Source organism: Dromiciops gliroides, chromosome 2 (assembly GCF_019393635.1).
Source record: "Dromiciops gliroides isolate mDroGli1 chromosome 2, mDroGli1.pri, whole genome shotgun sequence".
In the NCBI taxonomy this organism is placed as follows: Eukaryota; Metazoa; Chordata; class Mammalia; order Microbiotheria; family Microbiotheriidae; genus Dromiciops; species Dromiciops gliroides.
In genome coordinates, this window is record NC_057862.1 from 655,102,753 (window position 1) to 655,245,863 (window position 143,111).

Genomic DNA, 143,111 nt, shown 5'->3' on the forward strand with positions numbered 1-143,111 from the left:
TAAGAGACTGGGGCAGAATCAGCAGAAGTTTAAAAAAAACAAACGAGGGGGCACAGAGTAGTAATCAAATCTCACAGTACGAGCAAAAATAGATCCCATTAAAAGAGATAAACAGGGGCAGCTAGGTGGCGCCATGGATAGAGCACTGGCCCTGGATTCAGGAGGACTTGAGTTCAAATCCGGCTCAGACACTTGACACTTACTAGCTGTGGGCCCTGGGCACGTCACTTAACCCCAATTGCCTCACCGAGAGAGAGAGAGAGAGAGAGAGAAGAGAGAGAGAGAGAGAGAGAGAGAGAGAACAAGGAAAACTATATTTTATTCATAGACCATGAATTAATATAAATATTGAACATGCACCAAATGACATAGCATGGGAGGGGGGGACGAGTCCTCAAACCTCTTATTAAACCATAAGAATTCTACACTTTCAGGCAAAAGGCACTTCATTCTTACAATTTTTCAAAGATTTATCTATGTTCTTGACTAATTTTATTCTCCATAATTCTTACCATATCATAGCCTTACTTCTACTTGATACCGGGGTTGGGACATAAACGAGGAATGAAGAGACTATTAAAGTTTAAAGTGGCTAACTAGCTATCAGGATGGACACACCTAAGAGGTAAGGGAAGATTAAATTCTATAGCAAGAAAGTCAGTTAAGAGTACCTTACTACCTGAGCTAGGAGACAGAGGTTAACTCCAGAGGTCAGAACTATCATTCCAAAAGAAAATTCTCCCTGGCTCTCAGGAATCTTTACCCTACCCCACCCCATCCCCAAAGGGAACTTTCCATAGTCAGGTGGTCACCCTATCTGTTCCCCCACCATTTGTCCTCCATAAAAGTTTTGGCCTTTCTTCTGCTGGAAGAGCAAGATGTCTCTAAGATATCTGCTCCCCTCGAGGGGAGTTTAGACTTCCCTCTTGGTCACTTTGTCTATTGCACAAATAAAAGACTATTTTATTCTAAATTAATTGTGTGTGAGAGTGTAATTCTTTAAAGAGGAATACTGAGAACCCTCCACCACCTATTTCCCCCATGACATACTGAAATACAATTTTGAACTAAATCTCACTTCCACTAATTTTAGCACAAGTTTACAACATTTCTAACCTACCTAAACAATTAATTTAAAAGACAGTGGTATTATTAAATTTCACTGACTTTTTAGTTGTATTCTGATCTTAAAACAAGCTGTACTCACAGCAAACTGAAAACTCACTAGTTCTAGTATGCTTTTCTCTTATTAGTAAAGTCACTTTCCTTTTTTCCACTAAAATAAATTGATTACTCTCCACAGAAAGAGTAATAAAAGCAAATTTACAGAAGCAGTCAAACCACAATTTATTCTAGAGTCTCTGATTAGTTTAGGTCACTTATTTTTCTGCAACTGGGAACAATGATTCCTGTCTTATTTCTGAGTCTTGTCTGCCTCCTTCTCTCCCTACCCAGCTTGGCCAAAGACATAAAGGCATAAAGAAGTTCTGCAGAAAGTGTTTACAATGTATATTGTTTAATTATTAAGACAGAAGTACAGATAAGCAGACACATAAATGTACTTGTTGACAAGGTTTTTCTTTCTTATTTCTTTTCTTCATTATTATTTTATTTTATTTTTTTGCAGGGCAAAGAGGGTTAAGTGATTTGCCCAGGGTCACACAGCCTAGTAAGTGTCAAGTGTCTGAGGCTGGATTTGAACTCAGGTCCTCCTGAATCCATGGCTGGTGCTTTATCCCTGTGCCACTTAGCTGCCCCTTTCTTATTTTCTAATCAGTATACTTAATAAATTCGAGAGCAAGTCTTACGTTTTAGTTATAGTAACTGAAAACTTATCTTCTTTGGACCAGATTAGGGAACCATGTGACATTTCATGAAATTTGCGCGCTGAAACTTTGGACCATAATACTGGTTTTGAAGTCCCCTCTTAAATACCTAGTGGTAAAAGTCTTCTCTTCCTAACCTCACTAAAGATTTTGGGAGCCAAGTTCCTGCTAGAAGGGTGTTTTAAGGCTATGATCTTCTAGGCTTTCTGCTTAAGTGTACACTCAAGACAAGAAATCTGAGCATTGTAAAGACTAGTTTTAAAGGTATCTCTTATTTATTGCCTCAAGAGTCTTTTACCCCTACAGTGGAGGGGAAAAGGTAATTATATCTTTCCCAACAGAATGGGGGCTTGCTATCTTCCCCAACAAAATTGGGGCAGGGTTTACATTGGCTCAAAAGAAATTTGGGTTGACCCCTGAAGGGGAGTCCATCCTCTAAGTGAAAAAGGTAAATTCACAACCATTGAAGTGAAATAAGTAGTACCTATTTTTGCTTAACTATATGCCAATTAAACTGACAATCTAAATGAAATGGACAAATATTTACAAAAAATATAAGTTGCTTAGATTAACAGGGGAAGAAATAGAATACTTTAATAACCCTATCTCAGAACAAAGAACAAGCCATAAACAAGCGACTCGGTAAAAAAATAATAATAATAAATATATATATATGTGTGTGTATATATATATGTATATCCCAGGACTAGATTGATTTATAAGCAAATTCTACCAAATAATTATGAAACAAATAATTCCAATGCTATCTAAACTGTTTGAAAAAGCAGGTAAAGAACAAGTCCCACCAAATTGCTTATGTGAAACAAATATGATATCGAGACCTAAACTAGGGAGAGCCAAAACAGAGAAAGAAAACTATAGACCAACTTCCCTAATGAACACTGACACAAACATTTTAAATAAGATACTAAAAGGAGATTACAGCAATATAGTGTAAAGATCATATACTATGACCAGGCTATATTTTATACCAGGAATGCAGAGCTGGACTTACCCTGATCAACCCGATAACTCACCACAGTTCCAAGAGACTCATGATAAAAAATCTCATCCACCTCCAGTTAGACAAATAACAGACTTGAGGGCAGACTGAAGAATATTTTTTCCTTTTTTTTCTTGCTAATGCAGAAATTTGTTTTGCATGACTTTATATTTGTTATGGGTATTATATTTCTTGCCTTCTCGATAGATGGGGAACCAGCTGGGGAAGGGAGAAAATTTGTAACTGAAATAAAAGAAAAAAAATCTAAAAGAAAAAAATCTATTTTTATACATAAAGGATATTTAAAATAACTGCAGACAGTATAAAATGCTTGGGAGTCTACCCCACAGTGATTTCTTTGACCCCATTCAGCATGAAGCAGTTACAGAAGAATCTTTGCCCCTTTTTCCATATATATATATATATATATATATATATATACAGAGAGAGAGAGAGAGAGAAGTGGGCCTAATAGAAATGTTATGGGGCCTAGTACCAACTGTGACTAGACTTAGTTCTTCTCAGCAATACAATGATCCAAGACAATTCCAAAAGACTCATGATGGAAAATATTCTCCACATCCAGAAAAAGAACTATGAAGTCTGAATGCAGATCGAAGCATGCTATTTTCACTTTTGTTGGGTTTTTTGTTGATTTCTTCTTTCTTGTGGTTTTTCCCTTTTGTTCTGATTCATCTCTCACAACATGACTAATATGGAAATATGTTTATGTGAGAAAATTATTCATAATAGGGATTTTGGAACTTTTAGGGGTTCTTCTGCTGAGAGAGCCTGGCTGACCTTTTGAAGGTCAGCCCAGCATCAAGAAGTTCCTTCACAAAGCCTTGTTCCAGCCAGAGGATCTGAACTCTGACCTCAGCATGTTCTATTCATGGACTGCCTTCAAGTCATGTCAATCAATGGACTTGATTGCTATCAGCCAATTAGCTTGGGGTGGTGTGCCTGTCTTCCCGACTACAAGGAGCCTCTGCTCTCAGAGGCACAGGAACTTCCCTTTGGGGCCTGAGACTCGTAGGTGAAAGGGGATTTTTTGTTCTTCTCTCTCCTGTAGATCCTAGCTAGGCTTTCCCATCTTTCAGAGGCACGTGTTCTCTCTTTACTAACATCTAATATAATTTAATAAATGCTTAATGCCAAAAACTGGTGCTAAAGGTTCTAATTGATAAGAAAACCCTAGATAATTTTCCCTACACTTAGGACAGAGATAGACCACCACACATTTAGTTTTACTCATCACATTTAACATGATTGTACTGTATAACCTATATCACATTACTTGCTATCTTTGGGAGAGAGGAGGGCAGGGAAGGAAGGAAAGGAGAAAAATTTGGAACTCTAAATCTTATGGAAATGAATGTTTTTTGTTTGTTTTTTTGTTTTTTGTAAGGCAAGTGACTTGCCCAGGGTCACACAGCTAGTAAGTGTCAAGTGTCTGAGGCCGGATTTGAACTCAGGTACCTTCTGAATCCAGGGGCCGGTGCTTTATCCACTGCGCCACCTAGCCACCCCTGGAAATGAATGTTGAAGGATACCCTTACATGTAACTGGAAAATAGAAGAGGTATCTCCAAACAACAAGAAAAAAAAAGAAAGAAAGAACTGTGGAGTATAGATGCTGATTGAACCATATTATTTCTTTTGTTTTGGGTGCTGTTTTTTTTTTCTATTTTGAGGTTTTGCATCACTGCTCTGATTCTTTTTCTTGTAACAGGATTAATGCATAAATAGGATTAATGTTATTATGTGTATATATATATATAGTGTGTGTGTGTGTGTGTATATATATATATATGTATGTATATGTATAGAGATATATAGATATAACCTATATCAGATTACCTGCTGTCTAGGGGAGGGGGGGAGGGAGGGGAGGGAGGGAGAAAAATCTGAAATTGTAAAGCATGTATAAACAAAAGTTGAGAACTATCTTTACATGTAACGGAAAAAATAAAATACCTCATACATGTAACTGGAAAATAAAATAAATGTTTGTTGCTTTAAAAAAAAAAAGTCGGGGGCAGCTAGATGGCGAAGTAGTTAAAGCGCTGGCCCTGGATTCAGGAATACCTGAGTTCAAATCCAACCTCAGACACTTAACACTTACTAGCTGTGTGACCCTGGGCAAGTCACTTAACCCCCATTGCCCCGCAAAAAAAAAAAAAAAAGTCCCAGTGTCCCAGCCATTCTTTTTTCTAAGTTCCTACCTGTGACTATTTTGAAGTTACCATGAGATTTTAAACAGCCACAGCACTCCTTCCTATAATAAGAATGTTTCTTAGCTACCACGGTTCTACCAATTCAGTTCTTGGAATAAGGCTCTGGATCAGGTTCTTCTCCTCATGTGCTATTGGATGGGGAGACTTAGTCCCTGTCATCCTCTGTGTAGACCTGGAGTGGATTATGTACCAGAACACAGTCCAGACACTTCTGATCTATAATCCCCCCATGGAGGTTTCCCCGGGACCAGATCTGCCTTCTTCCACAGCTCTGGCCTGGAACAAGGAACAGGACAGGCTTAGTATCCAGCTTTGCCTGCTGACTAGACCCAGGGTCAGTACCTGGATTCACCCTCTGCTTCAGTCTGTAGCTTATATCCACTTTCTCAGGCTTCCCCTAACCCTAGTTATGCTGTCCTTGTCCATTTCCTCACTGTAGTCACCTCCTGGAGGTTCAGGGCTTCAAGCCTCAGCCCCTGGTGTTGCCTGACCTAGCTGGTGCTATCTTCCTTCAGTCTTCAGCTCTCCTACAAACTCCAGCATCATGCTGGCTTCATTCATTTCCTTGTGCAGTTACACACCTGGATATCGTGCTTGGAAGCAGCCCCACCAGATGTTTGATTGGGTTCAATTATAGGCAGAGACTAAACTTACTTTGTGTCCCATCCTCATCCCCAACCTTGACTTTGACATTGAACATGATATAGAAAAGGCACTGGCTCTGGAATTAAATTCAACAAGCATTTATCAAGTGCTTATTTTCTGCGATGATCTGAATTCCAACTCAGCTGATGACTACCACGTGACCTCGGCCAAATCCTGTACCTGCTCTGAATTTCAGTTTCCTCATGTTGAAAGTAAGGAAGCTGAAGAAGTGATCTCTGGCCTCCTTCACAACTCTAAAACCTATGATGCTACTTGAACAAATCACTTGCTCTCTATGGGCCTCATCTTCCCCATCTGTAAATGGGTAGGATACACCCATGGGTATTCTGGAGCCACCTCAGATTAACTCAAGAGAGCAGGTTATTAAATTTTCAGTGTGAGCATTTATACCTCAGAAATTGGGAAATGCTACAAGTCAGGCCTTTTTTTGTTGATTTGCCTAGATTTAGGAAAGTGCTGAAGAGAAAATGTTAATAATGCACTTAAACATAAAAGTGTATCCTCCATATATTTCCCAGCCCCTACCTGTTGTTAAACATTTAGCAGCAGACTCCAGAAAAACATTTATCCCAAAAGATCTTTGTGAGGAAAGCTCTATGTAAACTATAACATTAACAGAATATTAGTAGCTTTACCGATAGAAAAGTAAGGATTTTTCTCCCTTTTGGAGGCAACTGAGGTAAAGTGACTTGCCCAAGGTCACAGAGCTATTAAGTGTGTGAGATCAGATTTGAACTCAGGCCCTCCTAACTCTAGGGCCAGAGCCCTATACAATGCACAACTTAGCCACAAAGCTCTACATCATTCACAGGATGTCACAGCCAGGCTCAAAAATAAGCAAATAGGAAACTTTCCTGTTCAGAAAGGAAACTGAGTCAAGAAGATTCTACCTTCACCTGTGCAAGGTCATCCCCTCAACTTTTCCAGGCACAGACACCTGTAGCAATTCTCAGATCAAACTACCCTTCAATAGTACATGGCATTTCCCTTGAATAGTGGACTATTGGCTTAATAATAATTCAGACAAACATACCTGAAATTAAAACTGAGGTTAATATCAAATTACAGTCCCAGGAGTTTTTATCTCAAATAGCAAAATTTTACTAATCATAGCTTAAGGCTAAGTTATTTTTTTTTCTCATATTGCAATAAAGAGTTAGCTAGGGGACAGCTGGGTGGTGGAGTAGATAAAGCACCAGCCCTGGATTCAGGAAGATCTGAGCTCAAAATCTGACCTCAGACACTTGACACTTACTAGCTGTGTGACTCTGAGCAAGTCACTTAATCCTCATTGCCCCATCCCACCCCACCCCCAAAAAATAGTTAGCCACAAACACATATAATGATATTTTATTTATCCATTTATAAATTAAGAATAATCACATTCTGGAGTTTTACACATACAGTGAATAAATGATAGTTGACTCAAAAACCCAGAAAAATGCTGGCTAACATAAGTCTCCAGACTAACAAATGTGACCTTGAACCCAAGAGCTTTCAGAATAGCAGTGTTTCCAACCCAGTGCCTTCAGCCATTGTCCTGGAAAGCATCTAGAGGAGAAGTCATTTGACAACTGCACCCAAAGAGGCTATAGCTACTGAAGACTCAGACCATCAGAAAATGAAAGTATGTTATCAGTGGGAATGACACTAGAGAAGAGGAATTAACATCTGTTTTGTCCTTTTGTTCCTTGGGGAGTCTTCACCCATGTGGATGGGGCTCCCTTGCTGGCAAAGTCAACAAACCTGAAGACAAGTTTGATACTCTGGGGTCTCATTATTCCTGCATCACCCACAACTGGCAGCAGTAGTGGATGGAGCAAACCAGGTCCCCCAGCAGACTCTGCCCACTTGGAATCGCCCACACAGGTGCTAGGAATCAATCTTCCTGACTCCAGGCATGGCACTATATCCACTGTGCCACCTAGCTGCCCTAGAGATTATCTGTTCCAAATTCTTGGTTTTAGAGACAAGAAAACAAGATCAATGTATAAATAGCTAAAATGACTTGCCCAAAGTCCCACAACCAAGTGATGGAAAAATCATGAATAAAAAGTCAACTTCCAGCTCCCAGGTCAGTTCTCTGCGTCCTCTTGCCACCCTCCTTTGTGTCACATTTTTCTAGTTGTGTACATTATAACCCACTCTCCACGGTGGAAAAGACCCAATACAGACCACACATTTGTAGGATAATGGAGTGCTTTTGATAGTGGATGAAGAAGGAAACTAAGTAGACATATAAAAATACAAAAGGCAGATCAATTACTGACTTCAAAGAATCAAGCAACTCTCTATCTTTTTCTATTCCTCCAGTTCTCATACATTTTCCCCTAATGTACCCAATAGAAACCCAGACTAGTTCCAGGTGCTATTCCCTAAAGTCTTAACAGTTTTCTTACTGTTTATTTCCAAAAAAGCTAACACTAGAAAATTTTACCTTCCAAATTAATTTTGTCTTTATGATCCTGTATTATTCACTTTTTTCTCTTAATCTCACATATACACACAAATAGATGGATGATGGAAGATTATGAATAATATCACCTCAGAAAGCAGCAAAAAAGCAGCGGAAGGTTAAATCAGTTCAAAAAAAGCTTGGTGAAAGACACAAGATAAAGTCACCCCAAGGGCATCTAAGGAAGCAAACAGAAGGACAACAAACCAAAGAAAAATGGAAAAGATCTGCAAAGATCTTTATGTCAAATTGTAGGTCTCTGACATCATAGCTTTGGATGTCCTTATGAAGGAGTTTGAAAACTGTAACAATACTGTAACGATTGGAATGACGCCACCTGCTGGAGACTTACTGCAGAAGAGCTCCACCCATGAGGCGAAGGTTTTTGAGGGCAAGACCAGGCGTCTTTTTTTTTGGCGTCAGGATGTGACATTTGCTTGTGGGAGGAAGAAGGGGGAGCCTGGGCGCTCTGAGGCTCTTTCCTTTGGACTCTGCAGAGAAGGGAGCTAGGAATGCGCTCTCCCTTTAATAGATAGGTGAATGTATGCCTTTCTCTCTCTCTTTACCAAATTCTTATTCTTCCTTATAAACGCTTAAAAGCCTAACTCTTGCTAAAGCTTATAATCTATTGGCAATGACTCATTAGATATTTTAGACAGACTAGCTAGAATTTTAGCCCTTAACAATACAGGGAACAAAGACAGGAGAAGGAGCCATGTTGGGCTAAGTGTATACTGAAAAGAACTGTCCTGGAGGCAACAGATTTGTGAGGGTATTGAAGGATTGATTCTGAGAGAGAAAATATCAAAGGAGTGTGAAAAAATATTTCAGACTATAAATACTAGAAAAGTGCAGCTAAGAAACAACTATATATATATATGCCTATTTTCTCATCTTAAACAAAATCTTAATGAAAAATTATCTATTCATACATCAAATACATCCTTCTCACTAAGAGTACAGTAGGGAACAGGTAGGCTATACTACAGGAACAGTTTATTATCATATAACTATGACAGAATCATAGACAGATTCATAGCCCAACACCCTCAACTTACAGATGAGGAAAAGGAAGGCCAAAGGAGGTTAAGGACTTGCCCAGTGTTACACTAACCCCAGGTTCTAACCCTCTGGTCCCCTGACAAAAGAACTAGTGTTTCTTTTGGAAAGCCCACTGTATTCAATGTTGATTATTGTGTCATTTGAAAATATATGGGGATGGGGGCAGCTAGGTGGTACAGTGGATAAAGCACTGGCCCTGGATTCAGGAGGACCTGAGTTCAAATCCAGCCTCAGACACTTGACACTTACTAGCTGTGTGACCCTGGGGCAAGTGACTTAACCCTCATTGCCCCGCAAAAAAAAAAAAATATTATATATATATATATATATATGGGGGGTGCCTATCTCTGTTCTAGGTTTTAGGAACTTAGCTGGGGTTTCTAATATATTGCTACTTATAAATTAGAGGCTATAGCACCAGTCTTTGCATTAAACATTTATTAAATCATATTAAATGTTAGTAAGAGAGAGAGCACATTGTTCAGAATTAGACTTCAGAAACCCTACATACCTGATAGAAAAGACGGGGGGGGGGGGGGGGGGGGAGGAAATGGCACTACATGGCTGCCTCCTCCAGCATCCCCAGGCCCAGCATAAAATCCCAAGATGGGGAAAGGCACAGCAAGAAGAGCAAGGGAGAGAAGAAAGCAAGACCCCCCCCCTTGCCCCAAGGGTTTTTATCCTTTCTCAGGTAGAGGTGGGTCACTGCACATTGATCCAAGCTAATGGCCAGTCCAGTGATTGACATGACTTGGGGGGTCGACTAGGTGAATTAGCTTCCTTTAGGTAGTCAAGGAGGTCAATCTACATTTCTTTGCAATTCTACTGACTCTTGGTTGGCCTTAAAAGAGGTCTGGCAAGGCTTCCTGGAGTGGGGAGCCCTCTAGGTCCCCAGAACCCCCATTACTTTCTCACATTATGAAAAAACATTTGTTTCAAAGGCAACTTAAAGGCTCTCTGTCAAAAAGGCATCTCCTATCTATACATAAAAATCATTCAAGATTCCTCAAAAGACATAATGAAGATTACCTTATTCAACAACCTCCTGATCACAAATATCAGGTAATACGCCAAAAACAAAAGCTTTTTGATTTTCAAAGATAGATGTTCACCACTATGGAAGAGAGTCAGCACCAAGTCCAAGTTGAAGAAGCATCCCCCTGTGGATGAAGTTCTCCAGATGATTCTGTAGGGTGGCAACACTGCTGGTTGCATGAAGCCTAAGACTCAAAGCAAGAGAGACTCTTTTTTTTTTAGTGTATTTTATTTTTTTCCCAAGAACAGAAATTCTCTCCTTCTCACTCCAACCCTCTTTCCCACACACCCATTAAGAATGAAAGAAAAAGGGGCAGCTAGGTGGTTGCAGTAGATAGAGCACTGGCCCCTGGATTCAGGAGGACCTGAGTTCAAATCTGGATTCAGACACTTAACACTTACTAGCTGTGTGACCCTGGGCAAGTCACTTAACCCCAATTGCCTCACTTAAAAAAAAAAAAGATGGAAAGAAAAGCAAAAACCCCTGTTACAAATAAGTATAATCAAGCAAAATACATTTCTGCATCATCTGCACACCCACAAATAATGTCTCATTCTGTACTCTGAGTCCATGCCCTTTCTATCAGATCTAAAGCTAGTCTAGTCTAAAGCTAGAGGAAAGAATAATTTATGAGAAAGATATACCATGCAATGAAAAATCTCAATCCTGACCATCTTAAGCAAGTTTTTTGTTTTTGTTTTCTGGGCAGGGCAATGAGGATTAAGTGACGTGCCCAGGGTCATGCAGCTAGTAATTATCAAGTATCTGAGGCCGGATTTGAACTCAAGTCCTCCTAAATCCAGGGCCAATGCTCGTATCCACTGTGCCACCTAGCTGCCCCCTAAGCAAGTATTCTATAATGAAAAACAGGTAATGTCTAATAAAAACAATAGTGACACCAATTATAATAATTTATGCAGAGAAACATGTTCTGTCATTAGTCTTCTTGAAATTGTGGCTGGTTATTACACTGATCAGAATCCCTACTTCTTTCACAGTTGTTTGCCTTTACCATATTGTTGTCACCGAATATATTGTATAAATAAATAAATACTTGAGCTTCCTTTATTTCCCTTACTAAACCTGATTTTGTAGGGATTCACGATATGGAATAATTCAGGTAACTCCAAAAGTTTTCATTTGGAGCACTCACAGTAGCCTGCTTAGAGGTTACGACCTTCACAGAAACGGAGGCCATGACACACCTTCTTCTCCTGGAACGTCCTCTGTGGCTTCTCTCTGAGTTACCAGATGGGGCAGAGGTTTAGAGGTTTGGGTGGGGCTGAAGGCTTCCTAGCGCCCTGGTGCTTCTTCTCCCTGTACTGACTTACTAGCTCCCCTAAGGGCTGCCCACATGTTGCTTTCTCATCAACCTGATGTTTTAGGCTGTACCTCTAGAGCATCCTCCAGGGAATGGCATCCTCTCCCTCTGCTCACCTAGCAGGGCTTCCATATGCTCTGACTTCCTCTCTGTCTGGTGTGTCCATTTGCACTGGCATCCATATTGACCCAGGCCACAACTATTAAATTTTAATTGATCGGCTCTCAAATGTATAGCTGCACAGGAGGGGAGACCCATGGCTAGTCTGAAAATATTGAGATAAGACTCTATCCAGAAGGTGGGAACTGTCCCAGAAAATGGCCAGAAATAGGGTGTGGCAGGTATTGGGTCTCCACCCCATTCTCCCCACCCTGTCCCCCATGTCCCATAGCTGTTGTTCTTGTTCGGTCGTGTCTGACTCTTTGTGACCCCATTTGGAGTTTTCTTGGTAATGATAATGGCGTGGTTTGCCATTTCCTTCTCCAGCTCATTTTACAGATGAGGAAACTGAGGCAAACAGGGTTAAGTGGCTTGCCCAGGGTCATACAGCTAATAAATCTCTGAGGCTGAATTCTAACTCAGGTCTTCCTCTTGGGGCCCAGCACTCTATATACTGCCCCCACACACACGCTTCCCCTTTAAATCCAATCTATTAAACCCATTTTTTTTTTTAAAGAAACTTCATCTCCTTCCTTCCTTCCCCATAGGCTAGCTAGAGGCCAGGTAAGAAGGGAGAAGGAACATTCCTCCTCTAGAAGCTCTAGCAAATGTAGTTGGTTCTGTAAAAGTTGTTTATCTGAGAGTTCTTCCAGGCTATGGAAGTCCACAACAGAACTGTGGCTCTGTTAGACCAGGGCCTTAAGTGTTATAGCTCCAGAGATTACTGACTGAGAATTCTGTTTGAAATATGAGCAAACCCCCCAGCTCGTGAGTGGAGAAAGTCTAGCTCACAGCCTGTTTCCTCAAGGCAGGGAGTCATTCTACTCCTGGGTCAACGAACAATTACTTCAATGATTTCAACTGGGCCTTTCCTGCTGCTGAGCAGTCCTTCTACACTTTCCTTGTCAACTTACTATATCCTAGGCTTCCAAACCTTCCACCCTCTGAGTTGAGAATCTTGCCTCATTTTACTGAAAAAGAAATGAGTTCACTTTCAGAGAGCTCCCTCTTCTTCATTCCATATCACTCAGATGCCTTGTCATCTCTTCAAGAAAATCAGAAATATCAAGGGAATATTTCATCAAAAAATGGGTATGATGGGGCGGCTAGGTGGTGCAGTAGATAGAGCATGGGCCCTGGATTTAGGAGGACCTGAGTTCAAATCCAGCCTCAGACATTTGACACTTACTAGCTTAGGCAAGTCACTTAATCCTCATTGCCCTGCAAAAAAAGGGGGGTTATGATATAAAAAAGGGAAAAAGACCCACATGTACAAAAATATTTATAGCAGCTCTTTGTGGTGGCAAAGAATTGGAAATTGAGGAGATGTCCATCAATTGGGTAATGGCTGAATAAGCTGTGGTATATAAATGTCATGGAATACTACTGTGCTATGAGGAATGATGAACAGGCAGATTTCAGAAAGACCTGGAAATAATTAAGTGGACTGATGCTGAGTGAAGTGAGCAGAACCAGGAAAACATTGTACACAGTAACAGCAATATTGTGTGATGATCAGCTGTGACAGACTAAGCTCTTCTCAGCAATACAATAATCCAAGACAATTCCAAAGGATTCATGATGGAAAATGCTCTCCACATCCGGAAAAAGAATTGTGGAATCTGAATGCAGATTGAACCGTATTATTTTTACTTTTGGGGGTTTTTTTTCTTTCTTTAGGTTTTTCCTTTTTGTTCTGATTCTTCTTTCACAACATGACTAATGTAGAAATGTTTGATTGTACATATAATAACATATCAGATTGCTTGCCATCTTGGGGAAAACTATCTTTACATGAACTGAAAAAAAATAGAATACTATGAAGATTGAAAAAATGAGCATGATAAAGACAAAAATGGTAAGTACTTAAGAGAAATAAAAGAGATAAAGAAGAGGTAGTAGAATATACAGAAGTACTATAAAAGAAAGATCTTCACATCACAATAACCATCATGGTGTAGCTACTTATTTAAAGCCATACTTTCTAGAGAATTAAATCCAGTGGGCTGAGGAAGCATTGCTAATGATAAAGGCATTGAAGGTGATACAATTCCATCTGATCTGTTTAAAATCCTAAAAGTTGATGCTCTTAAAGTGCTGCATTTAATATGCCAGCAAATTTGAACAACTCTACAGTGTCAGAAATAAAATACTGGATTTTCCCTTTTGGTGAATATATGAAGGCTTTATTACATTCTTGCAAGAATGGGCATGCACCATAAAGAAAAATGGTGAGCTTTGCCACATCAAACTACTCTTTTTAATCCCTAATCTTATCGCAAAGGTCCCTCCCCTCTTTGCCTCATTGGTTGAGGACTAAGAGGTATAAAATCTTCCCGGAACACCTCTATATATTTCCCCTTAACACGTCCTCCTTCCTGTTACATACATCACATATTTGAAAATGGCAGCAGTCTCTGCCTTTGGGGCGTTGGCAGTTAATACGCATAAACTAATTAAGCAAGTGCAGTACAAACTAGTTTTAACCTTTGGCACACTTGGACTAGCTATACTACTAGCCTTGAAGTTCTCTTTTATATCATTTTTAGGCATCTGCAAGACTATCTTTTAGCCATGAGGTTCCCTTTCTGCAATCCTCCTTTCTTACCCAGACTCTCTCCCTGTTCTGTTTTATGAAATAACAGCATTTTTCTGGCTGGAGACTTCATTTCATTTCTCTCAACAGTGGCCACTTGGATTGGAAAAGATCAGTTTACATCCCAATTTTAATGAAGGTCAATGCCAAGCAAGGTTCAAATTATTGAATAATTGCACTCATTTCACACACCCACAAAGTTATGCTTCAGATCTGCAAGCTAGGCTTTAGTAATATGTGAACTGAGAATCACCAGAAGAGCAGGGTGATGCAAAGAGCCCCAGGTAGAGGAACTAGAGACCAAATTGCCAACATTCTCTGGATTATGGAGAAGGCAAGGGAATTTCACAAAAACAAACATGTACTTCTGCTTCATTGATTACACTAAAGCTTTTGACTGTGTGGATCACAACAAGGTCTGGCAAATCCTCAAAGAGAGGGTAGTACCAGATCATGTTACTTGTTGCCCAAGGAACCTGTATGTATAAGGCTATATTTGTTACCTTATTTTTTTAAAGAAAAACAGAGTACATAGTGTGAAATTTCAGGGTGGATGAATCAAAAATTGGAAGTAATGTCACCAGGAAAATAATAGCAACTTCAGATATGCAGCTGACACCACTGATGGTAGAAAGAGGAAAAAAATTAAGAAGCTTCTTGATGAAGGTGAAAGAAGAGAGGAAAAAGCTGACAAAGCTTAACATAAAACAAAAACAAAACTAAGATCCTGGCAACTGATCCCATCACTTCCTGGCAAATAGAGGAAAAAGAAATGGAAGCAGTGTCAGATTTTATATTCTTGGGCTCAAAGATCACTGCAGATGGTAACTGTAGCCATGAAATTAAAAGATGTTTGCATGTAATGGCAAATCTGACAAAGGTCCATACAGTCAAAGCTATTGTTTTTCCAATAACAATGTATGACTGTGAGAGTTGGACGAGAAGGAAAGCTGAGTGTTGAAGAATCAATCCTTTCAAATTATGATGCTAGAGAAGACTTTTGAAAGTCCCTTGGACAGCAAGACAAATCAATTAATACTTGGGCATTAACTCATACTGTCCACTGGAAGCTGAATCAATACTGAAATACTAAACAAATACTGAAGCTGAAGCTTAAGTACTTCTATATAATACTCATTTACATATAATAAATGCTTACATATAATGAGAAGACAGGACCTAGTGGAAAAGACCTTGATGATGGAAAATATTGAAGGCAAAATAAGGGGATGACGAGGACAGAGGATGTGACAGATAGTGTCATGGAAACAATGAGCCTGCACTTGGACAGACTTCAGAAGATAGTGGAGGATGAAAAGACTGGGCATGCTGTGGTCACAACTGAACAACAACAACAACAAAATACACATTTATTTCCCTCCCATCTCTTGACTTCCCCAGCTTCCTTCAGGTCCCAATTAAAATCCCACCTTCTACAGGAAACTTTTTCCAATCCCTCTTAATTCTAGTGCCTTCCCTTTGCTCATTTGTACTTGTTTGTTTGTTCTCTTCCCCCATTAGACTGTGAGTTCCTTGACCGAAAGAATGTTTTGCTTTTCTTAGTACTTGACACATAATAGGTACTTAATGAATACATATTGAATGACCAAGTTGTCAACTGATTGGATACAGGGAGTAAAAGTAAGCAGAGGATAACACCTGAGTTGTGAGCCTGGGTGACTGGGAGGATGGTAGGTACTCTCTCTTGGTTTTGGGGGGGATTTTTGTGGGGCAAGGAGGGTTAAGTGACTTGCCCAGGGTCACACAGCTAGTAAGTGTCAAGTGTCTGAGGCTGGATTTGAACTGAGGTCCTCCTGAATCCAGGGCCGGTGCTTTATCCAAAAGGTACTCTCAACAGCAATAGGAAAGTTACTAAGAGCAGAATTTGGCAGAAAGATAATATGTTCAGTTTTGGACATATTGAGTGGGTTTAGTAGAAAAGCTCACTGCAACTCTTCTAAATAATTATCTAAATCGTTTGAATAGACTTTTCATATAATAGCTACAGTTAAAATACACAATATCCCAAAAGTCTTAGCGAAATTCTAAGCTTTAATAACTTAAAAACTATTAAGTTTTAATAGGTCAAGCAGCAGATGAGAGCACTGATGCCAGAGTCTGGAAGACTCTCCTTCCCCAGTTCAAATCCAGACTCAGACACTTCTTAGCAGTGTGACCCTGGGCAAGTCACCTGACCCTGTTTGCCTCAGTTTCCTCATCTGTCAAATGAGCTGGAGAAGGAAATGGCAAACCACTCCAGGATCTTTGCCAAGAAAACCCCAAATGGGGTCAGGAAGAGTCGGACATGACTGAAAACAAGGAGATACAGTACTTCACTGGATCGTGTCGTTATTTTTATTTTTGGTTTTTTTTTTTTTTGGGGGGGGTGAGGCAATTGGGGTTAAGTGACTTGCCCAGGGTCACACAGCTAGTAAGTGTTAAGTGTCTGAGGCCGGATTTGAACTCAGGTACTCCTGACTCCAGGGCCGGTGTTTATCCACTGCGCCACCTAGCTGCCCCGTGTCGTTATTTTTACATCTCTGTACACTGAGCACCTAGTATGAGTGTCCTGCACTTAGTAGGTGCGTAACTTAAGGTTAAATTTTGGGAGGTTGGTAATCTAATGCGAAGGGCTCCCCTTCAAGCATTAAAGGGCGCCACCTCCAAGCGTGCGCGAGCAGGGGCTCCGAGGGGCTCCAGACCCCCGCCCGACCGCCGCTGCTCTCCACCACAATGGTGCTGAAGGAGCCAATAATGCGCCTGCGCTCACCCGGCAGCGGCCCGAGACTTAAACCTCCTCTCTCAATCCCCCGCCCCTTTGGAAGGGAGAAGCCTCCGCGCGCTCATTCGACTGAGACGGCTTACCCCGCCCCACCGAGTCTGTACCGACCTACCCTAAGCTGAACTTTGTGCACGTGCGCTCCCGGCGGGAGGGTGGGAGTGGGGGAAGAATTCAGGGCAAGGAATGCCTATATCCCCGCCCTCAGGGAAACCTTCTAGTGGTTCCTCTCTCTCCGGGTTTAGGAGAAGGGCTGGAAGGGACAAACAGAAACTACTTCTAGGGTCAGCTCTCGACTTCCTCAAGGAAAACGAAGTTCATAGTGCGCAGCCTCAGTCGCAGCCCCGTCCCCTTCCGGCTAAGGGCAGGTTTGACCCGGAAATTCCTATCGGAGCCCTAGTCCCTTTCAGTTCGGGCTCTGGGGTGAAGATGGCGGCGGTGCAGGGAGCGGTGGTGGCCGAGGACGGCACCGAGACGAAACTGAGCAAAAAGTAAGCTTTTCTGGGAGCGGGCTGGGGTCAGGAAAGGCCGTGGACTCCGGAGTGGGGAAGCATTCGGACATCCTTGGAGACGAGGCTGCGCCTAGAGCTGTTCCGGCGGTTCTCATGGGCGCTGACGTGCTTCGAAGAAGCCGTCTCCGCCCCTAGAAACTACAAGCTCCAGCATGCACCGGGGCCCGTTAGAAGCCGAAAGTTTCGGTTTGGAGCGAGGGGATCTCCTCTGAGAGGTCTTTCCATCCCCGCCACCGCGCGTCCTAGTTCCGGGCTCAGCCCGGATTCAAGGGGCGAGGAAGGGGAGAAAGTGAAGACCTCTGGGAGAGACTTTTCTTTAGCCTGCTTCCCAGGGTCTGTAGATAAGTTAATGAGGGGGTTCTGTGCCCTCCGTCCCCTCCCTAGCAAAGGAAGAGTTTTCCCGGAAATGGAGATGAGCAAGACTTTGCAAAGTGTTGTTTCTTATAGATTTCTTTTTATCCTCCCAACATCCTTGTGAAGTTGATGCTGTTATTAGCCTCCTTTTACATGTGAGGAAACTGAGGCAGGGTCAACAGCTAGGAAATGACCGAAGCAGGATTTGCACTCATAAACTATCTCTCGTGGGTGCCCAGTTATTTACGTGTTGTTTTCCCTATTAGGTTGTAAGCTGCAACAGGGCATGGACTTTAATTGAGTGCCTGACATTTAGTCAGCTCTTAATAAATGCTTGTTGATTAAACTGACTCTTTAATCGGGTGAAATGACTGAGCTGTCAAAGTGTCATTTAGGACTTCCTCTTATAGAAATCTTGAATTTATTTCTGAAGGATTTTCTGAAAGCAAGCTGAATCCTGGGTTGTTCCAGACAGCTTTCTGAAAATTACCTAATTGTGTCTGCTACTTTGATAAGGGGGGAACCTTACCAAATAGGCTTACATTTGATCCATAAATATAAAGGCAGTTTTTACTCACTTCTCAGATAGTTCCTATTGTCAGTTTTCTCCTGTTTGAACTTGAAATGCAAAGCCCCACGGTGAATATTAAATGGAGAAAATAGAGGTCTTACTCTCCAGTCAACTGCCTATGCATAAGTGTGTCTTGAGTTCATATGCAGAACTTTGGCTAACTTTTTTCACAAGCAACAAGTGGTCTCTCATGCTAAGGACTCAATCTTAGATATTTTTGCAGTTTTACTATGGGTAGTCAGTAAGCATCTATTAAATATCTACTGTGTAGCAGGCACTGTGCTAAGCCAGGGATTCAAAGAAAGGCAAAAGACATTTGACATGTTGGGTTTTAAGAGGATGTTAATTTCAAGGTGTCAAATAGAGAACTGAAAATTCGAGATGAAAAGAAGTTAGAGGGGCAGCTAGGTGGCACAGTGGATAGAGCACCGGCCCTGGAGTCAGGAGTACCTGAGTTCAAATCTGGCCTCAGACACTTAACACTTACTGGCTGTGTGACCCTGGGCAAGTCACTTAACCCCAATTGCCTCACTAAAAAAAAAGAAGTTAGAGATGGATAATTAGATTTTGAGAATCACAAACTTAGAGATAATCCATGAAAACTGGTGAGATCACCAAATGAAGTGGTATAAAAGAAGCATTTAGTGCATTTTGACCTAACCCCTTTCTGTCTTTCCAGTCTTCTTGCATATTTCTCTCCTCCATGGACTGAGCCATATCAGGACCCTGTGGGATGCTACATTTAGTGGGCTTGACCTGAATGAAGATCTAACAAGGGAGACTGAGGAATGATCAGATAGGTAGGAAGCGAACTAGGAGAGAGTGATGTTCCAAAAACCTAGAGAGAAGAGAGTATCAAGAAGAGGGTGAAAAAAAAAAGGAGGTCAAAAAGAATGAGGATTGAGAAAAGGCCACTGGACTTGATAAATAAGGGATCATTAGTAACTTTGGAAAGAGTATTTTCAGTTGAATGATGACATTAGAAGCCAGATTGTAGAGGGTAAAAGGAGAGGAAGCTGAGTGCCCTATTTGTAAATGAACTTCTCAAGGATATTAGCTCAAAGAGCTAAAGGATAATAGTTACTTGGGATGGGCAGATCAAATGAGGATTTTTTGAAGATGGGGGAGAGATGGGTAGTAGGGAGGCATCCAATAGACAATGCTAGATTTTATGCCTTGCATTTCTATTGTGAATAATTCAAGAAGATATTTGAGGAGTATTAGATTTGGTGAGGATCAAATAACATCTTGAAAATAAAATTGGTTGTATTTTTAGACATTTACTCACATAGAAGTCATTGCTGAATCAACTACTTAAATACAGGTCAATACCAAATTAGAAAAAGGAGTAACAAGAAGATAGAGGACACAACTGAGTTACTTCCAAATTAACTATTTAATTAGCTGTTGATGCCACAAAGTTAATAAAGGAACCCACTATCACAGCTTCCCAAGGAAGTTTAATCAGTGTAAGTCAGTTGGCCCACAGAGATCTAGGTAACCTGGATGCTACCTTCTGCCAGGAAGCAAGACAGACAATGGTGGCACCCATTCAGAATACAGACCCATTTGTCAAATCTTATGGAGGTATGTGGTAAAAGGATTACGAGCAGCAAGGGAGAGGAAAGTAAGTCAGGTCCTCCTAAGGTGGTTTAAGAAGAAAACTAAAGACAAAAATGGTAAACCTCTGTGAAGATTCTTATGATAAACTCTATTTTCCATCATGAGAGCACTGTCCCCAACTTGCTGTTCTGTGCCTGGAATCTCCTCTTCATTTCTTAGATTCCCTCAATCTCTTTAAGACTCACCTTCCAGGGGCAGCTAGGTGGCACAGTGGATAAAGCACCAGCCTTGGATTCAGGAGGACCTGAGTTCAAATCTGGCCTCAGACACTTGACACTTACTAGCTGTGTGACCTTGGGCAAGTCACTTAACCTTCATTGCCCCACCAAAAAAAACCAAAAAACAAAACAAACAAGACTCACCTTCCATTGTTCCTCCTATAGGAGAGGAGGCTTTTTTGCCACCAACTCCCCGCTCCAAGGTTCCTTCCACATCCTCTCTGTGGGTCAGTCTTTCATGGACCTTGTTACTTACATTTTGTCTCCCCCATTAGAATGTGCCCTCCTTCGGGGCCAGTTCTGTTTTTTTGTGTTTGTTTGTTTGTTTTGGTATCCCAAGCACTGATTGACTGCTCTAAAAGGAAGTAGAAATGGCCTGAGAGAAAATTATTTGATTGGCAACTCTACTGTAGTTAAACACAGTTTTGAGAGCACTCAGGGATAAATTCTGGAGGTAACAGGATGAGAGGAGAATACCAGACATTCAGAAAGAACATCAAACTTTATTATGCCAAAAAAGGGGACTGAGAATATCAATAATTACTGATTCGCAAGATGATCTGCTTCTTCATGGGGAGGGTGATGTTTGGTACTGGGGGGAAAACAGTGACTTGAACTTGGGTTCAAAAGTCCCTTGTGTCAGTGACTATCTGGGTGACTTAATCTTTCTGGACTTCAGTTTCATCTTTTGGATTCAATATCTAATGTTTCTACTGGCTCTAACCTGTCAATCTCTACAAAATCTTTCTGAGAATAATCTACACACACCTCAAGGGTGTGCTTGGTGAAGATAAGAACAAGGAACTGTCAGACTAACATCCTACAGTAGACTGCATTTTTACATTTCCATAATTGACCAAAAGCCTAGATTCTACTGCACTTCGTGTTTGATTATAGAAAAACGTTTTTGTCTAACCAACAAAATGCCACTAAAGTTTTCTTCAGTGGGGTTTTGCCTATGCAATATTTCAAGATCTTACAAGATTCCCTGAAAGATAGAACAATAGAGATAACATTGTTTGTTGAACTTTTTAAATATCATTTTAATTTAATAATATCAAACTCTCTCTGAACTCCCATCATATTGGGAGATTACACTCACCAAAGATATTTATTCCCTTGGGGAGCATCTGCATGGGGAAGATTCTGAGGTCCCTTAGATGTTCCATTGGCTGACAATTGCTCTGATTGTATCAAGCACAGGAACATTGTAATCTCCTAAAAGGAAATCCAAAATTACTGAAAAGAATTCAGCCTAACATTGCACCTAGGAGAATTCAGTTGGATGGAGAGTGCCTCCTGTCTAGACAGACAGGCAATCGGATAGACAAACCCAAAATTGAATGAGGCAAACAGTTGTAACGATTGGAATGACGCCACCTGCTGGAGACTTACTGTAGAAAAGCTGCACCATGAGGTGACCGTCTCTGAGGGCAAGACCATGCGTCTTTTCTTCGGCGTCAGGAAGTGACATTTGCTGATGGGAGGAAGAAGGGGGAGCCTGGCGCTCTGACTCACTCGCTCTTTTCTTGAGGACTCTGGTGGAGAAGGGAGCTAGAAATGCGCTCTCCCTTTAATAGATAGATGAATGTAGGCCTTTCTCTCTTTACCAAATTCTTATTCTCCTTAATAAATGCTTAAAAGTCTAACTCTTGCTAAAGCTTATAATTTATTGGCGACCACTCATTAGATATTTTAGCCCTTAACACAGTGCCTTCAATGACTTCAAGTTTCTCCTTGAAAGAAAGGGCTACTTTTAAACATCAGTATTCTTTTAGTGATGATGTATGGCTGGGGATTGTGGTATGCCACATTTTCTGAAGAATTCATTTTTGGGTCACCCAAAGGACAATGCTGAGGGTGAATAGCTTGCAAGGTGTGCCCGACAGAAGTGATGCAGTCAGAGATGTGTGACTGGAAAAGAAGGGAGTAAGCCAGAGGGAGGGAAAGCCATGGAAATTTCCATTGGTATCCATGCACTGTCAACCCAAGTCAGCAAGCATTTATTAAGCCCTGTTAAGGGCTAAAATTCTAGCTAGTCTGTCTAAAATATCCAATGAGTGGTCGCCAATAAATTATTAGCTTTAGCAAGAGTTAGACTTTTAAGCATTTATTAAGGAGAACAAGAATTTGGTAAAGAGAGAGAGAAAGGCCTAGATTTCTATCTATTAAAGGGAGAGCACATTTCTAGCTCCGCTCTCCACCAGAGTCCAAAAGAAAGAGAGTGAGAGCGAGCGCCAGTCTCTTCCTTCCTCCTCCCACTAGCCCACGTCACTTCCTGACGCCAAAGAAAAGACTCCTGGTCTTGCCCTCAAAGACCTTCGCTTCATGGGTAGAACTCTTCTACAGTAAGTCTCCAGCAGGTGGCGTCATTCCAATCGTTACAGCCCTCACTGTGTGCCAGGCACTTTGCTAAACCCTTGCCCTCAAGGGGATTACTTTTTTTTTTTTTTTTTTTTTTTAGTGAGGCAATTGGGTTAAGTGACTTGCCCAGGGTCACACAGCTAGTAAGTGTTAAGTGTCTGAGGCCGGATTTGAACTCAGGTCCTCCTGACTCCAGGGCCGGTGCTCTATCCACTGCGCCACCTAGCTGCCCCAAGGGGATTACATTCTAAGGGGTAAAGAAAACACATAAAAGGAATCTGGGGGTGGGGAGAGGAGATGAAGGACCCTGAGGTATCTCAGAGACAGTCCTGGAATACAGAGGAAAATGAAGACATGGCTGGCCTGGGTGTCCTCCTTAAGAGGTTCTGGGAGGCCCCAGCCAACTGGAGAGAGGCAGGCTACAGGAGCAAGCTTTCTGAGGAGAGGCAGCAGTACAGCCTGCTATGTGCCAGGTCAGGGAGGCCCCAGTTGTGACTACAGCTGAGGTGGAGAGTCAGAAAAACCACAGGCAAGTGGGTAGCTGGGGAAAGCTTAGAAAGCTGCCAGAAATTAATCCCATTGCAGTGAATTGGATCCACTGTGAATTTTTGTCTTCCCTGCACTGGCCAGCGGCTCCAGACCCCATTCAGGGGTCCCGGGAAGGCTCTGATGGGAATTGGTGCCCACCAGGACCCAGTTAATCTCCTCCCCACTCACATCATCCCCTTCCTGGGAGACCGAGATTTCTCTTTTTACCTGAATCCTTGGAAACCTTCCCTCGTTCCTAAATGGTGGTGGGTAGCAACATAGCTGCTTGCAGAAGACTAACGCACCTTGCAACCCTGTCCTTGGACCTTTGGGCCTTTCCATGTAGCTTTTCTCCATAATGTGGTCTTCCCCAGTGTGACTGGCAGCTCCTTGAGAGAGGAACTGTCCTTTATTTCCCCAGCCCATAGTAAGCTCTTAAGAAAGGCTTTTTCTTTTCATTTCATAACTGAACCACATTGAGTGAGTCTTTTAGTTTAGCCTCAGTTGTGATACACAGTGAAACTAACAAAAATGAAAAATGGCCATTTCTCGTTCCTCTCCACCCTGCCTCTTTCCTCTCTCAGAGGTTTCAAACACAAAAGAAACAGCATTTATGGGACTTCGAAAACTACTCAGCCTGTCCTGGGGTTTGTTTTTTTTCTTCACCATATGATTGGGGGGAGGAGGGATCAGTTACTCAGAATTTCTTATCTTAAGCTATGGAACTGTGACCTGTTCTGTACATGCCACACAATAAGCAATTAATTAAAAACTCGTTGAATGATTTACTGAGCCAGGCTGTTCTGCCCTGAACTTGATGATTTATTGGGAGCCTGCTTGCCACACCTGCTGAGCAGAGCAGGGTCAGACGAGATGTGTACATCTGTGCCACTCCTGGACTTTCACTAGGACAAGGCTTTTCTGATAGAGGAAGGGAGTGTCTGTTCTCTTTATTGCCCTGTAGACAAAACATTGCCCCTGATTACATACAGGACTTTTTCCTTTTTCTTTGATCCTTTTTGTGTATGGATGCAGTGGTGGTTCTTCTGCTGAGTCAGAGGGTATATGCACAGGAAGGAGGGATTAAGTGCCTTCAAGGGTCCCAGCAGTGTGCTCAGTACTTTACCATTGTTATCTCATTTGATCTCACAGCTGCCCTGAGGTGGGTTCTGTTATTATCCCCATTTTCAGTTTACAAAGCTGAGGCAGACAGGTTAAGTGACTTGCCTAGTACAAAACTGGGCAACTTCCAGAATTAACTTCCATTAATGATGAGCGGCAGCTTTTGAGCTCCTCTGCCCTAGATGCCGCACAACTGATTTTCTCCCCAGAGCCTGTCCCCCACTCTGGAGTGGTTTTAGCCTGGTAGGTAGTAGCTGGGGCCTGCTCCTCAGCCACTGACACCCAGGAGTACAAGGTGCTTGCTCATTATTCCCGCAGCAGTGACTTTGGGGCAAAGTAGCACATGCCTTTCCAGAGTGGCTGAACCAGACTCGGGGTTCCAGGATTAGAGTGGGACCCTTCTGACAACTGTCATTTTCTTATATTGTCACCTTTGCCTGTCTGATAGGTATGAGACCAAAGGTCAGAATTGCTTTCATCTGCATTTCTCTAAAAGTGTTTTTGGAGCATTTTTTTTTCATGTGTTTGTTGATAGCTTCAATTTCTTCCTCTGAAAACTTCCTGTTCTCATCTTTTGACCATTTATTTAATGGGGAATGGCTCTTGTTCTTATGTATTTGAATGTTCCTTATATAAGGTATCTTAATGCAGTTTTAAGTCTTACCAAAATTTGGGGGGCATACTGAGTATCTTGGATACAGGACCTTTATCATCAAAATTATCTGTTTTGGGGGCAGCTAGGTGACACAGTGAATAAAGAACTGGCCCTGGATTCAGGAGGACCTGAGTTCAAATCCAGCCTCAGACACTTGACACTAGCTGTGTGACCTTCGGCAAGTCACTTAACCCTCATTGCCCCGCTCAAAAAAAAAAAAAGTAGAGGAGGAAGAGAATAGTATTTTTTTTTTAATTACCTGTTTTACCTTCTGTGATCCTCAGTATCCCTTGATGGGTCATGAACTCTTTCCATAGTTGTGAAAGATGCATTCTTCCTTGTTCCTCTGACTTCCCTTTTCCTCAAACAATGTGACCCTTTATGTCTAAATCATAGACTCATTTGGAGCTTATCTTACAAGGTTCACGGTGAAAAGTCTTAGTCAAGTTTTAAGTACAATAGTGAGTCTTGACCCCAGTAACTGTAGTTACTTTGTTTTCTGCTCTCTGTCATGTGCCTAGTCTGTTCCACTGATCTACCTCTAATAAATAAACTTTTTTTTTTCCATTATCAAGTATGTTTTCTCTCTGCCATCTTACTCCTCCGGTAAGGTAAATGAGCAGTTAATTAAGGAAAGCTCCATTTGGAGCTTGTCTTGGCATGTGGTCTCAGGTGTTCTCTACGCCTAATTTTTGCCAAGCTGCTTTCCAGTTAGTTTTCCTAGCAGTTTCTAGGTATTTGAGGTCTTTGAGTTTATCAGCCACTAAGCCACTGGATTGCCTTAGTGTGTTTGGTATGTTGTATGCTTAATATATTTCACTGGTTGGCATCTCTTTTTAATCAAATACCAAATAGCTTTTAAATTTTTATATTCTGAACTTCAGGAACACCAACTAAAAAGGGCATTTCCCTATAGGAAATCCGGCAGAAGAACAGAATTGCAGGACCATCACTGCTTTGGGTCACAGTTTGAATCTGGTATGGCTGGTATGGCATTCCCACTTTTTTCGTTATTTCCCCTGAAATTCTTGACTTTTTTTCTCCTCCTTACCAGCTTCTGCAAGAGGCCTTTCCCAGTCTCCCTATCTGCTGCTGCTTTCCCCTCAGAGAAGACCTTCTACTATTCTGGATATACCTTCTGTGTACCTAGTTGTTACAAGTCTTCCCTGTTAAAATGTTAGCTCCCTGGGGGGCAGGATTTTTTAGAGGAGATGACAGGAGTCTTTCTCCAGCACTTAGTAGTGCTTGTTGACTGAATGAGCAGGTGCAGATGGATTTTTTGATCCTTGGCTCCGTCTTTTGGTTTCCAGTTCTCTTGCTGAACAATAGTGGATCTCTGCAGGAGTGACTCATTGTGGGTTTAGTATGTGGAACATACAAAGAAGTCGGAATTAATCATAATCTGAGGAACTTTGTGAAAGAGACTGTAAGGAAAGCCAATCATTTGCATTCATGAAATGGCCAGCTGCCAGGGCTTCTCTGGGGCAGCAGTGAAGAGACAGAAGGTCCCAACTATGGTGGCAACTCATGCAGGGTCCCAGATGCAGGACTTGGAGCACTGCCATTGGACCAGAATAGGAAGAATACTCTGAAGTCAGTTTGGAGACACGGATGGGTACCAGATGGTGAAGGCCTTTCAACACCAGAGGCAGCAGTTTGTGTTATCCTAAAGGGAGTAGGGAGCCACAGAAGATTTTTGATCAGGAGATTGACCTGGTCAGAACTGGCATTAAGAGATGTCCAACTAGCTGTATGACCCTGGGCAAGTCACTTAACCCTCATTGCCCCACCAAAAAAAAAGAGAGAGAGATGTCCATTTTGGCCCATGGGAGAGACTGGAGGCAGAGGAGACCAGGAAGCTATTCCCATAGTCCAGTGAGAGATGATGAGGCCCTGAGCCAGGGCAGTGTCTGTGAAGGTTGGAGGAAGGATGGGAAAGATGGGGCAATAGAAGACAAAATTTGGAAGAGGATCCCTGCAAGTGCCTGAGAGAAGCAGAGGCAGCACAGTGGGGTAGAACAGAAGGTACTCCAGTTGCTTGGAGTCACTTGCTGCCTGTGTGACCTGGGCCTCAGTTCTCATCTATGAAGGGGGGGTGCTCCTGGGAAGCCCCTCAGGGCCCTTATGGATCTAGATCCAGGATGCCTTGATTGTGCCCTCTGCAGACACAGGAAATGGTGGGGGGTCAGGGATAGAGTTCCATTGGCTACATACTGAGCTTGAAATGTCCTGCTGGCATCAAGTGCTTTTGATTGCCTCTAATGAGAGATATGAGGGCTGGGTATGTAAATTGGGCATTGTTTGCGTAGAGGTGATCTTTGAACCCAGGGAGCTTTAGAGTATAGAAAAAAGAGGGTCCAGGATAGAGCCTTAGGACACACCCACAGGAAGAGGTGGGGCAAGGACCAGGAGACTGAGAAAGAGGGGTGGGAATAAGGGACCAGAAGCAAGAAAGTAGATTGTCTGGTAGTAAAAAAGTATCTAGGAATAAAAAGTGGTCAATGTTATCAAAAGCTACAGAAAGGTCAAAAAAAACCATTGGGATTAGCAGTAAAGAAATTGTCTATAGTCTTATAGTAGTTTTGTTTGAGTTTTGGAACTCAGGTTATGAGGGTATGAGATGTAGGGACCAATTTTTATCCGGGGAGTGTTAGCTAGGTGGCTCACCGCAATATTGGGGCAAGGAAGGAGACCAACAGCCTCCCTCAAAACAGAGCAGGATTTATTTAACAAGAATGAACTTAAAACACAAACAGGATCAGTGGGATTAAGGGAAAGGAAATAAAATGGGGAAAGGGAAATAATACAACCTGAATAACACCACCGCCCAGGAATCAGCTGAGAATACACAGCATCGTCTTGTCGCCTTCCTGCTTCAAGCTAGAAAGTTGAAAAACTTCCCTTCTTCCCAGCAGACCCCAGGCTGACCACACATAGCCCCAAGCCAATTGGCTGGCCACTCTAACAGTCACATGACTGCCCTCACTGGGCTTCCAGTCATTATAATTTTGCCAGGCCCATGTAGGCATCTGAAAGTGGTGATGATGTGAGGTGCCAAGCGCCATGGCGATGGCTGTAATCAGTGGGTGGAGCACTGTGCCATTGGCGGAGGTGCTGGCCTGAGCCCCAGGCCAGTGTGCCAGGGTTTTTAAAATTCTAGCCAAAAGATGGGGTCATAAAAACCTCGAATAACAATTAATTCTATACAGAGAAAAGAATGCAAGATGAGGAAATGGAGGAAATTGAGTTTGGCACTCAACTTGAAGACAGATGAAGATGGTGACTTGATGGGACTGCACCAACAGCTCCTAGCTGTGTGACCTCTCAGAGCCTGGTGCCTCCACTGTAAAATTAGGGGGTTGGGGGGCAGCTAGGTGGCGCAGTGGATAGAGCACCGGCCCTGGATTCAGGAGGACCTGAATTCAAATGTGGCCTCAGACACTTTACACACTTACTAGCTGTGTGACCCTGGGCAAATCACTTAACCTTAATTGCCTCACCAAAAAATAAAAAAAAAAAAATTAGGGGGTTGGAGTAAATGGTCTCTGAGGTTCCTTCCATCTCCTCATATGTGATCCTAAATGAGAAATAAAGGGAGCACCTGCCAGTCTTTGTTTTCTAGATAAAATGTAAAGAGAGATCATCTGCCCTCTTGGACATGGGGGGGATGAAAAGTGAGTGGCTTATGTGTGAATCATTTTGGGATCTCTTTCAGGAAGTGATTGGTGAATTCTTTCGATTTCTATTTTACCTTCTGCTTCTAGAATATCAGGGCACTTTTCCCTGACAATTTCCTGGAAGATGACGTCTAAACTCTTTGCTTGATCATGGTCCTCGGGTAGTCCAATAATTTTCAGATTACCTCTCCTGGATCTATTTTCCAGGTTAGCTGTTTTTCCAAGGAGATATTTCACATTGCCCTCTATTTTTTTATTCATTTGGATTTGCTTTATTGTGTCTTGATTTTTCATAAAGTCATTTGCTTCTAATTGTTCAATCCTAATTTTTAAGCAATGATTTTCTTCAGAGAGCTTTTGTACCTCCTTTTCCATTTGGCCAATTTGGCTTTTCAAGCTATTGACTTTTCACACTCCTTCATCACTCTCATTTCTCTTTCCATGTTTTCTTCTACCTCTCTTACTTTATTTTCAAAGTCCTTTTTGAGGGGCAGGTAGGTAGCGCAGTAGATAGAGCACTGGCCCTGGAGTCAGGAGTACCTGAGTTCAAATCTGACCTCAGACACTTAACACTTACTAGCTATGTGACCCTGGGCAAGTCACTTAAACTCAATTGCCTCACTTTAAAAAAAAAGTCCTTTTTGAGTGCTTCTATGGCCTGAGACCAATTCATATTTTTCTTGGAAGCTTTGGATGTAGGAGCCCTGATGCTTTTCTCTTCTGAGGGTGCACCTCAATCTTCCTTGTCACTAAAGAAACTTTCTATGGTCCTCATCTTTCTCCATCTGCTCATCTTGACAGTTTTTTACTTGACTTTTTTTTTTTTTTTTTTGCGGGGCAATGGGGGTTAAGTGACTTGCCCAGGGTCACACAGCTAGTAAGTATTAAGTGTCTGAGGCTGGGTTTGAACTCAGGTACTCCTGAATCCAGGGCTGGTGCTTTAACCACTGCGCCATCTAGCTGCCCCTTTTACTTGACTTTTAACCCCTCTTAAAGTGGGGCACTACTTCCAGGATGCACTGCCCCAAGCTTCAGGGGGTCTAAGGTGGTGTTTAAGGAGGGGCAGGTTCTTTACTTGCCTGGCCTGTTCTCTGGTCCATAGATAACCCCAGGCCAACTTGCTAATTAACCAGCCAGCAAAACTTTGTGTGCTGTGGTTGTTAGCTATGACAAGCCTGCTCCCCTCCCCGACCTGGGACACCTCCACTCAAGCCTACTTCCTGGTTCCCAGCAGGGGTGAAACACCAAGTTCCACCTCAGTGCCAGCAGAGACCCCTGTAATCTCCGCCTAACCAACCGCTCAGCCCTCTCACCAGACTGTGAGCTTAGTTCCGGACGACATCGGCACTGGAGCTGATTCAGAGGCTCTGGGGGTCTCTTTCTCTGGCGAGGCCTGCCTGGGACCAAATCTGTGTCTGCGTGACTGTGGGGTTGGGCTCCACTCCTGCCCCATCACAGAATCCCCCTCCTGCCGACCTTCTAAGATGTCTTTGGCTGGAAAATAAGCTCAGCCCATTCTTTTGTGGGTTCTACTGCTCCAAGAATAGTCCCATGGCATTATCTGGAGGTGTTTTTGGAGCGATCATGTCATGAGTTCTGAGAGCAGAAGCCTTGGCTCTGCCCCAGAAATCTAGCGCTTATATGTAAATCTGTGTCATTTTCCCATAACTCAAGCTAGATTGCCTCCCAAAGAGTTTTATCTTCTGAGATTTATTGATGATGGGTAGATTTTGCCCTGTGGGCAAACAGATTGGCAGGCACACTTCCTGGTGAGGCCAAGAACCCTTCATTGTTCTGAAGGTTGACTGTGCTCTGATGGGCTTCTCTTCATACACAGAATTTCCTTTCTGGGAATACAGCAGCAGCAAGCTTGGGGGGCAGTGATCACTAGGGGAAAAAATTGCTTTGGGCATCAAACTCAGCCCTTGTATCTGTTTTCCCTTAGTGTCCTGTTAGGTTTTGGTTAGGTCCTGAGAGCTGTGTATTTTCTTATCTTAACCACTCCCCCTCCATTGCTTGCTTGGTTTAGATTCAGTGGCTAAGTGATTGGTGACTCTTCAGGTGTAGAAGTGAGTTACAATACCTTGGGAAGTGGATACACAGGGAGAGGATCTCACTGGTTCCCCAGGCAATTGCCACATTGACTTTTGTCATCATCTTGACCTAGTGAGCTGAAGAGACGTTTGAAGGCTGAGAAGAAAATGGCTGAGAAGGAGGCAAAGCATAAAGAGCTCAGTGAGAAGCAGCTGAATCAAGCCCCCACCACCAATCACACGGTTGACAATGGCGTGCCTGCTGATGAGGAGAGCCTGGACCCAAATGTGAGTTTTAACTCTGTCAGTGACCGATCAACTACAGAGAATGGTATGAGGAAGACATGTCCAATACGGTCCCCCCAGTGTCCCAGAAGGGTTTTGTTAATCCACTCAAACCCAAAACCATCTGAATAGATGTGGCTCGGAACCCCTCTCAAGTTCTAGGTTTTCTCCCGATAGGAGCCATTTTTCTCTTGTCTTGTGTTTACAAACAGTCCATAAGTGAACCAAAACAAGGGCCAGCAGGACGCACACAAGCAGAGTGGCTTCAAATGTAGGGAAGAGCCTGTGTGATGTCATGGCTTTGAGTATTTCAAAGGCAGTGATGCTGGAGGGTGGACAGTGACCGTGTGGAGATGGCAGCAGACGGCAGGATCTGACCGTGGAAATCAAGAACAACCTAGATCAGTTCTTGGGTCCTTGCTCCATGAGGGGTTTCCACAAGGAACTTGGGATGTTGGGAAGGCTCTCTTGACCTTTCGAGGTTTGTGTCCTGAAAAACAGCCATGCCCATAAGCTGCCTTCCAGGGCTTTTACAGAAAAAGAAACTGGGTTAAATTGGCTTCTTCCTACCTCTCTACCTCCCCCTGTGATTTCATTGTTGTTGTTTTTTATCTTTTTCCCAAAACTTTCCTCTCTTCCTGACTTCCCAGTTACTATTGAGGGTACCGCCATCCTCTCAGGTACCCAGGCATCATCTCCAACTCCTCACTGTGCCCCCCCCCCCAACCCCTCATTCTATCTGTTGTCAAGTCTTATCGATTCCATCTTTAAACATTTCTCCATATGGTCCCCTCCCCTCTGACACTATAGTTACCCTGATATGGGCCTAATCACCTTATGCCTGGACTATTGAAATAGCCTGATGGCTGGTCTCCCTGCCTTGTCTCTCCCCACCCTGGTTCAGGGCCCCCCCACCCCCCCTCACCTGGCTAAAAGGGTATTAAGGCACAGGTCTGAACAGGTCACCCTCCCTCCCTACTTCAATAAACTCCAGTGGCTTTTTATTACTTACAGGATTGAATATAAGATCCTTTGCTTGGCTGTGTGTGTGTGTGTGTGTGTGTGTGTGAGAGAGAGAGAGAGAGAGAGAGAGAGAGAGAGAGAGAGAGAGAGAGAGAGGCAATTGGGGTTAGGTGACTTGCCTAGGGTCACACAGGTCAGGTAGTAATTGTTACGTGTCTGAGGCTGGATTTGAACTCAGGTCCTCCTGAATCCAGGGCCAGTGCTCCATCCACTGTGCCACCTAGCTGCCACTTTGCTTGACTTTTTGGGGGGTTTTGTTGGGTTTTTTTGGCAGGGCAATGAGGGTTAAGTGACTTGCCAAAGGTCACGCAACTAGTGTCAAGTGTCTGAGGCCAGATTTGAACTCAGGTCCTCCTGAATCCAGGGCCAAGGTGCTTTATCCACTGCACCACCTACCTGCCCTCTGCTTGACTTATTAAATCCTTCTTAACTTGACCTTGTCCTACCTTTCAAGTATTATACCTTACTCCGTTCCACATACTGTTACTTTAACAAGACAGTTCATCTCTTTGCTCCATGCCTTTTTTTTCAGGCAGACCCCCATGCCTGGAAGCCTTCCCCATCACCCTGAACACCAGCACTTTCTCAGTAAGGTTGTTTCCAGTTTATCCCATCTACAGCTTGGTCTCCCCATTAGACTGGGAGCTCCTTGAGGACACAGAGGCTCTTGTGCTTAGCCCAGTGCCTGGCCCATAGAAAGGACTTAGTGAGTGCCTATTGGCTTGACATGTTGGGCTCTTGTGTTCTTATGACAGCAATATTACAAGATCCGCAGCCAGGCGGTCCAGCAGCTGAAAGTCAGTGGAGAGGACCCGTACCCACACAAGTTCCATGTAGACACCTCCCTCACCCACTTCATCGAGCAGTATAATCATTTACAACCAGGTGACCACCTGACTGACATCACTGTGAGAGTGGCAGGTGCGTATTCTCTTCCATCAGGTGATAACCCATCCTGCACCCTCCTTCTACAGTGGGCCATAAAGTGGTATGGGGAAAATAAGAGCTTTTTTCTGTTAGAAGAATACTTCTAATCTGGTGGTTCAGTTGAAGAAAGGGAACAATCTCTCTTATGGAAATACCTCTCTCCTAGCTCTTCACTAATAAGTTGGGTGATCCTGAGGGATCCAGTTATGTTTAGAGGAGATGTGCTAAGGGATCTGTGAATGAGGGAACCTGGGCCAGAGATCAGGGATAAGGCTGGTATTGTGTAACCTTGGGGGAGGGCTGTTATCCCTGAAAGCAGCTATAATTTGCACCATTAAGACCAGGACCCTTTGGGGTTCTGGGGGTGGGGGTTCCTGAAAAACCTTCAACTCCTCAGCTGAGATATATGTTTGGGCTCAGTAACTGAGGGTAGGAGCCCTGTTGCCTCTGAATTCACACAACTAGTATGATTAGAAGAAAGCAAGCACCTTTAGACCTTGTAGTGTGCTCTGTGCTGCTGTTTGCTATAAACCTGATACAAATACAGAGGGTGCTCATTAACACACATTATCACAAGATGACTTCTGACTTTGCCAGGGAAGATCTTTTGGTGGTTTTGTTTTTTCTTTTCACTTCTGAATTCTTTCCTCTCCTCCTTTTCCCTTATCAATTGAAAAGGTAAGAAAAACAAAACCCGTTATAAATACATATATGCATGTAAAACAAATCCCCACCTTAGCCATGTCCAAAAAATTTTTTTTAAAAACAGAAAGAAAAAGAAAAATATATACTCTGGTTTGCACTCTGAGGCCATCTGCTCTCTGTATCTGGAGGCATGTATCATCAGGAAACTTTAGAATTATACTTGGTTACTGTATTGATCAGTTATTAAATCTTTCAACTTTGATTATTTTTATAATATTGATGTTACTGTATAAATGGTTCGGCTTTGTTGCTTCCTTTATAGGCCGGATCCATGCAAAACGGGCTTCTGGGGGGAAACTCATCTTCTATGATCTTCGAGGAGAAGGAGTTAAGCTACAGGTGATGGCCAATTCCAGGTATGGAAGGCTTTCATGGCCTGGACCATCTCATGTGGGGTTTGGAGGTGCTGGTGGTCTTGTTTTCCCAATCCCATTATCTAAGGTAGAGTGGGTGAGCAGGGCTCAAGTTGGTCATTTAACTAGAATTTACTGAATGCATAGGTGGAAAAGAGCAGTTAGTACAGTGGTTGGGAGGTAGGGTTCTAGGAGGGGAATGGGAACAGGTGCATGCCCTCATTTGGTTTAGAATCTAAAGGGGGGGGGCAGCTCAGTGGTGCAATAGATAAAGCACTTGCCCTGGATTCAGGAGGACCTCAGTTCAAATTTGGCCTCAAACACTTGACATTTACTAGCTGTGTTACCCTGGGCATGTCACTTTACCCCCTTATTGCCCCACCCCCCAAATGGGGGGGGGGGCGGAATCTAAAAGGAGCTACAAGGAACCACCTTTCATGTTTGTTTAGGATTTTAGTGAGGGACCATGGGTGAGAACATGGGTCATCTTGAACTTGGCCCACTGTGAACTGAATTAAGTGTCCCTTCCCCTCAGGAATTATAAATCAGAAGAAGAATTTTTTCATATAAATAACAAACTTCGACGGGGAGACATTATTGGGGTTCAGGGGAATCCGGGGAAGACCAAGAAGGGAGAGCTGAGCATCATTCCCTATGAGATTACACTCCTGTCTCCATGCCTCCATATGTTGCCTCACCTTCATTTTGGCCTCAAAGACAAGGTGAGCTCCTGGTGCCTCCTCCCTCTGAATCCAGCCCTTTCAGGCTGATTTTGCTCTTGTACCTCTCAGTGTTCCCATCTTCTGCGTTTTATGGATCAGGATACGATGACTTGCTAACTGCTCTGTCTCTTCTTAAAGGAGACACGTTATCGGCAGCGATACTTGGACTTGATCCTGAATGACTTTGTGAGACAGAAGTTCATCACCCGCTCCAAGATAATTACCTACATAAGGAGCTTCCTAGATGAGTTGGGCTTCTTGGAGGTGAGGAAGGATTCTTTGTGACATTTATTCAGGCATTCCTAACGTGGACCACCCTGCCCTGCTGTTCCCTGCTCCTTCCTGAGGATTGCTCTGTGTCAGAGGCCTCCAAGTCCGGCTGAGGGTCGTCCTTTCTCTGCCACTCTCCTAGTTCCCCCGTGTTTCCATAATTCTTAGGACAGGGCCTGACTGGCTCATGAATTCCTGTCTTGGTGATGGGCTCGGGAGTCCCATGGTTAGACACAACAGTGCATTCTCCTGGCTGGTTTGCTGGCATAGAAAAGAATTAGTCGTGGGGCGGCTAGGTGGCGCAGTGGATTAAGCACCGGCCCTGGATTCAGGAGTACCTGAGTTCAAATCCGGCCTCAGACACTTGACACTTACTAGCTGTGTGACCCTGGGCAAGTCACTTAACCCCCATTGCCCCGCAAAAAAAAAAAAAAAAAAAAAGAATTAGTCTCTGGATGGCATGAAGTCTTACTTGATTTACACCATCCCTTTACCCTGGTCAGTTCTCAAGCCCCAGGACAGAGCAAACAGTCCTGGGGTTTTGCTAGAGTGGAGGGGCCCAGCCCTTGTGGCTTAAATAGGATCTTTATGCAAAGGATCACAGACACACGGCTCAAGCTCAGTGCAGTCCAGATGATCTTAACCCCACAGTGTTTTCTCTACCCTGGGGATGGTGCCAGGGCTGTGGCAGTCTTCTTGGCTTTGACCCACTTCCACAACACTAAGGAATTCTTCATGGTGTCATGTTAATGACACTTGGATCTTTGTAATAGCAAGTGATTTTGAGTCTCTGTCATTCTCATTTGATTAACTGTCTAATGTAGAATTGGAAATAGATCGGCATAATCTGTAGTGTCTCTCGGTTAACTGACAACTGGTTGTTTTTCTTTCTCTAGGTAGAAACACCCATGATGAACGTCATCCCAGGGGGAGCTGTTGCCAGACCCTTTATCACCTACCATAATGAGCTGGACATGAACTTGTATATGAGAATTGCCCCAGAGCTCTATCACAAGGTCAGAAGAACGTAGATCCTTGTCCTTCGAGAAGGGAAGGGCTAGGAAATCCTTGGGTTTGTAGGTGCCGATAGCTAATTAAGAAGTCCTTTTGGCCTGGAGACATACAAGTGATTCCCCAGGGTGGGGTATGAGGAAACAACATCCTGGAGATTAGAAATAGAACTTGGAAGACATTCCCCTTTCTGTTGGAGTGATTGCCTCAGCTCTCCACTGTCCAACCAACTTGGGGTCCTCAGCACCCTGCATGCTTACCATCCATGTTTGCGCCTTATTCTTCCTGTTGGCAGGAAACAGCTTGTTCTCTGTTGCCCCAAACTCTCTTCTCTCCTGATAGTTAGGGGTACCACCATCTTCCCAGGGTGTTAGCTTCAGTTCCTCTCTTGGCATTTACCCCACAGATCCCATCTGTTTCCAAGTCTTAACCCTTTCTACTTTCACAGCCTCTCTCCTATACATCTACTTCTCTCCCCTCACATAGTTGCCACCCTGACCTAGACCATAGCTTCTTTTTTTTTTGACTGTAGCTTTTTTTGGTGAGGCAGTTGGGGTTAAGTGACTTGCCCAGGGTCATATAGCTAGTAAGACCATAGCTTCTTAAATAGTGAGTTGTGACCCCATATGGGGTTGTGTAACTAAATGTAGGGGTCACGAAAAATTTGGCAACAGTGAAGAGTTATGTGTATCCGTTTTATATACCTATACACTGAGTTGCATAAAAATTTGAGGCAAAAAGGGGTCGCAATTGGAAAAAGTTTAATAAGCCCTGGTCTAGACCCCATCGCCTTGGGCCTATACTATTGCGATAGCCTGCTGGTCAGCCTGCCTGCTTCCAGTCTTTCCCCATCCCAATTCACCCCCAGCTTAGCCATTCCCCTCCCTCCCACCTCCATTAAAATAACCTCCAGTGGATTACCCTACTCTATGACCCAGCAACCCCTGGCCTTCTTGGCTGTAAATGACCCTCCATCTCCCAACTCCTTGCTTTTTTTACAGTCAGCAAAAAACCTCCATCCCTGTTTTTCTGTCCCCTCCTATCTGTGCCTTTTCCCTGCTTGTCACTGATGACCCTTCACCTCCACACACATACACACACCCCCTGCCTTCCCTGAGTTCCCTCAAGATTCGACTCATACTCCAGCTTCCACAAGAGGCCTTTACTGGACACCCCCTCACACCTCTCCCCATGCACAGCCTGTGCCGTTCTTTTGGGGTGACCTTCCATTTACAAAGGATGGATCATGGACAGTTTGGGGCAGGGTGTCTTCTCCATTAGAATGGGATCTCCTAGGCCAGGACCATGTTCTTCCTTTCTTTGTGTCTCCAGCGGTAATCACAGCACCTGGCACGTTGTTAAGTGTGTCGTAAATGCTTGTTATGAGACTGCCTGCTTATCTTTGCATGGGGGAAGGTGTGTAAAAAGCTTGTATATCTCTTGAGCGGCGGTATTTTTTAAATTAAATTTCTCCCTGCCACCTCTCCTACGCCCTGACTACCACCACTAGGGAAAGCCGCACAGCCTCGGTAACAGGAATCAAACAAAAGTGGCCAGATTGGCCATTTCCAGAAATGCCTCTCCTTTTATATATTGAATCCATCACCTCTCTGTTCAGAGGTGGGGCCTGTGCATCATCTTGGTTCCCCTGGGATTGCAGCATTATTTGTTTTTATAAGTTGTTACAAGGTGAATTGAGTTCTTCTCACTTTGCTCTGCATCAGTTCATCGGCTCTCCCTAGCTTTAATGGATGTAACCTGGTATCTCAGAGTGATTTCTGTTTCCACTTCTCTGACACAGCGATCTTGAACAGTTTTTCACATTGCTGTTGATGGTTTGTGTATTTTATTTTAAGGATTGCCAGTAAATTTTGCAAGGCCGCTTGCCAAAGCTTACTTTGGTCATGCTTGTTTCTCTGTGTTTAGATGCTGGTGGTTGGCGGCATTGACCGGGTTTATGAAATTGGACGTCAGTTCAGGAATGAAGGGATCGATCTGACTCACAACCCTGAATTCACGACCTGTGAGTTCTACATGGCCTATGCAGACTACCAGGATCTCATGGAGATCACTGAGAAGCTGGTTTCAGGAATGGTGAAGAGCATTACAGGAAGCCACAAGCTCACCTACCACCCAGAGGGCCCAGAGGGCCAGGCCTACGAGATTGACTTCACCCCCCCCTTCCGGAAGATCAGCATGGTGGAAGAGCTGGAGAAGGCTCTTGGCATGAAGCTTCCTGAGACCAGTCTTTTTGAAACAGAAGGTAAAGATATTACTCCAGCTTGTGTTTCTCCTTGGCCTTAGCCCTTGGATCAAAAAGTGTGTTGGAGTCGTTGCTGATAACTCACTGCTACATGATGCAGAAAGGCTTACAAAGCCCTGGAGCACTTCCATAGTGCTTGACACAGTTCCTCACCTGGGTTTGGGAGCTCTTCCCTAATGTTGTGTGTTTGCATGACAGAAACTCGTAAGATTCTTGATGACATCTGTGTGGCCAGAGGTGTGGAGTGTCCCCCTCCCCGGACCACAGCAAGGCTTCTTGACAAGGTAAGTGATCGTGACCTCAGGGTTCTGGTCCCTCTCATCCAAGGCTGGATGGCTCCTTCTGCTCCCCGTGAAGACAGCAGCCCACAGAGAGGAGAACCCAGCTCAGACATCTTCAGAGTCAAGCTAGATAGGAAAAGTATGAGCAGAAGCAGTCTTGTAGCCTTCCTTTGGCTGGGGACTTCGTACTCTTGCGAGGATTTTGACTAGGAAAGCATCATTCAGAGTTGTTCTCTAGCAGTGTATCCCTTTTTATTGTCCAGCTTGTAGGTGAGTTTCTGGAAGTGACGTGCATCAACCCTACCTTCATCTGTGACCACCCACAGATCATGAGCCCACTGGCCAAGTGGTAAGATACAGCATGGCTGTCTTGGAGAGGATCTTTGGTGTCTCTTTACTGTATTTTATGGCTTTACTGAAAGGCATCGCACCTAGTCTTTGCTCATATCTGAGCTCTGGTTGTGACCTTGAGAGGGTCTATCCACCAATGCTTAAAGGATCCATGCTTAGTTAGTTGACTGAGGGACTTTGCTCTATGGGAATGCTCTGGATTTGGAGAATAAGAAACTGAATTTGAATCTAGGTTCTTCCACTTATTTATTATCTGGGTGAATCTTTCCCTCTGGGCCCCAGTTCCTTAACTGCAATATTGAGAGAAGTGGGACCAAACTAGAGAACCCCTGAGGTCCCTCCTGTCTCTAGATCAGTGATTCTTTGAACTGCCCATTGGTACTCCTGAGGCACATAGCCAGTTGCCCGACCACTGTCCTTTGGTCTCCATTGTCCAGGCATCGCTCCAAGGATGGCCTTACTGAGCGCTTTGAGCTCTTTGTGATGAAGAAGGAAATATGCAACGCCTATACTGAGCTGAATGACCCAGTGCGGCAGCGGCAGCTCTTTGAAGAGCAGGCCAAGGTAGGGATGAATGAGCTCACATGAGCAGGGAAGTACCCAGCAGGAGTCTAGCCCATGGTCTACAGGACAGATCACCATGCAGCCATGCACACAGAACCCAAAACATGGGCTCAGATCTTGTCCCCACAGTGATCCTGTGCAAAAAGGGGAGGAGGGTTGGGCTGAGGCCTGTTCTAAAAGGAAGCCCACTGGGAAATACAGCCCCAGACTGACTTATCTAGAAGTGAGGTGACCAGTATAGCACAGCTGGACTTGCATCTGTGCTCTCTTGAGTAGTGGTTTTATCTCCCTGAGAAACTTGGCATTTGTTCTGAAATGGCTTTCTCACACACATGTTTTGTTTCATCCTCTTCTGAAAAGGAATCTGGCATCAATCTGTCAGTTGTAGAGTTTGGTCTGCAAGGTATTTTGGTTGCCATGAGTTTCCTAGAAGGGTAGGAAGCTCCCAGTCCCTGTGATCTGAGGCATCTGATCACTACAGATATTCAGCATGCCCTCATGTCTCTTTCTGTCCTCCAGGCCAAGGCCGCAGGTGACGATGAAGCCATGGTCATCGATGACAATTTCTGTACTGCCCTGGAATATGGTCTGCCGCCAACGGCCGGCTGGGGGATGGGCATCGACAGGCTCACGATGTTTCTTACAGACTCTAACAACATTAAGGTAAGTGACTGCTAGCCCTTCATCCCCTACACCAAAGAGATGATGATTCTAAAGCGCATTTAACTTGAATCATAAACAAAGAAACCTAAATGCTGTGCACCCTAGTTAGAGAAAGGTAAAATGGGAATCCATTAAGAAGAGCCAGCCTTGTGCTTCCTGTTTGTGGTGGGGTTGGCCTCCTTTTGTTAAGACTGCAAGTAAAAAGGAGCCAGCTGACTTCTCCTCCTTGCCTGATCTGTGCCTCCTCCTGAGGACTGAGGGCGCAGGGGCGGTGTCAGCAGAAGCATCTGTGGGGAGATTCAGGCCGCAGGTGACACATTTTTCTCTCCAGGAGGTCCTTCTCTTTCCTGCCATGAAACCTGAAGAGAAGAAGGAGAATCCATCACATACTGGTCTGTCTGAAGGCACAGCAGCTGCTGCCTCCAGCTAGAAGAGAGGCATGCAGCCTCTGCTGATGTGGACAAGGGACTCAAGGCCAGGAGGACCGATGGGAGTGTCCGGAGCTCGGTCCTGCTGGTGTTTCTCACCTAGGGGAGCGCAGCCAAGAGTGCTTTCTACTTATCACCACCAAATAAACCATTTTTCTCTTTTCCTGCCTTACTTCATTTATCTCTGAAGTCTTGGAATATCGGTCATTCTGCTAAATTAATATTTATGCCTGTTACTTTGGAATGGGTTTCTACCTTTCAGCCAAGGTAAATTAGAACTCAGGATGAGCAAGGCTTCTAGGGCTCTGAGGAAGGGTTTCCTGTAGGAAGGGAAATTGTGATGAACCCCTGTGGCCTTGAAGCCCAAAAAATCCCAAGAAAATACTTTTTGAAAAATAAAGAGCTATAGCCATAATGCACTTGTTGCTTTGGTTCTTAGAAACCTTTAAAAACCCCTCAAGTTGTTTCAGTAGATGGGTGGTGGTGACCAGAAGTTAGGTTTGAGCAGTTTAACAAGGGTCAGGGGTTCCGAGAAAATGGAGGGAGAACGTCTAGATTAAGTTTGAAATTTTTCTAGAACCTTCTGCAGGGCCCTTCCTCCTGGGTATCATTCTATCTCTTTACTGTTCCTTGAAGGCATAAACCTCTGAAGTATGCCGTTTAACATTGTTATTATTGACATGGGTCAAAACCAAGCTGGCTGGTTCATCAAATTAGCAGACACTGGATGGCAAAGACCTCATGCTTGACCTGAGGGCTGCATGGAAGATGAAATTCACTAGGGATAAATGCAACTGGTCCCTTGGGTTCTAAAGGTCAGTTCCAAGTTCTCTGAATAAATCTGGGATTTTAGTGACTGTCAGCTCAATACGAGTTAGCACCCCAGAAAAAAAAGGTCATCGTGACCTCTGTTAAGAGAGACATCGCTTCTGAAAAGAAGTCCTTCCACTCTAGTCAGACCATTCCTGGAGCAGTTTTTAGTCCTTGGTGTGACAGTAAGGATGCTGCTAAGCTGAAGAGTGCTGAGTAGGGTAACTGTGAGAACCACAGTCCTTGCATTCATGTCACCTGATAGGCTGTTGAACAGATGTTTGTGGAAAGAACTGGCAAGTGAGCCGTGCTGAGGCTGGAAAAAAGAAGACTGAGGGCTGCACGCCACTTGTCTGCAAGTCTCGACAGGGCTCCTGTGGGAGAGGGCAGACCTAAAAGCAATGAGTGACAGTCACCTGAAGGAACAGTGGGAAAGCCAGCATTCTCAAGGGCTCCACACTGTCCTCAAGGAGAGTGGCCTTCTTGGAGGTCTAATAGCAGAAGCTACGTGACCACCTATTGCGGATCGTGTGGAGGGCATTCCTTTTGGTTCTTCCCAACTTTCAGATTCTGCGATCTTCCTATTCCCCATCCTTTCAACAAATGATAAATAGCCTCTGAGGCACCAGCAGCGAGGGAAACAGACAAAAGTCAGACAGTCCCTGCCCTCCAAGAGCAACCTCAACATCTAAATCTAATTTCCTGGAGATGCATGGAAAGGAAGGGGAAAGGTTAGACAACAGATGGTCTTTGGAGGAATCTAAAAATTCCAGGCATGGGGGTCATCAAGCAGAAAGGCATTGACATGGGAGCTTGGACTATGCATATAAGGAACAGCAAGGCAGGAATAGAGTTCATAAGTGAGGCAGCTAGGTGGAGCAGTGGCTAAAGCACTGGCCCTGGATTCAGGAGGACCTGAGTTCAAATCCAACCTCAGACACTTGACACTTACTTAGCTGTATGACCTTGGGTAAGTCACTTAGCCCTCATTGCCCCACCCCCAAAAAAGTCCATAGCATGTTAGGATGTATGAATCTAGTTCTGTGCAATAAGCATATATAAAAGGAGCTGAAGTCAAGTTGGTAAGGTCTTTTGGAAATGCCCAACCTTTTCCTAAAAGTGATAAATATGGAGCTTGTTGAGCAGGGGAGTGACATCAGCAGACTTGTCCTTGTAAAGGATGGATTGAAGAGGATACAGACTACCCAAAACACAGCCCCTTATGTATCAAAAAAAGTTCAAGCTCTTCCTCAGTTTGGAAGAAAAGGGGAAGCAATGGCTACTCTAATTATTATGCTTGTCTCCTAAATTTGGCTGGGTGACATAGAGCAAATTGATTCCTGTAGCCTTCTAAAGTCCTTTAAGACATTCTAGGGACAGGCTTAAGTTAGCTTAGCACTTGTAGCTGGAAGTGACCTTAGAGGGCATCTAGTTATCATTTTACAGATAGAGAAACTGAGGCTGAGAAATGGGCCAGATTGAGTTTCAAATTCCTTCTCTCCGGCCCCGGCAAGCAATTCCTATTGTACATACGAAGTCATGCAAAACACTGCTATATTGGTTAACGTTTGACGCAAATTAAACTTAAATGTGTCCTGCGTACATTTCCTGCCCCCCCCAAAATAAATGAACAAATAAATAGATAGATAATAAATAAAACGCCGGTTAATACTGCTGAAAAGTCATCCTAGGCGATTGCCTTGGCATTTCGTCATCCTGAAACCTGCCAGGCTTTCTCCTAATGCGCATTCGTCCTGGAATTTCACCCACAGGACCCAGATTACTACATAGCCCAGCGGACTTTGCGCTCCAGAAGTCTGACGTCACGTCCGCTCCAGTAGACCGACTTCCCAGCTGTGGATCCCGGTCCTGCGCGTCAGAGGGTGAGCAGAGGCATGGTGGACTTGGTCGGGTTTCCCCGCTTGGGTGGCGAGAAGGGGCAGGGCCGGGGCTGAGGCCAGTCCGGGGCCGGTCGCATCGGGTCCCGAGGCTGCGGGAGCCAACGAGGGGCCCGGGCGGCTGCAGGGAGCCCCTCTGGGCCCGCGCGGAGGCAGGCACCCGAGGTCCCTGACCCCCGCGGGGGTCGGCCTTGCACGGCCCCTGCTCTCCGAGACGGCCTCCCGTTTTCCCCGGGGGTGCCTACCCTGGGGGCCCCCTCGGTGGCAGCCGGAGGCGCTTCCTTCCTAGCTACTTATGGACTGGGGCACGGGGCTCCGGCCCCTCCATGTCCGCCGTTGTTCTGACCCTCACCCTGGGTCACAGCTAAACTCGGGGGGGCTAGGGGAGGGCAGGCCCTGGGGCACCTTGTAACAAGCTGACCCTTGGCCGAATGCCTTTTCCAGGCCCGGCCCCTCCACTAGAATCAAAAAACTGCTATGGGGATATTTTCACTGAATTGAGTGCTAGACTTGGACGCAAATCCAGCTCTTGACACTTAAAAGCTGGGGGCCAAGTCACAACCTATCAGTTTTCTCATCTGTAAAATGGGGATACCTAACTCATTCAGTTGTGAAGGTCAGATGTGTTCATTTAGGTTGGACTGGGTCCTCCATGTCCTCTATGGCCCTGGAGGGCAGAGGTAGGACCAGGGTCAAAATTATAAACGAGATTTAGGTTCTATATAAGAACAATTTCCTAACAATTAGAGCTATCCAAAAACGGAATGGGCTGCCCCAAAAGATAGTGAACGCCCCGGATGGTTGTAGAGGGGATTCTTGTTGAGTTACAGAGACTAGATCTGTGAGGGACAGTTTGCAATTCTGAGGTTCATGTGGGTTTTGTAAAACAAGGTTTAGATTAGATAAACTTTCTTTTAAATCATTTTGATATCATTAAATATTTCCCAATTAACATGTTTTTTAAATTTTTGAGTCATTTTTTAAAATCTTGAATTCCAAATTCTCTCCCTTTATACATTCCAAATTCTCTCCCTTTATACATGTGAAGTCAATGCAAAACATGTTTCCGTATTAGCCATGTTTGTTTTGGTTTTTGGCGAGGCAACTGGGGTTAAGTGACTTGCCCAGGGTCACACAGCTAGCAAGTGTCAAGTGTCTGAGGTCAAATTTGAACTCAGGTCCTCCTGACTCCAGAGCCGGTGCTCTATCCACTGCGCCAACTAGCTGCCCCCCCCCCCATTAGCCATGTTGCAATAAATAAATAAAATTTTAAAAGTATGCTTTAGGGTTGCCCCATTCATTGCCCTGCCAAAAAAAAAAAGTACACTTTAATCTGCACTCAGTTCTCTCTCTGGAGGTGGATAACATTTTTCATCATAGGTCCTTTGGAACTGATCTCTATCATTGTATTTATCGAAGTAGCTAAGTCACAGTTGATCATCCTTAAAATAGTGCTTTTACTATGTATAATATTCTGGTTCTGCTCACTTCACTTTTCATGGATTCATGCAAGTCTTCCCAGGTTTTTCTGAAATCATCCTGCTCATCCTTTCTCATAGCCCAGTAGTATTACATTGCAATTATACACCTCAACGTGTTCAGCCATTCCCCAACTGATGGGCATTCCTTCATCTTCCAGTTTTTTGCCAGCACAAAAAGAGCTGTTATAAATATTGTTGTGCAAATAGGTCCTTTTCCCTTTCCTTTGATCTTTTTCAGATACAGACCTAGTAGTGGTATTGTTGGGTGAAAGAGTATGCATGGCCTTTGGAGCCCTTAGCATAGCTGGATGAGCTCTTAAAGTCATATCTGACAATAAAATCCAAAGTCCCTAAATTATTGGGGGGGGGTGTTTTGGTTTTTTTGTTTTGGGGGTTTTTTTGCAGGGCAGTAAGGGTTAAGTGCCCAGGGTCACACAGCTAGTGTCAAGTGTCTAAGGTCACATTTGAACTCAGGTCCTCCTGAATCCAGGGCCAGTGCTTTATCCACTGTGCCACCTAGCTGCTCCTGGAATCCCCAAATTAAAAGGAAATAATGCCTAAGTGAAATTAAGTAACAATTCTTATTAGCCAGACATCTAATCTTAAACTTCACTTCTTTCCCAAACAGCTAACTTCACAAAAGAGGGACGTGTTGAGGCCAGTGTACAGTCTAAGAAGAATGGTAGACTCCAGATTTTTAAATCTGGCATTTTTCATTTTGAAACTATTGAGTTGGTGCATTGGGAGATATTTTATGTCTAGACCCCCTCTTTGCTTTTATCCCAATTGTACCTTGTAGCATACTTGGGTTTTTGTTTGTTTGTTTGTTTTGGCAGGGCAGTAAGGGTTAAGTGACCTGCCCAGGGTCACACAGTGTCAAGTGTCTGAAGTCAGATTTGAACTCATGTGCTCTTGAATCCAGGGCTGGTGCTTTATCCACTGCGCCACCTAGCCGCCCTTTTTTTCCCCTTGTAGCATACTTATAAAAATGCTTCCTACCCCCATTACATTGCAATCTCCTTAAGGACAGAGATTGCTTTGTTTTTCATCTTTACCTAGTCCTTAGCACTGTGCCCCATGGGGAGGCTCAATCAATCAGATATTTATTATGCACCTGCTATGGGCCAGGCTCTGAGCTAAGCAACAGAAATACAAAAAGAGGCAAAAGCCTCTTCCCTTAGGGAGTTTACAATCTAATGGGGGAGACAATATGCAAACATATATACAAAGTGAGCAGTAAGCAGGACAGATAGGAATAAGGAAAAATATTGGAATTAAGAGGGGTTGGGGCATTCTGGAGAGCAATTTGGAACTATACCCAAAGGGCTATGGGACTATACATACCCTTTGACCCAGTAATACCACTACTGGGTCTATATCCCAAAGAGATCATAGAAGAGGGAAAAGGAACCACATGTACAAAAATATTTATAGCAGCTCTTTGTGGTGGCAAAGAATTGGAAATCAAGGGAATGCCTATCAATTGGGGAATGGCTGAACAAGTTGTGGTATATAAATGTAATGGAATACTATTGTGTTATAAGAAATAATGAGCAGGAAGACTTCAGAAAAACCTGGAAAGACTTAAATTGACTGATGCTGAGTGAAGTGAGCAGAACCAGGAGAACATTATATACAGTAACAGCAACATTGTATGATGATCAACTGTGATAGACTTAGCTCTTCTCAGCAGTGCAATGATCCAAGACAATTCCAAAGAACTCATGATAGAAAATGTTCTCCACATCCAGAAAAAAAGAACTGTGGATTCTGGGGGCAGCTAGGTGGCGCAATGGATGTGACCCTGGGCAAGTCGCTTAACCCTCATTGCCCAGCCCCGGCCCACCCAAAAAAAACTGTGGATTCTGAAATATGTATTGAATCATACTGTTTCTACTTTTTGGTTGTTTTTCTTTTCTTTCTTGAGGTTTTTCCCTTTTGTTCTGATTCTTCTTTCACAACATGACTAATGTAGAAATATGTTTAATGTGATTGTACATATATAATCAATATCAGATTGCTTTGTCTTGGGGAAGGAGAAAGGAATGGAGGGAGGGAGAAAAAATTTAGAACTAAAAATCTTATGAAAACAAATGTTGAAAACTACACGTAACTGGAAAATTATAAAATACTTTTATGATTTAAAAAAGCAGGCAGCTAGGTGGCGCAATGGATAAAACACTGGCTCTGGATTCAGGAGAACTTGAGTTCAAATCCAGATTCAGACACTTAACACTAGCTGCGTGACCTTGGGCAAGTCACTTAACCCTCATTGCCCTGCAAAACAAACAAACAAAAAAGGGGGGGGGGCTTCCTGTAGAATCTGTAAGTGTGCTTTCATTGATGTAGAGAGTTCCAAGCAATCTTCATCCATGAAAATCCTGAGCAATTGAGAGTCTTTTAAAAGTACCTTGAGGCATGTAAAGATTCAGTTACAACCCTGGTCACCCAGATTGTTTGTCTTCTTGTCTTTCATCTTGATGCCTGTACTGTAGGTAGTAGGTAATGTTTATTTAATTGAATTGAATGTTATACACTAAGAAATACCTGTTGTGCACATGGACTCAAGAATAGAAGGCTGGAGAATGGTAATGTGTGGTTCTTTGGAAAGAAGCACTTACCCTTTCCAGTCAGTGGGCACTGATTAACTGCATTTTAGTTTGTGAATCCAATTCCAGGGAGACTCATTTTATTGTAGAGATACCTTCCTGTATTATATCCCAGGGACACAGCTCTTAGATGCTGCATTATGTGACTTTCTTACAAATACTTGTACATTGGTTCTCATCATCACTAGTTAGGGTGTGCAGAGCCATAGTTAACTGGTGGAGTTGCTAGTTTTAGTCTACCCCACTTTTTCCCTTTGCCCCCCAAAAGCTCAGGAATTTGGGGGAAATAATATTCTTTAGCTTTCAGTGACATAGTGCTTGAAAGTTTGCAAAGCACCTTGCCTATATTGTCTCCTCTGAGCCTTCCAACAGCCCTGTGAGGTAGACAGATGGTGAGCTCTTTAGGTTCCTCTTTTGTCGCCAGTACTGAAGGGGGCGGAGGGGGGGGGGCAGGGAGGGGGTAAAGGTCCCAATCTCTGAGACTGAGTTTTTTTTATCTGTAAAATGGGGACATGATTTCTATATTATCTAATCTATCTCTCTTATGAGAAAAGTACTTTGTAAACTGAAAGCTGATATAGAAATAAATGTAAGCTTCTGACCAAGGTAGAACAGTTTAAATCAGCAGGTCCTTCTCTTGAGATGATGTGAATTTTGCCAACTATAACATTTTTCTTTTTAAGGAAAACATTTTTGTTTAAAGTTTTGAGTTCCAAATTCTACCCATCCTCCCTCTCCATTCCCCCCTCCCTGAGGTAGTAAGCAATAGATATAGGTTATACATGTGCAATTGTGTAAAACATTTCCATATTAGTCATTTTGTGTAATAAAATTTAAAAATGAGAGAAAGTGAAAAATAGCTTGCTTTAGTCTGTATTCAATCAATAGTAGTTCTTTCTCTGGAGGTGGTTTGAATGCTTCATCCTTGGTCCCTTGGGAGTGTCTTGGATCGTTATATTGCTGAGAATAACTAAGTAATTCACAGTTCCTCATTGAACAATATCGCTGTGACTGTGCACAATGTTTTCCTGGTTCTCTTCATTATACATCAGGTCACACAAGTCTTCCAGGCCTTTCTGAAATCATCCTGCTGGCCATTTCTTATAGCACAATACTATTCCATCACAATCTTATACTACAGCTTGTTCAGCCATTCCCGATTGATGGGCATCCCTTTGACTTCCAATTCTTAGCCGCCATAAAATGAGCTGCTAGAAATATTTTTGTACAAACAGGTCCTTTCCCCCTTTTTTGGATGTCTTTGGGATATAACCCTAGCAGTGGCACTGCTGGATCAAAGAGTTTAGGTGCTACCTTCTAATAGGTATAGCAGGTTTATGGGATAATGGTGTCAATCAATGGCTGGGACTCAAGCAGAAGGCCACTTAATCATACACAGGGATCTTCTGGGGCTGTGTAATGATTTAGAAAACCACATATTTGTATAATCTAAGTTTTATTATATTTTTATTTCTTTTGTTAACTGTTTCTCAATTGCATTTTAATCTGGTTTGTCTACAATGGGAGTGTTGTGGAGGCATTGTGTTTGACACCTCTGTTGTACATTAGGTACAGTATATTAGAAAAGGGAGGGGCAGGTAGGTGGCACAGTGGATAAAGCACCAGCCCTGGATTCAGGAGGACCTGAGTTCAAATCCGGCCTCAGACACTTGACACTAGCTGTGTGACCCTGAGCAAGTCACTTAACCCTCATTGCCCTGCCCCCCCCCAAAAAAAAAGGGAAACTGCACCAGTTTCTGATAGAAGGAAATAGGGACTTGTCCTTATCCCTTTTGTCTCTACTTTCCATTTTCCAGGATGGCCTATCAGATCTGACCCCAATCGAGGTCAGGACTTCTGCTCAGGTCATGTGGACCGCAGATGAAATTGCCCGTCTGTGCTACATTCACTATGGTACTAGGCTGCCCAAGCAGGGAAGACCTGAGCCAGGTCGAGAATGGACCTTGCTGGCAGCTGTGGTCAAGGTGAATTCTGAGCAGTCCTCACAAGGTGAGACTTTTTCTTTACTTCCAGAACACCCAACAAGCTATCAATAAGCCTTTATTAAGGGGGTCACTCGGTGCCAGACACAAGGCTAGGCACTGAAAATTCAGAGATAAAAGGGGGCAGTCCCTGCCCTCAAGGAACTTACTTCTGTTCCACTGGGAGGACACAGTGTCACTGATGAGTAAATACGGGATCAGTTCTGACAAGGCTTTAAGCTGCTGCTGTATGAGGATGCTGAGAGGTAGTAGTCTTTAAGCAAAAGTGTCATGTGGCATGTAATCCTCAAACATCTGTCCCCTTGTCCGGACTTCAGGAGGTGGGGGTGGGGTACTAGAATGACCCCTGGGAAAAAAATTAGGAGATCTGGGTTCTAGTGCTGCAGTTTGCTACTGATCAGATGTTTGTCTGTGGGCAAGTACTTAACTTTCTTGGGCCTCAGATTCTCCCTCTGAAAAATGAAGGGGTTGCGGTAGGGGATTAATCACCAAAGTCTCCCAGCTCTACCATGCTGTAAGTCTAACAGTGCTCTGGGACAAGTAACAGCCCCTAGCCTTTCCCAGGACTACAGTAGCTGATTTGTACCAGATGTTCTGTGAATTACAAGAATCTTTTTATGGCAATAAGCTAAATGACCTGACTCATTAAACCTGGGGAACATTTAGACAATGGCAACTCATTTGACAATTTGTTTTTCCCAGTAACTAAGGAAGTTGTCTCCATGGGAACAGGAACGAAATGCATTGGCCTGTCCAAAATGAGAAAAAGTGGTAAGCAGGGGTGGAAGCCATAGATTCTAACACCTTTGAAACTAGTGTCCACACTGAGCTTTCTTGCTTTTGTGTTCCTAGCAGAAGATGGGGCCCTTGCCAGCTGTAGTCAGCTTGGTCTCCAGTGCTTAATGATTGTTTAAGCACAAGAAGGCATGGAAAGCCATTTAATGAAAAAAAGTTAACTTCAGAAGGGGGAGGGCCTTTTTTTTTTTTTAATAAATGAAGGGGTGGCTAGTTGGCACAGTGGATAAAATACCAGTCCTGGATTCAGGAGGATTTGAGTTCAAATCTGGTCTCAGAAACTTGAAACTAGTTGTATGACCCTGGGCAAGTCACTAAACCCTCATTGTCCTGCAAAAAAAAAATTAAATTAAAAAAAATACATGAAACTCATCTGATATTTATATATTTATGCCAAAGATTCCCTGCCATCAATTTTACCTTGTGTCTGGCAATCTCTGACATGGATTGAGGAAAATGTAGCTTTCTAGTTATTTTATGCTTCTGTTTCAGGGAAAACAAACAATTCAGACATAGTTTGTGGAAACATCAATATAGAAATTTTCATGGGTATTTTGGCTGTTAAACTTGTTAAGTCCATTCCCATGCCCCTGAGGCTCTCCCTATCACCTGTGGAGCAGCAAGTTCTAGGTTCTAGTGGTTAAAAGAAACTATTTTTCCTGATAGGACAATGGGCACACCAGAGGCAGCGAGCAGCCATGGGTATGTTAGGTTGCTGAAGAGCCTTACTCCTTGGTGTCAGCAGCTCTCATTGCAGGTAGGAAAACACTTCTAGTCCCTAGATATGAGCTTACTGTAAGCAAAAGAATTGTCCCAATGTGCTACAGAGCTGAGGCTGAGCCCTCTAGAATAAAGATTTGCTGTCACTGTACAGTTGTGAGTCATTGTGAAGCATTAATAAAGTTAGCACGATTTGTCTACAGCAGTAGGGGAAGAATTTTTTTGTTTTTGGAGATAAAGGCAGAAAAAAAAATTCACTGGGGCACTTGGAGGTAGGGGAGCCCTCCTCAAGTGTCATGTGACTTCACAAGGCATCTTGTTTTTGCCACAGGAGACATCCTCAACGACAGTCACGCTGAGGTTATAGCCAAGAGGAGTTTCCAAAGGTGATGTATTAGAAATTCTTTTTAAAAACTATTTTAATGCCTTCTACCACATTTGTTATGTCTAAAAAGGTTTTAAGGGAAATCTTGGCTCGGCAAACTTAGCAGTACTGTGGCTTTTCCCAAACCACTGACTGGGAGTTCTCAATAATAATGCCAGGGGGGCAGTAAGGTAGCACAGTGGATAAAGTACCAGCCCTGGATTCAGGAGGATCTGAGTTCAAATCCAGCCTCAGACACTTGATACTTACTAGCTGTGTGACCCTGGGCAAGTCACTTAACCCTCATTGCCCCCCAAAAAAAAAGAATAATGCCTCATTGACCCCCCCCAAAGGGTCAGTAGCTAGATTTCGAGAATTTTGAACTTGGATGGGGAAAAGATTATATGTCTTTATCTTCATCAACCTTTAACTGAAATTTAGCATGTCCTTCAATTATAACATTTTCAAAAAAAACATGATTCTGAGAAGGGGCCATAATATTCTCCAGACTGCCCATGGGGATCTATGATATACACAAAAATTATTATTGTTAATTATAATTATTATTACTAATTAAATTTTAATGGTTAAGAATATAATTAATAATATTATTTCTTGGTTATATTTATTATAATTTATAATTAAAATTAATGAAAGCAATAATAGTATAGCATATAAATAATACAAATGATAATATAAAAATAATGTAGTGTGAATAAAAATAATTAAGATATTATACACAAGGGGCAGCTAGGTGGCGCAGTGGATAGAGCACCGGCTCTGGAGTCGGGAGTACCTGAGTTCAAATCTTATCTCAGACACTTGACACTTACTAGCTGTGTGACCCTGGGCAAGTCACTTAATCCCAATAGCCTCACCAAAAAAAAAAAAAAAGATATTATACACAAAAATGTTAAGAATCCTTGCCCAGGGGGCAGCTAGATGGCGCAGTGGTAAAGCGCCGGCCCTGGATTCAGGAGTACCTGAGTTCAAATCGGGTCTCAGACACTTGACACTTACTAGCTGTGTGACCCTGGGCAAGTCACTTAACCCTCATTGCCCTGCAAAAAAAAACAAAAACAAAACAAAAAAACAAGAATCCTTGCCCTAAATCAAGCTGATTCTTAGAATTATAGCTTCTTGGGGCACCTAGGTAGTAAAGTTGATAGAGCATTAGCCCTTAAGTCAGGAGGACCTGAGTTCAAATCTAGCCTCAGATATTTACTAGCTATGTGACCTTAGGCAAGTCACTTAACCCCAATTGTCCCCCCCACCACCACCAAAAAAATAAGAATTATAGCTCCTCTTTCTCTTTCCTCACTAGATATAATAACAATATGGTTGCTGTAACAGGTAACTGATTCCCATGCTCTCTGTGAACTCCATTGTTCCTTTGACTCTACTGTGTATTTGTTTTCTGGCCTAGTTTAGATACTTTTTTTTTTTCAATGAGGCAATGAGGGTTAAATGCCTTGCCCAGGGTCACACAGCTAGTGAGTGTCAAGTGTCTGAGGCTGGATTTAAACTCAGGTCCTCCTGACTCCAGAGCCAGTGCTTTATCCACTGTACCACCTAGCTGCCCCTTGTTTAGATACTTTTAATCCTCTGTTACAAGAATGGAAGCAGTCTGAGAGCATTGACCATTGTTACTTTTTCTTTGTATCTTGCTGTGCCTGGCCCATAGTAAGTGCTTTATCACTGCTTGTCCATTGATTGCTACCTTCCAGGTAGGGTTTTGTTTTTATTAACTTCTGCCACAACCAAGCCCTACTTAATCACTGAGGCTTCACCTGCTTGGACCATAGTGCTTTGCTCACTGTGTTTTAATGTTCTTGATGCTGCTAGCTTAAGTGAAGTTGGGAATCCTTTGGCACCTGGCCCTGATTTAACTTAGAGTTTCCATTATCATATTTATATATATATATATATATATATATATATCTCCAACATAAAAAACAAAGTAAGACCAGGTTCTGCAGAGAGATAGAGACATCCTAGTAATTGCCCTGGTGCCATAGATAATGGTGGGTCTGTAGTAACGATCAGTGTTGTACGAGAAATCAATCACTTTTACTATTGGGGTAGGAAGAGAGGAGATTTGGAGAGAAAATGAACCGTGTTCTAATGAAACTGGAGAAGAAAGACTGGTAGTCCTAACAGAAGGACAATGTGGATTATCCTACACCTGACTGCTGCTCTGTCCTCAGTACTTCTGGGTAGCAGTTCCTTCCTGAGGGTGTGTTCAGCCATATTCTTTCAAAGCCCAGGGATTCCAGTTGTCAGTTACTCATTGTGCTAATACTTGTTACCTGACAGGTACCTGTTCCATCAGCTCAGCATTGCAGTCAGCCTGCAACAGGACAGCATCTTTATGCCAGGAACCAAGATTGGAATGTGGAAGCTCAAACCAGACTTGCATTTTGTGTTTTTTTCTAGCCACACTCCATGTGAGTATAATTGAGCCTTTGTGTTTATAGTAGTCTCCATTTTCTTGTCTTCGTGATATAGACACTTCTCCATTTATTTCTGAGTTAATAAAAGCTACAATATTACTGCATCTTTTACAGTGTCCTTAAACCTTTATCTCTATATTAATCTCCCCACTGATGTGCTTGTAGCTGTCTATTGGCAGTGTCCTTATCAGAGTGTGTTTATATAGGCAGGACTATCAGCACCTTAAGGAAAGATTTAATCATTGGAAGATTCAGAAAGCAAATGTTCATTTCCCTAAGAAAAAAGACCATAAAGAACAAAATCCATTTTAGTACTAGCTCTATAATTAAGAAGTTCTTCACATTGGTTATCTCATTTAGTCATCACAAGTAGAATGATAGGAAGTATTATACTTTACAAATGGGGAAACTGAGGCTGCCAGAAGCAAAGGACTTGCTCATGTTGATACAGGTAGTAAGCAATAGAACTGATCCAAGTATCAAGGCTTTGAATCCAGGTTTTCTGAATCAAGTCAAGTATTCTTTTCCAACTAAGTATTCTTTTAATGACCTGAATCATGACCATTATAAGAGAGAATCCTACAAGCAGAAGATTTCCAAGCTCTAGAAGATGAATTCCCGTGACGTATGGCCAAGAAATACAATGGAAAGAATAATGTGCTTTGAACCAGACCACCTTGTCAGATGCCCACTTTTCCACTCATGTTTGACACAACCTCTGTCAATAGTTAAGTGCCTATTAAGTTAAGTGAATAGGCAGGACCTCTGTGTCTTCATGTCAGCTGTTCTTTCACAGTCTCCTTCATGGGGCTGCCGTGAGGATGAAATGAAATAAAGCATGTAAAGCACTTCATAAACTGGGCAGTGTTGAGGAAATGTCAGCTGCCATATTTGTGATTGTTTCAAGCAATATTTGATGCAGTGAAGTTTGTTCTAGTGACATTTTGCCTATCACATAGGACCTGGAGTTTTTGTAGGTCACTGAGGCATATACTGAAGAGGCAGCGTAATTGAGGTTAGAAGCTGGTCAGTAGGGAATGAGCCTTCCAGTCTGGCACTGGATTTTCTTCATGGAGAGTAGAGACAACAGTAAATTTTAAAGATCACATGGGCAGCCCCTTTGGAGAGGTGGGAGATCCACAGGTGTGAGTGAGACACTGTGTATGTTTTCAGACTTTTTCAATGTATGGTTTGGTTTTCTCTTTTTCCTTTCTTTAAAGAAAAATTCTTTGTTTTGAGGTTGCTTTCAGGGAGAAGGGATACTGGGAGAAATTTAAGCACTGTTAAAACAAAAACTATCCATAACAATAGTTTAATAAAGCCATCACTTATGTGGGGAGGCTCAAGACTGACCTCTCACCGAGTATGGATTCAGGGTTCAAGTGTGACATTGTGAGCCAGAATGTTCCTTTAAACATCCAGATGGAGCATGAGGCAGGGAGTCAGGATGTATGTATTCTAGTGTAGTGACTTTGACCCAAGACATTTTATTCTCTGGCTCAGTTGTAATGTCTAGAACAAAAGGTAATCCGTATCCCTTGCCAAGCTCATAGGTGGGTTGTGAGGACTGGAAGTATGTAAACTCATATTAGGTTTCTTTAGGAAAGCAGTATAGAGAAATACAGATTAGTATTTTTATTTATTTATTTTTGGTGAGGCAATTGGGGTTAAGTGACTTGCCCAGGATCACACAGCTAGTAAGTGTCAAGTGTCTGAGGCCAGATTTGAACTCAGGTCCTCCTGACTCCAGGGCTGGTGCTCTGTCCACTGTACCACCTAGCTGCCCCCCAGATTGATATTTAAAGAGGTTATCTTGCTCAAAGTTAGATGTCATCATTCTTTACTGAGCTTTAGTTTTCTCCCAGGTAATAGAGACTGTAAAAATGGTCTCTGTTTTCCCTTGCAGGTGGGGATGCCTCCATCATCCCAATGCTTGAGCTTGAAGATCAGCCCTGCTCTCCAGTCCATAGTGATGAAGTGGTCAGCCAGTCAGCAGACGCCATCAGTGACCCTGTGGTACTGGGAAATAAAAGGAAATGTGAGGAGCTCCCTGCCCACCCTGTAATTAAGAAGATGAGGATAGAGCCCAGGGATCTTTCCAGGGAGATCCCCAGCGATACAGCCATGCACTACTCAACTGGGAAAGAAGGAAGCTTCCAAATACCCACAGATGTCAGCAATTCCAGCCCTCCAGCAAGTGGAGCAGCAGCTACTAAGGGGATTGTCCCAGTTGGTGCTAAAGTCGTGGATATTTATAGAACTGGAGCAAAATGTGTGCCAGGGGAAGCTGGAGATACTCAGAAGCCTGGTATCGAATATCACCAGGTGGGATTACTGCGAGTGAAGCCAGGCCGAGGAGACCGAACCCGCTCTATGTCCTGTAGTGATAAGCTAGCAAGGTGGAATGTGCTTGGGTGTCAAGGTGCCCTGCTGATGCACTTCCTGGAGGAGCCCATCTACCTAGCAGCTCTGGTCGTTGGAAAGTGCCCTTACAGTCCTGAGGCCATGAAGAGAGCCGTGACTGACAGGTAAGGGAATGGTAGCCCAGCGCCATCCTACCATCTCAGCCCTTTGGGGAGCAGCAGCCCAAGAACAGTGTCTGTGTAAATACACGTGCGAGGGCAGCTCACCTTTTTACACCACTTTTCAGTTACGGGACACTGGATGTTAATCTTTTTTTTTTCCCCTTTTTATTTTTTTTAAAGTGAGGCAATTGGGGTTAAGTAACTTGCCCAGGGTCACACAGCTAGTAAGTGTTAAGTGTCTGAGGCCGGATTTGAACTCAGGTACTCCTGACTCCAGGGCCGGTGCTCTATCTACTGCGACACCTAGCTGCCCCACTAGTGGGACGTTATCTTACTGGGTCCTCACATCAAACCCCGGAAGCAGGTAGGGTCAGCATTATCTCTGTTGTACAGAAGTTCAGAAAGGCTGGGACTCACTCATCTAGTTAACAATGGAGCTAAGACTCAAGCCCATTCCCTAATTCTAAATATACGCTTCAGTGAACTCACAATTCTTCCATCTTTCTTCTGTTCTGTGCTGTCCCTCAGGTGGCCAGCTTAGTCACCCCCTGCCTGGGAGAGCACAAGGACATCATAGCGCACCTGTGTACAGCTCAGGGACAGTTCCCTGGCACTACCATAGACCCCCACAGGCCTGATGGGTGGAGGAGGGAGTGCACTTTACTCCCATAAGCTCATTCCCATAGAATGAGCGCCAAGGGGTCTCGATTCTAGTTGTCATCCTTCTCTCTGGACACATCTAAAGGGAAGAGCCAAAAAGAAGTGAAAGTACACTTTGTGTGGGAGGACATCCTTTGGTTCCAACCTTTACCAAGGCATGTCATTTTAGATGTAAGTCCCCCCAGAGTCCAAGGGAGCCGCTCCTCTGGCAGCCATTCCTGTCTGACTAGGTTAAACTAGGAAATCTCACTTTAAAAAAACAAACCCATGGGACAGCTAGGTGGTGCAGTGGATAGAGCACTGGCCCTGGATTCAGGAGGACCTGAGTTCAAATCCAGCCTCAGACACTTGACACTTACTAGCTGTGTGACCCTGGGCAAGTTACTTAACCCCAATTGCCTCACCAAAAATAAATGAATGAATGAATGAATGAAATAAGAAAACAAACCCACATCCCCCACAAAACTCCACCTCACTGCTGTCTCCCCAAGGTGGGAAAAAGCCACATTGTTGATTTCCTCAGCCTGGAGTGAGTGTGTCATGATCCTGTAGATGTGATTTCTGGATATTTCCTAAGGAATTGGCCTTTACTTCCCAGTTGTTAGGAAGTGTGGCATGGAGGTGGGAGGGGTGGGAGTGTCAGAGCACCATTTGTTCTAAACAATGAGTTTTTCCCCATAACTAGGTGTCAGCATGTATCTGGTTTGCCCAGAGGCTTCCAAGTGCAAGAGCTGAAGATGCTTCAGTCAGATTTACTGTTTGAACACAGCCGCCATGCGGTTCAGGCAAAGAGAGCTAACTGCCCAGGGAAAGTTGTTCCCTGTGGGGCTGGTGAGTGAACTCCAGGGTGAAGAATTTACCCAGGACCTCCCCCAAGACTCTCCCATCCAGTCCATCAGGTGGCACAAGGGGACCGTTATTCTTGCCCCAAACTAGATTGTCCCCAATTAACAGCTCTAAACAGAAAGCCAGCCCATCTTTACACCAGAATTCTAAGAAATGACATAAGTATTCTTCAGCATCATCTCATTATATTCTTAGATTGTTCAAGGTTCTGTGTTGAAGTTTTTTGGTGTACTTCTTCCACCAACACATATTTCAGGCACACTATAGCTTCTAGAGTTGCTGTAAAACCCATGCATACTCAGCCTGGGGATGAGGCCATCTGCCTTCATAGCCTGCCAGCATCTATCAGAGCTTGTGCTCTGCTGATAGAGCCTCCAGGAGCCCAGGCCTGTGTGACCTCCATGCCATGAGGAGGCATGAAAATGCCAGGGATCTCCTGGGTCACCTTATCAGGTCCTCCCCATCTCTCACCCAGTGGGTCAGCAGTGAGTCCCACATTTATCTGTCCCTTCTTTGATTACAGTACATCCTCCATGCAGGGCAACATTGACTCAGTGCCTTGTGTCTTCTCACAGCCATCAGTTGGAGTGCAGTCCCAGAACAGCCTCTCGACGTGACCTGCAATGGTTTCAGGCAGGGAGTGACAAAGAAGAGCATCGGAAGCCTTCGGGCCAGGTGCACCATCCCGGGGGGCAGGGGGTGTGAGGGGGCGCTGTATCTCAGGCTTTCCCTCTCTCGTTTTCACATGAGCAGGCAGTGGAGGAGGGGCCAGGCCCAAAGCGCTTGCTAAGGGTTTCTCTGGAGCCAAGCCCTGCACAGATCATGGAGGATATAAATAGAAGAGCAAGATAGTGTCTGCTCCCAAGGAGCTAATGCTGGGACAGGGACAACCCAGCAGGTCCTGCAAGAGCTCCAACCATGCTGCCCAGCTCGTGTCGAGTGGGAATCTGGGCCACAAGTCCGGGAGTCTCCCATGCTGCTCCAGCACCCGTTGTTAGGGTGTCAGGCCTCTCTAGTCTCTTTGCAGCTTTGCCTCCGGCTATTAATTCTACCCTTTGGGGCCACACAAATAAGCCTAATCCCTCACCCACAGAGCCACCCTTAAAACCCTTAAGAGACAGGTAGCATGTTTTCCTTTTTCACTCCACCCCCATCTTGTTATGTTCAGGCTAAACATGCCACAATCCTCAACTTCTCCTCATAGAGTTGAAGCCCTTCAGCAATTCTCATGGCCATCTTGTGGGCTCCCTCCAGCTTCTTAGTGTGCTTCCTAACTATGGAACAAAGCTGCCCTTCTTAATGCAGCCTAAGATCACTCCAGCTTTTGGGGCTCCCGTATCACTCTTTTGATTTATAGTGAGCTTGTAAGTTCATTAAGACCCCCCCCCCCGATCTTTGTCAGGCAATCTCTCTCTAACCACACTCCTACATCTTGAACCTGTAAGGTGTCTTTTTCTGAACCTGAACGTAATACTAGACATCATTGTGAAATTTCATCTTCCTTGATTCATCCTGAGTTGTAGCCTGCAGATTTGTCAAACATTCCATCTATGCCTTTATCAATGTCCCTGATAAAAGGCTGCCCAGGGTCAAGCACAAATCCCTGGAGTTCTCCACTAGAGAGTTTTTTTCCCAAATGGGTGTGAAACTGACTGTTTTTTGGGTCAGAATCCAACTAACTGTATTGTCTCACACGTACACTGCCATCCTGTCCAGAAAAATAATGTGATAAACCTTATTAAATTACTGGCTCAAATCTAGTTAAATTATGTTCACCATCGTATCTTGATCAGTTACCACTCCAGTAACACTGTCAGAAAAGAGAATGGCCACTAGATCGGCACAGTCTGTTCATGACAAATCATGCTGATTCTGTGATAAGTACTTACTCTTCTGGGTTTTCACTGGCGACTCCTTTAATTAAATTTATTAATTAACCTGGAGTTGTTAATGCATTCAGTTCTTTGTGCACCTCCCTCAGCAGCACCATAAAACCAGTAGAGCTTCAGTAGCCTCAGGTTATAGATAGGCAGAGCAGTGCCAGTTTAGTCTTAAGGTGATTTCACCCCCTATTCTAAGAATATTAACAATGAAATCAAGATACAGACACCAGTCACCAGGAAACTGAGACTCTTAACATGATGAGTTGTCTAAAGGTATTGGCCATCTGAGAATGAGGGCCTGAGCTACACACGCATCTCTTGAGCTTCTTGAACTTTCTTTAAGTCTTGCACTAAGCTGTGTTCATGTGCACGATGTTAAGGTCATTTCTCTTGATTTTCACTGATCACCTAGTGTATGTGGCAGACTCTAAATCAAGAAGTATCGCTAGGAGCTCATCACATCTAACAACATAGAAAATGTGGAAAGTTAGGAATAACTTGATGGACACAGCAATAATATAAACTCTTGGTAGAGCTGAGAGTTGGTGTAACTATTCTGGAAAATTGGAATTATGCAAGAAATTATACTAAACTGTTCATGCCCTTTGACCCAATGAGCCTACTGAAGGACACATATCTTTAGAGTCAGAAAGGTCCCATACATGCCAAAATAATCATGGTAGTATTTTTTCTGTAACCCCCCCAAAATAGAAACACGATTTTCATCAGCTAGGGAACAGGGATACATTGTGGTATTTGGGTATAATACTTTCGTGCCATGAGATGTGACAAATATAGAGAATTAAGGCTCAAATGGAAAGTTTATTAACTGATACAAAGCAAAGACTACAGAGCCAGAATAACAAACTGACTTCAGAAATAAATGAAAACACTGAAAGGCAGCAAAATTCAGAATAAAGGTAACGGCTGCCCTTGATCCTAAAGGACAAATGGTGACAACACCATCTTGGTAGAGAAAGGGGGGACTCTGGATACCAAAAGGTGGATATGATGTCAGATTGCTGTAGTGATTGCTGTATTGGTCAGTTTTGCTTAATTTTTGGTTGTTTATATCAGGGTAGGAGTGTGAGTTAGTGGAGCATATATTAAGAAATGACCATCATACAAGAAAAGAGTATCTACTGAATAAATAATCTACCAAGGGCAGGGAAAAGAAAGTAGACTTTTTCCCCAGGGTTTCATAGATTTCTGCCCTGTTTTTTTGTTTGTTTTTAAACATACTCCTCAGTGATCTTTTCTGAAAATAAGGTTCTAGAAAAGCAAGTTAAAGTCAGGCACTTCATGCCATAGCTTGTATTTGTGAAATTGTAGAGTATGAATGAGCTTCTGCTCAAGAGAAGCAGTGGTCAAGTAGGTAGTTGAGTTTGGGAGCAGTTTAGAGGTGGTGAATTTTTGAAAGTGGCCTGCTTTTTCTTGAAGGCTCACCAAGTTAGTGATTGGTTAGACATTAATGTTTCTTCTTTATCGATGCTTTTTTACTAAATGTTTAGGCTATGACATCTTGTCCCAAACTCTACTTTAAAGGTCTTGAACAGTCTGACTTCTAGGGTTGTTCTTGGAGTCTTTACTGGTGTTTGGTGAATGGGCTTTTCTAGACTCAGCAGTGGCTTCATGTTTTTTCATGACCTCATCAAAATAGTTCTTAGGATTGATACAACAGTATTGTTTTCATACCTTCTTGACAGCCAGCCTGAAGAAACCTGGCCTACATCTCTGGGGTCTTAGTAATCACAAGAATTTCCTTTTTCTTCTTCCAGACTAAGCCTACTGGGAAGCAGGTTCTAAAATGGGCTCATAGAGAAGTTGGAACACAAAGTTTCAAAAAAATTGATGTCAAAATTTGTTTTTACATGTAATTTAGAAAATAAAATTCTATATGTATGAAAAAAATTAAATGGGCTCATAGCCTTTTGTGTTATGGACCCTTTGCCAGTAATGTTCTTAAATGCTTAAAATAAAATATATAAGATTACATGAGAAATCTATCATATGGAAAAGGTACCAAAATCTTTTTTAAAACAAGTTCCCAGGTCCCAGGTTAAGAAGCCCTGGTTCTAGCTCAACTGTCAGGGTTTTACAAGGCCTCAGCAATAGGCAGAGTCTGCATCCGCTGGCGCTAACAGCTGATTCAGCAGCCATTCTGGGTGCACGTTCTGTGATGAAAAGGTGCTAAGGCAGTGTGTTCTTTTGTCTTGTTAGGTAACTCAGACTACTTATTGGCTTTGTATCCACATCACCACCCCAGCTGTTTAACAGTGATGTTAGGCCAAGTGCACAAATGGAGAGATGGGGTCAAGGAGGCAAATGCTAATGTTAATATTACCCTTTTATAAAATATAAACATTCAGTAAGGATAGGGAAACAAACAGTCACTAGGGAGGTGTGCGTGTGCGCGCGAGCACGTACACACACACACACACACACACACACACACACAAGGAAAGATGCAACTCTCCAAGTCCCTACCCACCAGGATACATCTAGGTCAGTAACAAAAGCCTGCACAGGAATAAAGTCTGTCAGATATAAAGAGCTACACACCCTCTTTTGGACACTGGTTTATAACAGAATTCACCAAAAAGTGGGCCTTGATGCATTTGCATGGCAAGTTCTAAATTCCTAGGGTCATGCAGCCTAGTCAGCCCCACTGGCACCCAAGCTTTGGACAGAATTCTCTACCTGAATTGAATGGGGGCTGACTGGATCTAGGAAACTAATTTTCCCACTTCTCCAGGGTTCCCATTTTCTCTCCCAGGTATAACATTGAATCAGTAACGGCAGTTAGCAGACTAAATAGTGACTAGATTCGTTTTCATCTAGATAAACTCTCCTGGTTAGAGGCCACCTCTGGCTAGGGGGCTGTATTTCCCAAAGGCCCCATCTCATGACAAGAGAGACCAGATACATGAGCAACACAGAACTAGAGAGCCACCTCCTGTTATAGGTCCTTTCAGTATGCTGTGCTCAATCTTATCCCAGCGATTTTCTTTTCATGCCTGAAAGATGACACCTCCCCCCACCCCAGTCGATCCTTTCCTTTCTTTCCAGACTGCCCCAAGCCCCCCTCTTTCATGAGCCCTTCTCTCTAGCATAGCCAACAATGCTCTTTGCTTTCTGTGAATTCTTACAGCACTTTGTATGCATGGGGGAACACTTACACACTGGCCCATAGCTCTGTGTATAGACATCTTAGGTCCACAGAGGGAAGCCATGGCCCCCTAGAGGAGCAATGATTCTTTGTCCTCTGATGTACCTAACACAGTGCTGGGCATGTGCTCCACATTCAGTGAGTAGTTGACTTCTCCCTTCTCTTGAACAGATCCAAAGTCTGTAAGGTGGAACTCTTCAACATGTTCCAGAAGCTGGTGAGCAGTATTTCTGAGAACAAGCGACCGGAATCTCTGAGGTAACCAACCCCTTGACACAGACTATTTTTTTGTTGGGCTGTTTATTTCTAGGAGGGTGAGGGCCCGAGAGCTTCCTGCAAGAGATGATTGTCCCAGGGCAGCTAGGTGGCAAAGTGGATATAGCACCAGCCACGGAGTCAGGGGGACCCGATTTCAAATTTGACTTAAAACACTTGACACTAGCTGTGTGACCCTGGGCAAGAAAAGATGATTGTCCCCCCACATCCACAAAAAAGTACTGTGGAATCTGAATGCAGATTGAACCATATTGTTTCTACTCATTCTTTTTTGAGGTTTTCCCCTTTTGTTCTGATTCTTCTTTTACAACATGACTAATGCAGAAATATGCTTAATGTGGCCATACATATATAACCTATATCAGCTCATTTTCTGTCTTGGGGAAGGGGAGGGAGAAAAATTTGGAACTCAAAATCTCATAAAGACAAATGTTGAAAACTATCTTTACATGTAACTGGAAAATGTTAAGGGGAAAAAAGATGATCATCCCAACTTCCTAGAAGGCAGGTTTTTTGACCCCTTTTTCCTCCATGTCCTTCTTAGAAGATATTTCATGTGGTCGATAGAGGTTTCTACTGTTTCTAAGACCCAGAAGGGAATCCTGCAGTGAGCTGCAAACAGAGCCAGGATTATAATTTTGGCTAAGACTATCATTGCTTCACTTTTACTGAACCTTAGTCAAATGACACTGGAAATAGATTTTTCAGAGTAGCCGTGCCCCTCTGGTGTATTGGATTTTCTGTAACAAACCTCCTTACCCCTCCTTTTTTATTCCCATCAGTGACTTGCTTTCTCATAGGAATTAAGTGGCTCCTAGAAAGGAGAAGCACAGAAAACCTAATACAACTGCTAGGTCTGGCAATGGGAAAGCTGTTGTCTAAAGACACCGAGCTGCGTGTTGTTGCAGCTCATATCAGGTGTCGTTTGCTTCCTAAGATACTTGTATTTTTTGTACAGGGGAACTGACTGCATCGATGCTGGGTTCATTTTAACACAACTTTGGGTTGTGTAGACTCTTGCACCAACCCGCTGGAGACAGGGCTTTGCAGCCTGAGTTACAGGCTGTAAGCTTCATAGGCAGTTAACAGAATCACCGAGTTATACACTTAGTTACAAGAAGAAGGTTTCTGCTGTGGGGAGTGGCTTAGCAAATAACTAGGTAGGAAACAAGGGGGTCAAATTTAGGGTCAGTGAAGAGTTGCCGTATTGGTCTGATTGTTTCAGTCTGGTTGTGTTGACTAAACTAGTGTATTGATATTCAGGAACAACCTTTATGTGTGGATGTGTGTTTGCATTAGGGTCAAGAAACTGGAAACGTACTGGGACTACAAGGAGGCAGCAGCCAGCTACCAAGAAGCCTGGAAGGCACTTCGGAAACAAGCATTTGGCTCCTGGATCAGAAATTCACCAGATTACCATCAGTTTAAATAAGATAAAATCTGCACAAATGCATTGGAGACAGGATGTTTTCCAACCTTTGTCCCACTCATACACATTGGACAGATTTCAGCTTTCCTGTTAGCCAAGGAAAAGCAAAACTTTTGCCAAAGGAGCTTAAAATGTTGAGCCTATGAAGATGTTCATTCTGGATCACAGAACCAATTATAACTGATTGGAATTAAGCTCTGTAGTAAAATGGCACCTTGATAAGATGTCATGTTTTTTCAAATGACTGTCCTTGGTATCTGTCACGTGTTGTGATAAGGTCTTGGACAATATCCCTTTCCTCCCCTCAAAAAAACACCACACATTTAAGGGGCAGCTAGGTGGCGCAGTGGATAGAGCACCGGCCCTGGAGTCAGGAGGACCTGAGTTCAAATTCGGCCTCAGACACTTAACACTTACTAGCTGTGTGACCCTGGGCAGGTCATTTAACACCAATTGCCTAAAAAATAAATAAATAAATAAAAAACCAGGGGAAAAAAACCCACCACACATTTAAGTAAATGTATTTGAGAGGTATTGATCTATGGCTTCCATCTGTTTAATCAGACCATAGGTGAAGCCTGTTTTTGTGCAGAGTGAAACACTCATCAGGGAAGTTGGCAAACAGGCAACACCAAAGTAATTAACATATTTTATAAAAGGAGATTTTTGCAACAAGGAAGCATAATCATCAAGCCTTATAACCAGAAGATAGTATATTTCTTCCAATACTTACAAATGACTATCTTCTGGTTATAAGGCTTGATGATTATGCTTCCTTGTTGCAAAAATCTCCTTTTATAAAATATGTTAATTGAAATAGTATATTTCTTCCAATACTTACAAATGACTATTTCAATTTTAAAATGATCTTTTCCAAAACTTGTCCTGCAGCCTAAGGAGCTAGACCCCTAAGGCATAAAACATTGAGGTAGCCTTAGAAAGCTTTACTTATAATTCCACTAAATTCGCTTGGGGAGGCTTAATGTTGCTTCAGCTCTTGGTGTTCTGTGCCCCATTGGTGGATTCTAATTCTCCCCCTAGAAAAAGCATATGCTTTGTTTTAATTGTTTGCATTACATTTTAATGTATTCTTTGTATGGCCCTTGGGCATAAATTATAAGGGGGATTATGGATAACTATATTAAGTGCTTCATTTTGTAGCAGCAGTGCCAAGCATTAGCTAAGTCTGGGAAGAGGCTCATGGCAGGGAAAACGATCAATCCCTGGCACTGACTTCCCTGGCACAGCCTGATTTGGTAATGTCTGTTTCTGTGGAAAGTTGCCCCCCTTCCGGGGCCCTAGGACCAATTTGTGGTTGAAAAACAATGTGCCGAACAAACCTTAGCCACAGTTTTCTAGAATTAAACCAACTCCCTCTCTGACTGGTGAGACAACTTGGAACAAGGCAGATATTTCACCAGTTACCACCCCCTCTTGGTTGTGGCCTGTGCCTCTTCTGAAATAGAGCTGTTCCTCTTCCAGAAAGGAAATACACAGTTGTTAGATGGAAGGAAAACCCCACCCTAAGGCTCTCAAAACCCTTGATATCAGAAGTCCCTGATAGGGAGCCCTCTGAGTAAGCCCAGGACAGAGGCTTTTTCTTCAGCCACCTTGGAAACCTGAAACAATGAATCCAAAACTTAGTTGTGATAGCAAATGTTAATTCCCAATCCATTCCATATAACCTACAAAGAAAAATCCAGATGATTTCACATGATCTCTTAAAAATCAAAAGTCCATAATCTGAAAAAATGGTGAGGATAATTGGGGATTTCATAGCTTTCACCTCAAAGATAGTAGCTTTCTTCAGAGTTCCCCTTTTATCTCGTAGACCCTTTTCTCTCTTTCATTCTTTTATCTTACCAGCTTCCACAGGTTGAATGAACTGTCATCTCTGTATAAATGAATCAAATCTACATATACAGCCTTAATCTCAGTTTCTGAGCTCCAGTCTTAGATCTCCAACCACCTGCTAGACATTTATACCTGTAGACATCTCAAACTCAATCTGTCCAAAGCAGATCTGACTTTGTTTCCCCCCTCTCCCCCCCCCCCACACACACACACCTGGCCCCACTTAAGCTTCCGTGAATAAAGTAAAAACTCCTGACATTTAAAGCCCATTGCAATCTGGCTCCGGCCCATCTTTCCAAGCTAATTACACATTCATTTCCTTCATGCACTCTATACTCCAACAAAGTGGAGTTACTGGCTCTTCCATCATTTTCTCATGCCATCAAGGCTTTCCCGCTTCTCCATCTCTTGGACCTCACAACCCAGGCCAAGTACCAGCTTCCCTAATTCCCCTGGTTCTTAGTGCCCCATTCCCACCCCTGCCAAAATCACGGTATTTATGTTGTGTATATCTGATATATACTTATCTGTGAACTTGCATCTCCTCAGTAAAATATAGAAGCTGTCACATCATCAAGCATGGTGCACATGACAAATGCCTCTAGGTTGGCTGAATTCTATAAAAAGAAACTTCTTCCAAGAAAACACACCTATGGACACTAGAGGAATTGATCTCATATTTTGGGGTAAGTGAGAAATGGCCAACTCCTATTTTCCTACTGATGCTGTAGTACCAGCCCTAGAGTAAAAAAGAAACGCACAAAGCTGCTTTTCAGTCTCTGAAGTGCAGGACAGTGAGTGGTTTGGCACACTAGTGGACTTTCCAGTTGAGGGAATCCACAGCCAGAAAGTTACTCCAGAGCTTGGGACATTGGCTGCCAAGTTTGGGCCTGGAGCACGTCTCTGAACTGGCTCTCGAAAAGAGGAGAGCACCCAGTGGAGACAGTGATGGCGCCTTTGCAATGGCTGCCTAAACAGCAAGAAGCAAAGATCCACTATGCTCGCTTGTGACACTGACCTAGAGAACAGGACAGGATAGACTTGTCGTTCCCAACAAAAAAAGCCCGCTTTGGACAAGAAATAGAAATGGGCACTGGATATTGCCATGTGAAGAGGAATCATCTCTTGAAAACAAGAATTTTGTTAAACCGGGCATGGGAATACAGGAATATGGCCTCACAGATATGTTGGCTTTCATTCTCTTTTCTTTTTTTTTTGCGGGGCAATGAGGGTTAAGTGACTTGCCCAGGATCACACAGCTAGTAAGTGTCAAGTGTCTGAGACTAGATTTGAACTCAGGTCCTCCTGAATCCAAGGCCAGTGCTCTATCCACTGCGCCACCTAGCCGCCCCCGGCTTTCATTCTCTCAGAATAACTATTAACTGGGCAAATATATTTCCTATCTTCTTAACTTCTGGCTCTTGCCATAAAAATATTTGCAGTTCCGTCTGCAGTTTTTTAGACTTCTGACCTCTGCATGTCAGTGCACCTCTTCACCTCATACTCCCCCCCTTCTGTACTTCCTTTATATCCCCCAACTCCATCCTTCTTGCTTTTGTTCATCTTCATCCCCGGGTTATATGGCTTCAAGCCACAATCAACAGAGCAGAGGGAAGAGCTAGATCTGCTGGGTGATGTGGTATCAGGTGCATTCTTTGAGGAAATGCCAGGCTTCCAAGCCTGAATTCCTGCTGATTCCAAGCTGCTATGGCTCCTGCTCACCATTACGTTTTCTCACAAGTGCCAACAGCAGAGTCTGTCATTTACCACCTCTGAGTACCATGATTTTATTACAGAAAAAGGGGATTTAGGGTTTTTTAGAGGTAAGTCGGGATTATTGCTTTTTAAACTAACATGCTTAAAGATGTTTGGATGTCAGAAATATATAAAGAACAACCAATTCCTCCAAATGTAGAAGTCTCCCAATTTGCTGGCCTAGATTTCTAGAACTCTGGTTAATGGGTGTGATAGCCTGGTTCTTTGTTTATAAGCCTTGTCAGTTCAACTTAAATGGTTAAATGAAGAGGAGGAGGAGGAGGAGGAGGAGGAGGAGGAGGAGGAGACAGAGTTCCAGATCAAAGTTGTATAAATAAGCCCCAGCTTCCCAGTCTCCTCTTGGATGCCTTTGCCTGCTCAATAACCTAGATTGGGTTTTTTCCCCTCCCTTAGGTGAAAGCCTAATCTGCCTTTCAGTTCTGCTGGGGTTGGCTTTCCAATTCCCTGTTAGGTCCATCTTCTCATCTTACCTTGAATGCCTTTAGCAGATGACGGGTTTCTAGGACTGGCGCTCAGTGTCCTCTCTAGCAAGGTCTGCCACGGTGGCTGCTATCGAATTACAACCTAAAGGTTTTTAGCTCTTATAAGTTACATTTGAGGTCCCAAATTGATACCAGAAAAAGATCCCAAGAGTGGCAGTATGATTTAGAAGGAAGACCGCAGACATGAAGTTAGGAGAGACCAGGGTTAAGGTACAACGTTGTGCTGGAGGCAAGGGCCTCCTCTTTGCAAGACACTGAGGACAGCCAGGCCAAAACAAATCTGCCTTCAAGGAATTTATACTGGAATCGGGATGGGAGGAGGGTGATCCTTGTTCACTGGTAAGTCTAATGTTCTTCTGAGTCTGTTTTAACATCTGTAAAATTGAAAGTGAGATAATATAGGCCATTTGCCTTATCAGCTTTAATACACCATTAATGTCAGTTATTATTAGTATCGTTTAAAAGATGGGACATTTGCAGAATTCTATTTTTATTGGTTTCATTTGTACATGAAGTGGTCAGGCATTTTGTTTAGTGGCTAGAGAGCATGGGTTCATTTACCCTTCATTCTATCTGCTGGTCACTCTGTGCTCATTCAAGGTATTTCCCAGGAGAGGAAAATAAAATCAGAACTCTGACTGCAACCAACCAGTCATGCTTTTCACCCAGTGGCAAAGAGGGGAAAGACTAGAGCAGTTCCTAACCTTTTTGTCCTGGACCCCTTCAGCTATAGTCTGGTGATTCCTATGGACCCCTTTTCAGAATCGTGTTGTTAAATGCATGAAGTACATACTGTACGTGATGACAAAGGAAACCAAAACTTCTGAGACCCAAGTTTAACAACAACCCCTGAACTAGAGGTACAGGACCAAACATGCATTCTCAGACATGCCTAATGTCTGAGCTCTTCTACAATGCAAGGAGAAGGTTGGTGCATAGTAAGACATGGGAAAAAAAAGTTTTAATAGTTTATTCATTAAAATTAATTTAACTGGAAATGGTTACTAAACAAGTTTAGGTAGTTAAATTGATTTTCAATATTATGTTTTTCACAAAACATTTCATTTCAGCAAAAGAAAACAAAGATTGGTCAGATGAGAAAAGCAAAAGTTAAAATAACACAGCCGATGGAGAAATCCAGGCTTTCCTCTGCAGACTTCCTGTTCACTTCTTTTTTAGGAAGCTGTGTTCAGAGTTCAAGTGCTTCCATATAGCACCAGCTAAGTTCATCCTCACAAAAATCTTTTCATTTTACAGATGAGGAAAATGACTCAGGTTAAACCATTTGCCCAATGTCACCCAGCTAATAGGTGGTAGGAGCCAAGTCTCCTAACTCATAAGTTCCATGTTGTTTCTATTAATATCATGCTGGCTCTCAGCAATTCCAGAGTTCCCTTCTGTCCTCCCATCCCTAGAGGCTTCCCTCTGGAAGTCATTTCCCCTCTGCTATTAGTTTGACTCCCCAGCCAGAAATCAGGAAGGAGCTACAGATTCCAGTAAGTCCCATTTGTGACTGACCGGCATAATGTATCACAAAGTGAGACTGTTCCCTCCACCCGCTCTGTCTGCTTAATATTCCAGCTTTAGTAAGCACACAAGTAAACTTGAATAAAGTTGCCTATATAATTTGGGGCTTTTTAAAAGAACCAGGTGAGAGGCAGCTAGATAGGGCACTGTCCCTGGCGTCAGGAGGACCTAAGTTCAAATCTGGCTTCAGACACTTTTACTAGCTTGTGTGACCCTGGGCAAGTCACTTAACCCCAAATGCCATGCCAAAAAACAAACAAAAAAACATCAGGTGACAACCTGCTTACAGCCCACAATTGTGAATAGACTCACAAGCATCTTGGATTGTGTGTTAACCGAAGGCATTGGTATTTGCCAGTTTCCTAAAAGCAGGGATGAAATCACAGGCCTCCCTGTCATCTGGCTTTTGGGGAGAAAGGATTGAAAAATCAACACCTGGGAAAAGAAAGTAAAGGCAGAAATAAGAGCCCCTTATTTAGGCAACACATGATTTTTCCTAAAAAAAAAAAAAAAAAGGAGAACATGCTTGTCTCCTATTACTTCTTAGTGCCACACATATCATTCTGGAATCTGTAGAATGTAATCTTTGCTTTGGGTTTATGCAGTTGGGACTGACTTGTCCCTTTCATGAGCAACTAGCACAAACCACTCACTTCAAACTGTCTGCACTCCCACTGAAAAAGTTCTCCTTTTTCAACAGGCAACAAATAGCTACTTAGCAAGGTAAATGAAGGACAGTGTCACACTATGGTGCCTTTGAGAGGAAATTTTATTGTAATTATTCACCTCAATAGAGTTCAGAAAGAACAGATTAGCTCAGTCCAACATGATTGGCAGTTGGAATAATCTAGTGAAGCAAGTGACCTGACTGCTAAGGATTTCACTTAGATGCTTTTAATACTTATCCAACTAACACCTCAAACATAATCCAAAAGAATGGGTTGTCTCCCCCCTTTTCACTTGAGTCCCCCAAACTACCTCATCTCAATATTGAAATAACTTCATTAAATACAGGTTCCAGAGGAGCAGAGCCCTCTGAAACTTGTAGCCATAAGGACAATGCACAACAAAGAAAAGAAAATGAAAATAAAACTCTGATAATTTACCAGTCTAATAAAACAAGACCTTTCAATATATTAAGAAATAAATCCAGTTACAAATGCACTATGGGTCTATGTGAAGAGGGTCTGGTGGAATAACTGAAAGTGACCGGCTATTTACAAGATACACAAGCAGGAAAGATGCACCGGATTGGGCACTGGCCTTCAGAAGCCAAATGTGTTCTCTCCACTGTAGGCCACGTACAAGAATCCATCTTCATCTTTTTCCTTCTCATAAAGTTGTCCCATAGTTAGGCTTGAATGAGAAAAACAGGAAACACAAAGAAAACGGGTCAATTCACTAAAGCCAAATGCTGGGAATATTTGAATCTCTAGATGCAGAAAATTCCAGTAATTATCATCCTAAATCATGACACTGTTTTCCACTTTAGTGCCTGTCACTTGAGGAATTCCCAGATTTTAAGTCATCAACTAGATGATCTCCCCCAACACTCGAGGATCTATGGTAGCAAACATCTTACTCTTTTGTACATGGGAAATGGATCCCCAAAAAAGCTGGGGCAGCTAGGTGGTGCAGTGGATAGAGCACCGGCCCTGGAGTCAGGAGTACCTGAGTTCAAATCTGGCCTCAGACACTTAACACTTACTAGCTGTGTGACCCTGGGCAAGTCACTTAACCCCAATTGCCTCACTAAAAAATAAAAAAAAATTTTTTAATTTTTTTAAAAAGCCTGAATGACATCTGTCAGCTGCGTCACTGGCTGAGGCAAAAAGAGAGCCAGAGCTTCGCCTCCTTCCTCCCAAAACCATGCTAGAGTTGGCCAGCTATGCACCCAACTGGTAAGTCTGGTAATATCTGGCAAATCTGGCAGGGATAGTGAACTCAGAATTGAACAGAACTCTGGGGACCAGGGGCCCTGTCCTGCAGCCAATTAATGGTTGTTCTGGGTCTGTCCTCTTTGAAGAGAGGCAACCTTGAACTTCCAGCTGTCCTCAAACACAACCTACAGTGGAGGCCATCTGAGAGGTAGCCCAGACCTGTTTTTCTCCCTCCCTTCCTCATTCTTCCTGTCCCTTATATGCCTTTCCCCTGCTTATGCCCTGGGCCTGCCACTAACATTGCTTGGCTCCACTGGTGAAGTAGCTCCGGGAAGGGAGTGTGGGACAAAGGATGTGGAAGGTGGCTCTATGCTGGTAATTATGATCTTGGGAAAAACCCCTTTGTTTTGTTTTGTTTTGCAGGGCAATGGGGGTTAAATGACTTGCACAGGGTCACACAGATAGTAAGTGTCAAGTGTCTGAGGTCGGATTTGAACTCAGGTCCTTCTGAATCCAGGGCTGGTGCTTTATCCACTGCGCCACCTAGCTGCCCCAACCCCTTTGTTTTAGAAACACTTCTTTGGTCCCACATAAGATTAGCACTACAACTGTGACTGGCATGTACACTTTAGCTTTCGATGCATAATTAGGTTGAAAAATAGGTCATCAGAAATGAAAAGTCTCCGTCCTAATTTTTAGCCTACAGCAGGCTTGTGCCCTCCTCCTTATAAGGATTTTGTTCTTCATTTAACAAGTTTTTCATTATCTGGCTTCTTTGTAGAGGTCTAAGGAAGGAGAAAGCTCAGTGTAATACTATAAAATCTGTATTGTTCTGTCAACAGGCAAATCACTCTTTCCTGGTTAGGGCACTCACTCTCTTAAAAGTGATGGTATAGCTCACTAATCACCTCTTTTATTAGCTATTCAGGTGTTTCTATTGGAAAACAAATGCTATGAAAAATGATACATCAAGAAAAGATTTGCCAAGGAAATCTCAGTTCAAAGAAGCAAGGGGGTAGAGGGCTTCTGTCTCCCCAAGAAATATCATCTACTAGCTAAGAACTCTCACTCTGGGCACAGTCCTCACTGCTTTATAAAAGGAAAAGGAGCTAGTGACTGGATCCAAAAATTCTCCAAGAAAACCAAAGTAATTTCCTGTTCCTCTTTAGCTAGAAACAGATTCATGCTGTTAGGGCTCACTGCCAACTTGGGACTCTGGGCAAGGCCTGTTACTTTAAGGAGTTTACTCTGCTCCAAGAGCTCTGCCCCTTACAAATAGGTAAGGCTACTGGATATGTGGGTACTTTTGAATGTAGAAAGTAAGAAAAAAACTAAACTGAGGGCACATGGCTTCCAAATGATAGATGTAGTACTGGAAGAAACTTCAAAGGTCATCTAGTCTTTTTTTTTTAAACAGACAAGGACACAAGCCCAGAGTAAAGTGACCTGTCACCAACCCTTCTGAATTTCAAAATAAAGAGAATGCATAAGGAATTTGGGGGGGGGGGTGTACAAGTAGATGGCCTTTTGGAAGTTACCCAACAGATGAGAGATCCTTGTTTATTAAATGGGATGAAATGATTTCCCTTGTAAGAAATGCAGAATACAATGACTATATACCAAAGATCCAAAGACGTCCTTACACCACCTCCCCACAAACTCCAGAAATAGATACTTCTGAGACCAAATTCATGTGGGTGGCAAAGCTGGCTCTCTCACACTGAAAACAGACTGTTAAAATGGGAGACCAAATCCATTTCGATGCCATGAAACAGAAGTATATACTAAGGAGTAACACTAGTAACACCTGGAACTCTGTACATACACTCACTACATGATCTGCTGTTCATCTCCAGGATAAGAAATGACTAGATATTGGTGACAGAAGTAAACGTGTACTAGACTAAGCTTGAGGGTGGCTTTGTTTTGAGGTCAAGATGAAAACAAGATTGAGACATGTGGGCTGATAGCCATCTTGTGATATCATTAGTCCAGCAGGCTCATAGCAGATGCCTAAATGACTCAAGTAACTTGCTAAATCCATGGAGAAAGACCAGGGAGAAGTTCCAAAAAATTTACAATCAGGAAAAAGACTATCCCAAGCATTCTCTGATCCTCTTCTGTCTTGAAAGCAACAATAACACTCAAGGACAAGTGGATAAATGATCAAAATGTGGGAGTAGATAAATATTAAAATTACATGTTACACTGGCATCATGTTACCCCAAATGAGGCTGTGCCAGGTGAGAACCTCTCAACATGAAATAATGAAAGAATTCATTAGTATATGTAAGCATGAACTCAGGCCAGCACAGAAGAGATGAGCCCTGACGGGCAGTAGGAGACTAGAAAGGGCAAGTGGCATGGCTCTAACAGAAGGGAATGCAAGTCCTTAAAGGTGGGTTTTTTTTTTTTTCATTCTGAATTAGAAAAAGTTTTAGGAGAAAAATGAGACAGTACTTCAGAGAGGATGACCTAAGGACACTTGTATCTAATATCACATCTTTTTTCCAATGCCTTTTTCTGGTATGAAGTGCCAAGTGTGACCATGGTAACTCAGAGTGACATCAACCAACATCTTGTGAATATGAGATAAGCTAAGCATATGGCAGAATATCTGAGTCAAAGACAGATGTTCTCACCTCAGAAGCAAGTTCAGGTTGGTTTCCCAATTCAGATTGTAAATTTGACCTTTTTTCCTCACCCATTTAATCCTAGAGTTAACAATGACCATTGTAGCAACTTCTGGCTGAAGCAGAGCCTTAACTTTTTGGTGGGGAAGCAAAGTCATGTACTTTGGGCTGTCTAGGCTCTGGTCTTTGGGCTCTTCTTTGTTACTCCATGTGCTGCAGGCCAGAGACCAAGCAAATGCTCAGCCAAATCAACTGGAATGTCCTAGGAATGAAATGGAATGCACCCAAAGTCCTTTGAAAGACCCTCTAGAGCAGTCTGCCTCCTACCCTCCAGAGGGAATGGTCTAATTCATATATTCTGAGAATGGCTAATAAAATCTATAAAAATTCTTTCCAGGAAAGAATTTCCCATTGAGTTTCAATAGGTTATCTAAGACATCAAGTAGCTGGCTCCTCTGTGAAGTTGTCAAGACTAGTGACCTTTAGGTCACTGTTACTGTCATCTTTTTCTCAGTCACAAATAATCTACATGGAAACTAAGTGGCAGATGTACTTTAAATATGAGCCTATAACCCTTCAGCCCCTCAAGAAGGATGATACAACATCAAGCCCTAATCTATCGAGAAAGGAACAAATGAATGGTGTTGCCATAGAATGATACCAAGAAAACTGTCACAGAAACACAGGGAGCCACTTAACCTTTGAGGTGAAAAAAGGCTAAACCAGGGACAGCTAGATGGCACAGTGTATAGAGCACCAGCCCTGGAGTCAGGAGTACCTGAGTTCAAATCAGGCCTCAGACACTTAACACTTACTAGCTGTGTGACCCTGGGCAAATCATTTAACCCCAATTGCCTCAATTAAAAAAAAAAAAAGGCTAAACCAGAAAGCAGTTATAGAAATTCCTCTATTCCACCAAAAAGGAAAATAAGCACTCCAACTTAAGAAACGAGAAGTCTCATGTAGGTGGCAGCAGCTGGTAGGCCAGCCTGAGATGTTCTCTGCATCACTTCCAGGGAAGCTGAACTTTTCTGACTTCTCTGTCCTACACTATTATGTTCAACTGGCCACACCCCCATGAAGTATGTTCCTTTGGTATTCTCTGAGGATCAAGCATCACTATAAGCCTCATACTTGCTAGGCTCTGTGCTCTAAGTTCTCTGCACAGCCTTCCAACACGCAACCCCAAATCATCAATACTACTAAACTACCGGCCTAAAAGATTGGGAAACTGGAGCAGAAACCATGGAGGGGACTGCTTTTCTCAGTACAGTATCTTATCTAGTGCCTGGCAATAAGCTAAAGTGGTCCATGTTTCATGAAAGGCATATCCGCATTTGCAAACCGGCTCAGTCAGAAGACATGCTACTATTGTACACCAACGCTGCTTACACTTGCTCGGGTGTGCCAAACTATCTTACGAAAGGAAAATAAAGAAGTAGACTCCAGGTTCAAAGCTGACTTGATGGGCTCTAGGTCACTGAGGCCCTCTAAGTAAAATATATTCCTGAAAAGATGGTAGTATCCCCCAACTCAGTTCTAGGACTTCTGTGTCTTAGTTTTTTTGTGCTGGCTAGGCCAAGTGATTATACGGCATTAGTAAAACCAACATATAAGCCACCCCAGCAGTGTCAACACCCACTGGCACCAGCAGTGATGGTTGGGCTGACACTTGGAGAGTCTATGGGTGCTCCTCACTTGCATTGCAACAGAACCTCTAAGAAGCTCCATGCCCGCATTGGGCCTATAAGGCCATAAGGATGCAGTATGATGTGTAAATGCTCACTGGACTAACCAGCAACACCCAGGGCTTCCTACACACCTAGGAATTCTCTCCAAAAGATTATTTTTGCAGCTGTCGAGGAACTGTAATAGCTGCTGAGAAGGGCAGTAGTTGAAATTACTACATGCTACTGAAGGAACCATAAACATTCAAAATAACCATCAAAGGCTTGAAAAAATAAGTGAGGAGGGAGGAAAAGTGGGGGGGGGAGTTATTACAAATGGTTGCTTCTTTAATCATTTCTTCCTTCTCCCTCCACTGACAAACTAAGTCTCTTCTTGATGAGGAATTTTGGGTTCACCCAATAAGAATCAAAAATGTTGGTGGGGGGCAGCTAGGTGGCGAAGTGGATAGAGCACCAGCCCTGGATTCAGGAGGACCTGAGTTCAAATATGGCTTCAGACACTTGACACTAGCTGTGTGACCCTAGACAAGTCACTTAACCCCCACTACGCCACCCCCCAAAAAAGTTCAGTCAGTTACTAACTGATGAATGAATGAATGGATCACTAAGTTCCACATAACCACCTAAATTTCACCTACCATCTTTACTCTAAGGAGCTCAGCGAACCTATAACAATATCATGAGATTAATAAAAAGCACAAAAGCCCTTCTCATTTGTGTGTGCTTTTGATTAACACTTCAATCTATTTCAAACATAGTAATCATCAATAAGATTCATGGTCTGGCTTCAGATAAAAAATCTGGAAGATAAACATGCAATGTCTTGATGTTCTTTCTAAGGCCAGCCCCAGAATACTGACTGATTTTGTTCATGTTTCCCACAATATTCCTCTTCAGACTATGAGCATCAGGGGATACTCTTACAGTTTGATTTGACCAGACTTCCAATTAACACAGAATGCTACAAATACAGTTCTCCAGAAGAAAAAAAAACTAAACAATTGAGATACCCCTTCTTTTTTTTTTATTTGGTTATTGGTTTGGGTTTTTTTAGTGAGGCAATTGGGGTTAAGTGACTTGCCCAGGGTCACACAGCTAGTAAGTGTTAAGTGTCTGAGGCCCGATTTGAACTCAGGTACTCCTGACTCCAGGGCTGGTGCTCTATCTACTGAGCCATCTAGCTGCCCCGATACCCCTTCTTAAACAAATTAAAATTTAGAAGGAATATAGAAAGTTAAACCATTAGGAATCAAATTCTTTAGATCCAACAATATGAATTTCAGTAGCAATGTTCAAAACTTTCACACTGACATAGGGGTGCCTGGAAACAACTGAAGGAGGTGGTATAAACAAAGCCACAATATTAGGTGAAGTTGCTAAAAACTGCAGTACAGGAAACAGGAAATTCTTGGGAAGGAAAAGGGAGCTCCCCATTGGCAGAACTCCACTGGCATTTACTTGAATTTGTATTTACATGTGGTCTGAATCTGTGGTTACTAAAAATGACATTTGTTGCTTTCTCTGTTAGTTAATAAGCTTAATAACTACAACCCCAAAGACAAAAGAAACAGCTGTTTCAGAGTGTGTGAAGAGAAAAGCCATTAATCAAGGATTAACAAACAGGCTAAGGCCCCAAACCAGCTAGTTATCTCAGAATTACTTGATAGGCATCTACCTCTCCAGAAGATTTCTGCATACAATATTACAGAAGCAAAGTATAGATTCTAAATCCCTGGCTGGCCATTGTATAAAATGCTGAGGTAGGTCACTGAATGTATGTGGAGCCTCCCTAGGCTTGAGCTTTGGAGAGGAAGAGGCTATGAAACAGTCTTGTAGGATAAAAATCACTGGGCACTTCTATTTATATCACCTCACTAATGGAAAGGGGAGAGAAGCTTATGGGCCCTTTCACATACTAAATAAAGTGCAGCAATCACTAAGTGAAGTGATCTCACCATATTTTGCCTTCAATTTTTTTTTTTTTGGTGGGGCAATGGGGGTTAAGTGACTTGCCCAGAGTCACACAGCTAGTAAGTGTCAAGTGTCTGAGGCTGGATTTGAACTCAGGTCCTCCTGAATCCAGGGCTGGTGCTTTATCCACTGCGCCACCTAGCCACCCCTGCCTTCAATTTCAAGGTTATCAAAGGTTCAGACAGAAGGGCAAAAATACCACCAAAACAAAACCTGATTGCCACATATCCTATTCTAAGATGAAGCAAAACACCTTCTTAAACAATGATACGGTTTCAGATGGTAGGAAATTAAGTCCTACCTCTTATCATAGGATGACCCCATCCCTTTAAGGAAGGACAGGAGTGATTATAGCTTTCGAACAACTAAAATGCACTGCCCTCCACTCCTGAACTACAGGCCTCTAAGAAAGGGAGGGCCAGAAGAGATGACACCAAAGTGACAAGTTTGTTCCTAATAACACTTAGACTTCCTGGATGACAGCTGTGGCTAGCCCAAGAACTTCAATGGGGTATGGCCTGGCTTTTCCTTTTCAGGTAGCAATCACCTCTAGGCCAAGATCTTACTTATTCCCTGTTTTTGCCTAGCACCAGGAAGTGAAAATTGTTGAAGGGACTAAGGAAAAGAAAATAACACCAAAAAAAAGTCAGAGCTGTTTACCTTTATAAGAAATAAGGAATGAGCTTGGTTTATACCCCTCCTCTGGAGCTTCAAGTTTCCAAATCAAGGGTATTTTGTCCACACTGGGCTAAGTGTTTTCAAAAATTCTCTTTTTGGAAAACAGATTTAGTCTAAACCAGTATTGATTCTTCTGGTCTCTGATGTCAGAAAGGGCCGGAAACCCCCTTTCAGACAGCAGAGAAGAACAGGAAGCTAGATTCTGGCCATAGGCCTGAGAGTAATCAATGTACCACAAGAGAAGAGGTGATTAGAGTTTAAATCTATTATTCCCTTTCACAGGAAGATAAGGCCAACCTGGGATGGGAAAATGAAACTACCTTCAAACTGGATTTTAGGTGCCAAGTTGTAGTTAGAATGAAGTTCCAAGCAGGAAAACAGCTAGAGCACTTAAGTTATTCTATTGCCAGGCAAATCAAGAAGTGATAAAAGTGAAGTCAGAAAGAAAAGGGACCTAACAATCCACGTATAATCCTCATAGCCCTTTACAGGAAGCCAGCTCCAGTAAATGACATGATCATCAGACAGCTAAAAAATGAGAAAAGCTGACTGAAGCATTTGGAGACATGGCAAACAGGGCCATTAGTAGTTCAGGTCTAGGACTCTAGAAGGCCTAAGAGCTCCAGGCAGCGCAGGCAAAGTTGGTTTCATGAGCCATGAAAGGAGACCTCTGCCTCAAGTCTCAGATCTCAGCTCCAGGAAATGGCTTTCAATGATTCTAGGGGATTCACTTTTCTTGACCCTGTGGACTCTCCACTTCACAGTCTGCCCTAGTACTTATGGCTAATATCATGGTATCTTTCCCCCCCCCCATCTTCATTTCAACCACAATCCCTAAGAAATTAAGGACCAAAAAGTCCTTCTGAGTACTACAACAATCAAACCATCAATACAAGTGGTCAAAGCACCAGTAAGGGACCACCTCTCACCTAGACTGTGGGACTGTTTTGTCCACAAACAGGAAGATTGCTTTCTCTGAAGGTAGCTGGATCCGTTTCCTGATGATCCACATGAACTGGGCCACAGTGATGTCAGATGGAACCAGGTACTTCCGCTTGTCAATGTCAACAATCTGAGAGCCTGAGACTTTTTCCACAATCACCTGGAAAAGCAGAGAAGGGAGGTCAGGGTTGGGCTTCTAAAATAAAGGCTTCAGTCTGTCATGCGCTTGGGAAAGCTGATGAAGGCACAGTGTGCTAGAAATGTCAGGGGATTCAGAGAACTACATGATGGGATGGCAAAATGTTACCTTGGCTGCTTAAAATTATATGCTTTGGAGAGAATCCATGGAGTTAGTTACTGTATTTATTCCACATCCATGATCTGACATTTATAGAAAAAACAGTTCTTAATGTAATGTTTTTTTCAACACATCTAAATTGAATCTTAAAAATCAAGTGAAGAAAGCTACTCATCATAGTTCTAGTTCTAATTCTAATCCCCCGACCTTGATCCCATTATTGCTCAGAAGATAATTAAGTTACCAAAGAATGTTAAAGTTGGGAGGGTCTCCATTTTATAGATAAAGAAAACTGAAGAGGTTAAATGACTTGCTTCAAGTCACAAAGCTAGTAAATGATGGGAGGAGTACCCAGGCGGGCAGCACAGGAAAACTTGGCAGAAAATGATCAGGGGCCAACTTAGGGAGCCCCGATGTTGACCTGGGTCTTGTTCCTCTTTCCACTAGTCTGTCTTAGACGTTCGGGTGGGTGTTCTAGCCCCAGCCCCTCCTCTGCCCCCCCCTACACACACACACACACACACACACACACACACACACACACACACACCCTCCCTCTGCGGGATGGACCTGGGGTGTCGACTGCCCTTTTCCCAACATGCCTCACCTGGCCAGGAGGGATGGGGTTAGAACCCCACCAGGGCAAGGTGACCCCCGCCCATATTCCCCGCGCTGGCGGGGTGACCTGTTGCCCCGTTCCTTACGTAACCAGGGGAGTCTGGACACTGCCCAGGACGATGCCGGCCCGGATAGGAGCCTCCGCGGCAGCGCCCAGCCTCGGCCCCCGCCGGCCTCGCCTGCCTCGGGCCCGGACCCGCCCACCGGACGGAGGCCTAGGGCACCCCGCGGCAGCAGGAGTCGGTACTCACCGGGACCCGGTCCGGATACTTGGCTCGGATCTTGGCAGACTCCACACATCTGTGTTCTGTGGACGAGACAAAGTAATGGGCTCGGGGCGGGGGTCCTCGCTTCGGGCCCTCCCTGCGCCCGGGGTCGGGGCAAAGTCCGAGCGAGCGGCCCCGGGATCGGCCCGGGCGGAGCCCGCGGGGACGAGGCTGCGCTCAGCTGAGCCGGCCCCCCCCAGCCCCTCGGCCGCCCGCCGGGCTGAGGCGGGGGGCGGAGGGCTCGGCCCGAGCCTCGCCAGCCAGTCCCCCCCAGCCCGACCCCGGCCTCGGCCCCGCGCCCCAACCCGGCCCTTACCCAGCGAGTGGTCCTCCTTGAACATCCACTTCATGGCGGCGGCGGCGGCGGCGAAGGACGGAGCCGGCTCTCGGAGCCGCGGAAGGGACCGGACGGGCCCGGCCTCTACGACGACAACAACAACAACAGCGGCGACGGCGACGGAGGAGGAGGAGGTGACGGCTGTGTAGGCACTAGGGGCGGGACTTCCGACTGACAGAGCCTGGCAACTGGGGCGGGGGTGGGCCTTCCGGCGACAGTCGCCAAGGGGCGGGGCCTGCGTCCTCCTTAGGGGCTGGGGGGCGAGGGCGGGACGTGAGGCCCTCTACTGTACCTCCGGAGGGGATCTAGCCCGAGGGAGGGGGTGGGGGCAGTGAGGGTGACAAGTCTGTGGGAGGAGGGTGACGTGACCCGTGCGTAGAGTCACCGTGGGGAGGGGTTGACGTGACAGGTCGGGGGCGGGTGGAAGGGGTGACGTGACAGATCCATGGGGTCACTATGGGGAGGGGTGATGGTGACAGGTCCGTGGGGTCTGTGAGGGGAGTGGTGATGGTGACAGGTCCGTGGGGTCACTATGGGGAGAGGTGATGGTGACAGGTGCATGGGGTCTGTGAGGAGAGGGGTGATGGTGACAGGCCCGTGGGGTCTCTGTGGGTAGTCTTGGGTGACTGGAGGGCTGTTGTTGAGGGGTTTCCAGGGTCTGTACGGGAGGTTTTGGTGACATCACACGGGGGATGGCAACAGGTTTGTGGGTTCTCTGTGGGGAGGGCGCTGGAGCAGAGAAGTTGCCCCCACTGGAAGCCCATTTCCTGCGAATGAGATTTCCGTGAACTTTTTCATTCAAGACCCTTTGTCTGTGGGCTTGGTCATATCCCACTACGGAGCAGAGGAGAATCCTTCAGCTCCGGGGAGAGGGAAGTTGGAGGTGACTGTCTGGATAGATGAATTCCCTTGACGGCGGGTCATAAGACTGGCATTCCTGTTTGCCATTCTGAGCTGGGCTCAGAAGTCACAAGTCTGTCGTATGTCACCTGCCCTTCCGCATACTTTAAAGGTTCTCCAGCCCTCGATGTAATTAATTATCTTCCTCAAAAAAGAATCGCCAGGGAAGTGCAGAGCAGTCATCTGTTTATGAGCAATTGAATATTTCGAGGGAGTGTTCACCAAATTATGTGCACAATGCATAGCACATGCTGGCAATTCTGATGTGTCTGAAAGGCATTTTTTTTTAAATGCTGTTGGTCCTTCATTACCTACAATTAAAATTCCTGAGAAGTGTCATAGACCCTAACTGCATCTAAAAATATCTTAGTTATTTTGAGGTTGCACCTCTGAGCAACACAAATATTTTGAAAGTGAAAGTAAAAATACTTTATATTTTTAGCAGACCTTTCTCGCAGAGAATATTCTTTGCAGACACTGTCTTCTCAGGACCTGTTTCTAAAGGAAGTAATAACTATTCTATGAGCTTTCCTGTTTTAAAGATACAAGTACTGAGTGGTAAAGAGATGTTCAATGTTATGCAGTGAAGTAGTAGTTTTCCTAAGGACCTTAAATCCCTTTCTGCTACCCCAACCAGTTTGTCCTATGTGTGTATTTATGCCCACCTCTGCTTGCAAAGTAATTATTTTTATTTTTCTCTGATTTTAAGGGTTACAAGGACTCACAGCTACCCAAACCATTGCCTCTCACTGCTCTCCATCATGTGATTTTCCCCATCTTACATCCTCCTGTTCCTTCCCTTTATCCAATGGCAGCACACGGTCTACTTATTATGTAATCACTCCTGGTCTTGTTTCTGTCAGCTTTCCTAGCAATATTTTCTAAGTTTCCCCTATTCCATCTTGACTTTTAATTACCTTCCTACTAGTTAAGTCAATATTTGAAGGGTCATCTGTGCCTAGCAAGACACAATGAGCAAGTTACAAAGGAAGCAAAAACACATAGATACAGTCCTTGAGAAGCTTATAACCTAATAGAGGAGGTAGAATAATGACTCTATGTGAAAATACAAATAGATTCATTTTTAAATGCAAAATGAATTACAGGTTTATATTTATGAATACCAACAATGTGTGAGTAATTGCAGGTGATAGAGGTTAACTAGAATTAGTCCAGAAAAGCTTCAAGAAAATTAGTCCAGGAAGAAGTGACTCAGAAAGAGATTTGAAGGAAGGGACAGACATGAATTAGCAGATGGAGAAATAAACATTCCAAGTCAGGAAGGAAAGGAGCAAAGAGTCCCAGTGGATCAAATGACTTGGATGAAGACATGATTGACATGCTTGTCAAATCTGCAGATGACAAGGAGCTAGGAAGAATAGTTAACACATTGAGAGACAGCGTCAGGATCCAAAAATATCTCAACATTTAAAATGGTGGGCTAGGGGCAGCTAGATGGCACAGTGGATAGAGCACTGGCCCTGGAGTCAGGAGGACCTGAGTTCAAATCCAGCCTCAGACACTTAATACTTACTAGCTGTGTGACCCTGGGCAAGTCACTTAACCCCAATTGCCTTACTAAAAACAAACAAACAAAAAAAAACATAAAATGGTGGGCTAATTTAATAAGATGAAATGCAATAAAGATAAATGCATGGTTCTACACATGAGTTCCCAAAATCCATTAAATACATACAGGATAAGCTAGACACAAAAGGCAACAGTCCTTATGGGGGAGAGGGGAGCCTGAAGATTTAGTTCAAAATGAGTCAGTAAGGTAACATGTTCATTCAAGGTTGTGTTACTATGAGAGCCATACTGCTCAGGGTAAGGTGAAGTACTTGTCCTAGTCTGCTCTGGTCCAACTACATCTGGAGTATTATGTCACTTCTGGATACTACATTGTAATAATAATAAATATGTATGTATGTGTTTATTTTGCTTATATTTCTGTTTGTACATGTCTTCTTCAATAGAGTATAAACTCCATTAAGAGCAGGACTACTTCTTTTTTTTTTTTTTTTAAGTGAGGCAATTGGGGTTAAGTGACTTGCCCAGGGTCACACAGCTAGTAAGTGTTAAGTGTCTGAGGCCGGATTTGAACTCAGGTACTCCTGACTCCAGGGCCGGTGCTCTATCCACTGCGCCATCTAGCTGCCCCAGGACTACTTCTTTATATAGTAAGTCAAGTGTAATGAAGGTACCAGCTAACGAGAACCAATCTTTAGAACATGCTCATATTTGACTTCCTGTTCAGTTATAAAGAACATGATAGATATTCCCTAACTCATTCTAATCCAATTCCTGGAGGCTTAGAGAGTTTACTTACATTGATGAGGGGCTGAGTAGCTTGAATTGTATGGCAATGAAGAGTCTTCTGGTTGGCTAAGGAATTAGAAGGACTAATGAATGACTCATGGATTTCTGAGCCAGCACAGAGTAAGAGCATACAAAAAGAGTGATACAACACTTTGTCATCCCCCTGTTGTTTCTTTTCCTTCATGATGGTAAGACAGAATTACTATAAGCGTCAATACAAGAGAAAGACTGTCATTTCCTACCCTATTGCCATGTATCCACGAGCATCCTGAAGGGATGAAGTTTTTAGTGTTGTTACAAGCCCCAATCTATTGTGGTACCCATTATCAATCAACCTGTAGAACTCTACTAGCTTTTAGAAAAGAGATTTGCTAAGAAGATATAACAAAAATAGTAGTAATAATGTAGGAGGTGAAAAAGGGTTAATAGAAAAACCCAAGACCCAAGCTCTAATTCAGATATTAGCTCTAAAAAGGAGTCAGACCCCAGTTAATGGATAACTTATGCCAGGTTCTTGTACCTACAGAAATCAGTGCCCATAACAGGAACAGAAGGAGAGAGGCAATGATGACCTTAGACTAAACGACAAGGGTATAGAAATTCTAATGAAAAATGGAGATATTTTGAAACTAGTCATGGGAACCAGAAAGAGACATGCTCTCAGAAAAGGCCAAATTTGTCCCCAGATTCACCTTGTGACATGTAACCCCCCAAAACACACCTCCACTGAAAAAGGTACCCACCTTGGGGGTTGGCTTAGGACCCCAGGAACTCCAATTAGGATAAGTCCTCCCCTGAAACACCCCTAGGTGGAGAATATTCTAATGAGGACAGGCCCTCCCCTGTGCCTCCCCAAGGTGAAGATTATTATGAGACTGATAATCAATTTATCCATATTATAAATATAACTGTCTTTCCTTTCACTATTCGAGAGATACTTTTCCATTATTCTGGTTCTCTCCCTGTGGTCACTCACAGTATTGCAATAAAACTTGGGGAACTAAGTTACTGAATCTTGTAATTCTTTTGGGATGACTCACTATCAATCAGACCCCAAATTCCATCCCACATCAGATACAAAAACATTTAAACCAGGGGCATACTCTCCCCTTACACATACAAGGGCCCTGGGCTCAGTATACTCAAACTTAAAATACAATGGTAATGAGGTATATGCATACAGAACACATGACCAAGGGGTACTCCCTGACTCCTGGTGCTAGAAGTTGTTTTTTTCCCTTTTATAAAATTTTCATGAGGTTCCTCTTAGGTGTACTCCTGGTCTCTAAGAATCAATGCCTTTCTATAGTCTATAACTAGCACTTTTCTTGGTCCCAAAGGATTATAATCCTTGAAGCTCCAGTCATCTTTGGGGGAGAGGGAAGGGTCTATTTTCCACCTTTACCCATAGGTGTTTCTTCTATCACTGGCTCCTACTGTTTAGCGTAGACTCTGCTACTGACTCTGGTTGTTAGTGGGACCTTGGGTGGTTCTGATCTATCTTGTGGTTGCTAGGGCACTCCCCTGTAGGAGTAGTTATTTACCTAGGATTAAGAAAAAATGAAAAAACAGAAGGAAACAGAAGCAGCATGTGTTTGTGAATACATGGTAACCAGATGTGAGAAGGATGGCTGCCCTGGATCCTACCTGCCACATCATGGAAGTTTTGTTTTACTTGCCCTAGGAAGCAAAAAACAAAAGGCTGACTGAGGGTAAGGTCTCTGCTTTTGCTTACACTCAATTCTGTCTCTGCAACTCATGAGTCATCAGCCCTTCCAATTCCTCAGCTAATCAGAAGCCTCTTTTGTCACTACATAATTCCTGATTCTAAAAGCAGGTAACAGGATTACCTCTAGAACCCGGAGGGGAGAGGTAGTCTGTAGCTCTCTTGGGACTCTCACCACCCATAATATTATTGAAAGTTGGAGCTTTAGCCCTTGAGGGGGTACTATGTAAGACTTGCAAAGCACTTTACTGGCTTGGTTTTATAGGATCTTCACAATCCTGTTAAGTAGGACTTGAAGGGATTATCCCCATTTTTACAGAGGAAGGAATTGAGGGTCCAAGAAATTAAGTGACTTGCTCATGACCACACTGAAGCTGTATTTGAATCCAAGTCTCTGATTCTTTCCACTGTTTCAGAGCTACTAGTCCAGGCTACTGAGCACATCTACTGACTTCCATGAATGATAAACAATAAAAAACAAGACTTTGCAGGGCTGCTAGGTGACACAGTGGATGGAGCACCGGCCCTGGATTCAGGAGGACCTGAGTTCAAATCCGGCCTCAGAGCCTTGACACTTACTAGCTGTGTGACCCTGGGCAAGTCACTTAACCCCAATTGCCTCACCAAAAAAAAAAAAGAAAGAAAGAAAGAAAAACAAGACTTTGCAATGCCCATGTTATTCTGGAAGGGACAAAAACATTTGGCATACAAATCCTCAGTAATCACTTCTGTCTTTGGGATACATATACACATATATACGTGTGTGTGTGTGTGTGTGTGTGAGTGTGATACCAGCTATGATGATGTGGGATGGAATTAGGGTCAAATTGATCGTGAGTTATCCCAAAAGAATTACAAGACTCAGTGACTCAGTTTCCCAAGTTTTATTGCAATACCGTGAATGAACACAGGAAGAGAACCAGAAAAGTGGAAAGGTACCTCTCGAATAGGGAAAGAAAAGATAGTTATATTTGTAGTATGGATAAATTGATTATCAGTCTCATTACAATAATCTCCACCTTAGGGAGGGGTACAGGGGGAGGGCTTATCCTAATTTGGAGTTCCTTGGGGCCTAAGCCAACCCCCAGGAGGGTACCTGTTTCTGTGGAGGTGTGTTTTGGGGGTTTACACGTCATAAGGTGAATCTGGGGACAAATTTGGCCTTTTCTGCGCATGTCACTTTTTGATTCCCATAGCTAGTTTCAAAATATTTTCATTTATCATTAGAACTTTTATACCCTGTCAGTATATCATTGTTATTGTTAAAGTCTTTGTGACCTGCCTCTGTATGTTCTTGTTATGGGTGCTGATTTATGTAGGTAGGGAAAAAGTATGCCTTGTCTTGTATTAATGAAGTCTCAAGTCTTAAGTTATCCATTAACTGGAGTCTGAATCCCTTTTAGAGCTCATATCTGAATTAGAGCTTGGGTCTTAGGTTTTTCTGTTAACCCCTTTTTCACCTCCTACATCAATGAGGCTCCTTTATCTGTTCTCTACCCCAATAGGAATAGCTTAGGAGGGCAGGTAATTTTCTACTTGGTGTCCTTTTTCTAAGACATTTAAGTTTTCTTACTCTTTGGGGACAATCTTTTGAGCTCATGTACTCAAGAAGTACAATGCCTTATACATAATAGGCACTTATATGTTTGTTGAATTTAATTCAACCCATTCCAACATTTCATTACAGAAAGTCAGGAATGTAAGGAACCAGTCTGAGTCTCTCTTCCTCATATACATTTGCCAGAATTATGCCATTATATTTTATCCAGCTAGATAATTTTCTCCTTTATGCCCTTTTTTCTTTTTCTTATCACATCATTTATATATCAATATATTTTATATCAATTTCTATTTAATTCATATATTTTACTTGCTGTTGCTATTCAGTCATGTCAGACTCTTCTTGAGTTTTCTTGACAAAGATACTGGAGTGGTTTGCCATTTCTTGCTCCAGTTTCATGCAGGCAGGGGTTAAGGCCAGGGTCATATAGCTAATAAGTTGCTCAGTTCACTTATAAACTCTGGTCCTTCTGACTCCAGGGCCAGTGCTCTAACCACAGCACCACCTAGCTGCCCATATTTTACTAATGTATATTAATATCATTGCATCACCACCTAGAAATTTAGAAGCAAAAGTGAAGGGAGTTATGGATTCTGGTTAGTACATTAGAGGTGTTTTATGGGAGAAGTTAATTATTCCTTTGGAATGAGCAGAGGACTCTGGAACATTTCCCCTAATAGTTAGGAGACATCTGACTACTTTTACTGCTTAAGTGGGAAGAGCAGGACCTCAGATGAACTCTATATCCAAAAGGCACTTTCTAGCTTCCATGGAATTACAGGAACATTGACTTACGGATTTCCTTCCCTTAGCTTTCAATCAAATCCAGGCTGATCAGAGTCTGCTTACTACAGGAATGTATCAGAATACTGAGACCTGGCTGAGGAATTTCTCCCTTACCTGTTCTTAAATACAACATGCTTCAGGTAGGTCTGAACTACTGCATTGGTTTGGTTTGGTTTGGAGCCATTCTGTTCCCAACTGAAAATAATACTGCCTTTGGAAAGGGCCCTAAGTATGATTTTAAAAAAAATATGATGAAAACCAAGTTGGTACCCAAAATCAGAAGATGGGGATTACATAAAACATAAAAGAGAGACCACTCTGCAGGAGCAATCCCCCATCCAGTCTAGTGCTCTTGACTTTATGTTCCTCTATAAGTATATTTGCTCAATATTGTTGTTGTTTATTTACCGATGGAGATCTCTTAGGAAAGGCGTTCAAGAATTAACTAAAGACATATAATGGGGAATAATTACACTTGAGAAAGAAAAATGAGATTTATCTGGAGACTAATGTGGATGCACAAAGGAATCTCCAACCAACTTAAATTTTAAAAAGCAATGTTCAAACAATAAAAGCAAGAACAGGTAATTTAGAATGATTTTTAGTGTGTGACAGTGATATAGGAGGCAAAAAGGGGTTAATAGAAAAACCTAAGAACCAAGCTCTAATTCACATATGAGCTCTAAGAGGGATTCCCAGTTAATGGATAATTTACAAGTCAGGATGCTAAGTTCTCTTACCCACAGTAATCAGTACCCATAAGGGGAACAGAGGGAGAGAGGCCATAAAGACCTGAGACTATAACAATGAAAAAATGACAGGCTATAGAAACTCAAACTAGGAATAAATGATAAATGAAGATATTTTGAAACTAGTCATGGGAACAGAAAGAGACATGTGCAGAAAAGGCCAAATTTGGTTTTGTGTGTGTGTGTGTGTGTGTGTGTGTGTGTGTGTGTGTGTGAGAGAGAGAGAGAGAGAGACAATTGGGGTTAAGTGACTTGCCCAGGGTCACACAGCTAGTAAATGTTAAATGTCTGAGGCTGGATTTGAACTCAGGTCCTCCTGGGTCCAGGGCCCGTGTTCTATCCACTAAGCCACCTAGCTACCCCAACCTCATTGACTCTATAGACATTTTTTCCCTAGGTCTGCATTCGCTCTATCTACTGCGCCACCTAGCTACCCCGAAAAGGCCAAATTTGTCCCCAGATTCACCTTATGATGTGTAAACCCCAGAAACACACTTAGGACCCCAGAACTCCAAATTAGGACAGGCCCTCCTATACCTCCCTAAAATGGAGATTATTATAATGAGACTGATAATTAATTTCTCCATACTATAAATATAACTAACTGTCTTTTCTTTTACTATTTGAGAGACACCTTTCTGTTTCTCTCCCTATGGTCACCCACAGTATTGCAATAAATCTTGGGAAACTGAGTCACTGAATCTTGGGAGTTCTTTTGGGACAACTCACAATCAATTTGACCCCAAATTCCATCCCACATCAACAGTACTATGAAAATAGTTCCAGGGGGCAGCTAGGTGGCGCAGTGGATAAAGCACTGGCCTTGGATTCGGGATGACCTGAGTCCAAATCCAGCTCAGACCCTCGACAGTTAACTAGCTGTGTGACCCTGGGCAAGTCACTTAACCCTCATTGCCCTGCAAAAAAAAAAAATAGTTCTAGGACTGCTAAAGCTCAGAATAAGCTGATCCTGGACAAGGAAGCTTTTTGCATACATGTACATACACATATTTGCTGGTGGTGGTCCTTTGTTCTCACTGTGAACCAATGATATCAGGAGGGCAAAGTCTTGACTTGCAAGTGAATTGGATTTAAGTGAGGCAGAGCTGTGCAAAGTAACCAGCCTCATTCTCTTCTCCAGTCATCAGGAGCGCAGAGGCAAGACATAAGAGACTATCAATGGTCCTATATGCAGTGGGAGATTTTGAGCTTTTAAACTAAGGTCTTTCCCAGGTCTCAGATTGCCTAAGGCAACACCCATTCAGTAATTAAAGGCTAAGTGAGAACTGAGATAAAAGATGACCTAATTTTCTTTTCCAAAAGAATCTATGTGGGAGAGGAAGACCCTCAGAGTTTCTGGCCAGAACAGAAAACTTGAATGAGGTGTGGAATGGGAAAGGCTTGAATGAGGGGTGGTGGTATCTCTGTCTCCTGGTTCAGGTAGCAGACACACCCAATGGGCTTATCTCCTGGTGGGGTGGGAGATGCTAAAATGAGGGGTCATGGTCCTGACTTCTGGAGCTATCTTTGTCCCTGGCACCATTTATCTCCTCCTCCTCCTTCTTCTTTTTTTTTTTTTTGCGGGGCAATGAGGGTTAAGTGACGTGCCCAAGGTCACATAGCTAGTAAGTGTCAAGTGTCTGAGGTCGGATTTGAATTCATGTCCTCCTGAATCCAGGGCTGGTGCTTTATCCACTGTGCCACCTAGCTGCCCCCTCCTCCTACTTCTTAGGTGTGTCCATCCTTCAGTTTAGCTTCTGAAGGAGGAAACCTCTGAGTTAGGCCAGACCCATATCAGTACTTGTAACTCTTGTGAGGTTTAAAAAGTTTAAGAGATATAATTTCTGGGTAATTAATAATTTTATTAATAATGCTAGCATATTACCAATAAAATGGGTCAGTGACACTATTGAATGCCAAAGATAAATCATAGCTGTAGGCTTAGGCTCACCCTCAAAAGAGTGGGTGTTCTGGGGCAGCTAGGTGGCACAGTGGATAGAGCACTGACCCTGGATTCAGGAGTACCTGAGTTCAAATCTGGTCTCAGACACTTAACACTTACTAGCTGTGTGACCCTGGGCAAGTCACTTAAACCCAATTGCCTCAAAAAAAAAAAAAAGAGTGGGTGTTCCTAAGTATGGCAATCAACTCTGATTGATTAACAAGTAATGAAAGAGAATGAATATTACATCAAGAGGTAGACCTGATCTAATAAGGGACTAGGTGTGTACGAGGTGGTGGTATACCTTTGATTATGTCATTTACTTCTGGTTTTTTGTTTTTGTTTTTTGGTGAGGCAGTTGGAGTTAAGTGACTTGCCCAGGGTCACATAGCTAGTAAATGTCAAGTGTCTGAGGCCAGATTTGAACTCAGGTCCTCCTGAATCCAAGGCTGGTGCTTTGTCCACTGTACCACCTAGCTGCCCCCATGTCATTTACTTCTAAATTGCCCAGCCTTGGAATTTTTAATCAAAGAATTTATCCCTACCAAAAACTTTGTAGAGCACAATGGGCTTCCCTACCTTTGATTAAATTCCATGTAAGGTTGGGAGGGTGGTGTCTGAACAGATTAAGGAGAATCTAGTTAATTCAATCTCATCAGCAATGTCCTTCAGAGACTGAACAATGTACAGGCTTTTGAAAAAATCCTGGTGCTAATTCAATAATTTATTATTAATATAAGTCATTTCTCTCAGTCTTAAATACTGTATCTTTATTAGAGAAGTTAGAAGGAATATACATAGATGGAGGGTATAGGCATAAGACAACTTTGATGGGATGATATAAAAAATGAAAAAATTAAGTTGTGAGAAAAAGGATTGCACTAGGAGAAGAAGGAAGAGGAAGAATGGGGTAAATTATAACACTATAACTTTTTTTTTTTTTAGTGAGGCAATTGGGGTTAAGTGACTTGCCCAGGGTCACACAGCTAGTAAGTGTTAAGTGTCTGAGACCAGATTTGAACTCAGGTACTCCTGACTCCAGGGCCGGTGCTCTATCCACTGCACCACCTAGCTGCCCCTAACACTATAACTTTTGAAGAGACTTAAAAGACCTCTATTACAATAGAGGGAAAGAAGAGAGGGCAGGATGAGCATTGTTTGAACCTTAAATCTCACTGGATTTGACTCAGAGGGAATAATATACACAATGAATTGGGTATAGAAATCTATCTTACCTTATAGGGAAGAAGGAAGGGGGGAAGAAAAAAGGGAGGTAAGAAAAAGGAAGGCAGATTGAGGGAGGTGGTGGTCAGAAGTAAAACCGCTGGTGAGGAGGGACAGGGTGAAAGGAGAGAGAGAAAAGTATAAATGGGGAGAAAATAGGATGGAGGGAAATACACAGTAATCATAACTGTGAACATGAATGGGATGAACTCTCCCATAAAACAGAAGACACACAAAGAGACACACAAAGAATAAAGGTAAAAGGCTGAAGCAGAATCTATTATGCTTCAGCAGAAGTTAAAAAAAAAGCAGAGTAGCAATCTTGATCTCAGACAAAGCAAATGTAGCTCTAATTAATTAGAAACAAGGAAGGAAACCACATCTTACTAAAAGGTACCACAGACAATGAAGTAATATCAATACTAAACACATATACAATAATTAGGAGCCATTTTGCCCAATTGTATACCAATAAATCTGACAATCTAAATAAAATGGATGAATATTTATGAAAATACAAATTGCTCAGGTTAACAGAAGAGGAAACAGAATACTTAAATAATCCCATTTATTTGTTTATTTAGGGGTATACATAGTTATGTTGTGAAAGAAGAATCAAAACAAACAGGGAAAACTGAGAAAGAAAAAAACAAAAAAAGGGAAAATAGTATGCTTCAATCTGCATTGAGACTCCATAGTTCTTTTCATTTTTTATTTTTGTTTTTTTTTTTTTAGTGAGGCAATTGGGGTTAAGTGACTTGCCTAGGGTCACACAGCTAGTAAGTGTTAAGTATCTGAGGCTGGATTTGAACTCAGGTGCTCCTGACTCCAGAGCCAGTTCTCTATCCACTGTGCCACCTAGCCACCCCCATAGTTCTTTTCTCTGGATGTGGATAGCATTTTTCATCATGAGTCTCTTGGAATTGTCTTGGATCACTCTATTGCTGAGAAGAGCTAAGTCTATCATAGTTGATCACCACACAATATTGCTGTTCCTGTATACAATGTTCTCCTGCTTCTGCTTACTTCACTCAGTATCATTTTATGTAAGTCTTTCCAGGAATTTTAGAAAAAGAAATTGAACAAGCCATCAAGAAACTTCTTAAGAAAAAAAAATCCCCAGGGCCAGATAGATGTACAAGTGAATTCTACCAAACATTTAAAGAACAATTAATTCAAATATTATATAAACTATTAGGGAAAATAGGGAAAGAAGGAGCCAACCAAATTCCTTTTATGACATAAATATGGTGCTGATACCTAGACTAGGAAGAGCTAAAACAGAAAGAAAACTATAGACCAATTTCCCTAATGAATACTGATGTAACGATTTAAAATAAAATATTATCAAGGAGATTACAGCAATACACACATGTATGGATCAAAGGAGGGGTAGTTGGTTTGCTTAGGGTTGTTAAGGGCTAAAATTCTAGCTAAACTGTCTAAAATATCTAATGAGTGGTCGCCAATAAATTATAAGCTTTAGCAAGAGTTAGACTTTTAAGCATTTATTAAGGAGAATAAGAATTTGGTAAAGAGAGAGAGAAAGGCCTAGATTCCTATCTATTAAAGGGAGAGCACATTTCTAGCTCCGCTCTCCACCAGCGTCCTCAGGAAAGAGCCCCAGACCGAGCGCCAGTCTCTTCCTTCCTCCTCCCACTCGTCCGAGTCACTTCCTGATGCCTGGTCTTGCCCTCAAAGACCTTCGCTTCATGGGCAGAACTCTTCTACAGTAAGTATCCAGCAGGTGGCGTTATTCCAATCGTTACAGTCCCCCCTGTTGTTCCTCAAGAAACAAAATGTTTCCTTGACGGAACAGTAAAAACAATATGATAACTATTGCTAACTAATAATATGTGAACAACAATATAGAAAAGGAAGAGAGGAAAGTTTTGTCTAGAGGAGCGATTTTTTTTGTCCTCATGAACCGACGCTTTGACATTAGTCTTGCAAAGGGAGGGCCTCTGCAGAGAGTACATGTTACAGATGGTGTATATTATAACAGAAAGAGAAAAAAACAACAAAAACAACAAATCAAAACTGTTCATTTAAAGTCTCTGAAAGTCTTTTCTCAGATGTCCTCTAGGTGTAGTCGTGGAATGGAAGTCTTTTCAGGGGTTGATGTGTGGATACTGGTAATCAGCCAGGAAATTTCCTACAAAATTGAGCTTAACACAACTTTAAAATAGCTTTGTCAATAATCAAATCAAACAATGAAAGTTCTCAAAAACATGTCTAAGGGAATTCATAATCTTAGTTGTTACACATGAAACATATAATAAAACAAAAATTGAAACATTCTTTAAAATTATAATATTACTATAGTCCCCCTTATGGAGGGTAATTGAGAAGACAATTGCTGCAATATTAATTATTAAAAATAATTTTTATCTTTGTTTCATCACTTTTTGCATCATCTGCCTAATTATCCTCATGCCATTATGAGAAATTTTAAAATCTAATATAATTAGTAACAGATGTCAAGGCCAAATTCAACACTGTTATTTATCATGACACCTGAGATAATTATGGGGGTTACCAAAAAAGAACAGAGAAATGATGGGATATGAGCATTCCCACATTTGAGCAATATGTACTGCCCATGCAGTATGCCAGGCTTAAAATAGGTGGATGGAATATATGTCCATGCCACCGAACATATTAGAGGAAACTGAGTCAGACTTAATCAGATGCATGGGATTGAGATGTCCATGGCATCAGGCATATAGGAGGGAGCATAGAAGCCAGGTGTAGAAGTGAGATGGGTGGGATCAATACTTCCAGCCATCTGTACAATATTGTGGGGAAAAATAAAATAAAATATTAAACCAAGAGAATCCAACCTCAACATTTGTCAAAAGCCGTTCCCTCGGCCATACCTTGACTTCATGCATGTCTCCCCTCATGTGACAGTTCAGTGTCTGCTCTTGCATGTATTCCTCTTGTGATTGGATGGCATCTTGGCCAACTGGCATCTGATAACTCAGAATAAAGGTAATTAGTGTCTTAAATGATAAGTTCCCATAATCCAAGTCTCATATGGATTTAAAAATTGAGGATAATAAATGATTGCAAAAAATGTGAATACATCTTGACTCAGAACACAATATATAGTTATGCAACAATTTCAAATAATATCTTTTTTTTTACTTAGTATACAATTACTTTTGTGAAAAATCTGAACATATTTAAGTACAAGTTAAAGCACAACACAATCTCAAAGACAACTTTTACAAATGTTCCCCTCTTTTTTTTTTTTTTTGGAATATGCTTATCAAAAATAATACTTCTAGAATCAATTTACACTTGCCATGGCAAACAATTTGCTAGGGAAATGCTTTAAAGAGTTTGATCAAATAATCAGTTGAGAAAAAATAACAAAAACAAACAACTCAGAATATGGGAGCACAATACTCCTAGAATTAACATTGTATTATGAAATCAAAACCATCTTGCAATGTTTCAAAATTAGAGAGATGAATAAATAGAAAAAAATACACACGGAACAATAAAAGACAATGAAATTCAAACTAGGGAAATCTAAATGAATATGAACTTAATATTAATAAGAGTATTATAAAATATAAACTTGATCATATGACTATAAAAAGCTTTACAAATATTCTCCTTGTTTTAGAAACTAAGTATAAGTCACAATCTCAAAAGCATGAAAATCTCTATGAAAATAAACCCATACCATTAATTTCAAAATGTATATATAATAGCATAGAAATCCTATGTAACCTCTGAACTGATACTATTACTCTGAGTGAATTCAGAACACTTTTGATTCTGATATCTAAAATCCCCAACACTCATATCAATACCTTGCCCCTTACTTCTACATTTCTGTACAATATATACCCTTCCATGGCAAAAGAAGCAGAGTCTTGAACTATGTTGATGATTGTCATTCTTATACAGCTTAAATTTTTCTTCTTTAACCCCTCTATATTGTCTGTCAGTCTTTTCACCATACAAATGCTTTATAAGATTACTAATGAAAGACAAAAGCAGGTTAGCAAAATTATCAACAAAACGAGCATATCTGGAATTTAAAGGGTTTTCTAAGGTTGTCTCAGAAGCACAGCCAGGCTGGGGAAGGGCTGAGCCTGAATCTGCAAATGTAGTTAGAGAAAGTTGAGCATGCGCATCAGATCTCTGGACTTCCCAGGCTGGGGAAGCAATGGGCTTGGCCATGGGAGGAGTAGAGGGTGGGGTCTGTAGAGGAGGGGAGGGACCAGCACAATTTGAATCAGATTTTATTTTGAACTCAGGCCTGGATTCCTCTTCCCCCACTTTGCCTCCAGGTGCTAGGGGATTAAAAGCTTCTAGAGGGTGGGTCATTGCCTCCAGGCATGCAAAATTAAAGCAACAATTACTGTTAGAACTGGGAAAAGCTGCGGGAATCTCTTCAGGTTTCTCTGAAAAAGCATGGTTGGGAGAGGGAGAGATATTTCCTTGTGTGAGTAAGTTGCTGGCTCTTTTAACAAAAATAAAAAGAAAAATAGAAAATCCACAAAAACAAAGCATTAACATGATCTTATCTCCCATTTGTCTGGTTAAACAGACTAAAATCAAAAATAGGATAATTAGGGAGTTTAAAAGGTCCATTTGAAAAAAAATTTAAAGGAAAACACAGCCAGTACGCCAGTACGTAGCAGTTAAAGGGAGAGGGAGGGGAAATTTCTTACCCAACCAGAAGATCAGAAGAAGACTGAGGTTTAGCTTTCCTCTTCGTGGTCAGCCATCTGTTAAGGGCTAAAATTCTAGCTAAACTGTCTAAAATATCTAATGAGTGGTCGCCAATAAATTATAAGCTTTAGCAAGAGTTAGACTTTTAAGCATTTATTAAGGAGAATAAGAATTTGGTAAAGAGAGAGAGAAAGGCCTAGATTCCTATCTATTAAAGGGAGAGCACATTTCTAGCTCTGCTCTCCACCAGCGTCCTCAGGAAAGAGCCCCAGACCGAGCGCCAGTCTCTTCCTTCCTCCTCCCACTCGGCCGCGTCACTTCCTGATGTCTGGTCTTGCCCTCAAAGACCTTCGCTTCATGGGCAGAACTCTTCTACAGTAAGTATCCAGCAGGTGGCGTTATTCCAATCGTTACAGGGTGCATGGAAGTACAACTAAAAACAGAAAGATGGATTGTTCAATCCATATTTTACATCTGATTCCTCTGCTAAAGAGAACCTTTGCACTGGAAATGATAGAATAAAAATGACTAACAAGGAAAGTGTAAGGAGACACACAGATGGCCTTGATGAATTTAAGTTCCCTGATCCAGACGAACAAAGTGTTAAGGTACTAAATGAATTGGCAGCTGTGATTGCTGAATAATGGTTAGTGATATTTGAAAAATCATGGAAGACATGAGAGTCACCATAAAAGTAAGAACAGCAAAAATAGGAAATAATAATAGCACCTATCTCCTAGATTTGGGGGGGGGCAGGGCAATGAGGGTTATGTGACTTGCCCAGGGTCACACAGCTAGTACGTGTCAAGTGTCTGAGTCCAGATTTGAATTTAAGTTTTCCTGAATCCAGGGTCGGTGCTTTATCCACTGTGCCACCTAGTTGCCCCCCTAGGTTTTTTTGTATCAAATGAGATTGTAGTAGCAGTCTAGTAGGCCTGGGTCCAGTTAGGGATGCTCTCAGTTTCCAGGTATCAGCCTTGGTTTGCATTCTTTCTTCTTTCTTCTGATCTCTTTTACCACTCCTCAAAGGTTGGCTAATTTTACTTACAATGATAGGATTGAGGATTACTATTCATTGCATTTCATTTACAAAAAGCCATTCAAACTCAACAGTTTACACAAAAATAACTCTCCTTAAAGCTGGAAGGGGTCTTTTTTCCTGGGGGCCTTCTCTGAGGCAATTGGATGAAATAATTATTTGCAATACACAAAGAGGGGCAGCTAGGTGGCAAAGTGGATAAAGCACCTGCCCTGGATTCAGGAGTTACCTGAGTTCAAATTCGGCCTCAGACACTTGACACTTACTAACTGTGTGACCCTGGGCAAGTCACTTAACCCTCATTGCCCGCCCCCCCCAATTTTTTTTTTTTAATGGAGGAACAACTATGTTCCAGACATTGTAAAGTAATACAAAGGAACTAGGGCTAAACACCAAGGGTTCTCCAAATTAGTCCTTTTCTTTTTTTTCTTTTTTCTTTTTTTTGCAGGGCAAACAGGATGGCTCCCTTCCTTGACCCTATGATATAGGAGGACTAGTTGAAAGTACTGGGCATATTTTGCCTGGAGATGTAGAAGACTAGGGATGGGAGTGGGGGAATGTGATAGCTGTTTTCAAATACTTGAAGGATTATCATCTGGAGTGCAGATTACTCTAGTTTGGTTTGGTCCCAGGGGTCAAAACCAGGAGCAATGTGTGGAAGTTGTAAATCGGTAAATGTAGGTTTGATAACAGGAAAAACGATTTGCTGAAGCCACTTTTTCATGTTGCTTTCTCCATGAGACTGTGAGTGAGCTCCAGGGACTGTCTTTTGTCTCTTTTTGTATCCTGCTTAGCACAGTGCCCGACACATAGTAGGCGCTTAATAAAAGTTTGACTTCTCACAGAGAGTTGTGTATTCAGTGCTCTAAAGATAGCGGCACTGTGCAATCAAGTAACAGCACATACATATAACGTGTTCCGTTTGAATTGCTCCTAAATACTTCATAAAACCAACTGTTTATTTGGTGATAAACAGAGTTGGAAATACAAGTGAATAACTAAAGAAGTTGCTTTACTTGGGGGTGCGTGTGACAAAAATATAGCCACAATACTGTTTATACGGAAAAAAAAATTGTTCTGTTTACACACGAGATTTCAGAAATGCGCCCTTTGCGTAAATCAAAGGCTACAGATACAAGTTATCTTTGGAGCAAATAGACATCCGTAAGATCCCCCTCGCCCCTCCCGAGTCCCCGCCCCCTCTCCTGAAGCTATATGATTGGCTGAGAGCGACTCTACCTCCAACGGCAGCCTCGCTATTGGCTCATTTACCGAGGGGAGAGTTACCGTGGAGACCTAGGCGCTGGCAATCGAGAGAAACCAAATCTGGTAGTTGCGGGTCACTCGAGCAGAGCGGGCCAACGCCTGGGCTCCCGAAGCCGATCCCCGCAGCGGGGAGCGCCGCGGCGACCATGGTCCTCTACGAGCTGTACTCGCACCCGGCGGAGCGCAGCTACCGCGCGGGGCTGTGCTCCAAGGCCGCCTTATTCCTGGTGCTGGTTACCGGCCTCACCTACATCCCACCGCTGTTCGTGGCCTTCCGGAGTCACGGTGAGCCCGGCCCGGCCCGGCCCGGCCCGAAGCCCTTCCCGGGGATGCGCCCCCCGCCCCAGTCCCAGGCCTCTAGATGGCCGTGCCGCCCCAAGGCCTCAGGCCCGAGCCATCTAGATGGCTCCCCATAACCCCAGGCCTTCCAGAAGCCCCCTCACATCCTGCCCCCCATTACCCCCAGACCCCTTCAGTGTGTCTCCCAAACACCGGCCAGACCCACGTGGTCCAGAAACCCCCACCCCAAACTGAGGCCATCTAGACACCCACCCTCATGTGCCCCTCCCAAACCTCACCCATGCTGCTCTCTGTACCCCAAAATCAAGGGGAGACCCCGGCATGCTCCCCTAGGCCTTGTTCCCCTAGCGGCCACCCACAGACTTCGACCCACATCCTCTGGCTCCCCTCCTGCCCTATCCCCTTGCGAAATGACGAGATCCCCCCAAACAAAGCACATGGTTTCGATTCTGAGCCCCTTGAGAACAGGGACTCCGTTGTTTTGGTCTTCCTTTATTCTCCTCACTTAGCACAGTGCCTGGAACATGCTAGGTCCTTTACAAATGCTTATTGACTGGCCTACTGATTTTATGCACCATCCCATTTGGCATAGATATCTTGTCCCTGAAATTAAGAACATGCATGCAAGGTTCCCTGCCCCCCCCCAAGAACTTCCTTTATGCAACCTGCCACATTCCCCCAAGAATCTGACTTCTTTCCCTACCCATCTCCTTTACTTCCCATTTTCCAGAATTTTTATAAATATAGAAATAGATATATAATATACATGAATGTGTATATACACGCATACAAATACAAGGTGTGTGTCAATCAATAAACATTTATTAAGTGTCTACATATATATGCCAGGCAATGCTAAGTTCTGGGGTTACAAAAAGGGGCAAGAGAGAGCCCTTGTCTTCAAAGAGCTATGAACAAACATGAAAATATAGGAATATAGCTTTGTTTTGGACTTATTTCACACATGTTGTATGTACAGATGTGCATACAACTTATTATATATAACATGTATTTTGTATATAATTGCAAATATTCTCTCTATAGAAATATTTATAGTTACACATATTGTTATATGTATAGTTTATATATAATATATGAAATTATATAGTTTATATATACTATATCATATATCAAATTATGTGTAAGAATATATTATATAGAACACCCATAATGTGTTACATATCATATATACACTTATATATATAGACTACATGCACAATTATATCTGTGTGTATATGTGTAAACATATACATATATACAAACAACTATATATGTGTATATCTATATCTCAAGAGCACATTTACAATTAGAAAGCAAGAAAGAAAAAGCATGTTTACACATACAGATCAACATATATGTTGCACTCCAGGCTTAGGCTCCTTTACAGTCAAACAATAAACATTTATTAAGGGCCCACACATCTTGTATTTGTATGTACCCCGTCCATGCATGAACTCTTCCACCCTTGAGCTGCCTGTCCTAATCCTGAATTCCTTATGGATTTGGAAACTGCCCTTCTCATCTTCCAAATTTGGCTCTCCAAGTTGGGACCAGTAAGTTTACTCTTGGCCTTCCCTTGTTGCCTATTTCTTCTCCCTGCTCTTGTTCTCAGTGGTGTCTCTTCACATCTCCCTGAGTCTTGTGCCTGCTCTCATCTGACATTGTAGCTTTCTTGTCCCCTTGTATCTATCTGCTTCTTGTTGATAAACATGCCTTGGGCTCCAGACTTCATTCTCTGTGGCTCAGTTCTGACTTCCATATTTTGTCTAGGTTTTTGGTTGAAGCGCAGTACCTATGAGGAGCAGCCAACTGTCCAGTATCTACATGAGGTGCTGTTAGTGGCTTTGTTGAGCTCCCCCTCTGGAGAATATCTAGCCTGGAGCACATTCCCCACTTTTAACCAGTTGCAAGGGGATAATCTTAGAGTCCCAGTAATATCGGTAGGTGGCTTCTATACTCTTTCTTTCTTTCTTTCTTTTTTTTAGTGAGGCAATTGGGATTAAGTGACTTGCCAAGGGTCACACAGCTAGTAAGTGTCAAGTGTCTGAGGCCGGATTTGAACTCAGGTCCTCCTGACTCCAGGGCCGGTGCTCTATCCCCTGTGCTACCTAGCTGCCCCTATACTCCTTCTAAAGCAGATTTTGTTACTGGAATTTTGTTTTGACATATTGATCATTTCCCAATAAATAACCTCCCATTAAAAAAAAAAACCAATCAGTTAAGCTAAACCATCTGATATCCTGATTGTTATGGACAAAAAAGGTAAATTTTCCACTCTTATGGTTTACCATTTCTTAACAGAAAGGAAGGTTATTTCAGCTCTCCGATTAAAAGTCCATTGAACTTGACCTGAATTCTTTTGCCTTGACTTCATTTACTTAATGTACTTAGGTATATATTGTTCCTTGAGTTTGCCTTTTTCACTGTACTTGAGTTCATACAAGTCTTTCTACATGTCTCTGAATTTTTCCCATTTGTCATTTCTGATAGTGAGATAAGACTATATTACGGTTATACCTGCAGAATTGAAAAGGTCCTCAGAGGCTATCCAGTCCAATCCTCACATTTCACAGAAGAAGAAAATGGATCCCAGAGAGGTTAATTTTTTGCTGGAAGTCACTCAGAGAAAAAATGGCACAGCCAGGACTAGAACTCAGACCCCTGACTCCAAATCGAGTGCTCTCTCCACCATGCCACACTGTCTTTTCCCACTTGTATGCTACTCTCTGTTGAGGCATTTCCATTCATTGGGTCTTTCTAGTTTCTTGCTGTTACAAATTCTTGCTGTAACAGCTATGACTATTTTGATGCAAATGGAAATTTCTGTCATTGACCTCCCTGGGGTATAAGCGCAGTGGTGGGATTTCTGACTCAAAGGGCCAGAATTTACAATTTAGTAAATTTTGTAGCATAATTCCAAATTATTTTCCAGAATGGTTGGATCAGTTCATATAGCTCCACCAGCAGTGGAGTGCCAGGTCTGGAGTCAGGAAGACTCATCTTCCTGAGTTCAGATCTGACCTTAGACACTTAGGAGCTGTGTGACCGTGGGCAAGCCATTTCACCCTGTTTTCCTCAGTTTCCTCATCAGTAAAAGGAGCTGGAGAAGGAAATAGCAAATCACTCAAGTATCTTTTCCAAGAAAACCCCAAATGAAGTCACAGAAAGTCAGACATGACTGAATAACAACTTCAGACTTATCACAAAGTGGCTGTCCAAATTATCTGTCACTGGGTAAAAAGCAGAATGAGGTATATGAAAGAGAAGAATAGTGCCAGACATCTCAGTAAATGTATACAAGAGGTAAACCTTTTATAGAGGATAAAAACCCTAGAAAAGAATTCATGATTTAATAAAGGAACATGAGGAAATTGATTACTAATTGGGCAGTAAATTAATTTAGATCTACATCTCACATCATATACCTTAGTGAATTCTAGCTGAATGATAGACCTCAGTTACACTGTAAGCTCCTAGACAACAAGTACTGGCTTTCGCTTTTCTCTGTGTTCCCATTACTTAGCACAGTGGCAGACACATAGTAGGCCCTTAATAAATGCTTCTTGACTTGACTAGACTTAAACATTTTTGGGGGTGGGGGTGGGGCAGTGAGGATTAAGTGACTTGCCCAAGGTCACACAGCTAGTGTCAAGTGTCTGAGGTCAGATTTGAACTCAGGTCGTCCTGAATCCAGGGCCAGTGCTTTATCTACTGCGCCACCTAGCTGCCCAACCTAAACATTTTTTTTAATTTTAAAGTAAGAAAATGAAATAATATGTTTATCTCAGTTGGATAGGAAGGTATCTTTTTAGTAAATAAGAACACTTAAAGACAAAATAAGCATATTTGATTAAAATTAAAAAATTTCTACACAACAAAAAAAATCAACATGAAAAGAAAAATAACAGATTAGTCGAAATACAGCAAATATAACCAATAAAAACTTGACATTTCAAATGTGGCCTGACCCAAAGAACAGTCATAGATGGTTTGGGGTCAGCTTAGAGGGAAGTCTCTAATGGATTGGCTGTACAGGAATTTTGTGCTTGACTTTTCACTGTTTAGTGACTTTGGTCATTTGTAGGTGACACAGTCATTTAATCAACAAGCATTTACTAAGTGCCTGCTCTATGCCAGGAACTGGGTAGGCACAGAGAACAGTACAAAGACAATAAATGAAATAATCTCAATTCTTAAGGAGCTTATATTTTAACAGTGGAGACAATAAAGACATATATAAATATAAGGGTTTGATAGTTGAGGAAATTGCCTCTATCAAGGCAGGTGGGAGGGAAAGCAAAGTAGTTTGAGAGCTAGGGCATGAGGGGCAGCTAGGTGGCACAGTGGATAAAGCACCAGCCCTGGATTCAGGAGTACCTGAGTTCAAATCCGACCTCAGACACTTAACACACACTTACTAGATGTGTGACCCTGGGCAAGTCACTTAACCCCAATTGCCTCACCAAAAAAAAAAAAAAAGAACCACTGCTGAGTGCAGGAATACAAATACACACATAAGTATATATAGGATTAGTATAAAAAGGATAAATTCCTTAGTGAAATACAAGGTAGTTTGGGAGAGAGGGTATTAGGAGCTGGGGCAATCAAGAAAAGCTTCCCGGAGAAGCAGTACCAGGTAGTTTTGAGAATGATTACTTGATGATAATCTTTAAGATATTGTGATGCTCCAGATACCCTTAATTCATAACTTTTTTCATTATCTCTCTTAAAGTCCTTGACTTTTTGTTCCTGTGTGTAAATGTTGTTCTATATTCAATTAAACCTATCTGATTGTAGGAAGTATCTTCTTGTGCTTTGGTTTAGCTCTAAATAAGGATTGGGGCTGGACCTGTGATTTCAATGGTTTAGGAAATTCCCTAGTAAGGAAATACAGATTGTATAGTCAAGTCAAACACATCAACCCATTGGCCATTTCTGAAAATGCATGTTTCATTTCATGCCTCTGGTCCTGACTCTGTCAAGGTAGGGGAGGTGGTGTTTACTTGAGATAGTAATTGCTGGCACCTAACATAGTATTCTCAAGTTAGGCAAAGTGCTTTATGCATGTAAATTTGTTTGGTCTCACACCCTTCTGTGAGGTGGGCACTTAGATCCCCATTTTACAGGTGAAACTAGGCCCTAAGGAAGTCAAGGGATCTGTCCAGGTTCACCCAGGTTTTATCAAGAATAAGAGACAGGATTTGAGCCCAGCTCCACTAACTCTGACTAGTCTCCATTAGCTTCTTTGTTGATTCTCGAGAGTTTTCTAAGTAAACCAACAAATCATCTGCAAAATGGCATGATTTTGCCCCCCCTTTTGCTAATATTTATTCTCATAATTTGTTTTTCCTGTTATATTGCAATATTTCTAGTATTTTGTTAAATGAGTGGAGACAGAGGGCATCCTTGCTAATTTAGTCCTGCTGTTATTTGGGAATATTCTAGTGTTTCTAGCCCTTGGTTTGAGATAAATACTTTTAATCATATTCAGAAAAGATCATTCACTCCTATACTTTTTGTGTATTTTTAATACAAAATACATCTTAAAATGTATCAATTATGTAATTGTGTTGTTTTTATTATTTGTGTAATTAATTTTACCATTTGTGTTCTTAATGTTGAACTAGTCCTGAGCATCCCTAGTATAAATCCACCGTGATCATAATGAATAATTTTTTGATATATTACTATACAGTCATATTTTTATATTTTCTTTAGGATTTTCTACATTTTTATATCAATATTCACTTGTGATATGTCTATACTCTCTTTACTTTTTCCCTTCCCTGGTTTAGGCATCAGAACCATAATTTCTAATATTAGTTTTGAAGAGCACTTTCTTCCTTCATTTTGGAGAACAATTTTGTGGCATAAGGATTTGTTTATTCCTTAAATGTTTGATGAAGTTCACTTAAGAATTGAATCTGGTTCTTATTGATGAAATTTTTTCTTTTACAAATTCATTTATTGCTTCCTTGATTTTTCTTTGTGAGATGAATTTGTCTAAAATGTCTATTCCCTGTTTTATTAACTATATTCTATTTTATAGATATTGAATCATTTCATCTAAATTTTCTCCTAGAGTTTTTGTACCATGGATTTTCCACAGCTATTGGAATGTGGAACTGGTAGAATCCATAGGCCAATAAGGAATGCATGATGAACAAAAGAAAGTGAATACACAAATAAATTCATGGAAATTGGTGAGAGGCAGTGTGGAATAGTGGAAAGAACAGTGGTTTGGAATTGGAGAACCTCCAGCGAGTGAGAGGAATAAGTGTAGGCAAAGGTGAAGAAAAGTAGAAGACATTTTAGCTTATTGTGAAAGGGGATATAATTCAGCAGTGAGTTCCGACATTGTTGTTTTAAAACATACACAGGAGTGCAGAAGCCCCAAACCAATCCTAATCTACTTCTCACCTATAATTTAATTTGGTTTTGCCTAATTAGTATAGCTATGTAGTAATAATACTGTGCATTTGGATAAGGGGTTTGGTCTTTTTTTAATGTTTTTACCTGAACTTTTTCATTTATCTTCACAAAAGTCTAATGAAGTAAGGCAAATAGAAAATCCTCATTTTATACAAATGAAGTTACAGAGAAGATAAGTGATTTTTCTGAGAGCTTCAGAGATGGATGAGAGCTCAGAAGTCATCTAGTCTAATCCATACCTGAGCAAGAATCTTTTCACAATGATTCAAATAATCAGTTAATCAATAAATATTTACTAAGCACCTATTAGGTGCTAGGCATTGAAGATACAAAGAAAAAACTGCAGAGTCTGTGTCCTCAAGGGACTTGTCTGTCAAGAGAAACAACACGTAAATATCTATTTTTATATAAAATTAACTGAAGGTAATTCAGGGAGGGGGAGACACTAGCAATGGGGGTGATTAGGGAAGGCCTCATGGAGGATATGTTGCTTGAGCTGAGCTTTGAAGGAACATATAACATACTCAATAAATGCTCAACCTAGCCTTTGAAGGCCTTTAGTGAGGCCAAAGATACTATCTCCTGAGGCAGACTGTGGCACTTTGGGATAGTAAATCTTTAGGAACATTTTACTTATATCAAATTTGCCATCTCATTTTTTTTTTTGGCGGGGAAATGGGGCTTAAGTGACTTGCCCAGGGTCACACAGCTAGTAAGTGTCAAGTGTCTGAGGTCGGATTTGAACTCAGGTCCTCCTGAATCCAGGGCCGGTGCTTTATCCACTGCGCCACCTAGCTGCCCCTACTTATATCAAATTTATATCTGCCATTCTGTTGTCACTTCTACTCTTACAGACCAAGCAGAACAAGCCTAATCCCTTTTTCAAATCCTAGCCTTCCAAGAGGAGGAAGAGGAGGGAGGAGTAGATCATCACAGGACAAAACCCACTGCTGGTCAGCATGGAAGCTTTGACCTGCTTCATTTCTCACCTGGGCTGGTCTACCCCTTCTTAGACAGCTTGGTGGCCCCCCTCCATACTGCTGCCTTTAGCTCTAGTTGTAGCTTAGAACTCTTGAGCTTAGAAGCCTTGGCCTCCCCAGTAGCAGTGATTGCCATACTCAGCCTGTACTTCATAATGAAAATGTGCTTCTCTAAGTTTTTTTCTTCTCCACTATGAGCATCTCCAGGTCCTTTAAGCTCTCCCTATATGGATGCTCTCAAAGCCTTTCAGTGTCTTGGTTCCTGTTAGTGCTTCTTGTTGTTCAGTCATTTTTCTGTCATGTCTGACTCTTGGTGACCCCATTTGGGGTTTTCATGGCAAAGATACTGAAGTGGTTTGTCATTTCCTTCTCCAGCCCATTTTTTTTTTTACATATAAGGTATTTTTTTTTCCGTTACATGTAAAGATAGTTCTCAACTTTTGTTTATACAAGCTTTATAATTTCATATTTTTCTCCCTCCCTCCCCTCCCTCCCCCCTCCCCTAGACAGCAGGTAATCTGATATAGGTTATATCTATATATCTATATCTATATATACATATATAGATATATATACATATACACACATATATATACACATATAACATTAATCCTATTTCTGCATTAGTCCTGTTATAAGAGAAAAAATTAGAGAAATGATGAAAAACCTCAAAATAGAAAAAAACAACAGCACCAAAAACAAAAGAAATAGTATGGTTCATTCAGCATCTATACTCCGCAGTTCTTTTTTTTTTTTTTCTTGGATTTGGAGATCCTCTTCTATCATGAGTTCCCTGGAACTCTTCTGTACCATTGCATTGGTGAGAAGAATATAGTCCATCATAGTAGATCAACACTCAATGTTGATGATACTGTGTACGATGTTCTTCTGGTTCTGCTCATCTCACTCATCATCAGCTCACACAAGACCCTCCATCTCCAGCCCATTTTACAGATGAGGAACTGAGGCAAACAGGGTAAAGCGACTCACCCAGGGTCACACAGCTAGTAAGCATCTGAGGCTGGGTTTGAATTCAGATCTTCTTGACTTCAGGCCCAGCACTCTTATCTACTGTATCACCTAACTGCCCCTATAGTGCTTAAAATTCAGTAAAGTTAGTGCTTAAAGTTCACTGAAATGCTCAGATATTATTATTCATTCATTTATTCATTTATTTTTCTGGGGCAATGTGACTTGCCCAGGGTCACACAGCTAGTAAGTGTCAAGTGTCTGAGGCTGGATTTGAACTCAGATCCTCCTGAATCCAGGGCCGGTGCATTATCCACTGCTCCACCGAGCTACCTCCCCCCCCCCTTTTCCTTCTTATAAGGTGATAGTTAATGCTTATTCTTTTACACTGCCTTTTAAAAATAATTGCATTGTTTCATATACAGATTGTCTTTTCCAGTCTCAAAAAGTTCCACAAGTTTATAATTCCATCTTCAAAGAATAAGTGTTATTTGTTTCTCAACACTTTGACAGCACGAGTTTCTAATTTTTTTTGCCACATCCATATTTTTTTCCAGACTAACTGCTGAAGAGTTGTCACTGGCTTTTTTTTTTTTTACTTGAGAAATTAATATTTTGAACCCATTTGTAAAACCTGGCATTTGAACTTCAAGGCTAGTCTCAGTTGCCTTTTTCCTGATCATCCCAGTTGTTCTGCTCCTCCCAATGAAATTACTTTGTATTTATTTACCTGCATATATATTGTATCCTCCTACTAGAATGTAAGCTCTTTAAAGGCAGAGACTGTTCATGGCATCTAGTACAGTGTCTTGCTCATAATAATTGCTTAAAAAATTCTTATTGAGTTGAATTTCATCTTACTAGAATCAACCAAACCATTGATAAAAATACTAGCTATTAAAAGTCTTAAATAGCCCAAGGCAGCAAGAGTGAGTTCCTGTATATTTCACTTGAGATCTTTCAGGTTGACATCAAACCATTAATGACTGATCTTTGGGTCTGACTATTCTATAGATTTTGAATCCAACCCACTCTACTATCAACTAGCCCACATATCACCATCTTGTCCACGTGAACAATCTGAACTATTGCATTTCCCTGATCTACACATCTGATAACTCTTTAAAAAAAAGTTAATCTGGGTATGACTTGTCCCTGATAAAGCTGCATTAAATGTGTGTTAGTTTATTTTATTGATATCTTTTGTTTTTATATCACTTTAATTTGTTTTGAATATATCCCTTCCCCCAAGGAATAAGCCATCTCTAAAGGTAACCATGAATTAAAAAAAAAAGAAAAGTCAGTGTGTCAAAATTAGCCAATTCCTCCACTGAGTCTGACAGTATAGGCAATGTTCCACATCTCCAGAAAGGGAGTTCATTTGTCTAAATCTTTTTCCAGGTAGGCACCTAGATGGGTCATTACAATTATGTAGCATTTCATTTGGGTGTCATTGTTACACTTTCCATTTACATTGTTGCAGTCATGGTATAAAATGTTTTCTTAATTAGGTTTACTTTGTTCTGCATCAGTTCATGACATCCCATGATTCTTTTCTTCATATTCATTGTGTCTTATAGTACAGTAAAATTCCATTGTATTGATGTGCCAAATTTTGTTTAGCCATTCCCTAATTGATGGGCATACTTTATTTACACTATTCTCATAAAGAAGTTATGTTGCTGGCACTTTGTGATCACCATTTCCTTCTATTATTGTTCACTAACTATTTCTCTAATAATAAAATCAAGAATTTGCCAGGAATAGAAATCAAGTTCATTGGCCTATAGTTAGCAGACTTGAATTCCAGTAATATTTGTCATTCAGTCCTGAGGCATCTCTCCCATTCTTAATGATCTTTCAAAGAACACTGACTGTGTTTCAACTTCCCAGTAGCCATTTTTGTTCTGTTCATTCCAGTCTGATGATTGTTGTCTTTGGAAGTGAAAACAGAAGTTAAATACAAGTTAAGCAGCTCTGTCATCTGTCTTTTGTCAGTTTTCTTCATTCTTTCCCAGCTTTGATTCTCCTCTTTTCCCCAGTATAGCTTTTAAAAATTACCTTTTTTTCAGTTAGGTTTCTTTCCTCCTAATTCTGAGCATAAACATTTCTGGCACTGTTCTTACAGAATCATGCTGCCATTTTTGGCATCACCTAGATCTGCTTCTTCCTTCTGTACCTGTCTTTAACAATTTTAATTTAATCTCTAATTCTCTGTTCATTCACACCAGTCTTTTTAGAGAGCTATATTTATATGCCTCATAAAAATATTTTCTCTCTGTGTCTTCAGAATTTCATTCTTGAAAGCTTTCCATCTCTTCTGGATTGACTTTTTCTATAAAATTTGATCCATAGGATCCAATTTTTCCTTTCTTGGAGACCTATGTAATCTGCTTTTCGGAAAGTAAATGTTCATACATAGCTTTTGTCTTCCTTCATCACACATTCCAGTAGAAGTGATCACTTGTCCCCCAAGGTTCCCTTCACTTCTACTTCAGCAGCAAATTCCTCCCATTAGTGAGATTGGGTCCACCATAGCAGTTTGTCTTGTTGGTTCCTTCACCATTGAAGGATGAAAGTATTATTAAGAGAAGCTAAGAAGTTCTTAGCTTCTCAACTTTTGGCAGAGATTTTCCCCAGTGACTGGAAAATTGAAGTCAATCATGGAGCATTTATTAGGTGCCAGGCCTTGAGGGTAAGTATTAGGGGTATAAAGAAAGGCAAAAACCAGTCATTGTTCTCAAGGAACTCAGAGTCTAATGTGGGAGACATCTACATCTCACTCTCATCATCATCATCATCATCATCATCTACTTCGAGGGGCAATGAGGGTTAAGTGACTTGCCCAAGGTCACACAGTTTCAGGTGTCTGAGGCCTGATTTGAACTCAAGTCCTCCTGAATCCAGGGCCGGTGCTTTATCCACTACACAACCTAGCTGCCCCTTGCTTTGATCTCAATAACATTTTTTAACTTAGCTGTCTCACTTGTAAAAGTTTGCAAAGTGGGACAGCTAGGTGACGCAGTGGATAGAGCACCGGCCCTGGAGTCAGGAGGACCTGAGTTCAAATTCGGCCTCAGACACTTTACAAACTTACTAGTTGTGTGACCCTGGGCAAGTCACTTAACCCCAATTGCCTCACAAAAAAAAAAAAGTTTGCAAAGTTTCATATGCCTTTAGCAGTTCTTTTTTTCTGGATATTGAGAACATTTTCTATCATGAGTTCTTTGAAGTTGTTTTGGATCATTGTACTGCTGAGAAGAGCCAAGTCTATCATCATTGTTCATCACACAATGTTGCTGTTACTGTGTACAATGTTCTCCTGGTTCTGTTCCTCCTCTCGGTCAGCATCAGTTCATGTAAGTCCTTCCAGGTTTCTTGAAGGGGGCTCTTTAAAGACAAGTCTGTTGAGCAGGAAGGAAACTGAAGATGCTCATTTGGTGAGGTGCCTCGGGCAGGAACAGGGCATTTCAGTGCTAGTTTCCTTAGCTTATTTCTGGGAGGGAATGAAGTGGTATGATGGGTTTGAATCCTGCCTCAGGTACTTAATTAGCTATGTAAATCACTTAATCTGTGTGCCTCAGTTTCCTCATTTTTAAAATGGGATAAGGTGGATCAGTGGAAAAGAATAGGTACAAATTACACTATAGTATATAGTATATGATAAAACCAAATATCCAAGCTTTTGGGTATTTTTGTTGTTTTTAAAAAAAAAATTAAGGTCCAAGCTTTTGGAACAAAAAGTCATTACTTGACAAAAACTGCTGGGAAAACTGGAAAACAGTATGGTAGAGACTAGGTATAGATCAGAATCTCACACTATATACTAAAATAAGGTCAAAATGGGTACATGATTTACATATAAAGAATGACACCATAAACAAATTAAGAGACTATGGAATCGTTTATCTGTCAGATTTATGGGCAGAGGAAGAATTTAGGACCAAAGAACATGTGGAGAGTAAAACAAAATGTAAAATGGATCATTTTGATTATATAAAATTTAAAAGCTTTTGCACAAACAAAACTAATATAACCAAGATCAGGGAAATGCAAAATAAAACAACTCTGAGGTATCACCTTATATCTATCAGAGTGGCAAATATAACAAAAATGGAAAATATTGGATGTTGGAGGGGATCTAGGAAAACTGGGATGTTAATTCACTGTTAGTGCGGTTGTGAAAAGATCCAACTATTCTGGAGAGCAATTTGGAACTATGCCCAAAGGGCTATAGAACTGTACATGCCCTTTGATCTGGCAATACCACTGTTAGGTTTATATCCCAAAGACATCCCCAAAAAGGGAAAAAGACCTATTTGTACAAAAATATTTATAGACACTCTCTTTGTGGTGGCTAAGAATTGGAAATCAGGGCAGCTAGGTGGCACAGTGGATAAAGCACTGGCCCTGGATTCAGGAGGAGCTGAGTTCAAATCTGGCCTCAGACACATGACACTTACTAGCTGTGTGACCCTGGGCAAGTCACTTAACCCTCATTGCCCTGCAAAAAAAAAAGAAGAAGAAGAAGAAAGAAAGAAAGAAAAGAGAATTGAAAATCAAAGAATGTCCATCAATTGGGGAATGGCTAAACAAGCTGTGGTATATGATGGTGATGGAATATTATTGTGCTACAAGAAATAACAAACAGGATGATTTCAGAAAGGCCTAGAAAGACTTGTATGAACTGATATATAATGAAGTAAGCAGAACCAAGAGAACATTGTGTGGTGAGTATTGTTTGATGAAGAACTGTGAAATACTTAACTATTCTCCAGGTGATTTCTTTTTTTTTTCTTTTTTTGGGGGTCAATGAGGGTTAAGTGACTTGCTCAGGGTCACACAGCTAATAGGTATCAAGTGTCTGAGACTGGATTTGAACTCAGGGCCTCCTGAATCCAGGGCCAGTGCTTTATCTACTGCACCACCTAGCCGCCCCCAATACTTAACTATTCTCAACAATATAATAATCCAAGACAATCCCAAAGGACTATTGATGAAACATACTATCCACCTCCAAAGAAAGAACTGATATTGGTGGAACACAGACTAAAGCATGCTATTTTTCACTTTCTTTCATTTTTTCTTTTATTCAAGTTTTCTTATAAAAAATGACTAATATGGTAAGGTTTTCCATAATCATACATGTATAACCTATATCTGATTGCTTATCACCTCAGGGAAGGGGGAAGGGAGGGAGGGAATGAGGGATAAAAATTGGAACCTAAAACTATAAATAAAAATGTTTATTACTTTAAAAATGCTAAATGAGGGGCAGCTAGGTTGCGCAGTGGATAGAGCACCAGCCCTGGAGTCAGGAGTACCTGAGTTCAAATCCGACCTCAGACACTTAACACTTACTAGCTGTGTGACCCTGGGCAAGTCACTTAACCCCAATTGCCTCACTAAAAAAAAAAAATGCTAAATAAAATAAAATGGGAGGACAATAGCACTTATCTCCCAGAGCTATTGTGAGTATTATATGAGATATGTTAAGTGCTTTGCAAACTTTAAAGCACTATAGAAAGGTTAGCTATTGTTGTTATTGAGTGATGATTATGTTTTGTAGTATCTGTGACTTGATTTTTTTTTTTTATTTTAGTGAGGCAATTGGGGTTAAGTGACTTGCCCAGGGTCACACAGCTAGTAAGTGTTAAGTGTCTGAGGCCGGATTCGAACTCAGGTACTCCTGACTACAGGGCCGGTGCTCTATCCACTGTGCCACCTAGCTGCCCCTTGATTTTTTTTTAATCACTAAGCCAGCATTTCACTTAACAGGATTTGAGGCCCTCCAAACTCACCTTATCTCTTGAAGGAATATGTAGGACTAGAGAAAATGAGAATCAAAGTCTAGTCAGGCTATAGGAAAATGGATGGAGATCTATTTAAAATATCTAAAAGGAAAGGAGCAGTTTGCATGCCAAGGGAATACTGAGAGGCTAGAGAGAGTCCTTAGCTTCACTGCCTGAGGAATGAGAGGTAGGAAAGCAGAAATAAGCTTAGTGATAAACAATCCCCAGTGGGGGAGAATTTATAAATCACCTCCCTAGAAAACTTGATCTTTCTTTAAGTCAGAATGGGAGGAAATTGGTCACATCTGTGGATGTCTGTATTTTTCTGATTAAGTACTGATTTGACATATGCCTACTTTAGAATGATATTATTTAAAGGAAACTGTTCTCTGTGTCTCTAAAGCCAGATACTCCAGAATTTGGGTATATGTGTAGTATAAAGGAAAGAACAGTTGAGGGGGGTTGGGAGGTTCAAAATCTAATCCCAACTCTGTTTCAAACTATGACTTTGGTAAAGTCATTCCACCCAACTCTTCCTCAATTTCCTCTTATGTAGAGCGAGGAAATTGAACTAGTTTATTACTAAAGTCCTCCATGTCTGAGAAAAATCCATAAATTCTGGAGCCAGTTCCAGTTTTAGTTCTGACCTTTAGCTTATGGTGTGACTATGGGCAAGTTTCCTAACCTCTCCTACCTCAGTTTTGTTACCTGTAAATGGGCATGATATTCACTCTACCTATTTCATAAAGGATCAGATTTTATGTTAGAATCAAATGAGAGAGTTAGGCCATACTTTGTGTGCTTAGGGAGTTGTTGTTTCCCCCACTACATAAAGCAATTTCTCCTTCAAAGCAAGATGCAAATAGATTTTTGTGAGTATTCTGAAATATAAATTAGCTTTTGGAAATAAGGATTCTCTCCCCAACCCCCTACCATAGCCATTCCATATTTTCCTTTCCAGCTACTACACTTTGGTTTCAAACAGTTGGAACTGAAGCTTTAATCATTTTTCCATACTCTGATGTGAAACCTCTTTTTGTTTTGTTTTTTTTAATAACAGTGATAAATTGGAGACAATAAACTAACTCCCAGGTAAAGGTCTGAGTCCAGCTCAGTGACTGGCTACTCATAGGAGGAGTTGTATCTGCACATCCCATAGAAAGAGCATGATTGGGGCAGCTAAGTGGCACAGTGGATAGAACATGGGCCCTGGAGTCAGGAGAACCTGAGTTCAAATCTGGGCTCAGACACTTGACATTTACTAGCTGTGTGACCCTGGGCAAGTCACTTAACCCCAATTGCCTCACCAAAATAACAAAACAAAACATTTAAAATTCTTTAACCCTCATTGCCCCGGGAAGGAAGGAAGGAAGGAAGGAAGGAAGGAAGGAAGGAAGGAAGGAAGGAAGGAAGGAAGAAAGAAAGAAAGAAAGAAAGAAAGAAAGAAAGAAAGAAAGAAAGAAAGAAAGAAAGAAAGAAAGAAAGAAAGAAAGAAAGAAAGAAAGAACATGATTCTCCTGTCTTATTTGGGGCTTGTTTGTGAGCAATGTGAGCTGGGCTCTATACAAATCAGATCTTGTCCTCAGAGGACTTAGACCAGAAGAGATAGACACTTCTCTTAACGTTGCCACCTCTCTGGGGCTGCTTCAGAAATCTTGCTATTAACACCCTCCTTTTGTTAGATCCTTTGACCGTCGCTAGTTCTTGGCACCTAAGAGGTGACATTTTGGTGGACCTCAGTAGATATGTCAATACACTTTATGTTCTTTTTGTATTTTGATATAAGAAAAACTACAACTCAGTTCTGTTTTCTCAGGGGCCACTGGAGACAGAGGTGGTGACTAGAGGAGCAAAAGCTGATTTTGGACATATCTGTATCTATTTGTTTGTGATTCTTCTTAAAGAGTTTAAGGGTTGGATTGTAATGTCTTCCAGGCTAGAGAAGAAGACAGGAACCTCGACGGGAAAATGGATCAATTATATTTCAAATTAGATCTTCCACTGAAGCCTAATGAGCATGTCCTCGGGATCCAGCTCATTCTGACCTTTTCTTATGAGCTGACTGTGAGTACCTTTCTTATGAAGCCTTTGCCTGGGGTGGGGTGGGTGTTGGGGGGGAATCCCATTCCTACTGCATTTCCCACTTCAGTCCCACCCTCTGTAGAACAGAGAAGAAGAATGTCTGTGGTTGGAGGGATCAGGGTCTCTGCCTCCTTATTCTACTAGGTAGACCTTGGCTGTTCTGAGCCTATTTTCTGGCCTAGTTTGGGCTTGAATGGCTTGAACTTGTCCCATTTGGTTCTATTGATCATCTGAGTTCAGAATATTCATTGGCCAAGTGCCAATGGAGGAAGAGAGCATCTGAGACCACTGGCTTCTAGAACTTAAGCCCCTGAAGATTTGGCCACAGCTTAGTTGTCTCTGATAAATCATTCTTTCAGAGGATGTCCAGATTTGCGATGCAGACCATGGCCTTTATCCAGTCATACTTCCCTGTCCCAGGTGCCAAATTGTACATGAATGGAGACCTGAAGCTGCAACAGAAGCAGCCTTTGAAATATCGTGGGATAGATGACAGATACAACGTAAGCTGTTTCTCTTTCTTTATGAGTTCTGCTGCCTTTTATTAGTTACTGTTTATAAATTGCTTTGAAGTAGGAGAAAATGAATGTTGCACATATATTCCTTAGGGTAACATGGAGCAGCCTGGAATATTCAACAGCAATCGCTATATATAGGATGAATAGACAGAGGTGAAGGGGGAGGGGAGTGGGGGTGGGGGTGGGGGTGGGACACCTATGCTTTTACTAAAAAGCTATGATTAGGTAACCAGAATAAGACCCACCTTTTAGAAACCCAGATTAAACCAGAGAAGATAGTGGTGGATGGGTATTTTAAAGAGTGATGGTGAAATGGTGAAGACAAATTCTAGGTAATGAAGGTTAGGAATGACAAGGGCAGCACTGATATTGAATGTGAAGAAGCTTGAGGTCATTGTGGACCATAAGCTGACTATGCCTCAATAGCTACCTTGACATAGGCTGTAAGTCAGCAGAACTGACTAACATGAGATGGCAGTGAAGTGACCCCTTCCCCACCCTCAGCATGATACTGTCTGTGGAAGGCAGTGTAGCACACTTGAGTAGAGCTTTGGCCTGGGAATCAGGAGACCAGCACTCTAATCTTGTTGTGCCTCTGACTAGTTGTATAACCTTGGGCAAGTGATATCTTCCATATGGGCTGCAGGTTGTTTGGTTGTTTTCTTTCATTTTTATTTACTTTTAGTAGAATTTTCCAGTTTGAAAATACAACAAAACAAATATTCCCAAGGGTATTCTAAGCAATAATCTCTCATGACTGCCTCAACTTCCCTAAAAATGATTCCCTGCCCCTTCTGCTACCCTTTGTGTACTCTCTGGGTCCTGGAGGGTGTTGGAGCTATGATGTGTTTGGCAATGAGATGTTACTGATACTGGCTGGAGAGAAAGGAGAGTGTACACACAGCCCGAAAACAACTCCAGGAAGTGGGATGGGAGAAACACCCTCCCTCCCCCCACTGGGAGAGGGACAGTCCCAGAAACCTTTCTAGGGCCGTTCCAGGCCCAGTCACCAGCACTGTGGACTACAAGTTCTCTCTGTCTCTCTCTCTTTTTTTTGCAGGGCAGTGAGGGTTAAGTGACTTGCCCAGGGTCACACAGCTAGTAAGTGTCAGATTTGAACTCAGGTCCTCCTGAATCCAGGGCCGGTGTTTTATCCACTGTGCCACTTAGCTTCCCCTCTGGGCTCTAGATTCTTAATCTTTAAAATGAGGGCATTGGGGGGCAGCTAGGTGGCGCAGTGGATAAAACACCGGCCCTGGATTCAGGAGGACCTGAGTTCAAATCTGACCTCAGACACTTGACACTTACTAGCTGTGTGACCCTGGGCAAGTCACTTAACCCCAATTGCCTCACTTAAAAAAAAAAATGAGGGCATTGGATTAGAAGCTTTCTGAGGCCCTTACCAGCTCAAAAAGTCTATGTTCAATTATTAGAAAGTTTTGATCTTTTCATTTTAAAGGTGATATGAAGAAATTGGGAAGTATCTAGAGAAGAGCAAGAAGAATGATAAAGGATCTGGGAAATAAATATATTAAGAAAAGTTAATGAATTGATTTTGTTTAGAGAGGCATTACAGGGGCAGCTAGGTGGCACAATGAATAAAGCACCAGCCTTGACTTCAGGAGAACCAGAGTTTAAATCTGGCCTCAGACACTTGACACTAGCTGTGTGACCCTGGGCAAGTCACTTAACCCCAATTGCCTCACTTAAAAAAAAAAATGAGGGCATTGGATTAGAAGCTTTCTGAGGCCCTTACCAGCTCAAAAAGTCTATGTTCAATTATTAGAAAGTTTTGATCTTTTCATTTTAAAGGTGATATGAAGAAATTGGGAAGTGTCTAGAGAAGAGCAAGAAGAATGATAAAGGATCTGGGAAATAAATATATTAAGAAAAGTTAATGAATTGATTTTGTTTAGAGAGGCATTACAGGGGAAGCTAGGTGGCACAATGAATAAAGCACCAACCTTGACTTCAGGAGAACCAGAGTTTAAATCTGGCCTCAGACACTTGACACTAGCTGTGTGACCCTGGGCAAGTCACTTAATCCTCATTGCCTCACCAAAAAAAGAAAAAAAGTTGATTCTTCTAGAGAGGCATTACAGGAAGTGAGGCAGATCAGTGGGTGGAGTACTGAGCTCAGGATCAGTAAAACCTGAGCTTCTATCCTACCTCATTCATTTCCTAGCTTGGCAAGGCATCCTCTATGGGCCTCAGTTTCCCTATCTGTAAAAGGAGGGAATTGGACCTGTTGATTTCTAAGACCTTTGTATCTAAAAATCTATGATCTTATGATTTAAAGTAGATGGGGGCAGCAGCTAATCAGCTGTTTGTTTTTTCTCAACAAAGGAAAGACTGAAGGGAGCTAAATGACAGTAAGAGTTGACTTAAACATAAAGAAAAACTTCTTGACTGCCAGTGTAATGAAACTCTCCAAAGTTGGGTGGCCATCCATGTGTTGTGAGAGAGTGTTCAGTCATATGTTTTCTAGTCCCTTTCAGTTCAAGAGCTCCATATATCTTCCAGACCGAAGAAACTTGAGAGCCAGGGAGTTTTGCTTTCTAGATAGATTTCATCCTTAGAATATGCAATAAGGGGGCAGCTAGGTGGTGCAGTGGATAGAGTACCGGCCCTGGAGTCAGGAAGACCTGAGTTCAAATCCGGCCTCAAGACACTTGACACTTACTAGCTGTGTGACCCTGGGCAAGTCACTTAACCCCAATCGCCTCACTAAAAACAGACAGACAAACAAAAGAATATGCAATAAGAATGAAGAACCGCAAGTCCTCAGTCTATCACAAATGGCAAGCTAGAACCTAGACATCATTTTTCACACTGACTAGGAGCCACTCTCGGTCATTTAAAGCCTAGAGAGGGAGAAGGGAGAAGTTTGAGGACAAAGACATGGTACTCACATTTACATCACCTTTTGTATCAAGGTATCTGTGATCAATAGGACGAGCATTTTTGCAAGTGACTATAACTTAAGGAGAATCGTTGATGAATACCACAAAAGGAATGGTGAGTCACGAGTCTCATCCCAGGGTTGTTGGTGAAGGAGGGGCAGAGGGGCGGAGGGCTGACCTTCAGAGAGGCCCATTCACGGGCCAGGAGGGAAAGGACCGTGTGGATTCTGGTGATGATGGATGTGGGGCAGCTAGGGAGGGCAAGCACAGAGACCGCTGATGGGGCACTTGTCTTTCTTTGAATTCCTCTTCTTCGTTCCAGCCTGGCCACTAAGCTGTCACCACAACCCCAAGATGTATGGCTCACTTGGGTTAATGAGAACAAGTCTCTGCATCTATCTGATTACTTACTTTAGGTGTTTTTAGTCATTTGCCAAGCATTTATTTGACACCTGCTATGTTGGAGGCACTGTGTTAGATACAGAGGAAGATACAAAGTGAATAGGAGTTTAGTCTGTTAGTTAATAAGCATTCATTAAATACCTACAATGCTCTAGGTACTGTGATAAGCACTTGGGGTACTAGGAAAAGCACAATGCCCCCAAACCAAATGAGTCCCTGCCCTCAAGGAACTTATATTTTAGTAGAGAAGATAGTGTGTGTATACATACATATACATACATACATATAGAGAGAGTTATATAGTTATATGTAGGTTTGTATAGCATTACATATACCTTATATGGATACATATGTATCCATACACATAGATCCATCTATATGGATCCATGTGTGTATATGTACATGTATTTATACATATATACATACACATATATGGTATAAACAGAGAAAATGAAAGATAATCTGAAGAGAAGGCACTTAACAGCTAAGGAGCCAGCCAATGGAAGAAGATGAGATTTGGGAAACAGAGGCACAGATCAAGAGGAAGAGCACTGCAGGCATAAGGAATGGCCCGTGCAGATGCTTGGTGTTGGGAGATGGAGAACAGGCTATCCAAAGAAGCAGGTAGACTGGTGAAGCTGGGCTGAGAGTACATGGAGAGGAGTAAAGTATGAGACAACAAAGAAACTAGGAAAGGGCTCGAGATAAATCCACAGCTGGAGTATGAGACAAACCTGTTTTGGGGACATAGGAAAGGCGCTATGAGGCCACCTCCATTGGCACTGTCAGTATCTTGTATGTGTTTGCCTTTCTCTGTAATTCCCATATTTTGCACTGGTAGTAACTTCTTACTAAATGCTGATAACGTAGTTCAGAAGAGGGATATCATTTCAGCAGTGTCAGGGAAGCCTTCCATATGGACTTTGGTGAATTTTCTCTTAAAGGAGGGAGAAGATTTCCACAGAAAAGGTTTAGGGAGTCTGATTCTAAGCTCAGGGAACAAGAGGCAGAGGGGAAATCAGGGGATGCAGTTAGGGAGAGAGAAGTCCAAAATCCAATTGATTCAGACAGGAATCATGTAAGCAAAGGCTAGACAAGTTAGCTATGGCCAGCTCATGAGGAACCTTGGATCCAAGGGCATGGAGTCTGGCCTCCGGTGGGTAGGCAGTGAGGAGCAATGGAAGGTTTGGATCAGGGGTGTGTGATATGTTCTGAGTTGTTCATGAGGAAGATTAACACAAAGTAGGTGCAAAGACAGCTGCGCTGGCTCGGTCATGTGCACCGCATGCAAGACAGGCGCATTCCTAAAGACCTACTCTATGGTAAGTTAGCCTCAGGCCAAAGACCAGCTGGACGCCCCCAGCTTCGCTACAGAGATATATGCAAGTGAGACTTGAGGGCTCTGGGAATAGACACCGGCAGCTGGGAGGAGATGGCCAAGGACCACACCTGATGGAGTTCAGTACTCAGGAGCAGTTTGCGCGCAGCTGAGATGGGCCTTCAAGCTCGGGAGGAAAAAAAACGAATGAGACACAGGAACTGACGGGCAACAGAGAGGGCAGTTTTCCAATGTCCTCATTGTGGCAGGAGCTGCGGCTCCCATATCGGACTGCACAGCCACACTGTGGCCTGTGGCTCTTCACGGCGATGATCCATGGTTGTCCGAGACTGGTGGAAGCCTACTAGGCACTTAAGTATATGGAATGGAACTGAAGGGAGAGATCAGAGGCTAGTGAAGTAATCTAAGTAAGGCAATGAGGTCCTGAACCAGAGTGATATCAACAAGAAAGGGAAAGAGGGGATGGCTATGCAATACTTTATAAAGGTAGAATGAACAGGATTCGAGGTTTGCTTGGATCAGAGGAGAAGGGGAGGGAATAGCAAGTAAAGATGAGGGAGAAATCAGGCAAGCTCAGGGGACTAGGAGGGACTAGGAGGGACTAGGAGAGACTTGAAGGGCCATTAATAGAGGGAGCAAATGGAGGAGGGGCCCCAAATTTGGGAGTGGGGTGGGAATAAAGAGTTTAGCTTGGTTTTATAAGTATAGTTGACATAGAACATTCTGAATGTTCCTAGAAATTCTCTATAAAATAATTCAGGAAATAGGAGCTGCTGTTTATGTTTCACAGATGGATAACGGGGGCATAAGATACTCATTCAGGATCTTCTAGCATTAATAGCACAAATGGAATGATGTCAAACCTTTACACTATGGCAGAACTTCAAGATTTTGTCATTTGCTATAGGGGATGGGCTCGTGGGACCATTCCTTTTTGTTTAGCTCAGCACATGGAGCCTTACTGAGGGGCTGATGTTTTTTCCAGTGGTGTTTCTACTGTTACCATAGCTTCCAGACATAGCAAGCACTATACACAGACATGTAGTGAGTCCTCTATGAGAACGGATTTGGGCTTTAGGGGATATTCCATTTGAAGGGATGTCTTCCTGGTTTCCTTGCAGTAACCACAATCTTTGCTGATCCCCATCCTGTTTGGATGGTGGGAAGAGCTGGAGAAGCACCATTTATGTTTAACATTATCGTGCGATATCCCTTGGAGGTCATTTCATATCCTTTGATGGTTACCTGATGAGATCAAAGTGTTCAGCATTGTTGTGGGCTTTCTATTTGGATAATAAAGGAAAGGAAGAAATACCTAAGTTATGCTAAGTGGTGGCAGATGCTCAAAAAGATGGAGTCCTATTGAGCTACATGCTTTTATAGTCCCACTAAAATAATAACTGGGTCTCTACCCATTTTTCCCTAAGGGGGAAAAAAACCCTTCATTTCCTCATTTTTTTCCTCTCAGTAGTTAGTTTTTCGGTCAGGATCATCCATATTTATATCTTGACCTTCTTTCTCTTACCCCCATTTAATATGGATATTTGAAACATGTTGGCTATTTCCTGTTGGAACGAAACCTTAGCTTTCTGTTATTGATGTATGACATTTGGTGACTCCTTAACAGTTGGTACCTATTATCCAGGTTTCTGGGAGACAGTCAAGTTTGCCTGGATCCAGTATGTCAGCATTCTGCTTATCTTCCTTTGGATATTTGAAAGAATCAAGATCTTTGTGTTTCAGAATCAGATGGTTACCACAATCCCTATGATCTCAGTGAGGTCGGTGGAAAGTCAAAAGGAGCACTTGGCTTAATAGGATGGGGCACAGCCACATCTACTTCACTGGGAGCTGCTGAAAACTGTCTTTGCACAATCTCTTTTTGGAATGAGACTCTGCCACCAACTTACAATGGTCACAAATATGAGGAGGACTCAACAATAGGCCATTTTGATGTCTTGGAAAGGGAACCATCTTTCCTGACTGGGGATCTGGAGGCTGTACATTATGCTTTGATCCCTATTTAAAACCCTTTATTACTTTAGGGCTGTCTTATGATAGGCATGAAAATCATTGACACTCCTTTTTTCCATATACATCTGCCATTTAGAACTTTGACTTTAATTAGAAGTAGATGTCTGTATGTCATGGATTTGGGGACAGGAATGGTACCTCCCTGCCCTTGGTTTGGCAGGCAACTAAAAGCCTCTTATCGGCTTTCTAACCATGTTTTCATTCACATCATCTTCTGTTCACTAGTCTTTCTTTGAAATCTGGAATTGAAGATTGACACTTCATTCCATTCCATTACTATTCCATAAGATGTTCCTATAGAGGCTACTATGGTAACAACTACTTTTTTCTTTCCAGTTGATACCTAACAGCTTCAGTACTGACTGAACACCACCCATCTTCTTTGACCTTCCATGAGAGAGAGCTCAGAAACTCAATTCAATTCAATTCATGTATTTATTTATTTTTAGTGAGGCAATTGGGGTTAAGTGACTTGCCCAGGGTCACACAGCTAGTAAGTGTTAAGTGTCTGAGGCTGGATTTGAACTCAGGTCTTCCTGACTCCAGGGCCGGTGCTCTATCCACTACACCACCTAGCTACCCTTACTCAACTCAATTTAATCAAACATTGATTAGAAGCCTCCTTGGCACAAGGCACCGGGTACGAAAATACAATACAACATAGGCCTTGCTGTCAAGGAACTTGATCTTATGAATGACAAGTACACAGATAGCTGTGATTCAAGGTAGAATAGGACAGGTGCACAGAAGAAGTCCAGGCAAAGGGCTATGATCAATTGGAGGAGGCTAAGAGAAGGGAAGTCCTCCTAAAGAAGGCAGATTCGGAATTGGGCCTAGGAGGAAAAGAGTCTTGGGGTGTGGGATTTCAGGGGGATGTTGAGAACACAGGCACAGAGACAGAAGAGGGCAGAACAAGAAAAAATAACAGCAGAGTGAAGTGGAAGCAGTGCTAGATAGGAGTCAAAGACCTGGGTTCAAATCTAGACTCTGCTACTTCTTTTGCCTATCTGACCTTGGGCAAATCACTTCATCTCTCTGTGCCTCAATTTCCTCACCTGTAAATGTGTTTGTGAAGAGAAGGCTGTGTAGATGATCTCTGAGGTACCTTTCAGCTGTAAATTTCTGAGCCTGTGAACCTCAGTGAAGGAGAAGATTTTACCAAATGCAAGTGCTCTCTGGAACATAAACCCAGCTTCTCAACGATACAGGAAAAAACAGAAGAGCCATTGTTGTCAGCTCTGGTCCCCCATTGCCCAACGGCAAGATCAAAATGAACCTTCCCTTCAACATGTTGGCCTGGAAACAGACAAGGAGGGAGACTGGGTTTATAGATTGGCTGCTGAGGGAACAGATACACTCTTCAAAGGAATTTGCTTTTTGGAGAGAGATGTCCTCTACTTGTAATCGATGCCTCCACAGTTACCTGAAGCTCCTTGCTTCAACATTTGTCACTTTATTGGAAAGACTAATGACTCTCATTTCAAAAGCACATCTTTTCAGAATTCTGACCTGGACAAGAGGGAAAACAAAGCTGTTTCAATTTATTCAAGCACTGAAATGCCTGAACAACTTTAGGAATATTGGAAAATTTTTCTTTTCTTCTTTCTTTTAACATCTAGAAATGTAAAAATGCCAGAATAGATTTTCCTTAAATACAATCTTTTTTTAATAAGCATTTTTATTTTTAATTTAAAGTTTTGAGTTCCAAATTCTATTTATCCCTCTCCCCCTCTCTCCTCTCTGGGGTGGCAAACAAATATAGGTTATACATGTGTAATTATGTATAACATTTCCATATAAGAAGACTCGAACAAAAGAAAAAAGATGGAAAGAAGGAAAATGAAAAACAGCATGCTTCAGCCTATGTTCAATCAATATCTGTTCTTTTTCTGGAGGTGGATAGTATGCTTCATCATATTGCTGAGAATAATTAAGTCATTCACAGTTCTTCATCAAACAGTATTGCTGTTACTGTATATAATGTTCTCCTGCTTCTGTTCACTTCTCTATACATCAGTTTATGCAAGTCTTTCCAGGTTTTCCTGAAATCATCCTGCTTGTCATTTTTTATAACACAATAATATTCCATTACAATCATATACTACAGTTTGTTTAGCCATTCCCCAACTGATGTACATCCTTTTGATTTCCAATTCTTAGCCACGACAAAAAGAGCTGCTATAAATATTTTTGTACAAATAGGTCCTATTCTCTCTTCTTTTGGGTGTCTTTGGGATACACACCTAGCAGCAGTATTGCTATATCAAAGGGTATGCACAGTTTTGTAACCCTTTGGGCATGGTTCCAAATTGCTCTCCAGAATAGTTTAATCAGTTCACAACTCTACCAACAGTGGATTAGCATCCCAGTTTCCCCACACCCCTTCTTGATCAACATTTTCCTTTTTTGTCATATTAGCCATTCTGATAGGGGTGAGGTGGTACCTCAGAGTTGTTTTAATTTGTATTTCTCTGATCAATAGTGATTTAGAGCATTTTTTCATATGACTATAGATAGCTTTGATTTATTTGAAAACTGTCTGTTCATATCCTTTGACCATTTATCAATTGAGGAATGACTTGTATTTTTATAAATTTAATTCAGTTCTCTCTCTATATATATATTTTTATTTTTTTGTGGGGTTTTTTTGTGGGGGAGTGGGGCAATGAGGGTTAAGTGACTTGCCCAGGGTCACACAGCTAGTAAGTGTCAAGTGTCTGAGGCTGGATTTGAACTCAGGTCCTCTTGAATCCAGGGCCGGTGCCTTATCCACTGTGCCACCTAGCTGCCCCCCAGTTCTCTATATATTTGAGAAATGAGGCCTTTCAGACATACTTGTTACAAAAATTCTTTCCTAGTCTTCTGCTTTCTTTTAAATTTTGGTTGCATTGGTTTTTTTCATGCAAAAACTTTTTAAGTTTATATAATCAAAATGATCTGTTTTACTTTTTGTAATGCTTTCTATATCTTCTTTGGTCCTAAATTTTTCCCTTTTCCATAAATCTGACAGATAAACAATTCTATGTTCTCTTTAATTTTCTTATGGTATCACCCTTTATGTGTAGATTATGTACCCATTTTGACCTTATTTTAGTATACGTTGTGAGATTCTGGTCTATACCTCATTTCTGCCATAGTTTTTTCCAGTTTTCCCAGCGGTTTTTGTCAAATAATGACTTTTTGTTCCAAAAACTTGGATCTTTGGGTTTATCATATACTAGATTACTATAGTCATTGATTCCCTTGTTGTCCTTGAGCTTTTGTTCTTCCAGATGAATTTTGTTATTATTTTTTTGAGATCTATAAAATATTCTTGATAGTATGATTGGTATGGCACTAAATGGGTTAATTTAAGTAGGATTGTCATTTTTATTATATTAGCTTGGCCCTATGCATGAGCAATTAATATTTTTCCAACTGTTTAGATCTGACTTTATTTGCATGAGATGTGTTTTATACTTGTATTCATATAGTTCATGAGTTCTGGCAGGTAGACTCCCAAGTATTTTATATTGTCTTTCAAATATAATCTAAAAAGAACTTCTGGGACTCAAACCAAATAAGAAAAAGGGTAGTAAGACATTAAGGGAGGAGGGATAGGGGAGAGCCTGTTTAAGTAATGAGTTATGGACCTTTCTTAAAATTAAAAAAATATATATTTAATGCAAAAGTTGTGTGGTTTATAAAGAACTATGTAAACATTCCTTAATTTTGTATCTTTATTATTAAAATGTTCAAAATATGTGTCAGACTTGTGGAATATTTTTTTTTCCAATAAACCCTTTTCTGCAATCTTACTTAAATTTTGTGTAAGCCTTTTTTCAGACCTTGCTTAGGGCCCATGGAGTTCATTCATTAGCCAGTAGCAGAATCAGTCAGGTACAACCCCAAACAAACATGGGAGTTTCCAGCTAAATCTGCTTGATGGCATGTTCTAGCCACAGCCTGGAAAATTACAACTTTGTTTTGGAAGCATTCGATTATTTAAAGGCAGGAACAACTCTGCTTCTGGAAACATGGTAGACTTACAGAGTTGAGAAGGGGAAAAAATTAAATTGACCTCAAAGATTGTGTTTCCACAAGCAAAGCCAAGATTTAAGGCAGTCGCATAATAATTTAAGAAAAACTAAACCAACCAACCTGATTTTGTTTAAATTACCTTCCAAATTCAGGTGCACAGGTTGTGATCTAATTTACCTGAGCAATTGCCTTCTAGTTAAGCAAGCATTTATTAAGCACTTTCTGGTTACAAAATACTTCATATGCATTATTCCATTTGTCCTTTACTACATCCTGGGTGAGGTAGGTAGTATAAACATATAACCCTTGATTTCCAGGCTCAGGGAAATGACTTGCCCCTAGTCATAACCTAGTGGTTGGTGCAGTAGGCAGGACAGGAAGTGCAGACTCCAATGTCAGCGTCTCTGGCTCTTCCACTAATTATACCATGTTGCCTTAAACTTCAGCTACAGAAGAGTCCTAAAAGTAGCATTCTGTGAGGAAATGATCTTACACGAAATTCAAATTATCCGTCCTGGTAAGGTAACAGAGGCCTGCTCTTTTATTCACAAGGAATTTCCTTTATTCCACCAAATACAAGTATGTATTTGGTACCCAGTTTACACTAAACATTGTGCTAAGAAATGTGGAGAGATAAGTGTAAGAAGCAGTTCTTGGCCTTCTTAGAGCACGTGCCAGAGTGGGAGGTTAATGACCTGAGCTGAGGTCTCAACAGTCCAAGAGCTGACCCCTGCATTGGGAGCCAGAGCAACCAGTTGCTTGGTAGTATTTCCTTTCACATCCCCCTTCCCCACCCTAGCTGGCCTTGTTCTTCTAGGAGACACCTTTTGGGGACTGACCATGTTAGGTTGTCTGTTTTGTTTTGCCTTTTCTTCCCTTTGAGAAATGAGGGAAGAAGCCTGGATAATAGGGTAAGAGGGGTTGGATGGATGGGGTGGTGGAAATTGCCAGATTTTTTTTTTTTTTTTTTTTGCTGTGGAACCATTTGTTTTGTTTCACAGGCTAGGTTTGGGTTTGGAAGGCAGCTCGTATTCCAGGTCACCTTGGCTCAGGGCTTTACAGTGACTGACTGCTTTGGGTTCCTGTTTCATTCACAAGGGCCTTTTGTACTCTTCAGCTGACTTTATAACCTTTGCACAGCTCCCCCTTGCCTTAGTAGTCTGAGGTGTGGGGTTGGGGTGATCATGCTCCCTCATACATACCAGATTCTCTGGGAGAATGGTAAAAGAGAACAATACCTTTCACATAATAGGCACTCAGTAAATTTGTTGAATGAATGGAGAAATACCTAGAACTCCGAGGTGACTTAATGAGCACTATATTCGGACTGAAAGACCTGTATTCAAATACTACCAGTGTCATTATAGGCAAGTGACTTAAATCTTTCTCTGCCTTGATCTTTTTATCTGTAAAATGAAGAGATTGTACTAGATTTTGTCTCTAAGGTCCCTTCCAGCTCTAAAGTCGGATGCTCCCCTTTTAAAAAAATTTTTGGTTTTGTTTTTGGTGAGGCAGTTGGGGTTAAATGACTTGCCCAGGGTCACACAGCTAGTAAGTGTCACGTGTCTGAGGTCAGATTTGAACTCAGGTCCTATCTGACCTCAGATCCTCCTGACTTCAGGGCCGGTGCTCTATCCAATGCGCCATCTAGCTGCCCCTCCCCTTTTTTTTTTTTAAATCATGAAAGTATTTTATTATTTTCTAGTTACATGTAGAGATAGTTTTCAACATTTGTTTTTTATAAGATTTCCAGTTCCAAATTTTTCTCCCTCCCTTTCTTCCCTCCCCCCTCCCCAAGACAGTAAGCAATCTGATATAGGTTACATATGTACAATCACATTAAACATATTTCTGCATTAGTCATGCTGTGAAAGAAGAATCTGAGCAAAATGGGAAAACCTCAAAAAAGAAAAAAAAAAAGTAGAAACCATATGGCTCAATCTGCATCTAGATTCCACAGTACTTTTTTTCTGGATTTGGAGAGCTTTTTCCATCATGAGTCCTTTGGAACTACCTTGGACCATTGTATTGCTGAGAAGAGTCAAGTCTATTACAGTTGATCAACACACAATGTTGTTGATACTGTGTACAATGTTCTACTGGTTCTGCTCATCTCACTCACTGATGCTCCTTTCTTCGAGGACCTAGAATGTCAAAGGAGGAATGTGACTTCGGAAGACTAGCCCCCATTTTACAGACAGGGAAACAAAACCAGAAGTAGTGTCATGGCAGATGAATAGCAGAATTAGGCTAGAATCCAAATCTCATGTTTCCAGTGGGGCAGCTCCACTGCGCAGTGATTGGTGGGGGGAAGAAATCCCAGATTATGCCTCTTGTCTCCTGCCACATCTTAGTGGCTCCTGGCCTCTCCATCCACACACGCATATTCTAGGAGAGGCGCTTGCATAGGAGCAAAAGCCTTGGATTTTGACCCATAAGGTCTGGCTCTGCTATTTGTTACATTAGGCAAATCACTTTTTCCTCCCTCGCCTCAGTTTCTTCAGATATATACATTTGGATTAGGTGATCTCTAAGGTCCTGTTCAGCACTGCTGATCTAGGATCCTAAGAGGGAGGTGGGCAGAACACCACGTCGGCGCCCTTCTCCCCTCCCTGCCCAGAACAGAGTACCACCCCCACCTCGCGGCGGGCTGGCGGAGCTGGGAGGGGTTCAGGCTCCCTTCCCTCCTGTCCCCTCCTCTCCAGGCCGGTGCTGTGGCCACGTCTGAAAGCCACTCATTGTGCTAGCTACGCAGCAGAGAAGGCGCCACGGCCCCCGGACAGGGGAGGGCAGGGCAGAGCAGAGCGGTGCAGCCCGGGCTCCGGGCACCGCTAGCTGAAAACAGGTATGGTGGGGCCAGGCTGGCAGCGGGCGGCGGGTGGGCTGCCGCCCTGAGGAGAGGGCCTGGGGGCGAACGAAGGCAGCTCCGGGTACCGAGCAGAAGCGGCAGCCTCCTTCCTCCGGGCGGGATCGCGTTGAATCAGAGGATGCTCTCAGCCTTCTCCCAGGTTCAATTTACTAAGTATTAAGTGCCGGGCTCCAGCACCCTCGTTGGCCGCTTCTTCCCCGTCTCCTTATGCCTTTTGGCGCCTCTCCCTCCTCACTTTGCTCCCGCATAAGCCCCAAACTCGTTTCTCTTGTGCTTCTGGGATCTTCTGCCTTTTTTCTCCTCCCCTCTAAGTGCCAGGAGCTATTTCTTCCCTGGGCACCCAGGGGCATTTATTTCACTTCTCTCCTTGCCCCTCTTCATTCCCTAGACCCCCTCATTCCTGTTCCACTGAGATCCTCTCCCTTCTCCCTGTTCCCCCACATCTCCATAGGGGATCTCCAGGATCCCCTCTATCCTTGAGCTCGGGAGTTCCTCCCTCTTGCCATGTCTGGAATGCCCCACTCTTTTCCTCCTAACCGCTTGTTCCTGGGGTCCTCTTATGCTACAGGGGCCTCAGGATGACACGGTAGTGCTCTTTGACAGAGGGGAAAAGGGCAGACCCTGGCAGGAGGTGAAGTGGGTACCCATTCCGGCAGCGATTTCAGTCCGGGAAAGAGAACCGACAATCACGGAGGATATCTGGGAGAATTCTAGTATTTAACGATTGGAAAGTGCGGCTACATTCTAGTTCCCAGAATTATAGAAGCCCGGGATCATAGAGCTGGCTTCCAATTCACTAGTGATTGAGAGTGTCTACTCTGAGTCAGGCGCTGGAAATGCAAAGGCAAATTACAAACGTTACTTGCCCATGAGTACTTCCCTTTCCACTGGAACGAATCTTAGAAATCGTTAGTCCATCCCCATCGCTTTACAGGTAGCAAAACTGAAGCGCAGCAAAATGAAGTGTTTCCTCCCCGCCATCCTCCAACACACAGCTGGTTGGTGGTATATACAGGGCAAGAATCTAAGTTTGAGCCTAGAACGGTACTCTGTGCTAGGCACAGCTGGAAAGCCAGTGCAGAACCTCTCTTCTAGAAGCTAGGGTCCCTCTCCCAGCTAGCCTTTTGTGTGTGAGCTCATTCATAACTGGCAGAAGATATAAATGAGACCTTTTTCATATGTTTTAAGGAGAGTGGGAATATCTGTGTAGGAGCCCCACTGGTCTATACAGAAATGGGGAACTGGCCTGAACTGGTCAGGTTGTTAGGAGGACAGATCACAGATGAGAACTAGCCCCAAGACTAGGCAAATTAGATTTCAGCACTCCCAAAGCAGGTCAAGACTGTAACTTCTCTCTGGGCAAGTTACATAAACACTATGGACAGAAGATTGGTTTTCGCCTTTCTGGGGCCATCTGGGGGCCCAGAACTGAATACAGGTGCATTTTGCTTGTATGCAAAGGCACTCCCCACTGCCTCATGCACTCTCTCTTTAGTTCAAAGTAATAACCAGTGCTTTCTTCCAGGTTGCCATGTTGGGTGAAGAGAATCAACCCTACATGACTCTTCTTTAAGTCCCCCACCAGGAAATGTGAGATTGGAAAGATCTCATGATTTGTGTCCTTGGAAGGTTTATCAGTTCCTGATAAAAGCTTAATTTGGGAGCTGGGTCACAAAGAGCAGATAGGATTGTGGACACTTACAGAGATTCTCTTGATGCTTCTGTATACCCATTTTCACTGGAAATGGAACTTTAAAACAATATGGTTTATATCCATACAAACTTTGCAAATATTGACTGGAGTCCTCTAAAAAAAAACCCCACCACCACCACCACCAAACAAACAAACAAAAAATCCCTGTATGGTGAGGTTGGGAAAGGTAGTGAGTAGATAGAGATAAGTAAGGAAAGCAAAGATTCCCATTAATGGGAAAATTGAGACCCAGAAAGGGAAGGGATTGTTTTATCTCAAGCCACTGAGGTAAGTGCCAGAGCCAGGAAGGAGAAGCCTACCTAGTATCTTCTGAGCCTGGTACTACATTGTCTGCACCTGTGTACACTGGATCAAGAGTCCTGGGCACTGCCTTGCTTTTGTGTGTGTCTTGAGTGTGGGGGAGATTAGGGGGTCAGGGAGTGGAGGGGATTGCTGTTAAGACTGAGCTATCCCTCTGTATCTCTAGGAGTCCTGATGGCTGGAGATTGATTTATCAGGTTTTAAATGAGTATCAATATTAGGAGTGGATAGAAGGCAGATGTGTCCAGTTGCCTTAAATAAGGTCTGTAAAGAAATGATTCGGGGCAGCTAGGTGGCACAGTGGATAGAGTACTGGCCCTGGATTCAGGAAGACCTGAGTTCAAATACGACCTCAGACACACTTACTAGCTGTGTGACTCTGGGCAAGTCACTTAACCCTCATTGCCCTGACCAAAAAAAAGAAATGATTCAAGGCAGGGAAGGAGACAGCACTCGCAACCAAACCCCAAAGGCTGTCCTACCTGAGGCTTTCTTTACATTCTCTTTTCAATAGGTCTGTAACCCACAGCAGCTGGGGTATCCCTCTTCTATCTTTCCTGAGACCCTACTTCCTGGCTAACCCTTAGAGAGCTCTGATTCCTCCCAGGTTCCTGGCACAGGTATAAGCAAATTCTCTTTCTGTTAGATCACTAGAGACAAAGATTGAGTGGTTCTTTTTTTTGGGGGGGGGGCAGGGGAATGAAGGTTAAGTGACTTGCCCAGGGTCACACAACTAGTAAGTGTCAAATGTCTGAGGCTGGATTTGAACTCAGGTCCTCCTGAATCCAGGGCCAGTGTTTTGTCCACTGCACCACCTGGCTGCCCGGATTGGGTGGTTCTTAATGACACTTGACCCCATTGCTGATGACACTTTATTATACTTCACCTCAAGCAACTTTTGCTCTACTTCCTCCCTCCCTCTTTGGCTTTCTGCTATTCAATCTTCCTTTTCTGCCCACCCTCTTTTCTTTCTTCCCCTTTCTCCTCCTCCTTCCTTTTCCTCTTCTCCCTGGTTTATTCCTTTGTCTTATGGTATAGCCCCCACAGACAATGATTTGCCCCTGCTATGACCTTCCGAGGCTGCTGCTTCCTTCGCTACAATCCTCTCTTGCTAAACTTTGGAATTCCTGATCTTGGAGACCTACCTGCCCATTGACACCAAGATGAGAGGATTCTGAGTCCAGCACCTGTACTTGGCTTTTGCATTCCATTCCCTCAGATTTTGTCCTAGGGCTGTGAGAGGCAGAGCCATAGAAACTGACAAGAACCAGAAGGGCAGAGGTTTACTGAGGAACAAGGAAGTTTTAAACATAACAATAGCTAGCATTTATATGATTCTTTAAAGTTTGCAAAGTGCTTTACAAATATTATCTGTTTATCTTTCCAACAGCCCTGAGATGTAGGTGCTAACATTATCACCATTTTAAACATTTATTTAAATCATAAAAGTATTTCTTATTTTCCAGTTACATATAAAGATAGTTTTCAACATTTGGGGGCGGGCAGGGCAATAAGGATTAAGTGACTTACCCAGGGTCACACAGCTAGTAAGTGTCAGGTGTCTGAGGTGAGACCTGAACTCAGGTCCTCCTGGATCCAGGACTGGTGCTTTATTCACTGTGCCACCTAGCTACCCCATAACATTTGTTTTTATAAGATTTCTAGTTTCAAATTTTTCTCCCTCCCTTCCTTCTCTCCCCCCTCCCCAAGACAGCAAACAATCTGATATGAGCTATACATGTCATTATCACCATTTTACAGATGAGAAACCCAAGACAGGAAGTGGTTAAGTGACTTGCTAGGTAGTATCTGAGCTTGGATTTGAGCTCAGGTCTTCTTGATTTGGGGGCTAGCACTATTCCTACTCTCCTACCACAAGCTGTCTCAAGTCTTAGGGAGCATGCAGGTAAATGAAGAATCCACAGATCTGCACTGCAGCTCTTGCTTATCAAAAATCAACCCTTGGGGGCAGCTAGATGGCGCAGTGGTTAAAGCACCGGCCCTGGATTCAGGAGTACCTGAGTTCAGATCCGGCCTCAGACACTTGACACTTAACTAGCTGTGTGACCATGGGCAAGTCACTTAACCCCCATTGCCTAAAAAAAAAAAAAAAAAATCAACCCTCTCTTCGTGCTCTAAATTCCCCATCTGTAAAACAGGGAGAACAGTAACTCACTGCTACCCTGTCTCCTGGGTGAGGACAGAGTAATGAATGTTGTTTGGAAGATACTATAAACTTTTACAAGCCTGTCTAAATAGGAATCCTTTTGCTGTTAAAGAAGGACCATTTCCCCTTTATTTCTCACCCTCTAACCTATCAAGTGTAGTATCTTTGGCTTCCTAGGATTATATGTTTATAATTGTAAGGGAGCTTAGAGATGATTTGGCCCAATCCTCTAATTTTACAGATGAGAAAACAGGTTCGGAGAGGTAAATTATTTGCCTCAAGTTATGGCTGATCTCTGTTTTCAAAACCAGTGCTGTTTCTAGTATTGTTGCTGAATGCAACAAGTCAGTCACTAGTCAATAAGCATTTGTTTAGCACCTACTACGTGCCAGGTACTGTTGCTGGATACCATACAAAAAGAGGTAAGAGACAGTCCCTGCCCTCAAGGAGCTCACAGTCTAATGGGGAAGATAACAAGCAAACCTATAAGTAAAAACAAGCTATGTGCAGGATAAATAGGAAATAATTAAAAAGAGGAAAGACAGTAGAATTAAGAGGGGTTGGGAAAAGCTTCCAGTATAAGATGGGATTTTAGTTGGGTCTTAAAGGAGACCAAGGAAGCCAGGAGATGGAGATGAGGTGCATTCCAAGCATGGGAGAAAAGGTACAGTGTGCCTTCTTTGTGGAATAGCCAGGAGACCAATGACACTGGATCAAAGAATATGTGTTGGGGAGTAAAGGTATAAGAGGGGGCTTGGTTCTGAAGGGCTTTTCAGGTCAAAAAGAGGATTTTATATTTGATCCTGGAGGTAATAGTAAGTCACTGGAGTATGTTGAGTAGGAGGCTAACATGATCAGATCTGTGCTTTAGGAAGATTACTTTGCTGGCTGAACAGAGGATAGATCAGAGAGGGGAATAGACTAGAGGCAGGCTGACCCACCAGCAGGTTATTTCAATAGTCTGGGTAATGAGGTGATGAGGGCCTGTACCAGAGAAGTGATAGTGTCAGAGGAGAGATGAGGGCATATTCAAGAGATTTTGCAAAGATGAAATAGACAGGCCTTGGCAACAGATTGAATATGGGGAGGTGAGAGATAGTGAAGGATGACTCATAGGTTGTGATCCTGAGGAACTGGGAGAATGGTGATACCCTCTAGAGTAATAGGGAAAGTAGGAACTGGGGAGGGTTTGGGGAAAAGATGATGAGTTCAATTTTAGACATGTTAAGGGCTAAAATTCTAGCTAAACTGTCTAAAATATCTAATGAGTGGTCGCCAATCAATTACAAGCTTTAGCAAGAGTTAGGCTTTTAAGCATTTATTAAGGAGAATAAGAATTTGGTAAAGAGAGAGAGAAAGGCCTAGATTCCTATCTATTAAAGGGAGAGCACATTTCTAGCTCCCTTCTCCGCCAGCGTCCTCAGGAAAGGGCCCCAGAGTCAGCGCCAGTCTCTTCCTTCCTCCTCCCACCAGTCTGCGTCACTTCCTCCCCGCCAAAGAAAAGACTCCTGGTCTTGCCCTCAAAGACCTTCGCTTCATGGGCAGAACTCTTCTACAGTAAGTATCCAGCAGGTGGCGTCATTCCAATCATTACAGTCCCCCCTGTTGTTCCTCAAGAAACAAAATGTTTCCTTGACGAAACAGTAAAAACAATATAATAACTATTGCTAACTAATAATATGTGAACAACAATATAGAAAAGGAAGAGAGGAAAGTTTTGTCCAGAGGGGCGATTTTTTTTTTTTGTCCTCATGAACCGACGCTTTGACATTAGTCTTGCAAAGGGAGGGCCTCTGCAGAGAATACATGTTACAGATGGTGTATATTATAACAGAAAGAGAAAAAAAAAAACAACAAAAACAACAAATCAAAACTGTTCATTTAAAGTCTCTGAAAGTCTTTTCTTAGATGTCTTCTAGGTGTAGTCTTGGAATGGAAATCTTTTCAGGGGTTGATGTGTGGATGCTGGTAATCAGCCAGGAAAACTTCCTACAAAATTGAGCTTAACACAACTTTACAATAGCTTTGTCAATAATCAAATCAAACAATGAAAGTTCTCAAAAACATGTCTAAGGGAATTCAGAATCTTAGTTGTTACACATGAAACATATAATAAAACAAAAATTGAAACATTCTTTAAAATTATAATATTACTATAGTCCCCCCCTTATGGAGGGTAATTGAGAAGACAATTGCTGTGATATTAATTAATAAAAATAATTTTTATCTTTGTTTTATCACTTTTTGCATCATCTGCCTAATTATCCTCATGCCATTATGAGAAATTCAAAAATCTAATATAATTGGTAACAGGTGTCAAGGCCAAATTCAACACTGTATTTATCATGACACCTGAGATAATTATGGGGGTTACCATAAAAGAACAGAGAAATGATGGGATTTGAGCATTCCCACACTTGAGCAATATGTACTCTCCATGCAGTATGCCAGGCTTAAAATAGGTGGATGGAATACATGTCCATGCCACCGAACATATTGGAGGAAACTGAGTCAGACTTAATCAGATGCATGGGATTGAGATGGTCCATGGCATCAGGCATATAGGAGGGAGCATAGAAGCCAGGTGTAGAAGTGAGATGGGTGGGATGAATACTTCCAGCCATCTGTACAATATTGTGGGGAAAAAGAGAATAAAATATTAAACCAAGAGAATCCAACCTCAACATTTGTCAAAAGCCGTTCCCTCGGCCATACCTTGACTTCATGCATGTCTCCCCTCATGTGACAGTTCAGTGTCTGCTCTTGCATGTATTCCTCTTGTGATTGGATGGCATCTTGGCCAACTGGCATCTGATAACTCAGAATATAATATATAATTATGCAACAATTTCAAATAATATCCCTTTTTTTTACTTAGTATACAATTACTTTTGTGAAAAATCAGAACATATTTAAATACAAGTTAAATCACAACAGAATCTCAAAGAAAACTTTTTTTTTTGAACAAAGAAAACTTTTACAAATGTTCCCCTCTTTTTTTTTTTTTGGAATATGCTTATCAAAAATAATACTTCTAGAATCAATTTACACTTGCCATGGCAACCAATTTGCCAGGGAAATACTTTAAAGAGTTTGATCAAATAATCAGTTGAGAAAAAATAGCAAAAACAAACAACTCAGAATATGGGAGCACAATACTCCTAGAATTAACATTGTATTATGAAATCAAAACCATGTTTCAAAATTAGATAGATGAATGAATAGAAGAAAATACACGTGGAATAATAAAAGACAATGAAATTCAAACTAGGGAAATCTAAATGAATATGAACTTAATATTAATAAGAGTATTACAAAATATAAACTTGATCGCATGACTATAAAAAGCTTTTACAAATATTCTCCTTGTTTTAAAAACTAAGTATAAGACACAATCTCAAAAGCATGAAAATCTCTATGAAAATAAACCCATACCGTTAATTTCAAAATGTATATGTGATAGCATAGAAATCCTATGTAACCTCTGAACTGATACTATTACTCTGAGTGAATTCAGAACACTTTTGATTCCGATATCTAAAATCCCCAATACTCATATCAATACCTTGCTGCTTGCTTCTACATTTCTGTACAATATATACCCTTCCATGCCAAAAGAAGCAGAGTCTTGAACTATGTTGATTGTCATTCTTATTCAGCTTAAGTTTTTCTTCTTTAACCCCTCTATATTGTCTGTCGGGCTTTTCACCATACAAATGCTTTATAAGATTACTAATGAAAGACAAAAGCAGGTTAGCAAAATTATGAACAAAACGGGCATATGTGGAACTTAAAGGGCTTTCTAAGGTTGTCTCAGAAGCACAGCCAGGCTGGGGAAGGGCTGAGCCTGAAGCTGCAAATGTAGTTAGAGAAAGTTGAGCATGCGCATCAGATCTCTGGACTTCCCAGGCAGGGGAAGCTATGGGCTTGGCCATAGGAGTAGAGGGTGGGGTCTGGAGAGGAGGGGAGGGACCAGGGCAATTTGAATGAGACTTGATTTTGAACTCAGGCCTGGATTCCTCTTCCCCCACTTTGCCTCCAGGTGCTAGGGGATTAAAAGCTTCTAGAGGGTGGGTCATTGCCTCCAGGCATGCAAAATTAAAGCAACAATTACTGTTAGAACTGGGAAAAGCTGCGGGAATCTCTTCAGGTTTCTCTGAAAAAGCATGGTTGGGAGAGGGAGAGATATTTCCTTGTGTGAGTAAGTTGCTGGCTCTTTTAACAAAAATAAAAAGAAAAATAGAAAATCCACAAAAACAAAGCATTAACATGATCTTATCTCCCATTTGTCTGGTTAAACAGACTAAAATCAAAAATAGGGTAATTAGGGAGTTTAAAAGGTCCATTTGAAAAAAATTTAAAGGAAAACACAGCCAGTACACCAGTACTTAGCAGTTAAAGAGAGAGGGAGGGGAAATTTCTTACCCAACCAGAAGATCAGAAGAAGACTGAGGTTTAGCTTTCCTCTTCGTGGTCAGCCATCTGTTAAGGGCTAAAATTCTAGCTAAACTGTCTAAAATATCTAATGAGTGGTCGCCAATCAATTACAAGCTTTAGCAAGAGTTAGACTTTTAAGCATTTATTAAGGAGAATAAGAATTTGGTAAAGAGAGAGAGAAAGGCCTAGATTCCTATCTATTAAAGGGAGAGCACATTTCTAGCTCCCTTCTCCGCCAGCGTCCTCAGGAAAGGGCCCCAGAGTCAGCGCCAGTCTCTTCCTTCCTCCTCCCACCAGTCTGCGTCACTTCCTCCCCGCCAAAGAAAAGACTCCTGGTCTTGCCCTCAAAGACCTTCGCTTCATGGGCAGAACTCTTCTACAGTAAGTATCCAGCAGGTGGCGTCATTCCAATCGTTACAGACATGTGAAGCTTACAATGTCTAAGATGTTTAAGATGAACATTGAGTTTGAGACATCCAAAAGGTCAATGGAGATCAGCAGAAAGCTTGGGGCAGGGGGGCAGCTAGGTGGTGCAGTGGATAGAGCACCGGGCCTGGATTCAGGAGTACCTGAGTTCAAATCCGGCCTCAGACACTTAACACTTACTAGCTGTGTGACCCTGGGCAAGCCACTTAACCCCAATTGCCTAGCAAAAAAAAAAAAAGAGAAAGCTTGGGGCAGGATAGGCAGATTTGAGAATCAACAGCATAGAGATAGTGATTAAATCCATGGGAACTGATGAGATCACCAAATGAAGTAATATAGAGGAAGAAGAGAAGATGAGGCCCCAGGATAGAACCCTGTGAGATACCTCCAGTTAATGGGCATGCCCTGGAAGAGGATCCAGCAAAGATGATAGAAGGAGCAGCTAGATAGGTAAGAGGAGAACTAGGAGAGCAGTGTCCCAAAAAAACCTGAGAGAAGAGAGTATTCAAGGGAGAAGAAGGTGATCAGCAGGATCAAAGGCTACAGAGAGGCCAAGGAGAATGAGGATTGAAAAAGGACCATTGGATATGGCATTTACTGGATCATTAGTAACACTGGAAAGAGCAGTTTTGGCAGAATGAAGAGGAAATGAATATTTATTGAATGTCTATCTCATGCCTAAATACTGTGTTAAGTACTTTGGGAGATGTAAGAGAAGACAGCACCTGCCTCAAAGTTTACTCACTAGTTGGAAAGGCTAAACATACCACATCTGAAATGGTGAAATAAACAATGTAAGATAATATGATTATGGGCCGAGATGCATTGTGGGACAGCAGTAGTACCAGACCCAAGATGGCGGCCAGCAGGAGGCTGATGAAGGAGCTGGAAGAAATCCGCAAGTGTGGGATGAAAAAATTCCGTAACATCCAGGTTGATGAAGCTAATTTATTGACTTGGCAAGGGCTCATCATTCCTGACAACCCTCCATATGACAAGGGAGCCTTCAGAATTGAAATCAACTTCCCAGCAGAGTATCCATTCAAACTACCTAAGATCACATTTACAACAAAGATTTACCACCCTAACATTGATGAAAAAGGGCAGGTCTGTCTGTCAGTCATTAGTGCTGAAAACTGGAAGTCAGCAACCAAAACTGACCAAGTCATCCAGTTCCTCATAGCACTGGTGAACGACCCCCCAGCCTTAACACCCCTTTCGGGCTGACCCAGCTGAAGAGTACTCTAAGGACCGTAAAAATTTCTGTAAGAACGTTGAAGAATTTACAAAGAAATATGGGGAAAAGCGGCCCGTGGACTAAATCTTCCAGGATTGATTCCAAGCAGGGTGAGTGGAGATCTAAAGCAGTGCATTTCCAACACCCCGCAACCAGGACTCTGGGAAATTGACAGGGGCCACCTCCTGGCGTTAACTTGTGGCAGTTACTAACTTCCTACCGTTTTCTTAATCAAAAGTGGTCTAGGTAAACCTGTAAAGAAAGGATTAAAAATTTAAGATGTTCTAGTTCTGATTTCTTTGTTTTAAAAATCACTGCTTCAATCTAAAAAAAAAATAATATTATTATGTCTCCCAAATGAGTGCTATGTAAGAAGGGGAAAATAACACGTCATAATAGGTTGTAATGGTCTGAGAGAGTATTTCATGGAGAAGGTGAGACATGTACTAGTTGGTCACTGAAGGATAGATAGAATTTGGAGAGGAGAGGGGACAGGAATAAGATGTGAGCGAGGACTTTGGAATGAGCATGGCATATGTTTGGAAGACTATAAGATACAGGAGCCCTACTACAACAACAACAAATATCCAGGTTTAAGGTTTGCAAAGAGCTTTGCATGTGTTATTTCTTTCTTTTCCTTTTTTTTTTTTTTTTTTGCAGGGCAGTGAGGGTTAAGTGACTTGCCCAAGGTTACACAGCTAGTAAATGTCAAGTATCTGAGGCTGGATTTGAACTCAGGTCCTCCTGAATCCAAGGCTGGTGCTTTACCCACTGCACCACCCAGCTGCCCCCCTGTATGTGTTATTTCATTTGATCCACTGTTTTATGCTTAAGAGTACAGCCTGGGGCGGCTAGGTGGCGCAGTGGATAAAGCACCAGCCCTGGACTCAGGAGTTCCTGAGTTCAAATCCCGCCTCAGACACTTGCCACTTACTAGCTGTGTGACCCTGGGCAAGTCACTTAACCCCAATTGCCCTGCAAAAAACAAAAACAAAAACAAAAAAAGAGTACAGCCTGAATTTCTAGAGCAGCTAAGGACTTTAGAGAATCCTAGTTCAACATTTTACAGATGAGGAAACTGTCTAACCAGGCTTTAGTGACTTACCTAAAGGTTATATGGGTAATAAAGTGACCGCTTCAGGATTTAAATTCATATCCTTTGACTCCAAGTCCAATGTGGCATTCCATAATGAACAGAGCACTGGAAACTGGAGTCAGGAAGACCTGAGGTTGAATCCCAGCTAAAATACAGGGCTGTGGAGGCTTAGAGCTACATTAAGACTTCTGGAACAAGTCACAAAGGGCTTTGCAAATATCTCACTTAATCCTCACAGGAATCTTGGGAAATAGGGGCTTTAATTCTCCCTGCTTTACAGATGAAGAAATTGAAGCAGACAGTGGTTAAGTGGCACGCCCAGGACTACACAGCTAGCAAATATCTGAGGCTGGATTTGAACTCAGGTCTTCCAGACTCCAGGCCCAGTACTCTATTCACTGATGTACCTAGCTATTCTGACAAACAATTAAAATTCCTCATTAGGTAGTCTCATAGGGCAGAGGGAAAGCTGAGAGCCTGACTTACGGTGGACCTGGGAGAGGGATATAGTAATTATACCTCTAAGACGTGGTCATGGTATTCCCCTTGCATGCTAGGAGTTCAGTAATTCCCCTAGCCCTTTGCTCAGGGAGTTGAAATTAGGCAAGGAACACACTCCCATTTTTCCAAGCATTCATTTGGCAGGCCCAATGAATTCTATTCACCTAAATTCATCGTTTGTTTGGTACCATTTATATGCCCAGGACTCCTGCGAGGTAGAGAGAACACATTTCCCTGATCTTATGCAATTTATACTGGAGGAGGTGAGTTTATGTGGTAATCATCCCTAGTGCTTCCTTAGGAATAGCTCTTGGGGTACTTTTCGGAGCCTCATTCTCTCCTCTTAAAGAGGCCTTTGCTTTCTTCATTATTATTATTTTTTCTTCATTGTTATTTAAATGCAGTTATGAATGCTTAGGCTCTTTCTATAGACTGGCTTTCTTTACTAACCGTATAGATGATATGGTGACAATACTATGGATACTAACAGTATAGGTTAGACTTTCCAGTAGTCCTGGATAATTAGGTAAGATCCTCTCTAAATCACTAAGGGGCAAACAGGTGCCCGAGAGGATGGATCATTCCTAAACTTCCCTGAAGGGCTGGATTGGGGATAAGGGGGGTTGGGATGACTGTGGAGGCTGACAACCCCTCGCTTCTTCCCTAGGCCCCGTGCCACCATGGCCTGGCTCCGTATTTCCAGCACCACCATGGCCGTCCTCTTCATGGTGCAGATGGGCCTCCTGCTCTACCTGTACGGTCACCACAACCACTTGCTGCCCTCGCTCAAGGAGAAGCCGGCCCACGTGCACGTGCTGATCTTGTCCTCCTGGCGCTCGGGCTCCTCCTTTGTGGGCCAGCTCTTCAGCCAGC

At 42.3% G+C, this 143,111-nt stretch overlaps 6 protein-coding genes and 1 pseudogene across 10 annotated transcripts in view; 5 read left to right on the top strand and 2 right to left on the bottom strand.

The window, feature by feature from the left end:
* The window catches only part of LOC122739480, a 10,866-nt pseudogene extending 5,101 nt beyond the window's left edge, over window positions 1-5,765 (bottom strand).
* Window positions 5,766-17,489: 11,724 nt separating this feature from the next.
* Window positions 17,490-40,803, top strand: LOC122743280 (lysine--tRNA ligase). The gene is made up of 13 exons (XM_043988119.1): window positions 17,490-17,630; window positions 30,931-31,084; window positions 32,860-33,025; window positions 33,999-34,092; window positions 34,625-34,811; window positions 34,950-35,075; window positions 35,978-36,097; window positions 38,019-38,355; window positions 38,554-38,639; window positions 38,900-38,985; window positions 39,425-39,551; window positions 40,071-40,214; window positions 40,546-40,803. The coding sequence occupies exons 1-13, from the start codon at window positions 17,569-17,571 to the stop codon at window positions 40,642-40,644; spliced, it is 1,788 nt and encodes a 595-aa protein (XP_043844054.1). The 5' UTR covers window positions 17,490-17,568; the 3' UTR covers window positions 40,645-40,803.
* A 2,429-nt stretch (window positions 40,804-43,232) lies between these two features.
* ADAT1 (adenosine deaminase tRNA specific 1) lies at window positions 43,233-65,699 on the top strand. Of its 4 annotated transcripts, none has more exons than XM_043990188.1 (10): window positions 43,233-43,335; window positions 49,258-49,450; window positions 50,146-50,214; window positions 51,290-51,344; window positions 53,639-53,769; window positions 55,682-56,303; window positions 57,646-57,791; window positions 58,382-58,481; window positions 63,030-63,116; window positions 64,434-65,699. In XM_043990188.1, the coding sequence occupies exons 2-10, from the start codon at window positions 49,309-49,311 to the stop codon at window positions 64,564-64,566; spliced, it is 1,485 nt and encodes a 494-aa protein (XP_043846123.1). In that variant the 5' UTR covers window positions 43,233-43,335; window positions 49,258-49,308; the 3' UTR covers window positions 64,567-65,699. The 4 variants fall into 4 exon arrangements, with proteins under 4 accessions (XP_043846123.1, XP_043846124.1, XP_043846126.1 ...); XM_043990190.1 differs by lacking the exon at window positions 43,233-43,335 and adding an exon at window positions 50,905-50,995 and having other exon boundaries at window positions 49,379-49,450; XM_043990189.1 differs by lacking the exon at window positions 50,146-50,214.
* Window positions 65,700-70,953: 5,254 nt separating this feature from the next.
* GABARAPL2 (GABA type A receptor associated protein like 2) lies at window positions 70,954-81,701 on the bottom strand. The gene is made up of 4 exons (XM_043985747.1): window positions 81,493-81,701; window positions 81,162-81,217; window positions 79,982-80,154; window positions 70,954-71,558 (listed from the first exon to the last, which is right to left on the bottom strand). The coding sequence occupies exons 1-4, from the start codon at window positions 81,524-81,526 to the stop codon at window positions 71,468-71,470; spliced, it is 354 nt and encodes a 117-aa protein (XP_043841682.1). The 5' UTR covers window positions 81,527-81,701; the 3' UTR covers window positions 70,954-71,467.
* Window positions 81,702-99,731: 18,030 nt separating this feature from the next.
* Window positions 99,732-125,240, top strand: TMEM231 (transmembrane protein 231). The gene is made up of 7 exons (XM_043987453.1): window positions 99,732-100,005; window positions 101,791-101,960; window positions 116,129-116,257; window positions 116,635-116,778; window positions 119,730-119,811; window positions 122,559-122,664; window positions 123,072-125,240. The coding sequence occupies exons 1-7, from the start codon at window positions 99,867-99,869 to the stop codon at window positions 123,250-123,252; spliced, it is 951 nt and encodes a 316-aa protein (XP_043843388.1). The 5' UTR covers window positions 99,732-99,866; the 3' UTR covers window positions 123,253-125,240.
* The window catches only part of LOC122742883 (carbohydrate sulfotransferase 6-like), a 27,839-nt gene continuing 1,391 nt past the window's right edge, over window positions 116,664-143,111 (top strand). The window contains exons 1-2 of one of the 2 annotated variants that reach the window (XM_043987451.1): window positions 116,664-116,778; window positions 142,906-143,111. The exon at window positions 142,906-143,111 is cut by the window's right edge and continues 1,391 nt beyond it. In XM_043987451.1, coding sequence (XP_043843386.1) covers window positions 116,765-116,778; window positions 142,906-143,111 — 220 coding nt within the window. In that variant the 5' untranslated portion in view covers window positions 116,664-116,764. Of the gene's footprint in view, window positions 116,779-130,159; window positions 130,337-142,905 lie in introns of those variants that run through there. The other variant, XM_043987452.1, reaches the window with a different exon arrangement.
* On the top strand, window positions 140,244-140,725 carry LOC122742885 (ubiquitin-conjugating enzyme E2 L3-like). Its single transcript, XM_043987454.1, is given in 2 exon segments — window positions 140,244-140,601; window positions 140,603-140,725. Coding segments are annotated over 2 exon segments (465 nt in total). The 5' UTR covers window positions 140,244-140,259.

Excerpts from the sequence above, each read along its gene's own strand:
- GABARAPL2 (XM_043985747.1), bottom strand. The coding sequence starts at position 81,526 with ATGAAGTGGATGTTCAAGGAGGACCACTCGCTGG. Across the intron at positions 81,218-81,492 it reads CAAGGAGGACCACTCGCTGG|AACACAGATGTGTGGAGTCT; the intron begins GTAAGGGCCGGG and ends TCTCGTCCACAG. Across the intron at positions 71,559-79,981 it reads AAAACAGTCCCACAGTCTAG|CCTAACTATGGGACAACTTT; the intron begins GTGAGAGGTGGT and ends TTCTCATTCAAG.
- LOC122743280 (XM_043988119.1), top strand. The coding sequence starts at position 17,569 with ATGGCGGCGGTGCAGGGAGCGGTGGTGGCCGAGGACGGCACCGAGACG. Across the intron at positions 38,640-38,899 it reads CAGCAAGGCTTCTTGACAAG|CTTGTAGGTGAGTTTCTGGA; the intron begins GTAAGTGATCGT and ends TTTATTGTCCAG. Across the intron at positions 39,552-40,070 it reads TCTTTGAAGAGCAGGCCAAG|GCCAAGGCCGCAGGTGACGA; the intron begins GTAGGGATGAAT and ends TCTGTCCTCCAG.
- ADAT1 (XM_043990188.1), top strand. The coding sequence starts at position 49,309 with ATGTGGACCGCAGATGAAATTGCCCGTCTGTGCTACATTCACTATGGT. Across the intron at positions 50,215-51,289 it reads GTCCAAAATGAGAAAAAGTG|GAGACATCCTCAACGACAGT; the intron begins GTAAGCAGGGGT and ends TTTTTGCCACAG. Across the intron at positions 58,482-63,029 it reads ATCGGAAGCCTTCGGGCCAG|ATCCAAAGTCTGTAAGGTGG; the intron begins GTGCACCATCCC and ends TCTCTTGAACAG.
- TMEM231 (XM_043987453.1), top strand. The coding sequence starts at position 99,867 with ATGGTCCTCTACGAGCTGTACTCGCACCCGGCGGAGCGCAGCTACCGC. Across the intron at positions 116,779-119,729 it reads GGATAGATGACAGATACAAC|GTATCTGTGATCAATAGGAC; the intron begins GTAAGCTGTTTC and ends TTTTGTATCAAG. Across the intron at positions 119,812-122,558 it reads TGAATACCACAAAAGGAATG|TAACCACAATCTTTGCTGAT; the intron begins GTGAGTCACGAG and ends GTTTCCTTGCAG.